The sequence below is a fragment of the Pyrus communis genome, chromosome 14 (genome assembly GCF_963583255.1).
Source record: "Pyrus communis chromosome 14, drPyrComm1.1, whole genome shotgun sequence".
Classification (NCBI taxonomy): Eukaryota; Viridiplantae; Streptophyta; class Magnoliopsida; order Rosales; family Rosaceae; genus Pyrus; species Pyrus communis.
Window position 1 is genome coordinate 24286365 of NC_084816.1, and position 121896 is coordinate 24408260.

At 36.2% G+C, this 121896-nt stretch overlaps 11 protein-coding genes, 3 non-coding genes and 3 pseudogenes across 18 annotated transcripts in view; 6 read left to right on the forward strand and 11 right to left on the reverse strand.

Moving 5' to 3' along the window:
- LOC137715622 (cullin-1-like) overlaps positions 1 to 5739 on the reverse strand; it is a 7220-nt gene extending 1481 nt beyond the window's left edge. Inside the window, exons 1-16 of the mRNA XM_068454967.1 lie at positions 5550 to 5739; positions 4748 to 4918; positions 4540 to 4639; positions 4231 to 4416; positions 4056 to 4103; positions 3769 to 3976; positions 3618 to 3691; positions 3004 to 3093; positions 2836 to 2916; positions 2690 to 2749; positions 1510 to 1539; positions 1342 to 1428; positions 1111 to 1260; positions 928 to 983; positions 503 to 623; positions 1 to 2 (exon numbers count right to left, since the gene is read on the reverse strand). The exon at positions 1 to 2 is cut by the window's left edge and continues 160 nt beyond it. Of these exons, the coding sequence (XP_068311068.1) occupies positions 1 to 2; positions 503 to 623; positions 928 to 983; positions 1111 to 1260; positions 1342 to 1428; positions 1510 to 1539; positions 2690 to 2749; positions 2836 to 2916; positions 3004 to 3093; positions 3618 to 3691; positions 3769 to 3976; positions 4056 to 4103; positions 4231 to 4416; positions 4540 to 4639; positions 4748 to 4878 (1424 nt within the window). The 5' untranslated portion in view covers positions 4879 to 4918; positions 5550 to 5739. The remainder of the gene's footprint in view (positions 3 to 502; positions 624 to 927; positions 984 to 1110; positions 1261 to 1341; positions 1429 to 1509; positions 1540 to 2689; positions 2750 to 2835; positions 2917 to 3003; positions 3094 to 3617; positions 3692 to 3768; positions 3977 to 4055; positions 4104 to 4230; positions 4417 to 4539; positions 4640 to 4747; positions 4919 to 5549) is intronic.
- Positions 5740 to 9557: 3818 nt separating this feature from the next.
- Positions 9558 to 10076, forward strand: LOC137714658 (MLO-like protein 1). Its single transcript, XM_068453816.1, has one exon. It carries the CDS (start codon positions 9558 to 9560, stop codon positions 10074 to 10076), a length of 519 nt encoding a protein of 172 aa, XP_068309917.1.
- A 1414-nt stretch (positions 10077 to 11490) lies between these two features.
- Positions 11491 to 13282, forward strand: LOC137714930 (MLO-like protein 1). The gene has a single exon (XM_068454091.1). It carries the CDS (start codon positions 11593 to 11595, stop codon positions 13093 to 13095), a length of 1503 nt encoding a protein of 500 aa, XP_068310192.1. The 5' UTR covers positions 11491 to 11592; the 3' UTR covers positions 13096 to 13282.
- A 10926-nt stretch (positions 13283 to 24208) lies between these two features.
- On the reverse strand, positions 24209 to 25857 carry LOC137714144 (heavy metal-associated isoprenylated plant protein 36-like; annotated as a pseudogene).
- A 3086-nt stretch (positions 25858 to 28943) lies between these two features.
- LOC137716349 (dephospho-CoA kinase) lies at positions 28944 to 30868 on the reverse strand. 3 transcript variants are annotated; one of them, XM_068455788.1, is made up of 4 exons: positions 30640 to 30868; positions 30275 to 30412; positions 30018 to 30163; positions 28944 to 29515 (listed from the first exon to the last, which is right to left on the reverse strand). In XM_068455788.1, exons 2-4 carry the CDS (start codon positions 30380 to 30382, stop codon positions 29080 to 29082), a joined length of 690 nt encoding a protein of 229 aa, XP_068311889.1. In that variant the 5' UTR covers positions 30383 to 30412; positions 30640 to 30868; the 3' UTR covers positions 28944 to 29079. The 3 variants fall into 3 exon arrangements, with proteins under 3 accessions (XP_068311889.1, XP_068311887.1, XP_068311888.1); XM_068455786.1 differs by having other exon boundaries at positions 30275 to 30420; positions 30640 to 30780; XM_068455787.1 differs by having other exon boundaries at positions 30275 to 30415; positions 30640 to 30779.
- An 88-nt stretch (positions 30869 to 30956) lies between these two features.
- TRNAG-CCC (transfer RNA glycine (anticodon CCC)) lies at positions 30957 to 31027 on the forward strand. The gene has a single exon. It is a non-coding gene; the product is annotated as a tRNA-Gly (tRNA).
- A 7624-nt stretch (positions 31028 to 38651) lies between these two features.
- On the reverse strand, positions 38652 to 40163 carry LOC137715871 (glutathione S-transferase-like). Its single transcript, XM_068455224.1, has 3 exons — positions 39948 to 40163; positions 39804 to 39852; positions 38652 to 39408 (listed from the first exon to the last, which is right to left on the reverse strand). Exons 1-3 carry the CDS (start codon positions 40095 to 40097, stop codon positions 38960 to 38962), a joined length of 648 nt encoding a protein of 215 aa, XP_068311325.1. The 5' UTR covers positions 40098 to 40163; the 3' UTR covers positions 38652 to 38959.
- Positions 40164 to 51126: 10963 nt separating this feature from the next.
- On the forward strand, positions 51127 to 51197 carry TRNAG-CCC (transfer RNA glycine (anticodon CCC)). Its single transcript has one exon. It is a non-coding gene; the product is annotated as a tRNA-Gly (tRNA).
- Positions 51198 to 53513: 2316 nt separating this feature from the next.
- LOC137715875 (glutathione S-transferase-like) lies at positions 53514 to 63577 on the reverse strand. 2 transcript variants are annotated; one of them, XM_068455232.1, is made up of 3 exons: positions 63387 to 63577; positions 63265 to 63313; positions 53514 to 54094 (listed from the first exon to the last, which is right to left on the reverse strand). In XM_068455232.1, exons 1-3 carry the CDS (start codon positions 63534 to 63536, stop codon positions 53652 to 53654), a joined length of 642 nt encoding a protein of 213 aa, XP_068311333.1. In that variant the 5' UTR covers positions 63537 to 63577; the 3' UTR covers positions 53514 to 53651. The 2 variants fall into 2 exon arrangements, with proteins under 2 accessions (XP_068311333.1, XP_068311332.1); XM_068455231.1 differs by lacking the exon at positions 53514 to 54094 and adding an exon at positions 62217 to 62908.
- Positions 60471 to 61775, reverse strand: LOC137715535 (glutathione S-transferase F13-like; annotated as a pseudogene).
- Positions 63578 to 83666: 20089 nt separating the features above from the next.
- LOC137715876 (glutathione S-transferase-like) lies at positions 83667 to 85005 on the reverse strand. Its single transcript, XM_068455233.1, has 3 exons — positions 84819 to 85005; positions 84697 to 84745; positions 83667 to 84340 (listed from the first exon to the last, which is right to left on the reverse strand). Exons 1-3 carry the CDS (start codon positions 84966 to 84968, stop codon positions 83901 to 83903), a joined length of 639 nt encoding a protein of 212 aa, XP_068311334.1. The 5' UTR covers positions 84969 to 85005; the 3' UTR covers positions 83667 to 83900.
- A 7496-nt stretch (positions 85006 to 92501) lies between these two features.
- On the reverse strand, positions 92502 to 93459 carry LOC137714811 (glutathione S-transferase F13-like). The gene is made up of 3 exons (XM_068453944.1): positions 93289 to 93459; positions 93140 to 93188; positions 92502 to 92959 (listed from the first exon to the last, which is right to left on the reverse strand). The coding sequence occupies exons 1-3, from the start codon at positions 93433 to 93435 to the stop codon at positions 92502 to 92504; spliced, it is 654 nt and encodes a 217-aa protein (XP_068310045.1). The 5' UTR covers positions 93436 to 93459.
- Positions 93460 to 95194: 1735 nt separating this feature from the next.
- LOC137715406 (autophagy-related protein 18a-like) lies at positions 95195 to 98131 on the reverse strand. The gene is made up of 4 exons (XM_068454731.1): positions 97158 to 98131; positions 96241 to 96448; positions 95639 to 95765; positions 95195 to 95495 (listed from the first exon to the last, which is right to left on the reverse strand). The coding sequence occupies exons 1-4, from the start codon at positions 98019 to 98021 to the stop codon at positions 95405 to 95407; spliced, it is 1290 nt and encodes a 429-aa protein (XP_068310832.1). The 5' UTR covers positions 98022 to 98131; the 3' UTR covers positions 95195 to 95404.
- An 896-nt stretch (positions 98132 to 99027) lies between these two features.
- On the reverse strand, positions 99028 to 99099 carry TRNAD-GUC (transfer RNA aspartic acid (anticodon GUC)). The gene has a single exon. It is a non-coding gene; the product is annotated as a tRNA-Asp (tRNA).
- Positions 99100 to 99445: 346 nt separating this feature from the next.
- On the reverse strand, positions 99446 to 103348 carry LOC137715947 (uncharacterized). Of its 2 annotated transcripts, none has more exons than XM_068455312.1 (12): positions 103153 to 103348; positions 103003 to 103070; positions 102062 to 102101; positions 101921 to 101979; positions 101620 to 101833; positions 101198 to 101526; positions 100981 to 101106; positions 100787 to 100905; positions 100596 to 100690; positions 100354 to 100439; positions 100096 to 100226; positions 99446 to 100011 (listed from the first exon to the last, which is right to left on the reverse strand). In XM_068455312.1, exons 1-12 carry the CDS (start codon positions 103202 to 103204, stop codon positions 99921 to 99923), a joined length of 1410 nt encoding a protein of 469 aa, XP_068311413.1. In that variant the 5' UTR covers positions 103205 to 103348; the 3' UTR covers positions 99446 to 99920. The 2 variants fall into 2 exon arrangements, with proteins under 2 accessions (XP_068311413.1, XP_068311414.1); XM_068455313.1 differs by having other exon boundaries at positions 99446 to 99990; positions 100348 to 100439.
- On the forward strand, positions 103244 to 108707 carry LOC137714660 (wee1-like protein kinase; annotated as a pseudogene).
- Positions 108708 to 115794: 7087 nt separating this feature from the next.
- LOC137714209 (potassium transporter 5-like) lies at positions 115795 to 121184 on the forward strand. The gene is made up of 8 exons (XM_068453477.1): positions 115795 to 115980; positions 117224 to 117449; positions 117795 to 118043; positions 118429 to 118479; positions 118576 to 118836; positions 119444 to 119611; positions 119740 to 119994; positions 120196 to 121184. Exons 1-8 carry the CDS (start codon positions 115795 to 115797, stop codon positions 121182 to 121184), a joined length of 2385 nt encoding a protein of 794 aa, XP_068309578.1.
- Positions 121185 to 121896: the final 712 nt, after the last annotated feature.

The window sequence follows — 121896 nt, forward strand, 5'->3', positions numbered from 1 at the left end:
ACCTGAAAGATAATTTAGGAAATTTAATTTAGGTCAATAGATAAGTTCATATTTCAGCATAGGTCAATAGAAACAATTTTCTACTTCAACTATGATCAATAAAAATAATTTTCCGATCCAACTTATGTCAATCCTAGTATTAAAAATACCCTGTGATCTCAAGGACAAATATCTCTGGAAACGGAGGAAGATAATGAGAGTACTTGCAGGATGTGCATCAGATGGCTAGATAATTGGAGTATATCATGTTTTCTTATGTTGCACGTAATTGTAATGAAGTGACCCGGTAACCGGTAGCTTACTTTGTAGACACTGGAAACGGTTGTTCCCCAATTGGGTTTTTAACTCTCTTGCTCGAGATATAAACATTTCCATACGAAATTAACCATAGTTTGACAGAAAAAAAAAAAAAAAAAAAAAAAAAAAAAAAAGGGGAACTATCTCTATTAATGGTGGAGTAACAGTCAGAAACATTCCCAGTGAAGAAAACAGGCCCACTCACCATTCCCTCCATTTTTGACGTAAACTGTCCACCACATTGCTGCTTCAGCTTTGTCAGAATACTTCTTTCGTGGTCCTCGTTGGCACTGCGATCAAAAAGTAACCGACGGGCTAGTTTTTTCCTGTGTATTGAAAACAATTACTTATTGTCTACTGAGCCGACACGCACACACATACATGTTGAAGTACAAAGACACTGTTAGCTCTTCATGATCATTTACCATGTTGTCTGCTGACCCACTGGCTAAAAGAACTCGTATCACTTATATGACCCAAGACTTTGTACTACTAACCATTGGGTTTTCACATAGTAACTGGTAAATGCCTTGTTAAAACACTAACTGGAAAGTATCTGACAAGAACTTAAATTGTAAGACACACAAAACCACATATGGTATAAACTGAGAGGAAAAATAATAGATTTACCTGTAGAATTCTGCATAAAGGTCTTTGTCACTGATATAAGCAAGCAGCTTAACAACCTGAAGAAAGTTAAAAGACAATCTTAAAATTAATCAAAAGACCAAATGAGTTCAATAAGAATTACCAAACACATCACCAACAATAAATGAAAATTCATAATATGAAAAACCCTCCATAAAATAATACCTTCTCAAGCGTTTCTTCTATAGCCTCATCACTCAATTTATCACTGCCACCCTTCTTGAGGATATTATCACAGAATCCAGCAAGTAATTCGGCACTTGAACTCCCAGAAACGGATTTATTGCAAAATACCTCAAAAGCCTCTTTCAACGCCTATTAAACAAACAATAGAAAGGGGCCTTTTAGATAATGTAACAGGACAAATGTAAATAACACGAATTTTGCAACACTAACCTTGTGAAAGAGTGTGTGGTTCTGAAAGCTTTCATCAACATATTTCATATACTTGTCATGCAGCTCGATTATGTTTTTTATAAGAGCCTGAAAACCACAAAAGATACGTCAACCACGGACTGCCAATCACTGCCAAAATTATCAAATAATAGAGATTAAATTAGTTACCTGTTCCTGTGTACCAGCTCCACCTGAAGCCTGCAGAAGCAATTTCGATACAAATTAACACCATAGTCATAAAAAGCAGGATGAACACGTATTTAGTTCACTCCCTGGATGCTTAATTGGATTCACCAATGCACACATAATACAGAATCAAATAATACTACTGATAAAGAGCCCTTGGCACAACATAGTCAACAAGCATTCAAGAAAGGACAGCTTACTGTCAGGACATTAAGTTTCTAGCCAAAAAAAGATAAAGTCGACTTAAAACAATCATCCCATTCCTGCAACATTTTATTCTCTTCTGCCTCAATAGATTTAGCACATATAATGCCATGATCCATTTGAACTTAATAAGCATTTGAGTCAAAGCTCCAAGATGAGTAATTAAATGTGCATCAAGCAACCATGCAATAACATCAATTCAAACATCACTTACTCAAATCATAAGTTGTAATTATACAATGAAAAAACATGTCAGTACAAAAGCAAGTTTCATATATGTGTATGTATGTGGGTTAGGATCAAGGGACAAACATTTCGACCAGTATTTTTACACTTTTTTCAATCTTTAGATTTATAACATCCAAGGGTACTAATTAAAAAATGCAGAGAAACAAGCATATGTGCCTCCCTCTCACATTATTCCCTCTTCCAGATTTCACATTTATTTTCAGTCTTATTTTATAAAATTTTTTAGATTAGTGTTTTACTATTAATCATAATCTACGTCACCATTCATGTCGTTTATTGATTAAAAGCCTCCACATCACTTTTAATTAGGACCCTTGACTGTAATAAAATACATATACTATGCAAACACCTAGTTATTGTTTACACATCACACTTGCAACCTAATTTTTTGAAGTAGCCAAGATATGGGGCCAATGACTTCAAAGACATCTACGAGAAGCATCAAATAGAGGCAACACGCAGGAATTTTAGTGATTTGCAATTACACTCCAGCATGCATACATAGAACGGTAAGCAGAATAAATGTAAATAGATCCAAAACAGAATACAAAACATATCCAGCAATTACACCTATACTTAAGTTCAATATATCTTTCAGGATAAATATATGGCAGCAATAACACCAAGACACTAGTGATACGTCACTTTAAGCATAAACACAACGAGATACTTTTTTGCAGCAAACCCCAAACACAAGAAGATACTGAACCTGGTTAGCTGCAGCATCTTCAGCCTGTTGAACCAAAGCTGTACCTTCAGCAGTAATATGCTGCAAACCATCAAGTATGTTGGTACTGTTGTAATAAATGAGCATCTGAAAGAGATAGGAAGAACACGAACAAAAAACAAACTAACCTGTTTAAATACAAGACTAACAGGGTCCAAGCCTTTAGGTATTTTGTTGTAAAGTCTAAATATCCTAGAAAGACCGTCCGCCTAGATACAGACAAGCAGACATAGTCTTAGACATACAATAGAAGATAGATTGCCAACAGGATCATAAACTGCCAGGCAATAAGATACCTTATCCAATCTCAGCAAAGCACGACATCCAGAACCCTCCTTCTCAAGCAGTTGAGTTGCATAAACCACCAACAACTCATGTTGCACTTTCTACAGGCAAGAGTGCAACTATAATTTAGAAGAACTTGAAAGAAAACAACATCATGATACAAGACAAATGAGATTAAAAATAATACAAATTATCAAACCAAAACTGTTTACACCACCTTTTCAATTATAGAAGCAGGGTCACAACATCAGGCAAATCATACCACGTCCAATGTATCAGGTTGTTTTTAAACCTTTTATGCATTATGTAATGCATCAGTATGTTCCTTGCCACATTCCATGTTGCACAATGTTGATAGATTTTCTAGAATGGTACATCCTATAAACTCCTAATGCATTAATGCTAACACACCTCTAAATGATTCAAATATCAACAATTGGCCCACGGGTTTCATAAGATTCCTCTGAAAAATTCACTTATTTCCAACATTCATGCAAGATCCTATAATATACAGGGGCACACAAATAGTAACGCACACAAACCCTTTCTATATCACAGCTACCAATATACACACATACTATCTACTAACTTGATTCTCAAAATGTAGTATTACACATTAACTAACCTCCACAAGCTTTTGTTCACTGCTTGAATGAAGGTAGTTATTAACTCTCTCTTTCTCCCTTTTCAAGCATTCCTCTGCCTGTATAATTCCACAAGAGTGGTTAGACAAAAACTACACTGAAAATCCACACGCTGTTTGAACACATGAAAACTTGCCTTCAACATGTACTCCGGACAAGTATCTGTCAAAATCCAATTTGCTGCTTTACGAGAATAGTATTCACCACTATCTACTAGAAAGTGTGCTTCAAAGTCCTCTTCATAAGACTCCATTTGACCCATTCCAATTTCAACAAATATATCTACCACATTCTTCAATAGTGCTCTATCAATCTGCTCTCCCTCACGTTCTTTATCAATCTAATTGGTCATACAACATTCATCATGGCCAGGATACATATACATAAACATAGACTTGATCATGAAGCAATAAACTTACAAGACCAATAACAGCAATTCTGGCATTAGCATTGACCTCCCGATAAACCTGAGGTTACATATTAAATACATTTGAGATTACTGAATCCCCTTTCGAAAAACAACAAAGCATATAAAGGCGAGTAGGTATTTTTGCATAAAGTATGTATAAACATATAAATGATCCAATAACTAACCAAATCACGAAAGCAGGTTAGTCCAACTTCCTTTAGTGCAGGAAGTGACCTTCTTGCAATGAAGTAACGATCAAGGTAGTGAAAGAAGCGTGATAGCCACCTAACCATTAGTTTATGGTTTGCCCATCTTTTAACAAGCTCCCGCAGCATAAACTCATCATGCTTCTCTCTAAGAGCAGGCAGCACCTAATAGATGAACAACCAAATAAGACTATGACGTTCAGAAAATAATGAAAGAATGTCGCTTTAGTTAATGATCAGGAGAAAGAAACCATAAGCAAACATCTCAGGATGTTCCTCGACCCTCACCGTTGAAGTAATGTATTCCTCAAATGCCTCCCGATATTTGTCATATAGCTGCTGAGAGTAATCATTGGGGGGCTTTTGAGTACACATGTTATAGATGGTTCTGTACTTAAAGTTAAGGAAAGGTTCACCTCGGAGAACGCACCAATAAGGAGCAAATAAAAGAAACACAAAGCGTTTAAAAAATATATACAAAACAACCAAAGGATACGTGTAAAGCATCATATATTCTTCTGAGTTGAACTGAGGCTCCGGTAACCCCTCTAGGATCTTCTTCAGCTTCATGATCCCTTTCTGCATATAGTCCCATCCTTGATCTAACTCAATAACTTTGCGCTCCATTTGTTTGAAACAAAAGTTTCGTTACCCTCCCACTACAATTCTATCAACATAGAAAGCAAAAAAAAAACACAACAAAAGGTTAACCATATAGCCCACTTGTACATTTGAGCACACATACTGTTTATGTGCAAGTACATTCGTGTTATAATTTGGAAATGATTACAGAGTAACCCCCAATAGTCATGCCAAATGATTGGCAAATATACAACCATATATTCCATAACATCAACCGAAAAATGTATGGCGCCAATAAGTAACGACGAACAAACCATGGTAAACAAAGCAGTATAGCAATGCCATTAAAGTCATGGAGAACAACCCCAGATTAAATCATTAACAAACAACACTAAATAGATGATGAACAAGTGATGACACGGGAAACCCCTAGATAGATAATAAACAAACAAAAATTGGGAATCATTATCCCGCACAGAACATATAAACAATGCCAACCAAATAAACCCCTAAGAACAAACAGATCGCTGAAAAAAAAATAGAAACAAAACCCATAATCCTATACCACAAACAAGCACGAAAGCAATATTACACAGCGAAGAACAACAAGGAAACCGTAGAATCGAAGCAGACGAAGAACAACAGGACTGCCGCTGCGTACGGGCTTACAATATTCGAAACAATGGGAAGAAGTTGCGGAGGAAGAAAGATTGTACCTTCGCAAAGAATTCGAAACGACCGGAAACCCAAATCGCAGAGAGAGAGAGAGGGCGTCGGACGGAGAGTGGGGAGAGCTAGGGAAAATCCACAAATCCAATCCCTGGAAATCGCAGAGAGGAAAATAGTGGGAGGACGAGGACGAGAGAAAGAGACTACTGATCGGAAATCAGGCTTTTCTTCATTTTTATATAGAAAAAATGCCAGGACGAAAATAGTTAGCCAAATTCTAAAATAGGCTCTGGGGAAAATAGTAGGAATTTTTAAGACTATATTTGTAAATTAAATAATGCATTAGTCATAATCGAGACGATATAAGTACATTACTCAAATTTCTTTTTTATTTTTTTGTTAAACGATATATTTTGTTAGATTAGAGGTTAGATTAACCACCAACATAATTTGAACTCACCCCGTCATGCAAAGCCTCAACACCTTTTCAACACTTGTCACGTTACTTAATACTTAAGTAACATTTTAATTTACAATTACGTCATATAGTTTATAAAATATGGTTTCAATAGATGACCTTATTAGCATTACTCCAATAATAATGTCTACATTTATTTTTTTACGAGTCTTTTTCAAACTGCTCTTAAAATAGCTAAAACTCTTTTTTTTTTAATGATTAAGGTCAATTTTCGTATGACTTGCTGAAAATTTTATTAGTCTTGAAACGCAAGTAGAAACAAGTGGGAGATTGTCTATCATTGCATGTTATTTAGAGTCTTCCTCTTCTCCTCTCTCAACACTATTTAAATTACTTTTTAGTTATTTAAAAACAAAATCCAACAAGTATAAGTGCCCTTTAGAAAAATCACTTGAATTTTGAATAAAAAATTCGACATGCTTTTGGTGTAATCACTTCTTGCAAAAACCAGCATAATGCTTCCCAACAAAAGCGATTTCGAAGACTATAGGAAATAATATTTTGTTGTTTTCATTAAATTTAAAAAAAAAATTAACCAATTAGCAAAATCGTTTAACTACTATGTTCTTGTCAAATTGTTTATATAAATATTTATTTTGTTGGAAGTTTTATCTTTTTCTTTAAACCAGAGAGTCGTACTAAGAATAGATAAAAAAATAAATATATATATAAAAAATAGAAAGAATTGTCTTATATTGTTGGACTCCGTAGCCCAAAGCCCGAACATCAATTCATAAAGCCCACAAAAATATGGGTCGTCCCATGAACCTTATTTTACCGAACATAAAGCCCGAACATTTTATGGGCTTTGTGTGCTGAGGCTTATGGACTTTATGTACATTTTAGGCTTTAGGAACGGAAACTTTCGGAAAATTTTCAGGATCGAAAATTTTCGGATTCGGAATGGAAATTTTCGATTCAGATTGGAACTTTCCAATTCAATTTGCACCCCTACTTGCATGGTATCTATGGACGTTAAGGAGATACCCTTAATTTTTAGGTATTTCATACCGAAATTCATGTAGGATTCACCTTTTTATTCATTCCCTTGTACCCTTGGTGTTAGTAACCAAAGGCTATAACAAGTAAACGTGCTCTTACACGTGATCTTTCCAAGCTGAATGCACACTAGTAGCGTGCCACTTGAATCATTATGATAGATAGTTGTTGTTAGTTGGTAAGATTACGCACTTACTTCGAGCCAACTAATTGACCATCGCATGAGAATCAGACCCATAGGAAGAGATACGACTATTGAATGTTTCAGTTACCTAAACGTGTTGGATTCAGATCGCAAAATTGAACACAATTCAATTACTAAACGTGTAATTGAAGACTTGTTGATCCTAAAAACTACTAAGCCTACGTGACGCACATGCCGAGTAATTAATAAGCTAACTACGTCATTCGGTTGTGTGCAAGGCGTGCCAACTCATTAGTCGAGTTTGCCTAGGAAGTAAAATATGTTGATATTGTGTTGGGCGCACTGTTGACTTCTCAATCTTACGACTGCGGCCGAGGAAGGAACATGTCTCGGCCTTCGGGTTCTAGAGCCTGAAGACAAGGCTGCTAGTTCTACAAAGTTCACAAATCGTCGACACCAGGTTTAGTCTTGGTAATTATATTTGTGAGAGTATAAGTACGCTGAATTGGTATCAAACTATATGGACACAAGTACTCGAAATAGATAAATGTTTTGATGGTAAATGTGGTTCGACTGTCGGAATGTCGAACTCTAAAATGTACTTGTGAATATCCAATCATAAAAAAAAACTCGGTGTTCAATGTGCCGAGCCTAGTAACCTATAACACCTTACTTCGTCGAGAAGGCTGATGAGATGACCTCTACCAACAAGGAATCGCAAATCCTTATTGACCGAGACTTAGATAAATAACCAGCCAGTCTTGAAGCAGTGTTGTCTATCTAAACTGAAGGTGCTCATTGGTTGGCTGATTCTACAGCGCCAGTGCTGTCTATTCAAACTGAAGATGTCGTAGGTTGCCTTCACAATGATGTTTATCCAAACTGAAGATGTGTTGACAGGAAGAAATGGGGAGAGGAAAAAATCTCAAGGTTGTTGAGAAGCTTTGCGCAGGGCACTTTGTGTGTTGATTTGAAGGGGCTTGAATGATGCACTCCCTTCTCTATTTATAGCATCGAACCCCCTCATGGTCGAACTAGAGATGCACTCAGATTAGAACTCTTCATCCCAATCTAATCAGGTTTCCGCCAATCCTAACCCCTATAGGACTTTGAACCAAGCTCTTTAACGAACCAAATTCATTCCCTAATTCTAAGCATCTTTAGCTTTAAGACAAACTCCTTGTTGCACTAGGGTTCAACCACATCACCCTTATCTTAAACCAATCCTCCTCGCAACAAGATTCAGCTGACCTTGACTGGATAGCCCATGACAAAATTCTAGATGAATGTTACTGGGGCGAGAATGACTCTAAGCTCAGCCCAAAAATATTATTTTAGGCCTAAACAAGACTTTATGGTGATTGGGTTAGTTCAGTTTGGTTGACGGTTTTCAAGTCCTTATCCACCTTCGACTCAACATAGGTTGGTTAAATGTCCAAAAACTGACCAACTCCCTCCCTCATGATCGAACAGTAATTTTGGGCTGGTATATTGATTATGCGATTAAAATGTCCTACCCTACATCCTTGTTGGAAAAAGACGCTTAACTAGCGGTTGAGTCCCGTTTGGTATCAATTAAACGATTAAACATCGTAAAAAATTCGGCCCACACCTTCGGCCCCATATATTTTTTTATTTCTAATTGGCCCTTACTTTCGCCCCTCATTGTTTTTTTTATTTTTTATTTTTTTATATTTTGAATAGTAACCCCCACGTATTTTGGTCCCAAATGGATGACAGTGATAAGCTATTGAGTTGTCCTTTGGACCGACGCTTAAATATATAAGCAAAATTCCGATAAATAAATAACCAAAATTAAACAGATGAATTTGTAGCATTACTTTTTTATATAATTTTTTTACAAATATTTTGTAAAGTTTATTTCATAATGTGTTTTAACAATTCAAGATATTTATTTTTTAAATTCCGTCTAAGATTATATCTATAAAAAATCACCTAATTTTGAAACTATATGACGATTGAATTAAGAATTTAGGATTTCTTTGTAAAATTGTATACCTCAATTTTCTTCACTACAAATGAATATTTTAATAGTATTAAATTTGTCTAATTTTTTGTAAAAATTATTTATAAATAAAATTAAAACAAATGAACTATTCAAAATATTAAACTATGTTACGAAATATGCTTTCACAAATTATGTAAGAAATTGATACGCGGATGCATCACGAATTAAATTATTAAGATAAACATATATGGAAAAATTGTAACCGTTGCTTCGTCATCTTGTAATGCATAAAAAACCAAAAAATCCACTCATTTTCTTCCTAATTTTCTTTCGGTCAGGAACTTTTTTCAATTTAGTCAACAATTTTTGTTGGCACTACGATTAAAGTAAGTACAGTGATTGCATATTTTAATGGGAACTGAATAAATCAAGAGGCACAGAACTGAAGACAAACAGAGAGAAAGATGAGTGCCGGTGAAAGCGAAGAGGGGAAGACGCTAGAGTTCACGCCGACATGGGTGGTCGCGGCGGTGTGCATGGTGATCGTCGCCCTTTCTCTTGCCGCCGAGCGCTTCCTCCACTACGGTGGCAAGTTCCTGAAGAGGAAGAACCAGATGTCGCTCTACGAAGCGTTGCAGAAAATCAAGGAGGAGCTTATGCTTATGGGGTTCATCTCTCTGCTCCTCACCGTCTTCCAGAACCTCATCTCCAAGTTCTGCGTCTCGGAGGACGTGATGGCGCATCTCTTGCCCTGCAAACTCCCCGGCGAGGCTGAGGAGGCAGAACCCACCTCCCATTTGGGCGGAATGCGGCGGCTCTTCGCGGAGGAGGGTCGTCGCAGATCGGGTACTGCGCCAAAAAACACAAGGTGCCATTGCTGTCGCTCGAAGCTCTGCACCATCTGCACATCTTCATCTTCGTCCTCGCCATCGTCCACGTCAGCTTCTGCATTAGCCTGCCACGTGAATCATTCTGATGGATAGTTGTTAGTTGGTAAGGTTCTGCGCTCACTTCAATTACTAAACGTGCAATTGAAGACTTTATGGTGATCGGGTGAGTTCGGTTTGGTTGACGGTTTTCAAGTCCTTATCCACGGTTCGACACAACACAGGTTGGTTCAATGTCCAAAAAGCGACCAACTCCCTCCCTCGCGGTTCGCCTATGACCTGAATCGAACAGTAATTTTGGGCTGGTATATAGATTTTGCGACTAAAATGTGTTGAAATTGAGGTTCGATCATAAAATCAATTGGTTATACGAAAAGTAGTCAAGATCATACAAACACATAACAAACATTGTCCCTCATCGATGTGGGATAACTCTCAACATGCCCTCACACGTGTGATGGAAGATTTTCAAACATACACATGGACGACAATTGGGTAAGTTGGAACACGTGTGGCCGTTTGGTTTCACACGAGGACAACGCACTCTAATACAATGATGAAATTGAAATTTCATCATAAAACTAATTGACTATATATGAAGTAATTCAAAAACCTTTTAAACACATAACAAACATTGTCCCCGCCCATATAGGACAACTCTCAACAAAATGTCCCACCTTGCATCCTCGTTGGAAAAAGACACTCAACTTGCAACGGTTGAGTCCCGTTTGGTGTCAATTAATCGGTTAAACATCGTAATAAATCCAGCCCATACCTTCGGCCCCCATATTTTTTATTTTTTAATTGGCCCTTACTTTCGCCCCCACATTGTTTTTTAATTTTTAATTTTATTTTTATATTTTGAATGGTAACCCTGGTCCCAAAGAGTTAACAGTGATAAGCTATGAGTTGTCCTTTGGACCGACACTTAAATATATAATCAAAATTCTGATAAATAAATAACCAAAATTAAACCGATGGATTGGTAGCATTACTTTTTTATATAATTTATTTACAAATATTTTGTGAAGTCTATTTCATAATATATTTGAACAATTCGAGTTGTTTATTTTTTAAATCTTTTGTCTAAGATTATGTCTACTAAAAATCATCTAATTTTGAAATTATATGACTATTGAATTAAGAATTTAAGATTTCTTTGTAAAATCGTATTCTTTAAATTTTTTCACTACAAATAAATATTTTAATAATTTTAAATTTATTTAATTTTTTATAAAAATAATCTATATATAAAATTTTAACAGATGAACTATTCGAATTATTAGAATATATTACAAAGTTTGCTCTTACAAATTATGTAAAAAATTGATAGACGGATCCATCACGAATTAAATTATTAAGATAAATATATATGGCAAAATTGTAACCGTTGTTTCTTCATCTTCACCCTAATAGTAATGCATAAAAAACTCCAAAAAATCAACTCATTTTCTTCCTAATTTTCTTTCGGTGAGAAAAAAGTAGCGCAACTTTTTCAATTTAGTCAACAATTTCTGTGGGCACTACGATTAAAGTAAGCACAGTGATTGCATATTTTATTGGGAACTGAATAAATCAAGAGGCACAGAACTGAAGACAAAAAGATAGAAAGATGAGTGGTGGTGAAAGTGAAGAGGGGAAGACGCTAGAGTTCACGCCGACATGGGTGGTCGCGGCGGTGTGCACGGTGATCGTTGCCCTTTCTCTTGCCGCCGAGCGCTTCCTCCACTACGGTGGCAAGTACCTGAAGAGGAAGAACCAGACGTCGCTCTACGAAGCTTTGCAGAAAATCAAGGAGGAGCTTATGCTTATGGGGTTCATCTCTCTGCTCCTCACCGTCTTCCAGAACCTCATCTCCAAGTTCTGCGTCTCGGAGGACGTGATGGCGCATCTCTTGCCGTGCAAACTCCCCGGCGAGGCTGAGAAGGCAGAACCCACCTCCCATTTGGGCGGAATGCGGCGGCTCTTCGCTGAGGAGGAGTCGTCGCAGATCGGGTACTGCGCCAAAAAACACAAGGTGCCGTTGCTGTCGCTCGAAGCTCTGCACCATCTGCACATCTTCATCTTCGTCCTCGCCATCGTCCACGTCACCTTCTGCGTTTTGACTGTGGTTTTCGGAGGGATTCAGATTCGCCGATGGAAAGTGTGGGAGGATGCGATCGCGAAGGAGAATTACGACGCGGAGCAACTTCTCAAGAAGAAAAAAGTTACAAAAGTTACCCATGTCCACCAGCACGCGTTTATCCGTGACCATTTTCTGGGCATGGGTAAAAATTCGGTCTTTCTCGGTTGGTTTCATTCGTTCATCAAGCAGTTTTACGCATCCGTGACTAAATCCGATTACATCACGCTTCGGCTCGGATTCATCAACACGCATTGCCGCGGAAACCCCAAATTCAATTTCCACAAGTACATGATGCGGTCTTTGGAGGACGATTTCAAGAAAGTTGTTGGCATCAGTTGGTATCTGTGGATCTTTGTGGTGATCTTCCTGCTGATGAACATCAACGGCTGGCACACTTACTTCTGGATCGCCTTCGTCCCCTTCTTGCTTCTGCTCGCCGTGGGGACGAAGCTCGAGCACATCATCACCCAATTGGCACACGAAGTTGCAGAGAAACATATAGCAGTCGAAGGGGACCTCGTTGTGCAGCCGTCAGACGATCATTTCTGGTTCGGAAAACCCAAAATTGTTCTGTTCTTGATCCATTTTATACTGTTCCAGAACGCTTTCGAAATCGCCTTCTTTTTCTGGATTTGGCTTCAGTACGGGTTCGATTCCTGCATCATGGGGCAAGTGAAGTACATTGTGCCGAGGCTGATCATCGGGGTGTTCATACAGGTGCTCTGCAGTTACAGCACGCTGCCGCTTTACGCCATTGTTACGCAGATGGGGACTCATTTCAAGAAGGCGATTTTCGACGACCATGTGCAGGTGGGGCTTGTGGGTTGGGCGCAGAAGGTGAAGAAGAAGAAGGCAATGCAGGCTGCGAATGAAAACGATGCTTCTGATTCTGGACAGGGAAGTTCCCATGAGGGTTCTGCAGCTGGTTCTGTGCGAATTCAGATGGCCAAGTTTATGACCAAGGCAACTAAGAAGGAGGACAGTAACTGAAGATAATTAAATTAAGTTATATATTTTTCTTGTTATTTTTAGAATTAATTGAAGTTATAGCAAATAGAAGTTTGGATCTTGGATGTTTTGCTTGTCTTGTTTTTCTGCTTGAGTTTCTAATTTAAGGTTGTGTGGGCTGGATTGCAATATGATCTGAGTGGAACTATTAACACATCCATTTTTATCGCACACATGCCTCTTGTAAATTTTTTTCCTTTAATTTTCTTTAATTTATACGATCTGACGGATAAAAATTGAGATAAGTTTGTGGAGTACACCCTATTATCTATGCAAGTAGGTTTTGGTTTTTTTTGTCAATGTTGGCCAATTGCATTTCTTGCTCAAAAATCCAAAAACTTGGGGAAAGGGGTTGGCTACCTTACTAGAAACTCACCCTCTTTCAAATTAATAAATTATTAGAAACGATTTCCGCGCGTTCATTTATTTCTTTGCACACGTATGTGTACTTGTTTTTTTTTTATTATTTTACTATTTATTTAATTCAAATGTCATAAATAAACGTGTTGTTTCATGTAAGGAAGGAAAAAAAGTTTGAAAATCACTTCTTCCAATTATAATAAGGATTCGTTTCGAAGTTATTTAAAATAACTGAAAATACTTTTCGCACTTTAAGTAATTCTTACGAGAAATACATATATGATACTTCTTTTTAAAAACACTTAAATGTTTTTGAAATCCAAAATCAATTCCATCAAAAACACTTTCAATCATTTTAATAGCATTTTCAAAAATGACATAAGAAAATATGAATTCATAATATATAGCGGTTTACAATTCTTGAAAACGTATAGCAGTAGAAGCATGCAATCCTCTAAATAAGATAAATATATCTTATATATAAAGAGTCAAACAGTACCAATTATCTTAACATGGTTCATTAGAGTTCTTCTTAGAAAATCGATGAAACTGAAACAAAGCATAGGGCTCTTAACTCAATCCATTGTCATAATTTATTTGTCAAATACAAAACATATCACATATGACCATGACAGTTGTTGATATCTTGGTAATTATTTAAAAAGGACGACTATAAGCCAACAAGACTTTCGTTTTATAAGAGTCCGAGAAAACGTCTTTCGTACGCATCTTTACCCTTACTTTGCTAAAAAATTGTTTTCACGACTCGAACATGTGACATTTCTATCACAAATGTACTTTTCCGGTGCCCGAATGTTCACCTTCCATATAATAGTTATTTAATTACACAAAAATTATAATTCACCAATAATCTATCATACATGTTTTCAAATTTCAAGAATTTTGATCCATCTCCCAAATTCCACATCACATTTGACATAGTTTATAACAGGTACTCAAAGCCTAGGTGTGGCTCCAAGACCCCAAAAATATGAGAGTTCTAATGGGGTCTTCTGCAGAGCAGCTCGACCTCCTCCTCTCAATTGGTTTGGAAACAAAAAGAGCCCTACCATTTCTTTGATCTCCTTGCTTGGCCACGACCACCGCGGCGGCCTGATAAGCCTGCCAGAACATCTCTCGGAAACCCCTCGTCGGTTCTTCACACAGAGAACTCTCCCCACAGGTTTTTTGGGGCTTCATTCTTGAAGGTAGTCTCTGTGTTTGTTGTTTGGCCACGAGGGTTGGATATTAGAACTGCTTATGGCCTTGCCTTGGTTTTTATAGAAGAACAAAATGGTAGGAACATGCTGACGTGGCCACTATTGTCAAATGGGTTAGGTAATTAAAAAAATGATGATTTTCCTTTTTGAGGTGAAAATAAAAGATGCTGTGAATTATTGAAGTGGTGACCCAACTAGACCAGTATAATTGTACAATATTGATTCTTTTTGAAGACATGAGGAAATGTTTAATAGGAACAAATTGTGCTGGTGTGGATCATGGGGTCATATCATAGGCATGAAATCCACTCCGAAATCTTTGTGTCTCTGAGTCTCCGGATTGAGAGATTCAAACCGTTTGAGAGAGAGAGAGATCTTAGTTTTTTAGTTTTTGAATTTTTGTGAAGTGGGTTAATGAAATAGGCTAATGGAGGACATATGGTTGAAATTAAGTGATCCATGTCTCTCAGTTCATAATTTTAGACACAGAAATTCAAAGTGAATCTCTATCTCATAGCATATGACATGTGTTGAATCCAATGCCATGTTCTAGAGGAATGTGTGCTCATTGTGCTTTTGTCGTATGCCAATGTTGATAGTTGGTTGGCTACTTAGTTGATAGTTGGAACCGAATAAAGTTGGCTACTTACATGTACGCAATGTTTAAAGTATTGATATAGGTGAAAATACCGATATCGATATTGGTTGTTGTCTTCAACGGAAATATGGAAATTTACCATGGGATGAATATGTCAACTCATTCAAATGTAGTCAAAATTAGAGAAAAATTCTTTAAAAAGTTTAAAAGTTTGAAATCTGCAACAGGGTTGCAGCAAAATTTCTGTAGTGAATCGATAAATATCGTCGATATTCATTGATCTTCTTATATCTTGTCGATATAGGATGAAGTTTACATTTCACCTCCTTCCTTTCCATATCGATCCTTAATTTTTCAAATATTTGGACCGAAATCTCAAAAATTTCATGAATATTTTAAACACTGGATGTAAGTAGTTTTCTTTATATTTGTAAGTTATAGTCTGATTGACTATAAATTACGAAAACAATATTTGCACACTTGTTTAAATGTAATTTGTCTCTAAAAATAACTCTGTACATGTAAGAAACCAAGTGATTTCGGTGAAAGAAACTGAATGAATATCGTATAGAATTCCAACTTATGTTGTGCTAAAAATTTGTAAGATGCCCCTTTCACGTCCGAATACGTAGATTCCAAAGGTTTCAAATCAAAAGGAGCAAAATGTTGATGGGAAGCTATCAACCTGAAGATGCTTTACTCACTGTGTTAAGATATTCCACTTATAGCTGGTATGTTCACTTCCAACTCACAAGATGAAATGGTGGAAAGAAATGAGTGGGAAGGGGAGGGGCATTTCATGACCTAATTTAGTGATATTCGGTCACTATTTTGTTAGAACCGTTTTGAGTTCAATTCTTATGTTTTTTCATACAACCGATGTTTGAGAGGGGAGTTAAACTTAGAATCTCGGGTTCAAGAATAAATACGCTTAACTACTTGAGTTACATGCTCCTCAACTAGTTATATTGTGCAAAGAATTTGAAAGATATGCCCCTTTCAAATCTGAATACATTTTTTAACAAACTTAGATTCGAAATGAGCAAAACTTTTATGGGAAGCTATCGAACTAAGACACATTACTGCTCAGTGTGAATTGACTCTTTGATTTTACAGAGTAGTTTAATTTCGTGTCATACTTATCGATAGAAATTAAGTAACTTAAATTTGATTTTTTTTTTTTTTCCAAATGAAAAATGATTAGACGAGATTTACTCTTCGATGATAATTACGTGCAAGGCAACTGCCTTCCCTAAAGGGGAGATGACCATTCTACACAAATACCTACAACACACTTGATACGCTAGTGGAGGGCCTTAGAATGAGGATCCTCTCCGGATCCTATTTGTGAGGATCCTGAAGATTAACAAATCACGTTCGTTCATCGTACATCGTACGATCATAAATCATTTTAAATATTTTTATTTAAAATTAAACATAAACAGTACCTGACGAAAACTGATCGTACGATATACGATGAACATACATGATTTGAAGATCTTCAGAATCCTCACAAAGAGGATCCTTATTCGAGGGCCTTATAGCACAATATGACCTTTGGTTGCCCATCCACATCTCCTCTCTTATCTTATCCAACTGTTTTTGTCATCTAGTGCCATCGAGCTTTAGTTTAGTGATTTTTGGTTTTTTTTACCTTGTGAGAAGTTTCGAGTTTAATTTTTTTTTATTTTTATACAAAGTGTTATTGAAGCAGAAGAGTCAAATCCATATGATCATTATTTAATCACACGTAAATTATACTTCACTAATAGTATATCATACATGTTTTCAAATTTCAAGAAATTTTGATCCACACCCCAAATTCTACATCATATTTGACATGGTTTATAACAAGTATTCAAAGTCTAGGTGTGGCCCCAAGACCCCAAGAATATGAGAGTTCTAATGGGGTCTTGTGCAGGGTAGCTCCACCTTCTCTCAATTGTTTTGGGAACCAAGAGACCCCTACCATTATTCTGAGCTCCATGCCTATACATAACCACCACGGCGGCCTGATAAGCCTGGCGGAGCGTCTCCCGGAAACCCTTCGTCGGTTCTTCACACAGAGAACTCTCCCCACAGATGTTTTGGGTCTTCATTTTTGTAGGTAGTGTATGTGTTTGTTGCTTGGCCAAGAGGGTAAGATATTAGAATTGCTTATGGCCTTGCCTTGGTTTTTATAGAACAATATGGTAGGAACATGCTGACGTGGCCACTATTGTCACGTCATCACGTGGGTTACATAATTAAAAAAATCATGATTTTGTATTTTGGGGTCTAAATAAAGGGGAAAAAGATCATCTCTTCCATCAAGATCACCGAATCAAATGATCTGAATTTTTAAAATTTTATCCAATCATAAAAAATTATTATAATTTTTAAAAAGTAAAAAAAGGTGGACTGTTGAATGAAATTTTAAAAGTTCGAATCACTTAATTCGATGATCTTAGTAAAAAAGATCGATAAGGGATCTCTATGCTGTGAATTATTGAAGTGGTGACCCAACTAGACTAGTATAATTGTACAATATTCATTATTTTTGGAAGACGAGGAGATGTTTAATAGTAACAAATTGTGCAGGTGGGGGAGCATATGACGCATGTTGATAGCTGGAAGCAACACTGGATGGCTAATTGCAAGTTGCATGCAAATAGTTTTTTATTTTTTTATTTTTCTTTTTAGTTTTTAATATATATTTGAAAGTTATTGTTTTATACATATGTTATTGTGATTAGTGGCAGATGTATATTGTGGTCCGGAACAACTTGAGTCTCGAAAATATGCATTTTAAAGTATTTTAAAGAACCTTTAGAATATTTGGTACGGATTTTTTCTATCTACCAGTTATTTGATGTAATGTTTGCTAGACATATATCGGTAGGTTGCCTTAATTGCATTCGATAAATTCTTTCGATATCACTCATCAGATTGCTTCGACATTATTATGTATATGTTGACATGTGTGCAACATGATTTGGCTGGCGACAACAAACTCACCAAGTGTTTGACGAAATGCCTTAATGAATAAACTGAATTTTTTTTGCTCACTTCGCGCTCTATTTCAATTAAAAACTTGTACTTTAACACAAAAATCTCTCAAAGTTCAAATGTTAAATCCACCACTGATTATGATTGATTATAAATTACGAAAGGGGAAACTTGATATAAGTCTAATTTTTTGAGCCAATAGTAGAAATAGTCCAGTTTATTAAAATAAGTCCAATTTGTTATATTTAATTATTTAATTATCAATAATTATCTGTTCAATGATAAGATTTATTATAAAAATCAAATTTCTTCCCAATTATCTCTTTGCTTATTTCTTTTTATTTATCTTTTTGTTATTTCTCGTTCTTCCTCCTGCTTTAAACCCCATTTATAGATTTTATTTTTAATTTTTATAATCAACATATATCACAGGTTAATTATATTTATCTACCTATATAACATATTCTTTTTTTTTTATAATCAACCTGTCACAGATTACTATGTCTTGCTTGTAGGTATGTTATGTTTTTTCTACATTTTAATTAGGTTTCATAGCTCACGTATAGGTATTATATACATTCGTATATTTGTTACTTGAGTTAGGGTAGAATGTTTTGCATATAAATTTATGTTAGTATATTAGTTTTCTTGTTATAAGATATTAAATATATATTTTTTGGAGTTGGAAAATGCATAATATTAGAAGATTTTAATTGATTTTTAATATTTTTAGAAAATATAAAATGAGTATAAAAGAAATAAAAACATATAATTAGATAACTGGACTCATTTTTAAAAACACTCTACATTTTTGAACCTGAATCTAAAAGCCCCATTACGAAAACAAATATTGAGCACGTGTTAAATGTAATTTGTCTATTGGAATGACCCGAACATGTAAGAAATCAAGTGTTTTGGGTGAAACTTTTTTGTAAGATGCCCCTATCAACTCCGAATAGGCTTTTACCTCATACGTAGATTCCAAATGTTTCAAATCAAAAGGAACAAAATGTTGATGGGGGAGCTATCAAACTAAGATTGGTTTGGGGTGGTTAAAATTTTTTAAAAGCAAGTTGGAGCCTTAGTTATTTTTAATAAATGAAAAAAATAAGTATTTTTTATAAAATCACGGGTCCAAAACAGCAGAAAACATAAGTAGCTCTACACATGTTTCTAAAAAAATCCTTTTTTTTTTTTCCTTATTGGAGGCAAGTGAACAATACCAATGATACTTTCATATTGACCATTTTACCTCCAATATTTTTTTATTTGTATTTTTTTTTGCTAAAAGTACTTTTATCACTATAGTCCACCAAACACTTACCTGCTTTGTATTTTTTTTGCTAAAAGTACTTTTATTACTATAGTCCACCAAACACTTACCTGCTTTTATTCACATATATTTATTCTCAAGACACAGGAAAAGCAGTTTTTGAAAGAAAAAAAAAACATAGCAACCCCAAACAGTCTCTACTTTGTTAGATGTCTCGAGTTCGATTCTTATGCTTTTCATACAAGTGATACTAGGAAGGGGAATCAAATTTAGAATCTCAAGTTCAAAAATAAATACGTTTAACCACTTAAGTTACATGTTTTTTAACGAGTTATACTTTGTTAAGAATGACTCCAAATACGTAAAATAGCAAGTATTTTTCTTCGAAATAAATTGAAGTGATGTCATATAAAACTCCAATTCATGTTGTGAAAAGAATTTGAAAGATATGCCATGCCGCTTTCAAATCCGAATAGACTTTTTAACAAAGTTAGATTCCAAATGAGCAAAACGTTCATGGTGAGCTGTCAAACTAAGATGCTTTACCACTCAGTGTGCTAAAGACAATCCACGTTTGGCGGATGTGCTCACATCAAACTCTCGTGATGAAATGGTGGAAAGAAATAGTGGGAAGATTTTGGGCATAAATTGAGAGAGGATCCGGCGAGGATCCTTCTGGGCATAAAATGACATTTACAACATCTTTAATCAAAATGTCAAATTATAAAAGTTATATTATAATTGATAGTTGATGTGGTAATCTGAAATCTTATATCAAATTTTGTATTTCTTTAACCAAATTATCAATTTTTTTTTTTAGTAGTGTAAAGCTTTAAATGGTTGTATTTATTTAAAAATTGGTTCAAATAAATTATTATTGGCTGAAATGCTTGTGGAATAAGAGACCAACCATTAAACTAATAAAAAATAAATTTGACCTTGATGTCAAACTTGACTCCTAATCACAAAGGCTTCAAATTTGGTCAGCAGATAACACTTTGGTTGGAAGAATTTTTTATATCAAATATGCTAAGTGGCGTCTGCACCTAGGATTTGACATCTCTTTTAAAGATGCTCTTATAGCACCAAATGAGCTTGCTCGGCCTATCCACACCTCTTGTATCTTATCCAATTGTTTTAGCATATTTAGTGCCATCAAATTGAGCTTAGTTTAGTAAGTTTTCACTTTGCGAGAAGTTTTGAATTCGATTTTTTTTATTTTTAATTTGTTTACACAAGCGATATTAGAGTAAAAAAGTCAAATTTAAGACCTCGAAAACAGACGTAAATGCTCTTTTACTATTTGAGCTAAAAGTCCTTGGCCAAGTTCAATTCTTAGGGGCAACAGTAGTTGAATAAATAAAATAAATAAAAAAGCCGATATGGCTATTGGGCTTACGGACCGAAGCCAGTGGGCCTAGACATGAGAGTGCACTCCTCCAGACCATGCCAAACTTGGAATACTGCCCACTCTTTCAAACGGGCTTCAGAATTTTGTTTGGGTCAGATGTAGAACAGTTGCTTTTTTCACTGGGTCGGGTCACTTATTCCACTTTTACCGGACTGATCTGATTACAATTTTACTATTTTACTATTTTCTGTTTTTCTTTTTTAGGTTTACAATTTTGCCCTTTTGGTTTTGGTTCACATTCAAGGTTTAAAATATCCACAAAATTATTGATATTTCCTTCGAGTATCAGAAAAATTAAGGATCGAAATGGAGAAAGGGGTGAAATACAAACTTCATTCTATATTGGTAAGATATATGAAAATCAATTAATATCGACGATATTACGCATTCAATACATAAATTTTGCTGAAACCCACTGCATATTTCGAACTTTTGAATTTTATTGGTGAAAATTTTCTCTAATTTTTTCTAAGTCTGAATTAGTTGATATACACCCCCTATTGCAAATTTCCATAATGTCCATTGAAGGCAACCGAAATTGATTTCGATAATTTATCGATCTTCCATAAAGTTGCATATCGGTAATTCCACCTATATCAATATTATAAACACTGTTCGTATTTCCAGCACCACAAATATTTTAAACACTGTCCATATTAGAAACATGTACTTCCTTTTCTTCTTCCAATTATTTTTTGCAATAGTTAGTGGCTTGTATTTGGTCTCACCCACCTCAAACTAATCTCACTCGAATAAAGTATGATACCGTATGCGGGGGTCCGGACATAAGAATCGTTCGACGAGGGCTGGCTTAGCCAAATAGTGGTGCTCTAGATCTTTGCCCTTTATGGTCGGTTGGCTAGGTCAAGAATCAAAATTCATTATCCGATTGGGCAAATTGTGGAAAACTACTTGCTATACAATTGTGACCTCGGGAGGCCAAGGTTCCCCAACTTTTTAGAAAATATGCCATCTAATATACATAAAACCTGCACATATCCCACAAAATATAAAAGATTGGGTGGCTGTAATTAGCACTAGTGTTGCTGTCAAGCTGTTAGAATTTGTCTTCCAATGAATGCCTAAGCCTACCATTTGTTAGTGATGCTATTATTATACCATCAAGCTTTAGTGTCCACATAAAAATAAAACACAAGGTTTAAGCTATATCAAAAGCACTTATGTAAAGAGTAAAAGCACCTATTTAGTTGATGGTTAAACAACAAACTGTTTTTCTATAAAAGCATTACTGAAAAGTGTTTCCTACAAAAAATGCTAGTGAGCAAAAGTGTTCTATGGAGTAGTACTTCTAAACAAGCCCATATAGATTTTCATGTTGTTCTTGTACAACGTGTCTGTATATATATTAGATATTTTTGGGAAGGAAAAATCAAACACATAACTTTTAATGCAAAGATGAATGCTCTTAAGTCTTAACCAACTGAGTTATACATTCTAGCAAATCATTTTCATGTTTGATGTATAAGATATGTGTATATACTTTGGTGTAACATATGAATAATATCTTATGAAAACATAATATATAGAATTTATTTGCATATTCTCTTTTATATATCATTCCTTTTCATCTTTATAATGAATAAAGCAGCAATTGTCGTCCACATACGTTTCACTCTTAACACCAACACCTTCAAATATCTTCCATCATTTTTCTTTCTTTGTGCATGTTTTGTTTTTGGTGGTGGGGGACTTAGGGTTTTGATGAAAAAAAAGAAATATTCTACTAAGGGGGGCCGAAGAGATCAAAGAGATCATATCATTTGATGAAAAAAAAAAAACAGAAAGATTCATCTAAAGGCAGCCGAAAAGATCATATCATTCAATCTTTACATCCGAAGTGAACAAGAACTTTTAGTAATGATGCATGCAACTTATGAATAGTAATCAATATTAAAACAACGTCAACTATTATCTTCACTTCCGATTGCATGCGATGAAGTCTCCCTCAAGCTCAAGGTTGAGAGTCGAACTATGTACACAGATGGCCTGATAAAGTGATCACTAATCACAGAGAAATTGGGCATATATTTTTAAGTTTCTCCTTTGAACCAAACTAAGAAAGCGTTGATAAAAGTTTTTGGGAGTCAACGGCCTCTTATCCTCGACTAGCCTTTAATCGTTCGAGTTCTTAATAGCACGAGACCACTTAGTACTACGATCTAGTGATATTTCTCTTCCCTTACAAATGAAAGGTCTTAAGTTCGATTCTCGCCAAAAGCGAATTTGAACCACATTATTGCTAACCTAATGTGAGGCCAAACCCACCCACTTCCCCTTAATGTAAATAATATCGTTTGTTAAATGGCCCAAGACTTACGGATCACTATGGCCAGACTTTCATTTATGTTCGTTCAAAAGGTCCCACAATATACACTCGACAATAAAAATCTTACAATAATTTAGAAGAGGAGAGAGTTTCGAACCGGGAATATATGTGTGGAAACTCAACATCTTATTCACTAAAATATTGAATCACATTTAAAAATCATTTCTCATTAAACCTTGGTCAACTTAGGATTATTTTGGTTGAGCAAATTGCACCATGAGTTGAGAGGGATATCAATTTATTCTATGCTGGATAACCTCTAGATTTGTTTATTTGTTAGATATTTGGTCTTTGGTCCCCATGCCATGCATGCTTAAATCTTTTGCCCTGTTGTGCGACTCAAAAGAATAAAGAGATAAAAAGCTTAAGACAACCACACAGGAACACGATGGATTTCAATCCAAAGTGAGTGGGCCGGAGACTCGTATTATACCACAATATATATGTATATCTACATCCATCACATGCATAACAGAAATAAAAATATGTACTATCTACATAAACACTTTAATTTCTAACCAAAAGATGGAGATATGCTTGTTGCTTTTTCTAAAGCATTACATACCAAATCAAATTGTTGGAACCATCTAATTTGTTGTCACATTAACTAATTAAAGAGACATGGAAGATAGCTACCATGCATTTTGATTAAGAATTATACCTTTGCGTTTTATTTGTTACCATATTTTAAACGACGAATTATTGTTATTGAATCAACAAGGTGTTCATAATATGTCAAAATATATCGATCTGTTATAGCTACATGATGCTCCCCTTCAAATAAAATATAAAAAGTTGCTGAAACCCTAATCCAGTCTTACTATGAGTTTGAACTGAAAAGACGAATATCATGCACTCTGAATTTCTAATTACAACTTGAAAAAGCTTATCATTGCCATAGAAACAAAGATTTCATAAAACAAAAATCTACTTTACACATCAGGCTGAGTGAAAAGAAAGATTTAGGTCCTACAAATAACCAAACATTAAGCTATTGGCCTTCTTACGCAAAACCAAACTTAGTAAATAAAGTTAAGCTTCATATTACAACCCCTTTTATTTCCCCCTACTTTTACCCTTTAAACTGTAAGTACATCAAAATTATCCTCCCTTCCTCCCCCAAGTACACACCGTACATACTAAGTATATATACGCTACTTCTACGTACACCGCTCATAATTATAATCTTCACATAATGTAGCACCCACTTCCATTTTCATCGTCAACGAACTTATCATCATCATTATCGATAGAATAGGACGGCAGAGGAAACGGGAACATGCCCGGCTGAGAATACGTAGTGGTATGCATGGGATCAGGAGCAAAGTATGAGGTACTTGTACTGTTAGGGTGCGCCGTATTGTAACTTAGCCCGTACGTTGGAGGTGGATAGTACATTGATGTTGGGTACGGGCCGGGGTACGTATGCTGAACTGGTGGGCCAAGATTCATGGAGGCCAACGGCTGAGTCATGTCTGGCCCACCGGCCATATACGGCTCAATACTACCCGCAGGAGGCGGATCATGTCCAAAAATTTTCTCGCCGAGGTTGGCACCGCCGCCAGTGGGGGAATTACCATTTTGCGCTTTCTTCTTCTTCTTCTTCTTCTTTTTGGCCCCAGTACTTGCACTATTTCCACCAGCTGCACCAACAGTAGGACTAGTACCACTTTCTCCACCAGCTTCATTACTCTCGCCACCCTCTGCGTCGAACTCACCGCCGTCGTCAGCATCATCACCGCCATCGGTTTTATCCGGTTGATCATGATCACCATCTTGTTCATGGTTATGATCTTCAGGCTGCTTCTCATTGTTACTACTATTATTCTTTGATTTCCCGGACTTTTTCGCTTTCTTAACTTCTGGCCAAAGCTCAGCGTGCTTCCCTGACTTCAACAGCTTCTTCAGTAGGGTCTCCGCCTCCACGTTGCCCGTCACGGTCACCTTGTGCTGCTGCGAATCAATCTCCGTCGTGTAAACCCCTGATCACGTCAATTAATCAAAACACGAACGCACACGAGTGAACACATGTGCCGCAACTAGACAAAATATCACGATACGTTGGATACCCTTTCGTTCTATGAAACGTTTCATACCATTTCGTTTTTAATTTTTAAACTTTGTGCCAGAGATAAAAGAAAAGTACAACGAAAAAAAAAAACGCATGGCAAGAGGAACGAGCGAGAAATGAAGGAGAATGTATAAACGTGCCTTCGATGTTTTGAAGGACTTTCTTGACCTTCTTCCTGCATCCTTCACAGTGGATTGAGACTTTCAAAACCCATGTCTGCAGAACGGAGGAGATGATCAACTTATAATTTGTGATGAAAAAAACTTGAAAAATAATGAGAAAAAGGAAAAAAATATATTGTACTAATTACCTGGTATTTTAAGGTTCCAGGAGCTTCTTCAGCTGGTTTTGTTGCCATTGATGAGAGAGAGAGAGAGAGAGAGAGACTGATGAAGTGGGAATAAGGAAGGTGGGGAGCTTTGAGGGAATGTGTGCTGAGGTTTAAAGAGTGGGAAGAAAGCATCCGGTTTGGCCATGGTCTGGATGCCACGTCAACTTCCACACACCAATGGACCACTGCAGATCTGACACGTCATCAAACTCACGTGACCCTCCCATGAAGACCCCACTACATCTCAACCAACTGAATTCAACTTCACAAACTCACAAGCTCACTGATTAAATTTCATATTTTTATCTGAAGGTTATGAAGGTCACGCAGAAGGCTTGATTGCAAAACAATCACGTGCTAATATGCGTTTTTTAACGATATGATTATAAATCGGCAAATGAAAATATCATTGTATAAAAATATATCAAATCAATCACGTATTGGTATTCATTTTAACTTTTTCATATGATAGATAGTCCGGCTCAGTGACATCCATTGACCCACAACGTACAGTTCCAGATGTCAATCTAATCTCTGCCCGTGAGGAGGGATGAGAACCTTTTGATGGATGATCAGCTTTGTATTGCATCTTTTGCTATTATAACTAAAATCGGACGGTCTTTATTCTTTTTCAAGGATTTAATCATCGAGTTTTATGAGTACATATCTTCTCTGGATCTAAAACGGATCCTAATGATTAAATGATCTGAACCGTTAAAATTTGATCCAACGGTTACAAATAAGGGTATCTCGAAAAGTTATAATAATTGTAACCGTTGGATCAAATTTCAACGATCTAGATTATTTGATCCTTAGGTTCCGTTTTTTTAGATATGAAGAGGATCTGTGCTCGACTTTTGCAGCCACTGATATAATTGACTCGGATTGGCCCTAAGCTTACCTACCCTCAAAAGGATGCTGCTCATAACTTCATAGGCCTAGAAGTTCCTTGCAAGTAATCCAGGAAGAAGAGCAATGAATGAAGATTCTAGTAACAAATGGACAAGCGTGTATGCACTCTGAGGAGATTCTTCTTATAATCACGCGCATACATTTAAGTCATGTAACGAGAGAGATAGAAATAAAGATTCAAGTGAGTAATCCAGAAAGCAAAGTTACAAATGTTCGTCACTGTTTTTGGGCTAATCTACATTGAGCTATACGATACGAAGGAACATTTATTTTATAACCAGCTGTATACATTCATGTCATATAATTATTTTGATCCAGCAAGTGCTAGAATCCACTGGACTTAAAGCTGCCCTCTACAGTTTTTTGATCCGGAAAAAGCTGCGTCGTTCACAGTGAACATGTCCTCCTGCAATATTCAAATACAACAATTGTCCAAAGTTTGGTGGTGTGTAAAGTAAAAGTAATTGAGTTAGAAAAGACAACGGCAATTAGCAACTTCCTTTGCTCTGGGCCATTGCCATTGTGCATTTGTGCTTTCAATGAACTTTTTGATGGGGGTTTTGGATCGTCTTCAGGAAAACAACTTGTATGTAACAGGTTAACTATTATTGTATTCCGTGACATTCCATCTCAATAATACAATATCATGTAGAGAAAAACTTATCCAAAAAGACATTATATTTTTGAATCGGGATGTCGGGTAACAGTGAATCCGTTCGATAGAAGTCCTCATATTCTCATGCAAGCAATCAATTTAAAGATGCAGAAAGATTAAAATTAAAAAAAAGAAAATTCCAGACAAAGAAAATGATTTTCACGAGTCGAATTTTCAAATGCGTAGTACATATTATACAATTACAGTAAATAAAATGCCTTCCCTTCGTCTAATTCTAGAGCAGGCCAAGCAGCTTTTACAATGGAAAAGAATACAAACAGCTAGTAGTTAACAATTATTGTGATTGCCAGCAGTATACGTCGTTTCTGTAAATCAAAAGGCAAAAACGATATATACGAAGTATGATTTTGAAGGATCGTAATTAAGTTACGTCAACATCTTGTGTTGATCGAGATAAAAAGAAAATGAAAGAGAAAGGGAGGAGAAGTGAGAAGATTTGATGATGAGAGAATCCTACTCATATATACACACAAAACATAACAACGAAAACATTCAAAGATAATCGAAAAAGATCAAATGGTTATCACTAAACAGCGGAAGCACTTTCGATGAGAGATTATTTTAGAAGTAGAGATATCATATATAATCCGGCTATGGACAAGAGTTCATCCTTGATTATTTTAGAAGTAGAGATATCATATATAATCCGACTATGGACAAAAGTTCATCCTTTATTAAAGAATGTAATATCGATATGTCTTATAACATCATTTTAATCGCCAACAAAAAGTATCAACATATTATTAATACATTTTCAACAATATTGACACAATATCAATTGAAAGAACTAACATTCTACACAAGAGCGGATGTCATTGGGACCAAGGTGGTCTCATAACCAACTGGAGGCCAAAAAACACGCATGTGAAGGTCTTTTGGACACCCTTCGAATGTTTGGTATGGGTCATTTTTGTGCCCACCAAATGCTTAATGTAATGTTTGCTAGACATATCTCAGTAGGTTGTGTTGACAACACTCGACAAAGATTCTCAATAGCACTCATCAGATTATCTATATTTGTTGACAAGCAACATGGTTTGGCTGACAACAAGAAGCCTTCCAAGTGTCTGACGAAAATTCTTGAATAAACAGAATTTTTTTTTATGCGCCACTTCATGCTCTGTTTCTATCTAAAAATCTTAAACATTTAACTCTGAACCCCCTTGAAGTTCAAATCCTAGATCTGCAACTGATGCTACATAAAGACTCCTACACAATATCGATACAAAAAATTCCATGTCATCATAGCAGACAATACGGTAAAGGGGTTTCACTTATCTGCACTTTATATGAACCAATGGATTAGCCAGGTCATGAGCACTAGAGTGATTTGTGACACAACTTGGCACTCCAAATCATTCTTGCTTTATCAAATAATACTCATCCAATCTCAGAAAAGAAATTAATTAACTTAATCAAACAACATCCTAATTAATGCAGTCCATGTAATCACGTAAAAGGACTCGACACCCTCAACATTTCAATGGTCACCCCCTCTTCCTATCTATCTCATGACGTCCTCCTATCTCTATGTCGTGTCAGGAGAGAGATAGGAATAGAGGGTCTGTGAAACTGTTGTATGGAAACGTACCGAGTTATTAAAAAGAAATATAACCTACAAAAACTCAAAAAATGGAACCTCGTGTGCAAAAGCCTTAGGTAAATGCATTGAATCATTCTTCACTGCTGCTACAAAACAAAAGGTTAAGCTCCTTGTTCTATGAATGACAGATCAAGTTCTCAACAACTACAATTCCAAGGTTGCTATGAACTATAAGTTTATAAAACTTTCTTGAATATAAGAACACCTACGATAATGGAGACAAGAACGGACGAGGCACCTTGTCTAGAAAGCCCAAATTCGGTCCATGTCAAGGGCTTTGTGACCTCAAGTAAGACGTTGCGGAACTGTACTCTTAAATCTTCTAGTGATCCAGTGTTATCAACCACTATGTCTGCCCTGGTCCGTTTTATATCGAGTGACATCTGAGCATTTATCCTGTTTCCAGCATCCTCCTCACTTGTTCTGTCCCTCGACATGAGTCTCCGGAGCTGCGTTTCAGGATCAACCCATACAACAACAATAGGCTTTGTCCATTTGTCCATCTTGGCCTCGAACAACAGAGGAACATCAAGAACAATAACATTACACCCCTTCATCCATAGCTTCAAAATTTCCCAAAAGATTCCAGACGATATATAAGGAGCTAGCAGTCTACAAGAAGATAAAAACTAGATATTATAGCTGATATGATACGTAACTTGTGCGGTAAACTACACCAAACTAAAACCTCTCATCAAGTGGGACGAAAACAATTTGAATTCAACAAAATGTAACTGGACAAAACTAGAGATTATAGCCAATTCCTTTTAGTAAAAGGAATCGGCATTATTTCTGCAGTTTTTAAGAAATCACATGTGAATTTTGACCTTGACGCGTCAAAACTCGAGGGAGTACTATGGAGCCTATATGGTATAATTGCACAACCATAAGGGAAGTTTCTTTCCTTGGCCTCTCTAGGTTTTACATATAATGCAACACTTATCTTTCCAACAAGAAGCCAGGAAATCCAATGGTGACTAAATTAAGAAACGAGTTTGATTTACTCAACTGCACTAGGGATAATGTAGAATCATATAGCAAAATGTTTAACAGAGCGGTACTCAATAAAATCGCAAACAAAAACTAGAGCTACTCGCAAAGGGGTAGTACCTACCGGTTAAGAAGTTGGCGCTTTTCTGGATTAGAGAACACAATTTGTCCCAGTTTAGGCCTATCAACTTCTCCATCAGGTTGCAAAATGTCATCTCCAAATGCTGAAACAACGTTTTTCCAGCCACCAGTGCCCTTCTTCAACACATCCTGAAACCGAAAAATTACTCAGTCCGCGAAAAAGCCGAAAACAACACATTGCCATCAAATTCTTCCATGACATTGTAAAAGCATAAATTTCGTAGTCTGATCATCACTCACTCGAGCAACAAGATCGGCATCAGCGACTGGAATGCCATGTTCCTTGAAGAGATTCGAGACGGTGCTCTTCCCGGAAGCAATTCCACCTGTCAACCCCACTATCCTCATTCTTTCTGCTCTTTCTGTTAGCAATTGATCCTACTATGCTACAAAATTTTAAGCAAAATTACTTACAAAATTAAAGTAAATTAGCAAACTTTAAGCATAATACTTACAAAATTAAAGCAAATTACTTACAAAATTACTTAATGGATTGGAATTTTGGGTTCCTAGAAATGAAGAGCCTTTGCTCTTCCCTGTAATTATTTCATAGTTTCAATTGCTTTTTTCTTAGTTCTCACTGTTAAAGACAAGAACTTTTCTACCTTGAAAAAGCGCTTGAAACAGGTGGTGGTATGAGACTTTCCGACTTCGATCCGCCCAACTGGGTGGCAGGTGGCCTGCCCTTTGAAGATCGGACGACGAGGAGGAGAACCAAGTCGGCGGCGAACTGGACGTGGCCGGATGGCGCCGGAGACTTGAAAAGCAGAGGCGCGGTACTGTTCGCGCAAGGAGATATTGAGGGGACGAGCACAGGTCTGACACGCCTGCCAAATGCTGCTGCTATGCATGTAGCGGTAAGCCCAAGAAAAAGAGCTGAAACAGAGTTTATTAGTCTGTTATTTGATTCACTTAACAAGAAGCGCATCTGGTGTAGTGGTATCATAGTACCCTCCCACGGTACTGACCAGGGTTCGATTCCCTGGATGCGCACTTTTATTTATATATATATATATATATATTTTTGTGACCATTCATTTGAAATTTGATACTTCAGAACCAATACATTTTTAGAAAAGCACTTGAAAGCTTTTGAAGCACATACTTGTAAGCCTCTGTTTCTATTTTCATTTCAGAATGTTGTAAGTATTTAGGAGTTCTGTGTAAAACTTAGATGGAGGCCCTTCATTTTTTTTAATGTTATATTTCTTTATTATTTATTTTTTTCAATTTTTTCATCTATAAAACTAAAATATTACAAGTTATTGCAACATAAATAAGTTGTTTCATCGTCTAGGTTTTTTCCCTTACCTTCAAAGGTCCTGAGTTCGATACTTGTTGGATTTGTTTTTGTTTTTTAAGTTTACAAATTTGCAAAAACTTAAAATAGCAAAGCAATATCATAGGGATTTAAACCCAGCACATGGGCTATAAGGAAGAAGGGATAAACCGCTAGTGCTAGAACCATGGATAATGTTTCTTTTTCATCTAATCTATTTTATATGCATCTGTATACATGTAATGAAAATTTCGGGTCCTTCTGAATTGGAGGCCTTGTGTGGTGACACCTTATGCACACCCTCAAGACTGACTCTGCTTATAAGGAACACTTTTGCTCATTAGTGCTCTATGCCAGTCGAAATTGATACTTGAAACTCAAGAAATATAATTGCCATCTTCGAGTCTCGGATCACCAGTGGGGTTCCCTTGTCAGCATACTCGTGGGCAATCTGTTGTGTAATTGCCCTTGATTCTGCATATCAGAAGGTGCACATCTTATATGCACAAATTCATATTTCAATATGTTGTGTGTGAATTTGATGACACGACTACAACTGCGATGCCCTATTCCAAGTCAATCAAGAATGGACATGTGTATTAATTTTTTCACATGAATGTCTCGACAGGTTTGTGATACCCCACATCCCAATTATAGGTAAGTTCCTCTTGATGTGAATGAATCGTCAACTAGATTTTAAAAGATTTTAAGAGTCCATTCAAATAGAGGGTAGCTAATTAAAGGATTTGAAAAGACTAGATTTTATAAGATTTTTAGAATCCTAGTGCAGTCAACTAGAATTTTAACAGATTTTTGTAGAATCCATGCAAATCTATAGGTATTTGAAAAATTCATAAGATTTGAAGGATTTCGTTCAGTAAGAGATTTTGAAGGATGTGAGTAGGAATGGTAAGCATAACAAATCCTACCTCCATTCGTAGAATTTTTTTTTCAACCCCTTGCTTTCTTTCTCTCTTTCCACTTTGCAACTCGAGCTTTCTTTTTCACTCTCCATTTTCTCCGAGAAACCCATCCTTCATTCCTTCTGGCATTTCACCCGCCCATCCCATCCTCTCAATATACAATCAATATATCATTATATATATGGGTAAAAAATATAGCATTATATACTGTCGTATACAAAGATAGCAAAGTGGATACCTTTGGAGATAGGACTTGAAGAAGGCGAGATGGGGCATGAATAATTGAAGGGTTTGACTTGCACTTGCTGATGAACTCCTTCAGTTCTCCTACCTTTGCAGCATCCATTCTTCTCTCTCTCACTTTCTTTCTGTCTCTCTCTCTCTCTCTCTCTCATGAATTAGAGGAATCACTTTTCTAAAAGGTCGAAAGTTGAAGCGCTTTTACGAATGAATGATTACAGTGGAAGGTAGACTTTGGGAAGCTTAATTTGTATTTGATCCTTTTCTACTGGTGGAGGATCATGGAGGATTGGGGTTACTCAGAGACCTGGCCACAGTTCTCCATTATTTTTTCAAGTTGATTCTTAATTTTTTTGTTTAAAAAATAATTCTTAAAATAACAAAAAATTCTCTCAAAATTCATTCAAATCTTTAATCAAAGTCTATAAGAATTCTTAAAAATCTATTTGAAAGTTGTAAGGATTCTACAATCCTTTGAATGTAAGAATAAACTAGACTTAAAAGATTAATACACTAGCCAAGAACACAAGGGTTAATCAACTAAATCACAATCCTTAAATTATGTATGTAATATAAGTGTAAGAACTGTAGCAATGTTCATGGATGAAGAAGCCATGAAAACCTGCACACAACCTTCTCCTCTCTGCAAAACTCAATGCTCTCCAAGTTATAGGTAATTGGAATGAAAAGAGCGTGCTTTGTGAGAGCAGGGGCTTGTGGTTTTATACTACAAGACCTGGATCGCCCTATAACAATCCCACAAGGAATACAAGACCACATTCCTTATATCAGTATGAGTCCTATAAACGAGCAAACACAAGAGTCCTCAATATACCAATATGATTGGATTAACTCTTGTCAACATGATTTTGACTTCTTTATAATATCAATTATCCCAAGACTTGTAAGAATCATACTCATACTCTTACATTCTCCCACTTGAGTATGATTCATCACAACAGATAATCATCTCAAATTATTATAAAGGTGATCAAATAAGTCATTCATCAACACACTAGTACATAGACACAACCAGCTTACATAAGCCAAAACAATGAATTTATAATTGCATCTGCAACACAAAATACATATTTAACTTACAAATCACAATGTCTAGTTCATGTTCATAGCAATGTATCTAAGCTCAAGAGTAAACCAAGACGTCTACTCCCACTCATATAGCCCAAAATTGATATAAAAAATACCAAACATTCTTGACAGTAAGCTGTCAACTTAAAATTATTCATAATTGTATGAATAAACACACCTATGCATTTTAAAGTATTGAACTTGAGAATCTTTTTTGTTACATCGCAGAATTAACTCAAAAGTCACAACATACTTAATTTGCAATGTGTAATTATGTGAACTAATATAGCAAAACCAAACCAATTTGCTCTCACTCATCTAGGCCATACTCAACACAAACAAGTTAAGTACAAGTTAATAGCAACTATATTAACTAAAAGTCATTCCAATACAATGAATGACTAATCATAATTCATATGGAAACCAATTTCATTTCCTTTTGAATGCTAACCGACATAATAGGACCCTTCTCATTACTTAACAAATTAAGTAACACAAATAATTCAACCAATTGCTTCAATAAAACCATAAACTGGTTTTTAAGTATCCAAATGAATTATAATGCCCGGCCTAAATACTCTTAGCCTTATGCTTACATTCAAACATATGATTCTCCCACTTAAGCATAAGCAGAATGTACTGCACAACCAATAAAGAAACCGGAGATATGAACCAATTGGTTCCCGATTCCTCACCAATTGCATAATCTCAGTTTAGTCATATACACCTAAACCATTATATAAACAGTCTATGTATCAAAAGATAGTCACAATCCATTCGGAAAAACTTATCTCACATAAACCCAAACTCACTAGTTTCAACAATGATCAAAATCTGAATTGCAAGCACAATATTTTTGCATTCAATTTGATCCTAATTTTGCATTCAATTTGATCCTAACTAGTTCAATATCCATCGAGCAAGATCAACTAAAATTTGATACTGTTTGGACATAGAAGCACAAGTTATCTCAATTAAAACGAGATAATCAAGATCTCAACTTTTTAACGATATGATTTACATATAATAAATCTTTAACAAGATCGACATGTATCATAATTCAGTCTAGTCCAAAAATCAATTGCAAAAATACTAATTGACGCTTCAAAATCTCAAACAATTCCAATCAATAGAAAACCCATAATTTGTCAAATTTCAAAATTAATATCTTATGAACTTTGAGATTGCATCAGATATGAATTAAAGGATACATACCAATTAATTAGCAAATTTTCATTAAGAGCAGCGGAAGCAAACAAGAAACGAAAATTCCAGACCAAATCTTGCCAATCGATGAGTTCCACTATCATAGCGAAATAGAATGCATTCTTGCCAACAAGACTTCACCAAAACAATTTATATCATTCCTTACAAGGAATAAATACAAGAACCTGCACATGTTTTCGGTTATACACTGCAAAGATTGACATTTATCGAACCCAAAGATTCCAAACTCCATCGTTCATATGTACGGAAAACCACAAAACAAATTATATGTAGTCTAACCAAAACTGGGGATATGAATTACACTCTTAATTTTAAAGTCATCATTGTGGATACTTGTATAATCTAATTTTGCCTTTTTTTATTTTTTTTTATTTTTTATATTAAAATAATAATTCAAACCAGACCAATGCATTGTTACTATATGTATCATAAAGACAAACAATGGCATCCAAATCCATTGGTTTAATATTAGAATCGCTTGGTCATTAAGCATACTTGCCCAGACAACATCAATTCACGGAGTACTCGTGCAGTCAGATTGATTGCATTCCAAATTGATATTCATCATATATTTCCCAAAACCAAACAGACAAAAAAGAACGATTGGTGTTGTATATGAACAAGTTTTATCCTCCACCAAGACTAATTTAATCAGAACCATGAACTCTTTAATGAAAAATAAAGAGCATACATAGACTAAATGTTACAATAATTTATTTATGCAGCAAAAGATGATTTCAGACATCCCACATAAATCACAAGCTGGCATCCATAGGGATTTTGAGTTTAATCATGCCCTCATAGTATATATACAAATAATTAAACAGGTATAATCAAAATAGCAAAAGCCCTAATTCATCATGTTCAAACACATCACACTATAATCATGCATATAAGAAAACAATTAATCATGCATGATATAGTGAACTAAGTTACCATCATTGGATTCATATTCGTCTAACCCGATTGCAATTCCTCGGCTCCAAATCAATGAAACAAATTATCTGTCAATGCCTGAGACCCATCCATGCGGATTGCCATCACTTCAAATTCCCATGCATAGACCCCATATCATTGAGAGTCAGCAATAAACCAATGTCTCGCTTCCACTTCTTGTAATTACTTCCCCAATGAGAATAAGCACACTAGCAAGATTAAGTGAAACTGCAGACAATTGAAATCTCAAAAGGAGAACCAAAAGTTCTTGATTTCAATCTACCTTCACTTAATAGACACTGATATGAACCAAGTTAGTCATATATATAGATTTTTCATCATGAATGAAAAGTATATATAGATTAAACAACTCATCAGTGAAGAGACAACTCTCAATGCAGATGCAGATTTCAATTTCAATTAAAACAAAAAACAATAAAACAATGAATGAGTCAATACCAATATGAAGAATCAGAAAGATAACACTATCTTCGTTCAATGGTTTTTAACAACATAATTAGTTGATCAGAATACAAGTTTATTCATTACACTAATAATACAAGGAGGATTAATAAACCAAAATCATCTGAAATTCAAATTGATTACACCCCCTCATATAAACAAATTCATATTTCATATATGCTCCATGTGAATTTGATGTGAATGAACTGACATGTATTCCCCTGTGACAGTGATTGATTGATTTGGATACTGTTACAATGGCATCACAATTACAGACAAGTTTTATCTCAATGTGAGTGAGCTAAACACAGACTTACCAAAGAGCTTAAGATCTCCGTGTTCGAAAGCCAGAACTTGACCAAATGGCTGCATCACTTCAAGCAAAGAAATGTGAGATTTACTGACCATGAAAAGAATACTTGATAGTTTTGTTGTTCTTGTTATCATAGTAATCAGATACTTACATTGAGGGAAATGAAGGGCTCCTTCTTGTGCTCACCATGTCCATCTGAACAAGCTCTAATTCCATGTCTTTCTCATAGAGAGTAGCAAAAACTCGCATTGCAGCGGTCGAAAAAACGTTCCCGTGGACCTTGATGGCAGCCATGACTCTGGAGGAATTGAAAAAGTAAGAAATTCGAGCAACTGTGATGTGATTTGGATCCTGATATGGCCTAGTCTTTATAAACCAATGATCATTGTGAAGGATCAACTGCTTCTGAAAAAGTGGCTTTTGGCACAAGCTAATTAGTTTGGGTGGGAGTTTTCAATTATTATTTATAGGTTGTTCTTCAAGAATAATATGTTAGTTGGAAAATGATAAGCGAACTGTCATTTTATTCTTCCTATACATTTTTATTTATTTGTTATTTTCGTTTAATTTATTTAATTCGATGGACTGTGAAATTCAGCTTGCTATTGGTTTTATTTTTCCAAGTTTTGGGCAAAAGCTTATGGTGTCGGCTGTTTCACCAGCTTCCCGAGGTTTTTTCTGGGGGGTTTCCATATGCACCCATTTCACTCCCTCCAGTCTTATTAAAATGCAAAAGCAAGTCCAAATACGACTTTCAGAGGAAGCAAGTGCAAGTCAAAATACGACTTTTGAAGGGAAACTTAATATGAGTTCAATTTTATGAACTATTATTAGTTATGGTTTAATTTTGTTTAATTTTTGAGTTAGGTTCAGTGATTTTTTTTATCCATATAAACTTATTTGTATTCTCTTGCCAAATTTACCCTTAAATTGACTAATTAAGTAATTACTGTTTTTTGTTTTTGTTTTTAAAGTTGTGATTAATGTTAATCTTATCCTTAATTATAGAATTAGGGATTTAACTCTCTTTTTTTCTTTTCCTTCCCCAAACCGTTCGTTTCTCTTTTCTTGTTTCTCCCTCACAATATCTTTCTTTTCCTGTGTTATTTTGTCTAGTAATCTTCCGTAATATTCCTCTTCTCCTCCTCCTTCCATAAGGATGATCAATAGTTTTAAAAAAAAGAAATTGCACTAGTCAATCTTGTGTTTTGGGTTCTTCGTCTCATCTTTTTTTTTTTTTTTGCTTCTTTCTCCTTTATATATATATATATATATATATAATTTTGAAGTTCTATCGAATTAGCATTTTCTCTAGTGTTTCGTCCCCCAATATCATTTTTCTTCACGAATTTTTTTGGTTTTTATCTACCGATATCACTTGTCCTTTTTTATTTTAGTTATTACATATTTTGTTGATAATCTATCTAAGATTAATTATGTTTATCTACCTGTACCATAGAGACTTAATATGACTCCAAATTTATGAGCCATTATTAGTTATAGTCTAATTTTGTTTAATTTTTGGATTAATGTTAATCTTATCGAGATTCAAATAATATAATTTAATTACGTCATTTAATTTACGATTAGGATGGAGTTGATGGACACACTGGAGCTCCTCGTGGAAGGATTTTTCGGTGTGCTTTGGACAAGAACAGAACACCATGTGTCATTATATAATTGAATGGACACTTGAAAAAAAAATTCCTCCAATATATAATAACATGTTGAGTTCCACCATGTGTTCCGAGTGTATTGAAAAATCTCTTTTGATCATGCTCCTCCATACCCAAAAAATTATATTTTAGGATATGCTGAGTTTTTAAACGGAGTAAACAAGTAGCAAACCTTGTCCTCTCTGTCAAAACCAATAATACTCAAACTAACAATAGGTCTTAGTTCAATATTGAGCATGGATTTTGTAAGAACAGAGACTACTATTTATATACAATCAACCCATGTAATTCTCCTATTAGAATCCTTATATCAATACTGAACAAGTTACCTTAATGTATACAAAATGTTAAAACCAGTTTTCATACTTTCATTCAATCCTTCACAAATAAGGATGAAGTATATCTCTTTAGATTGAGACTTTTCTATACGAAGCAAACAAATAGCAGGCCTTTGGACTTATGGTCATGATCATATTCTAACAGAAGGCTCTTCTTGTTACAGGTTAGCCCACTTATTCGTTTGTGTTTTAATTATGTAACCGTATATTTCTAACACAAATGACTGGTTTGGTGGAACACAAACTTCAAACACCAAAAGACATCAACCTTCGTAATGACAATGGAAGAACAACCTCAGAAATACAACAGCAGCAGTAGCAGAGTCTCGTCCTCCAACTACTTCGGGGAAACAGAAAATCAAACGAATGTTTGATTGATAACAGACGTTATTATTGTAGATCAATGACTCTAATGAGTAAGAAGCAGCAGCAGCAGCAATCTTTAGTACTTGTTTCGCAGGGCAATGACTTTGTTCCAAGCTGGCCTTGCTGTGATATCCGCTACCCATGCGCTAACATGGGGGCGGGATTCGAACAGCTTCTTCGATTGTGTCCCCATCAAGTAATGTATAGTGGGAAGGTGGTGAAGATCAGCCAAAGTGAAGCTTTCACCTGCCAAGTATTTCGACTGAGCCAGACGAGTCTCATATACATCAAGAACAGCAGCCAACTTGGCTTCATTTTCCTCCACAACTGCCGCGTCTGTGGTCATTTTAAATAGAGGCTTTATAGCTAGCTCAAAGGCCAGTTTTGAGGCCACCGGGTCGAACTTTTGGCCCTCCACCTCCGACCACAATGATATAATTGCCATCTTCTTCGAGTCTCGGATCACCAGCGGGGTTCCCTTGTCAGCATACTCGTGGGCAAGGTATTGTGTAATTGCCCTTGATTCTGCATATCAAAAGGTGCACAGCTGATCTTATACGCACAAATTCGTATTTCATATATGTTGTGTGTGAATTTGAAGTCACGACTACAATTGCGATGCTGTATTCCAGGTCAATCGAGAACACATGTATTCTTACTTTTTTCCACACGAATGTCCGTTATGGGTTTGTGATACCCCGCATCCCAATTACAGATAAGTTTCTCTAGACGTGAACAAACTAAATACAAATTTATCTTAATATAAACAATTTCATATTCATATACGCTGTGTGAATTTGATGTGAATGAACTAACATGCATCCTACTGTGATGGTGACTGATTGATTTGGATACCGTCAGAGTGGCATCCCTAGTTACATAAGGTTATCGAGACGTGAGTGAGCTAACCACAAACTTACCAAAGAGCTTGAGATCTCCGTCTTCGAAAGCTGGAATTTGACCAAATGGCTGCATCAAATCAAGCAAAGAAATGTGAGATTTACTGACCATGAAAGGAATACTTAGTTTTGTTCTTCATGTTCTCATAGTAATCATTTAGTTACATTCAGGGAAATGAATGGCTCCTTTTTGTGTTCACCAGCTCCCATGTCGATCGGAACAAACTCGAACTCGATGTCTTTCTCATAGAGAGTAGCAAAAACTCGAATTGTAGGTGTCGAAAAAACGCTTCCGTGGACCTTGATGGCAGCCATGATTCTGAAGGAATTGAGAAAGTAAGAAATTTGAGCAGCTGAGGAACAAGTGGTGTTATTTGGATCCTGATTTGCCTAGTATTTATAAGATAAATAATTGATTGGTTGGGAAAGAGTAAGTTATTCATTATTTTTGTTTAATTTATTCAATTGCTTATTGTAGAAAGCACTTCAAGTGTTTTTGAAACTTAAAAACATTTTCTCTAAAATTGTTTTAAGTCATTTTAAAAGTACATCCAAACAAGCCTTAAGTTTGTAACCGTGCTTCCGAAAACTTGAGATCTAGATTCAAATAATATAATTTAATTTAATTACATAATTTAATGGGATCTTTTGATATAGGCGCCTCAGTTTTGAATCTTTTAGATCAAACATCCATCTTTTTTAGTGATTTGGTTAAACTTTTTTTTGTCATAATTTTGGTGCTATATGCACATTATATTGTAACAAATTTCCTATAATCTAATATTTTAATTACACTCTCATCTGTGAGAGATAATTATTAAAAAAAAAAAAAGAAGTTGGTTAGATTCAATTTATTTTCACAATAATGCTACAATTTATTATTAAAAAAAAAAGAAGTTGGTTAGATTCAATTTATTTTCACAATAATGCTACAATTTAGCAATAATTATCTACGATTTAAGATATTTTCTTTCCAAAATAGTTTAAAATAATTTTAAATCCCACAAAATCAAACATACTGAAATAAAATTTTCTTTTAGTACGTTAAGAGAAAATAGGATTGATAATAACATAAACGTACCAAAACACAATGTGTACAAAATAAAACGTACCAAAATAAAAATAATGTACCAATATTAACTGTGCCGTTTTTGGTTAGGTTTTTGTGAAGTTTTAAGATAAAAAATGGAGATCCTTTGCAAGCATCTAGGAACATCCGATAAAATTAGGGGTTTGGTGTGTGGAGATTGTTAGATGAGTTATCTTGTCAAAGCTAGGAATATCAAGGTGAGTGGTTTATGTAATATGTTGCAAATTATACCTATTTTCAAATACCTCTATTTGAAGTCAAACATGTTGGATTTGTGAAAATGCTTTCGGAATTATTATCATAGCGATATGTGGAATTGTTCATGGAACATGAGAACTTTAGTGTTGCATTAATCCGAGGGATAAATGTAAACTGCACACGGAGACATTAGGGCAGAATGGTCAATAGGAGTCACATGGTGAGTTGCTATTTATGAAGGATATAATGAACACATAAAGGGATGATGTGATATGGCATCAAGTGCATAATGATTTGATATTATTATTGTATTTTCTATAGTGACTAAAATGGCATCGCTTGACTAACATGTTACATATTCTACTCATTGAGCGACGTGGTTGTTGCTCACCCCTCACCTTTTTATTTTTCAGATGAGTTATTTGACAAGGCACGTGCTAGACGAGTTGAGTTTGGGTTAGACAAGGGATTTAAGAGTCTTCTTATTTTTGTGCACTCTGTAAGAATTTTGTAATAATTACTTGTATAAGAGAACCTTTGTTTTACGTTTATAGTTTTACTTTTACTTGCGCACCAGGCGTGGGGTCCCACCAACCTCGAGTTTGGGGCGTGACATTAACAATATGTATCAAAACAAACGTACCAAAATTGCAAATAAACGTACCGATTAATGATTTTTGTAAATTAAAATGTACCCACAGATAATATATACGTAACGTATTGTACCTAATAATAATTTATCAACAACTATACTTAAAAACATAGCAAAAAAAAAAAAATCACAAAAAATTGAAAAATTACACGGAGTTTTTATGTTGATCACCAACTAATTGAAAGAAAAAAAAACATTTGGAAAATGAAATAATATTAAATGTTTGCATAACAGGGAAAAAAAACTGTGATCGAAAAAACATATCTTGAATAAGAGAAAATATAGTTTAATTACTAATATCTCTACTAAATAAGGAAAAGTGCATCATGCAGATAAAAAGATAAAATCAAAAATTATTTTAATTTAAAAAAAATATAATAATGGCATGTAATTTAGCTTGAGATTGTTATTGGTCAAAGTACTTTAATCAAATTTTAAAAAGACACAAATGTTTAAATAAATGATATAGAAAAATGATATGGAACTCTAATTTTTCCTAATTTAATTTAAGAGTAGGCCCGGGTGGACAGTGAGCTGGTCATGCTCCTCCACCATTCAAAAAACTATTTCTTTTTTGTCAGATAGTGCACATGTATTTTTTAGGATATGCCGAGTTTCTAAACGGAATAAAATATGAGATGCGGTTTCTGCGCTTGTTTATTTATGTTTTTTTTTTTTTTTTTTTTTTTCAGTCGAAGGAATATAATGTGTGAACATCACCTTTTTGGAAGCGCACATGAATCCATTTGGGTTGCAAAAGCGATGGGTTTGCGAGAGGTCCCTAGTGTGCCAGACGCAAGGATTTCACTAAAGTATTTGCGCTGTTCACAGTGAACATGTCCATCGGCAATATTGCATCAACAACACTTGTACAAAGTTTGGTGGTGCGTAAAATAAAAGTAATTGAGTCAGAAAAGACTATGGCAATTGGCAACTTCCTTTGCTCTGGGCCATTGCCATTGTGCTTTCAATGAACATTTTGATGGGGGTTTTGGATTATCTTCAGGAAAGCAACTTGTATGTAACGGGTTCTTTATTTTGTACTCTGTGACATTCTGTCTCAGTAATACAATATCATGTAGAGAAAAACTTACCCAAAAAGACATTGTATTTTTGAATCGGGGTACCGGGTAGCAGTGAATCTGTTCAATAGAAATCCTCATATTGTCATGCAAGGTTCTAAAAAACGCTAGGCGATATAGTCGGGCGGTAGGCTGGTGGCCTAGGTGGATTTAGGTAAATTTCTTATATATTATATGAATTAATTAAATTTACTATATCAGATGTAAATAATTATTGAATAATATGTTATTTCTTATAGAAGAACATACATATGTGAATGTTTTATGTACATTTCTAATATGCTTGCCTAGAAAAAAAAAAATCTAATAATTTATAATTTATATAACATTTATATACATATAATATACATGCCAAACTTTTAAAATATAAAAAGCCCACACCCACGCAAGTGGGTGGTTTTCATAATAAACCATATGATGAAAGTAGCTGTCCACCTTACCTCTTTCACATCACCCAAGATGGACCCGTCACCAGCTTTTGACCTTTCAAAAACTCAAGAAGAAAATTTCGTTTCTTCTTCTTTCTTTGCCCTTTTAGAAACTCAAAATTGAATCTTTTAGTCTCTCTCTTTGTCGGCACTCTCTCCTCCCTCATCTTCGTTCTTCTTCTTCACCCTTTCACTTTCAGAACCTCAAAATTGGATCTCAAATCCAACTTGCGCCACCACAAATTGAAATGTTTAATACTCTCTCTCTCTCTCTCTCTCTCTCCCCCCTCCCTTATCTTCGTTCTTCTTCTTTGCCCTTTCACTTTCAGAACCTCAAAATTGGATCTCAAATCCAACTTGCGCCACCACAAATTGAAATGTTTAATACTCTCTTTCTCTCTGTCTCTTTCCTCCCTCATCTTCATTCTTCTTCTTTGCCCTTTCACTTTCATAACCTCAAAATTGGATCTCAAATCCAACTTGCGCCACCACAGATTGAAATGTTTAATACTCTCTCTCTTTCTCTCTCTCTGTGATAGGATTAAAAGCACACCACAAAGTAGCACACAAATGTCCTATTGATTTTCCTTATTAACACTAACATTTGTCAATTATAGCATATGAAAATAAGGGTCTTTCCTGTAGAAGATTGTTTTATCTAACTACTTAAAATGTCACAAAAACTGGGTTGTTGTCCCTACTGACCAGCCACCGAAAAATAATTATTAGACCGACTTACACTTATCTAAAGTCTACGAAATTTTATTTGCAGACACTAGACACACAGAGCTACACTCACACAAATTTTTAGGATTTTTTGAGTTGATTGGATATTTAAATTAAATCGAACAAAAAAAGGATAAAGACAGATTTTAAATAATAAAAATAGATTGTAGTTCACAAATTAAGAAAAACGAGTTAGGGGAAGTGTTATCCACCACCAAATAATCATACAAACATGTTATGTTTCATTCAAATTCCTTCTATTTCTAGATGAAGATGCTCAAGTTGGCTCAATGTTAGAACTCAATCTATTACTCTTTCTTATGTGGTATGTTAAGAGAATGACGTTTTCAACTTAACTTAGTCCCTAACATGCAATTTAGAATGGAGTGTTCATAGATTTAACAAGTAGAAATCATTAAGAATGAAAAGAGTTTGAGTCATCACAAGGCATCGTAAGTACTGTCGTTGTCTTACTTATCCTAGAAATTGGTTCACATGTTAATCGCAATTAACAAGTACTACTCTAGAACATATATAGGTCCTCATTTGACAAGGGCAAACACACACATATTCATAACATTAGAATCCTAGATATGCTTACTAAGTATGCATCCATAGAAAACACATAAAGAATTCATCAATGAGACAAGTAGTGAACCAATTTTCATCCATTCATAAAAGTAATTCACACGAAATGTCATAATAAACTTGCAATCATATTCGGGGCTTCAAAATAGCCCCTAACTACTAAAAATTTAGTTACACAATCCTTAAATAAAACCAAAAGAAAGACATGAGTTTGAGAAAATAGAACCGAAAGAAATCAACTGAGGCCTCCTTCCTTCCTTCCCCAACACTAATTTTAAACCAATTCTTGCTGCATCATTTTCTTCTCCTTCACTCACCCACTAATAGCCATTTAGTGATGACAATAAGTGAGAGGAAATGGTAAAACAATTGTAACTCCTTGGGTAGCCTTTATGTCAATTACTCCCTCTTAATCCTCATCTTTAATTCCATTCCCTTTTATATTTGAATAAGTGTCAGCTGGTTTGTTCTTGACTGCATCAGTTTTGGCTGCTAGTTTTATTGGATTTATTGCTTTCAATGCTTTCTTGTCAGTTACAAACTGCTCATCCTCTTGGGAACCTTTCAGTGTTAAAACAACCATAACTTCTTCTAGAAAAATGATATTAAGAATCCACAAATACTCCAGAAAATAGACATCCGTAGCTTTCCAAGCATATAAGGCTTATTCTCTAATTCATTCTGAGCTATTCGCAACTTGCTTCCAAAGTCAGCTGATCTGCACAGGTAGTTTTGACGAATTTGTTACTTAAAATTCCACTTGTGCTATTTTTCTTTTCTTTGCTTGACAAATCCTACAAAACACAAAAACAAAGTAAATAACTCAAAAATATAAGGAACTAACTAAAAAAAGACAAGTGAATTTGATGTAAAATATATATAAATATGAGCTTATCTTCACAGAGACGAGCTGCAAAAATTGTAGATCCGGTTGCGAAAATTGTAGCGAGTTTGGGATTTGTAGCTAGATTCAAACTGCCTAGACTGCCGCCTAGCCCGCCTAAGGCGCCTAGCGAGCGCCTCGACGGCCACCTAAGTCATCCCTGCCTAATTGAACGTTTTGGTCTAAATTGGGTCAGAGCTCCGCCGTCCAACGCCTAGGCCAATTTTTAGAGCACTATTCTCATGCAAGCAATCAATTTAAAGATGCAGAAAAATTAACATTTAAAAAAAAAAAATCCAGACAATGAAAATGATTTTCACGAGTGGAATTTTCAAATGCGTAGTACATATTACACAATTACAGTAAATAAAATGCCTTCCTTTCGTCTAATTGCCAAGCAGCTTTTACTATGGAAAAGAATGCAAACAGCTATAGTTAACAATTATTATGATTGCCAGCTGTATATGTCGTCCCTGTAAATCAAAAGGCAAAAGCCATATATACAGAGGAATCCAGATCCAAGTTGGATCCTATTTGTGAGGATTCTGGAATTTGTGAATCGTATTCATTTATCGTATATCGTAAGGATGGGCACTTGAAACCGAAAACCACAACCGAAACACGAATCAAATTGAACCGAACAGAACGGTTTGGTTTTACGGTTTCAAAACGATTTCGGTTTGAAACCGAACCGAATAGGGGAAAAACGGTTTGGTTTCGGTTTTGGCCCTCCGAAACCGAAACTGCATACCTTTATGAAATGTTAAATTCTAATTGGTTATTTTCATTGAGTCCATACATTTAGTATGGACTCAACCACATCATAACATAACCCTTTAGTTTCTTTCATCTAGTCCGTGGACTAAGACTTTGTGTTCTCTTTCTCAAGTTCATTCATCTGTCTCCTGCACTCTCCCAGTTCCAGACGCTCTCTTTCTAACCTTCGATCTCCTTTCCTCTTCATTCCAGGCTTTCCAGCTCCTAGCTTCTAAATTTCAGAGTGCTAATATGGTAAGAACTATGATTTATAACTTGTTTTAGTTAAATTTACTTATAGATTTGAGATTAATTTTAGGGTTAGGTTTAGGGTTGGATTTTGAATCAAAAGGGGATTTGATTTTTCGTTGGTTAATCTTCGGTTTTTCTTCGTTCAAGAACATTAGACTGTCAATTGAAAACATATATGATATCTGCATATTGTAGGGAGGTACTTTCTAACGAACATTTGCAGTTAAATGCTGAAAAAAGTCCTCTCCAATGATTTTTCTTCGTTCAAGAACATTTTGTTTTCGTTGGTTAGTCTTCGACTTTCCTCTCTTTTATGTTTTTGCAGTTAAATGCTGATAAAAGTCCTTTCCAACGAACATTTGTTAATTAGGTATATACTCGGATTTGATTAGAACTACAATTGCATTACATTTGTTAAGACTCGATTGTGCATGGCATGCCCCCTTTACTTGTTATTTACCAGAAGATAGCAAGGTATGGATATTACACTAGAATAGTATTCTGTTGTCATCAACTAGGTAACGTGAATTTGTGATGGTATCAGACAACTTAACGCCAATCGTGAATTTGTGATGCAGCGAGGCAAGGAAGTCATTAAACAGACAGCATGTTGGGCAAGTCCTTGATAATCTCATCTACAATTACAGTATGACTTTTTGTTGGAAGGCTTTGGCTTAGTAAGCCAAAAAGTGCTCTTCAAACTGCACTTGTATTGGTTATGATCACCTAGAATTGCAGTTACTAGGACTTTCTTTATGTTACACTTTCTGTGTGTTTGCAACTTTACTAAAACACATCTACCACCTTTTGTTATTAAAAAAATTTCACATAGTTTGATTGGTAGGTTCTACCAAAACCAGAGTTATTAGAATCTTTTTTATGTTTGGGTTTGCGGTACTGGCATCAGATTTGATGTGCTCTTAGTTGCCTCAAGTTGAATTATTTTGTTGTGGTTCTTGTGGATGTGAATTTTGTTGTCATCAATTAGGTGACTGTAATACTTTTTTCAAACAATGAAACCAAACCAAAACCGTTTGAAACCAAACCAAACTGAACCAAATGGTTTGGTTTCATTGTAGTTTTAGCCTCAAAACCGCACCGAACCACATTGTAAAACTTGCAGTTTTGGTTTTGGTTTCACTCAAAACCGCATCAAACCAAACCTCGCCCACCCTAGTATATCGTGTGGTCAGAAATCATTTTAAATATTTTTATTTAAAATTAAGCACAAACAGTGTTAGAATTCCTCTATCCCACATCGGTCAGAAGGCTTGAGAACAAGCCCTTTAAATAGAATTACCCCACTCTAACTAACATTGAGGCCTTTTGTGATAAAACCCCACACCTAACGGATTGAGAAGGTGGTTAAGTGGGGACGGTATCAGTATTGTTGAAGTGGGTCCATGGCCCGTCTACCTGAAATTTAAGATGGTATTAGAGCCAGGAGACGTGCCCATACATCCATGTGAACGGGTGGTCCCATTTGACCCCACGCGAATGGGTGAGCCTCAGCTTGGCTCCACGTAGGCCAAGAGATGCTACGTGAATATGTGGGTCCCCATTGGGCCTTGCGAACGGGTGAGCCCCAACTTGGCTCCACATGGTTGCCGATGTGTGGAACTCCACGTGTGACCCATAAAATAGGGTCTCATATGCGGGGGAGGGTTAGAATTCCTCTGTCCCACTTCAGCCAGAAGGCTTGAGAACAAGCCCTTTAAATATAATTACCCCACTGTAACTAATACTGAGGCCTTTTGATAAAATCCCATATTTGACGGATTGAGTAGGTGGTCAAGTGGAGACAGTATCGGTGTTGTTGGAGTGGGCCCATAACTCGTCTACCTGAAATTTAAGATGCTATAATTCTTCTGTCCCACATCGGCCAGAAGGCTTAACAACAAGCCCATATAATTATCACACTTTAACTAACACCAAGGCCTTTTGGATTAAAACCCCATACCTAACGGATTAAGTAGGTGGCCAAATCGGGACAATATCGATGTTGTTGGAGTGGGCTTATGGCCTGTCTACCTGAAATTTAACATGGTATCAGAGTCAGGGGATGGGCCTGTACATCCAAGTGAATGGATGGGTCCTTTTTGACCTCACGCGAACGGGTGAGCCCCGACTTGGCTCCACATAGGCCAAGATATGCCACGTGAACGGGTGGGTCCCCATTGGCCCCGCGCCAATAGGTGAGTCCTGACTCGGCTCCACATGGTTGCCGATGTGTGGAACTTCACGTGTGACCCATAAAATAGGGTCTCACGTGCGGGGAAGTGTTAGAATTCCTCTGTCCCACATCAGCCAGAAGGCTTGAGAACAAGCCCTTTAAATAAAATTACCCCTACTCTAATTAACACTGAGGCCTTTTGTATTAAAATCTCACACCTGACGAATTGAATAGGTGGCCAAGTGGGGACAATATCGGTGTTTTGGAGTGGGCCTATGGCCCGTCTACTTGAAATTTAAGATGGTATCAGAACCAGGGTCGGGCCCGTACTGCCATGTGAACGGGTGGGTCCCCTTTGACCCCGCGCAAATGGGTGAGCCCCGACTTGCCTCCATGTAGGCCAAGAGATGCCACGTGAATGGGTGGGTCCCTATTGGGCCCGCGCAAATGGGTGAGCCCCAACTTGGCTCCACGTGGTTGCCGATGTATGGAACTTCACGTGTGACCCATAAAATAGGGTCTCAAGTGTGGTGAAGTGTTATAATTCTTCTGTCCCACATCGGCCAGAAGGCTTGAGAACAAGCCCATAGAATTACCGCACTCTAACTAACACCGAGGCATTTTTTATTAAAACCTAACACTTAACGGATCGAGTAGGTGGCCAAGTGGGGATAATATTGGTGTTGTTGGAGTGGGCCCATGACCTGTCTACCTGAAATTTAACAAACAGTACTTGACAAAACTGACCGTATCATGTAAGATGAACAAATACGATTCACGGATCTCCAGGATCCTCACCAAAGGGCAGACTTTTGAGAAGTCTAATTAAGAATTGAATACAGCCACCTGTTTCTTTTTTGAAGCTTCTATCATTTTATCTCCATCTCATCTTTTCTTTGTGTTTGTGTCAAATCTTCTAGCAACTTAGAAGACAACTTCCTTTATTTTTTATTCCCTGTTATAGCTTTCTTTTGCAGACTTTACAATCTTCATTCTTCCTTCTCTTTCGAATCCTAGCACAAAAAGCTTTTGGTGGAACTCTTATATAAAAAAGGCAGTCCATGTCTTGTACCCGTGAGTAGCAAAGAAAACATCAAAGAATTACAAACAGAACAATTTCTTTACTCTTGAGTTGCGTCTTGGTATATGTTGCTTCCTCGCTGTCTTTCTTTACAGAGACTAAGGCTGGAATTTTGAAACTGCATGGGATTGACAGGAACGGAGCTCTTGGATTTAATAGGAACTTCATGGGGTGATTTAGACCACCCCGAAGAAATTCATGGGATTGACGGCAGCAGCGGGGAGCGGAGCTCTTGTGTGTTTTGGTTCTCTTCAGATTTAGGTAAAAAGAAAACATGTGGCTGTTGCTATTTTTGGATTGCTTTGTGTTGTTGTTGCAGGTATAGAGAAACGCAGGGGTTGCTAGGGTATAGATTATTTGCTGACCAAAGTTTGTTCAAGAAGACACCTACCTGCAAAACAAAATTACTGGAAAAAAAATGAAGAGAAGAGAAACGTAGGTTTTGTACCTTCTTATTGTTGTTTGTGGTTTGTTCCCCTTCCCTGCAAGACTCAATTCGGAATCGCCGGCAATGGGATTAGTACTTCGTTGCTTCTTTTCTCTCAATTTCTTCAGAGTCTCTCTTCTTCTTTCTGTGTCTTCTCCCCCCGTTTGCTTTGGCTCGATGCCTTTTTATAGGCGAACGGTGGACATGGCAGTTGAAGTTAGTGGGATGCTATTTTCCTGGGGTGTGTGGAGATGCTGAGAGAAAACCATCACTTGAGTGGAAAACGTGTGAGTTTTGGAGAGTTCTAGACACATGATCTCTATATTTGGTTGCCACGTAGATGACAAACTCCATCAGACTCGTCAGATTCCACATGTGTGTGGGTTTAGCGAATTTTTTTTTTTTTTTCTTTCTTCTTCTTCTATTAAGTCTTCCTGTTGTTAATAAGACTTGCTAATATATCTTGTTTGTAAAAATATATCGCTCTACACCTACTATACAACAACATTTTAAGCAAGATTACTTACAATATTAAAGTAAATTAGCAAACTTTAAAGCATAATACTCAATATTTTAATGGATTGGAATTTTGGGTTCCTAGAAATGAAGAGCCTTTGCTCGTCCCTGTGATTATTTCATAGTTTCGATTGCGTTTTTCTTAGTTCTCACTGCAAAAGACAAGAACTTTTCTACCTTGAAAAAGCGCTTGAAATAGGTGGTGGTATGAGACTTTCTTACTTCGATCCACCCAACAGGGTGGCGGGTGGCCTGCCCTTCGGACGACAAGGAGGAGAATCAAGTCGGCGGCGAACTGGACGGTGGCCAGATGGCGCCGGAAACTCGAAGAGCAGAGGCGCGGTACTGTTCGCGCAAGGAGATATTGAGGGGACGAGCACAGGTCTGACACTCGGTACCTGCCAACTGCTGCTGCTTTGCTGTAGGGAGAAGCCCAAGAAAAAGAACAGAAACAGAGTTTATTAGTCACTTATTTGATTCACTTAACAAAAAGCGCATCTGGTGTAGTGGTATCATAGTACCCTCCCACGGTACTGACCAGGGTTCGATTCCCTGGATGCGCACTTTTTTTTTTATTTTTTTTTTGTGATCATTCATTTGAAATTTCTTGTAAGCCTCTGTTTCTACTTTCATTTCAGAATGCTTATAAGAAACACTTTTGCTCATTAGCGCTATATGCCAGTCAAAATTGATACTTGAATCACATATTTGGAAGACTGTATGGTTTAATTTTTCAGCGAAATAATATGAGTATCGCAAAACTATATTATATGTTTCTCAGATTGATCAAATAACGGGGTTACATTAGAAGCAAGTAAAAGATTAAGGCCAGCTGAGGTCACCATAAAACAACGTAATAATTTTAGCTATTTTAGACACACACGGCCTTGGAAGTTCTTCCGTTCCATCAAGTACAAAATTTCAACATATTTGTAATGCGTCTTCAGTAAAAGTGTGCTTATGAAATGAGCGTTTTAGAAAGCTCAGGAAAAGGAAAAGGTTTTAGCCTTAAACCCTAAGGACTGTAGTCTTGGGAATTTACCGAATTGCCGTCGTCTTCCCCCTGCGTTCTCAGATGAGATGACGATGGGGGTTTGGATACATGGCTTTATAAGGAGGAGCGAATGGGAATTAGATGTGATCTTGGGAGCTTCTTTGATTGACATGTATGGAAAATGTGGTAGGATTGAAGAGGGATTGGCGGTTTTCAATACCATGAAAGAGAAGAGCACTTTTACTTGGAATGCACTCATTAAACGCTAGCTCTTGCCAAATATGGTAATGAGACAATCCGGTGGTTTGAGAGGATGAAACGAGAAGGGATCAGAATAGACGAAGTGACTTTGGTTGCAGTTCTACGTGCTTGCAGTCACTCGGGGTTGGTAGACATCGGTAGGCAGATTTTACGTTCCTTGGGTTCGATTCCTTGAACATACCTGCATTATTCAATCCTAATGATGAAGCCATTGCAGCTTCTTGTGCTCAAAACCTTCTCCTCATTTGCAAAATAATAGCTCTTCCAATCATTAGGTTTTGGACAAAGTAAGCCAGCGAATTGCAAGAGCAGTTGTTTGAGCTTTATATATATATATATATATATATATATATATTAGTCCTCTGACTTATTCCCTATCAGAAGTAGTCTAGGATTCAAACTATACTAACCATAAAGAATTATGAAACCTAATAGAGTTCCAATGCTAAGTTCTTTTCCCAAACCAATTGAACTTCATTCAATTCTATTGTCCCAAAACATTGAGGATAACCAAATAGCTTTAACCAAGACTTTTCCATATCAATCTTAAACACTATAACCGGTTATATCTCATGTTTTATACTCACAATCTTACATTCTCCCACTTGAGTATGAAACACGATAACCAGTCTTTAAGATTTATACAAGTGATCACTAAGTCTTATTCAAGCCACATTCATACTTGCATACTATATAGTTATGCATTTCAAAATAAGGAACTGAAGAATCTACTCTGTACGTTACAGAAACAATTCAACAATCACTGCATATTCAATCTGCAATCAATACTTATGTGAACCAAAGTGCAGAGCACAAAATGTATTTGCTGTCTAATTTATATGCACAGATGGGAAGATGGGATGATGTTGAGAAAGTGCGGGGGATGATGAAACAGAGGGATCTGAAGGACTTGGGGTGTAGTTCGGTGGAATTCGAACCCTCGAACCAAGTTAATCAGCTTTTAGCACAATAAGTTGCATTGTATTTACAGTTCTTTCAATATATCGCATTGTATTTACAGTTCTTTCAATATATATAGGTTATCTTATTGAATTGGGTTGTCTCCAATTTACTGACTGCATCAAGTTTATGTTGAGAGTTGTCCCCACATCGGTGAGAGATAAGGTTTACTATGTGCTTATATGGTATTAGACTACTTCTTATATTGCTAATTGGTTTTATGGTGAAACCCCAATTTAATCACGTGGCTCTTCAGCTGGTCCTCCATCACGTGGTGGAAGCTCAATTTCATCAGTTTATTGGATGCCGAAAGATAGGCATTGCTCTGATTGCAGCCCACCCAGTTGTTGTCCACGTGTAGCCTTGAAAATCGACCACACATGCGGGAACATGTTGAGAGTTGTCCTACATCGGTGAGGGACAATGTTTGCTATGTGCTTATATATGATCTTAGGCTACTCCCCATATTACTAATTGGTTTTACGATGGAACCCTAGTTTCATCTGTTTATTAGATGCCGAAACATAGGCATTGCTCTGATTGCAGCCCGGTTATATTTTCGAATCTCAGTTTTAGTCAGTTGAGATCAAATTACTGGTTTGGTGGAACACAAACTTCAAACACCAAAAACAGATTGTAAAAGCATATGCAAAGGGCATCAGCAGCAGTGGCAGAGACTAGTCTTCCAATTATTTCGGGGAAACGGAAAATCAAACGAACGTTTGATAACTAACATACATGTTATTATTGTAGATATATGACTCTGTTGAGTAAGCTGCAGCAGCAAGCTTTAGTACTTGTTTCACTTTTGCTGGGCAAGGACTTTGTTCCAAGCTGGCCTTGCTGTGATATCCGCCACCCATGCGTGAACATGGGGGCGGGATTCGAACAGCTTCTTCGATTGTGTTCCCATCAAGTAATGTATGGTGGGAAGGTGGTGAAGATCAGCCAAAGTGAAGCTTTCACCTGCCAAATATTTCGACTGAGCCAGACGAGTCTCATATACATCAAGAACCACAGCCAACTTGGCTTCATTTTCCTCCACAACTGCCGCGTTTGTGGTCATTTTAAACATAGGCTTTAAAGCTAGCTCAAAGGTCAGTTTTGAGGCCGCCGGGTCGAACTTTTGGCCCTCCACCTCCGACCACAATGATATAATTGCCATCTTCTTCGAGTCTCGGATCACTAGAGGGGTTCCCTTGTCAGCATACTCGTGGGCAATGTATTGTGTAATCGCCCTTGATTCTGCATATCAGAAGGTGCATAGCTGATCTTATATGCACAAATTCATACTTCATATATGTTGTGTGTGAATTTGATGTCACGACTACAACAACAATGCCGTATTCCAAGCCAATAAAAAACGGACATGTATTATAACTCTTTTTCATATGAATGTCCTTGATGGGTTTGTGATACCCCGCATTCCAGATATAGGTAAGTTTTTCTCATTGTGAATGAATCAAAAACAAATTTATCTTATATAAACATATTCATATTTCATGTATGCTCTGTGTGAATTTGATGTGAATGAACTATATATCCTACTGTGATAGTGATGGATTGATTTTGGATACCGTCACAATGATATCTCATTCCAATTACAGATAAGTTTATCACGATGTGAGTGAGCTAAACACAGAATACTTGATAGTTTTGTTCTTCATGTTCTCATGGTAATCATATACTTACATTGAGGGAAATGAAGGGCTCCTTTTTGTGTTCACCAGCACCCAAGTCGATTGGAACAAGCTCGAATTCGATGTCTTTCTCGTAGAGAGTAGCAAAAACTCGCATTGCAGCGGTTGAAATAACGCTTCCGTGGACCTTGATGGCAACCATGACTCTGGAGGAATTGAAGTAAGAAATTTGAGCAACTGAGAAAGAGGTGTTGTGATTTGGACCCTGATATGGTCTAATATTTATAAGACAATGACCATTGATGAGAAGGATCAAGTGCTTCTGAAAAAAGTAGCTTTTAGCGCAAGCTAATACGTAGTTTGGGTGGAAGCTTTCAATTACTGATTTTGGCTTGGCTCAAGGGGATATCGTATGCACCCATGTCACTCACTACCCTCCAGTCTTCTTAAAATGCAAAAGGAAGAGCAAAAGGAAGTCCAAATTCGACTTTCTTATAAAGCAACTGCAAGTCAAAATAGGACTTTTTAAAAAGGCAAGTTTGTGGCCGTGCTTCCAAGAACTTGAGGTCTAGATTCAGATAATATAATTCAATTTATTGGATAAAAAAAATATGATTCAATTTTATTTACCATTCTTGATTTTAATGTCCGGAGCCTAAGGATCAATTAATCTGGACCGCACAAATTGAATCCAACGATCTTCATTAACTTATTTTCCTGGTCCACCATATAAATCAACAGTTCTGATTTCTTTTACACATCAATCAGCGGTCCAGATAGATTAATCCTTAGGCTTTGAACACTAAAATCCGAAGCGGATCCAATTCCTTTATTTACGATCAGGGTGGGCAGTGGAGCTGGTCATGCTCCTCCCCCATACCGAATAAATTATTTTCTCTTTGTCAGATATTGCACATATAATTGTTTAGGGTATGGAATAAATACGGTTTTAGTGCATGTTGTTTATTTATGTTTTTTAATTAAAAAAATATAATGTGCGAAAATCACTTTTTGAGAACACATATGTAGCAAGAGACATTTTTTAATGTGTTCAAAACATAAAGTGGTACACCATATGCTATTATGGAAGTGGATAAATTTTTTTTTTTTTCAAATATTCATCCACTTGTATAATAGCAAATGACATATGTGCCCGTAGTCCAAACATTGGAAATCTCTGATGTACGTGTGCTTCCAAGAACTGGCCATCTAGATTCAAATAATTTAATCTAATTACATAATTTAATTCACGATTAGGGTCGATAGTAGAGCTGGTCACGCTCCTCCATACACACAAAAATGATTGTTTAGGACAATGCCGAATTCTAAAGGAGTAAACTATGAGATACGGTTTTCGGGTATGTTGTTTATATATGTTTTCTTATAAGAAAAATAGTGTGTGAAAATACTTTGTTAAACTATAAGCACATATAAACGTGCATATAAACACATTTTGGCTTGGTCGCCTCCTTTAATGTCATTAGCTTTTCTTTATTTGAAATAAAAAAATGCAAGCAACTTTAATTACCTCGATGGAAACTTACGTTTATGGATGCTTGATGGAAGAGAAATGATTTCAAGATGTGTGAGAAAGCCGCTCTTAAACGTAAATTCGTTACTTGGAGATAATCAGCGTAACAAGTTAGGGCGGATTACCCTACACTTGTAATAATCCGATTGATGAACAACAGCTTTGTTATTCTTTTGGATAAAAATCTTAGAGAATTTGATGATGCTCAGGTGATTTTTGAGGACGTTGGGAAACACTCATAGGGATTTTGGAAGAGAAAAGAATAGTTGAATGAGGATATTTCCCCCAAAAGAATAATAGGTATATATAGGAAAATTAATTTTGATACAACAATCTAGAATGCCACTATAATCTGTTTTGTGTCAAGTCTTCCGTTAGCTACAAACACTATATATCAAACACCAAGTCTTCGATTTTACTGTTAGAAAATTTAATTTGATGTTAAGAAAAAGCAAATGTTAAACGCCAAGTGTTATGACTTAGTTTATACAGAAAATAAATTGACAATTGAAATCATAACGGATGTTTTAAACCAAGATAACGGATCAGAAGATCAAAGCAACTGAAGAAAACAGCCTAACTAATTGTAATAAGCATCCTTAATGAAATTAAGAGAGAAGCTGTTACCCACAATTATAGGAGAGACTTTTTCATGTACCGGTAATACGGCGTGGTATGTCACATGTCATTATACAATTGGAGGAATATTTGAAAAAACAAAAACTTTATTTCACTTATAAAATAACATGTGGCATACCACTTTATGTTCCAAGCACATTGAAAATCTCTCGAATTATAGACGTAACTAGTCAAACAATGAAAAGAAGTACTTACTTGTACTCTATGTTGCTTGACCATATTTTTCATTTAGTGGTTATTCAATAAATAGACAAATAATGTTACATAAACTTTGGTAATGTTAATCGAACGGTTATACGATAAACTTTAGCAACGTTAATCGAACGGTTATATGATTTTTGCTTTGATTGATTTTTGCAGCGTTAATCTTTTAAGGGTCATTTTGGTTCTAGTCTCTAATCAACCTAATTGTTAGATTGAAACCTTATTTGTTCAAATATTTTGATCGAGGTCCTTTGCCTCATTTAAGAGATTGAACTCATGCATTTATGCATTTAATGTCCCACAAATTATGAAATTTAAACAAAGTCAAATAATATTTTAAAAAATATAACAAATACTTAAAAATCAATTCCAGAGTAATATTTTTTTTCAAAAAAGTTATAACAAAAATAAAAATATTGTACTCACATAATTATTAACATATTTTAAAAAATAACTATTGATATATTTTAATACATAAAATAAATACATATAATTAGCACGGGTACATTTAGCAAAGTAAAAAAATGGGTACAAATGAATTAAAAAAATATGTGTATAAATACAAATAAAAGTTTAAAAAATATGGGCACAAAAAGGAATTAATATATGGGTACAAATTAAAGCTGAAAAGAAAATTGGTACAACTTAAAAAAAATGGCTTGCAAATTAAAAATGGGTACAAATTAAAAAATAAAAATATATGATAAAAAATTTAGCCATAAATATAAATATACCAAATGTAATGTTTCTAACACTAAATGAATATATTTAGAAACAAAAAAAAAATATTTTATTAATAAAATAATTAATAACGTTTATTAAAATATAAGCATCTTGATCAAAAATTGAAAAAAAAAAAAGATTTTAATCAATGAAATAGGACAAATAAGAATGAAAACCTAATTTTTCTATTTTTTAAATTATGGCTTAGAAGTTAGTAGCTAGTTTGATTTGCTTAGTTGATCCCTAGGCGGATCCTCTTTATGAGGATTCTGGAGATTCTTCAATTACATCTGTTCATCGTACATAGTACGGTAAAAAATCATTGTAATTTTTTTATTTAAAATTGAATATAAATAGTATTTGACAAAAAATGATTGTATGATGTACGATGAATGGATGTGATTGGAGGATCTGGCGAGGATCCTTTCGATCGATCTTCATACACGTCAACCTATTTGTGATATAATTAGGGTTTAAAATTTCTTTCCTATGGTCGATATTTCTATGCAAATATTACAAAAATTAGAAAAAGATATGTAAAGGGAGTTGGTGGAGGGGGGGGGTTAAAGTCTAAATTCATCTCATATTGGTTAAATTTCGACAAATTGTCATATGATATTCCCTAATTAATCTCATTTTAAATTTTCAAGTTTTTGAGCAAATTTCCATCATTTCCATCTGATGTAATCAATATTGATATCAATATATCCATCGATATTTCACAAATTTGAATACAGATATTTCCACCGATACAAATATTTCAAATACTAGATATAACCGTGCAATACTTCAAAAGAATTAGAGAAAAAAAACTCACCAAATCAAACGATGATCTTGCTTTCTAATGATTGACTTTGTCTTTCTTCTTGGACGAGAATCCCAATTTCCAGGTTGGGTCGCAAGAAATCTCTTTTTTTTTTTTGACAAACAGTTACCAAAGGATAGCCGACACATTTGAATCACATCCATTATTTAGACCAACTCTAACTCTTGAATCCAATCAAAATATTTGAGTTTAAACCCAAAAAAATGTCACCCAAAACTAGGACTCAAACCTCAAAATTTGAGTTTGAACCCAAATTTGGGTTCAGATTTGGCTGACCCAAATCTTGAATGGGTCCCATTTAAAATCTAGCTAAATACAAGAATTAGTGGCCAACAGTTAGGCTCCAAGTGACAAGGACGCCAGTTGTCCGACGGTAATTGTAGCCATTTTTATTTTTGGACTGTTGCTTATCAACACTCCAAATCCAACTCCTTCTTTGGGCAACCATTTTAAACTGATCTAACGGTATATATATTTGTTTTTGTCAAATCCAATAGCTGAAATCTGAGTCCAATGCCAAACTAATAAAATAATATTTGGTATGAGTTTTGAAATTTGGTTGATTAATGTATGTATTGAAGTTTGGTTGGTTGGGTGATTAGTTGGTGTGACTTGTTTGGTTTCAAAAATCTTATTGGAACTTAAATTTTTTAGATTTAAATATTCGTAAAATTAAATTATAATATAACTAAAAGTTACAAAAAAAAAAAAAAAATTAGGGTTAAGGCCATTCTACAACTATTAATACATTTTTAGTTTTGAAATTTAAGTTTAGAAGATTGTGTGACATTCACTGTGCACATAAATACTTGAAATTTTGAGATATAATTGATTTATGAAAAGAAATTTAATTGAAAGTTAACATGTATACACAAAAAAAAAAAAAAAAAAAAAAAAAAAAAAAAAAAACACACACACACACACGTACACACACACACACATATATAGAAAAAAGCTCTCCCTCTCCTAGAAAACCCTAGCCGTTAACCCCTTCGCCGCCACCCTCTGGCTATGACTAGGGGCCGGTGGTAGCCTCTCGCCTCCCTTTCCTAGCTCCTCCTCCCTTCCTTTTCCCCTATCTTCCCCATCTCAGCCATCCTCTACCCCCCTCCATTCTTGTTTTTCTTCCCACCTCCTGACGCCGACCCCTCATTCCCGACCTTTCCCTTCCTCATCTCCCTTCCCTTGCTTCTTTCCCACCATTTTGGGTGCAGTTTTCCATGGATCTATGCCTATACCCTGAACCGGACCATGCCCCTTCAAGATTCTCTTCGATTTGGCGCTCGTTTTCCTTGTGTGATATGTGTTGCAAGTGGCTTGGATCCCCCCTCGTCAACTCAGTTCCATAGTGGTGTCTCCCTCCTCGACGGCTTCGATGCTCTCAACTCTGGATGATCGGCTTGGTCTGGGAGCTTGGCATGCTAGTCTCGATGCAGCTTGGCTTGGCTTGAGTGTGGACGCCGACATCACACTATCCAGATTTTGGAGGAGGCCTAGGCCTGGGTGCCTCATTCCCCCCATTTTTGAGTTGTACATCGGATCCTTCTCTGTGTAGTTTAGTTCCCCTCACCCTTGTGCACTGCGATGGGGCTGGTTTTGGCTAATTTGGTCATCGCCTTTGTGCGTTGTGTATTGTGAGTCTCGTCTGCTAACGGTGACTTTGATGTGGTCACACACTTTCGCGATGACCTTTTGTGGCCTCGCTATTCAGCGATGACCGTTGTGTTTGCTGATATCTCTCTGTTGCGGTTATCGTTTATTATGACAGAACTGTATTGGTAGATTTGTGCGCTTGGCGACTGTGTGGTTGAGCTTGTGCGTGTCTATTAGGGGTTTAATGTTATTGGTCACTGGAATTATGTAACCAATGACACTGTAATTGTTTGGAGTTGATTAATGAAAGTATATGCTATTGTTTCTTGTTAAAAAAAAAAAAAAAAAAAAAAAAAAGATAAACAAATAAATATAGTACAAGACGAAAATAATCCTAAAATTGACAAAACTAAATGGCAGAAAAACATTAGCAAGAACTAGAAGGCTTATAATTCAAGGAAATTGCTAAATTACATTTGTGTTGCTTTCAAGTTCACCAATAATTTTCATGCCCTCAGCCACTTTGATCGAGGCAGGCCTAGCTGAAATTTCTTCCCACCATGCTTTCACGTAAGGACGATCGTTGACCAACGAAGACCAAGGAGTCTTCATGAAATAAAAAGTGTAGGGGAAGTGACGAAGGTCAGCTAGGCTGTAGAACTCACCAGCAAGGTACTTGTTTGTTGCTGCTCAGCCTTCTCTCATACACGTCGAGCACCTTCTCTAGCTTCTCTAAACTCCCGTTGATGAGTGCTTGATCCGGTTTACTTCCCAGCGTAGGCTTCCCAAAGAACTCAAAGGACAGATTGCAGGGTGGTAATGTTGGGATTCCACTTCAGTCCATACCTTGACGAATGCAGCTTCTTTTGAGTTTTCGTACGTAATGAGATCGTATCCTGTTTCCTTGAATTTTTCCGCTACATATCCTGTAATTGCCCTTGCATGATTCTGGTGTTACAAAAGAAAGCCAATTAAAATATATAAGTTTTGTCAAATTAGTGAATATCCAATGCAGGATTTGAGAGGCTTACCAAAAAGTGTGATGTCACCATCTTCAAACGCTGGAATCTGGCCAAAGGGCAACATTTGATGGGGAGAGAGATATCATAAAAAAATTGCTACACCCAAAGCAATTAGCTTCTACATACAAAATTGAAGATTTCCATTATGTTTGTACGAAGAAATTTAAGATTACTAAAGAACATTAAAATGACAGAAATTGAAATGACAAGATTTTATTTTCTAGAATTTGTGAATTTTCTTATTTGATTAACCTAAAAGAATAATGGAAATGAATACGAAATTTGTTATTTTCAAACCCTCAATCATAGAAATTGGGAAATAACACCTATTTACATGAAATTTAAACTTGGGAATTGGAGGTCCCAAATTTTAAGTTTTTTTCCATCTAGAAAGTCTATATTTCTATGTTTCTGAATCCAAACAAGGGAGTTGGTGTATGCAATTTATAAATTCTGACTTTTATCCAATTTTCAAGTTTATTTCTCTCATCCAAATGCAATGTTAAGTTTTTGGTAACTTATAGGCGATGAAATTTACGTTCTTGGCAAGAAAGGAGGCTGCTTGTTTTCGAGGCCCAAAATGTCGATGGGGACAAACTCAAAATCAACTTTTTTTCATGAAGACATACCTCTACGCGAGCTGTGCAGGGCGACACAGGAAATCCATGCAGCTTCGGCACCATTTCTAGGCCAGTAGAGAGCTAAGTGGGGATCTATAATGTTTTGAGTCTGGCTGAATAGCTTTCATTGATTTCTTGACAAGGAATAATACAGGATTATAACTAGTCTAGGAGTGACTTTACGCAGAAAGTAATAAATGAAAACATGTAATTAGCAGAAGCTATATATACAAATGAACAATTAGAGATTATGTATAAGTCAACAGTTGATTTGCCTAGCTGGGATGCTTGATATCTGGAGGAGATGGTGTTGTCATGGCTGGCGTGGGAGTGATGGATGGAGAGGATGAGACTTCCCTTTTATGAACAAGCTCTATAGTCTATGCTATGGATGTTGAAGATGCTCTTTGTCTTTAAGGCAATAGGACTTACGAATTGGTAAATTTCCGGTTCTAGGTGACTAGAAGGCTCTTCTTGTTACAGTTAGGTTAGTCTTGTCCGACTTCCATGGTTGCCATGTGAATCAGGTTAGCCCACTCCTTCGTTTGTGTTTTAATTATATTACCACATATTTCTAACACAAATTACTGGTTTGGTGGATCACAAACTTCAAACACCAAAGGGCATCGATCTTTGTAATGAAAATGGAAGAATAATCTCAAAGGCATACAACAGCAGCAGTAGCAGAGACGTCTTGTCCTCCAATTATTTCGGGGAAACAGAAAATCAAACGAACGTTTGATAACTAAGGTACATGTTATTATTGTAGATATGCCACTCTGTTGAGTAAGCAGCAGCAGCAATCTTTAGTACTTGTTTCACTTTTGCAGGGCAATGACTTTGTTCCAAGCTGGCCTTGCTGTGATATCCGCTACCCATGCGCTAACATGGGGCCGGGACTCGAACAGCTTCTTCGATCGTGTTCCCATCAAGTAATGTATGGTGGGAAGGTGGTGAAGATCAGCCAAAGTGAAGCTTTCGCCTGCCAAGTACTTCGACTGAGCCAGACGAATCTCATATACATCCAGAATCACAGCCAACTTGGCTTCATATTCCTCCACAACTGCCGCATCTGTAGTCATTTTAAGCATAGGCTTTTTAACTAGCTCAAGGATCAGTTTTGAGGCCGCCGGGTCGAACTTTTGGCCCTCCACCTCACACCCCAATGATATAATTGCCATCTTCTTAGTGTCTCGGATCACTAGCGGGGTTCCCTTGTCAGCATACTCGTGGGCAATGTATTGTGTAATTGCCCTTGATTCTGCACATCAGAAGGTGCACAGCTTAACTTATATGCACAAATTCATATTCATGTACGTTGTGTGTGAATTTGATGTCACGACTACAACTGCGATGCCATATTCCAAGCCAATCAAGAACGGACAACGTATTTTAACTTTTTTTCACATGAATGTCCTCTACGGGTTTGTGATACCCCGCATCCCAGTTATAGGTAAATTTTCTCGATGTGAATGAACTAAATACAATTTTATCTTATATAAACAAATTCATATATGCTTCAAGTGTGACATTAATTGATTGATTTGGATACCGTCACAACTGCATCCGATTTACAGATAGGTTTATCACGAGTGAGCGAGCTAAACACGGACTTACCAAAGAGCTTAAGATCTCCGTCTTCGAAAGCTGGAACTTGACCAAATGGCTGCATCAAATGAAGAAAAGAAATGTGAGATTTAGTTTTGTTCTTCATGTTCTTATAGTAATCATATACTTACATTGAGGGAAATGAAGGGCTCCTTTTTGTGTTCACCAGCACCCAAGTCGATTGGAACAAGCTCGAATTCGATGTCTTTCTCGTAGAGAGTAGCAAAAACTCGCATTGCAGCGGTTGAGATAACGCTTCCGTGGACCTTGATGGCAGCCATGACTCTGGAGGAAGTGAAAAAGTAAGAAGTTTGAGCAACTGAGAAACAGATGTGTTGTGATTTGGATCCGGATACGGCCTAGTATTTATAAGCCAATGACTATCGAGGAGAAGGACCACCTGCTTCTGAAAAAGTAGCTTTTGGCGCAAGCACATACGTATTTTGGGTTCAAGAATAATATTTTTTTTTATTTGTTATTGGGTTTAATTTAGAGAATTTTAACGAAAAGTTCATATTACTGTTTATTTTAACGAAAAATCATATTTTTACACTAAAATGTCAATCTTGGTACTATTCACTTTACCCTTTATTTTGTCCTTATCGTTAAAACTCAAAGTTTTCAAATCATTTTCATTAGTTTTATTTTTAATTTATTCAATTAGATGAAGTGTGAAATTTGGTTACATCATGTGAGAGAGAACACTGTTTATTAAAATGACGAATCTGCGCTTCAATTTTCAGCTTTCTTTTCTTTGTTGCACAGTTAAATTATGTGTATGTCCCTCTTTTGTTTGTGTTGTTCAGCATTCCCATTCTTTTTCCGTCCTTTTCGATCTCTATCTGAAAAAGAAGGAATGCGAATAAAAAAACGTCAAAACGACAAAAGGTGAAAAAAAGGTAGAAGAAAGGTCAAAGGGTGAAAAAATGAACGGGAAAGGTTTCTGGTGCGGAAAAAGGAAAAGAAAAAATAATTAAAAAAAGAAAAAAGAAAAGAAAAGTTGGAGGAAAGGTTTCTGGTGTGGAAAAAAGAAAAGAAAAAAATAATGAAAAAAATAATAAAAAATAAATAAAAGTTTGGAGGAAGAGACGTTTTGATATAGGCGCCTCGTTTTTTAATTTTTTAGACTAAACATACGCTCCTTTTGAAAATTTAATCAAACATTTTCATAATTTCAAGTTTTCACATAAGTTTAATTTTGTTTAGAATTTTAGTTTTTCACGACTTTTTCTGGACTTTTCGTTTTTTTCTTTTCTTTTCCTCTTATCCCTATATATATATATATGCATTTATTATCCATCTCTATGCATTTTTTTATTGTTTGTTATAATTTTACTTTTTTTTTTGTGAATATAGTAGAATATTTATAAAAAAAATTTGTCGAATTTCATTATTTAGAAGACCCAACAGATAATGAAGATTTGTTTTATTATATAGCTACGTATAGTTACCTATAATATGAACACATTTAGTTTTATAATGGATTTGATTTTTTGTATTTCTCAGTACATTTGGAATATAAATGTACCAAAAGGGTTATTTGATAGAGGCATTTGGTTTTGTGGTACATTTGTGATTTTTTGTTCATTTGGTCTTTTGGTACATTTGGAATCTAAACGTACCAAAAGGGTTACCTGACAATGGGCACATTTGGTTTTATGGTATATTTGGTTTCTCTATACATTTGAAATCTAAACGTACCAAAAGGGTTACATAACAATGGGTACATTTGATTTTATGGTACATTTGAATTTTTGATACATTTGGTTTCTCGGTACATTTGAAATCTAAGCGTACCAAAAGCAGATACTTTTGTTCTCAAATGTACCATAAGTTTTAAGTATATTTTTTATATATCTATACGTCAAAAAATATGTATTGAAGACTTTTTATTGAGACATTTTTAATAGAAAGAGATTTTTTTTAAATACTAATAATAAGGTAATGAGGAATTAGTTAATTAATTTTTTATTTTATTTTATTAAAAATGTCATTTAATGCGCAGAAGGGGATTGACAAAATTAAATTCCTATATTATAGACAATTAGTTGCTAGACTACCTTATACTTCTATATAAATGCATTTAAATTAACGACATGGAAATTAAATAAATAGAAAATTATAAGGGTGGCAATTGATCAAAGCACCTTAATCAAATCTTTAAAAGGGATGAATGTTTAATCTAACAACTATAGAAAAGATGTAGGGCATTCTAATTTTCCCTTGGAGGAAAGGTTTTTGGTGTAGAAAAAAGAAAAGAATAAAAACAAGAAGAAAAGAAAGAAAAAGAAAAAAAAGAAAAAGAAGGGGGTTGTTGAAAGTGGCTGGAGAAAAAACTTGGCAATTATTACTTTTTGGTTGAAAGTCAATACAAGGAAGAAGGAGAAGAAAACAGAAGAGACAGACTAAAAAGAAAGCATAAGAAAAGTGAAATGAGGAGAGCAAGACAAGAAGAAGGAGGAGAAGACAGAGCAAAAGGGAGCGAGCAGAAAGCGGAGGAGTATGGGTGGGTTTGAAAAACTGAAAACTAAAAACAATCGGATTGAAAAAAATCAAATTGAACCGATACATATATATTTAATTATTTTTTATAATATTTTAATTATAAAATCATAAAAATTATCAAAATTCTCCAAAATCCTAAAGGCATGAGGGTTCAAACTCATGCGCTCTAGCTCAAAAAGTTTCACTAAAACCAACTTGGCAATAGGTTTTGTTTTGTTATGATTGTAAGACTAAACTATTTATAAAGTTTGAAATCTATAGTCTTTTGTGGAATTAGAAATCAACAAAACCCTAGCCATTAGTAGTAGCGGCCAGACCTTTTATATTTTTCATTCCCTTTTTCTCTCTCTCGCACCAACCTCCTCTCCCTCTCCCCGAGGACCAACATACACACCACACCCACCCACACATCAACGACGACTGCATCACTACCGCAATGGCTCTCTCTCCCTCCCTTCTTCTCTAGGAAGCACAGAGGCTACCCAATCCTTTCCAGCGAGTCCGACGGCTTCGAGCCAATTCCCAGCCACGCTTGGACTCGAAAAGGGTAAAATCCTAATCTACTCTTGGTGGTCTTCATTTTGGTGGGTAGATCGCATGCTAGGGTGGAGAATTGGAGTTGAACAGAGCTTGGGAAGCTCCAGCCTTCGTCCTCGTTGAAACCGGGTCAACCTGACCTAAACCCGAATACCCAGGTCTTTTAGCCCAAAGCTTTGGGCCGGTTACCAAGCCCAAACCCTTTATAACCCAGCTCCAGGCCCAACCACTTAACCTGGGCCTAACCCAACTTAGCTACCTAAGCCCATAACCCAAATAGGATTCGGCCCAACCCAGGTCTTTGGGCCATGGAACTCGGCCCAACCCAGATCCAGATGATGGAATATTCCATTAAGGAATATTTAGGGAATATTCTCTAGAATATCTTCTAGAATGTTCTTTGGAATATTCTCTGTGTTGACTTTTTGTTGACTTTTACGAAATTTGCCCAGGATTCCTCTTAGGTAATTCGACATTTTGAATTCGTTTCCGACGTCCGTTTTCCCAAATTCAATCATTATAGTAAAGTTTTATTAATAGAACCCCTTATGTGCTTAGGTGCATTTATTGTAGCGTTTCCATTTTTGCTAGTTTGCCTGGCTCTTCGACGACGAAGTATCTGTGAGTTGACCCTTTCTAAAATGTATATTTTACTATTAGAAATGCATACATGAAAAATATGATTTTATGACTACGTTTTATGAGTAAATTAGTTTCATGCTATATCAATTTTACGTTCTTTGTAGTATATATGATTAATGACTATATACTACGAATAGGTTATACGATATGACATTTTACCAACTTAGGTTTGGAGTCGATTTCAATTCCTTACAATATCTTTAAAACATTTCTCTTTCATACCTCAAATACTATTTTATTTTAATATAATACATCCGTTAGATTTTCCATCCATTGATCCGTTAAGAGCTAATGTAGCTGCTATTGACGTGGCTACCACATTTGTGCCACGTGGCTAAACACTTAATAAAAAAATTAAAAAATTAATTTAAAGAAAAGTATTAAAAAAAAAAAAAATTAACGAGATACCCTTCCCCAGAATCCCCATCTGTGCCCACCATCCCACCCCCAATCACCCACCCCTTCCCTTATCTCCCATCACCCGCAACCACTTCCCTCCCTACTGCACCTCCATCTTCGATGAGAACCTCCTCACTAAGCTCTTCCCCCAGTACTTACAACCCACGGGCCCACCACCTCCCTCCTACAATCCTTAGCCCAATTAGCCCTTCAGGCGCAAACCTACCATCCTCTGCCGCATCATGATGGTCGCCTTCACCATCATGTCCATCATCTTCTTCATTTCCTGGCTCGCCTTCCCCCCTTAACTCCCCAAGTTCCAGGTTGAATCAGCCACCGTCTCCCCACTCAACGCCACAGGCTTTGAGCTCACCGCCACTTGGGACTTCACCCTCTTCGTCGCTAACCCCAACCACAAGCTCACCGCGATGGGGAGGTTTTCATCGGAGATGGAAGCGCAGTGGGGAGGGAAATGGTTGCGGGTGATGGGGGATGGGGGAAGGGGTGGGTGATGAGGGGCGGGGGGCGGGAGGGTGGGCACATGTGAGGATTATGGGGAGGAGATCTGGTCTTTTTTTTTTTTTTTTTTTTTTAATTTTTAATTTTTATAACTTTTCTTTAAATAATTATTTTAATATTTAAATTTTTTATTAAGTGTTTAGCCACGTGGCACAAATGTGGCAGCCACGTTAGTTCTTAACGGACCAATGGATGGAAAATGTAACAAATGTATTATATTGAAATACAATAGTACTTAAGGTATGAAAGTGAAATATTTTAAAGATGTTGACCCCAAACTTGAGATGGTAAAGTGTAATTTACCCTATATATATATATATTAGAAATATTATGTTAATGTCTTTATGTACTTACGTAGTGGTTATTCGTATGTTCTGCGTACGGGCATATGTCCTGCCTTCGGGTGGATGCGGGCGAATGATGGCCTACGAGCGGAAGATATTTATATTGGTTACGGTCGGGCGTTTAGTTGGTGCCTACGGACGGGAGATATAGGAAATGGCTTTGGCCGGGCGTGGTTTGGTGGCTTCGGCCGAGAGATGTACTGCCTTTGGGCGAATGAAGTTATTAAAATACATATATATATATATATATATATATATATATATATATATGCCTTGTGCTACTACTACTAAGCAACATATATACAATATATGTTTTATGAAAGGTTTTATGGCAGGCTAGGCTTTTTGGAAAAACCTATTACTTATTATGCTATACGAGTTTTCTAAACCTGGGGGTTAGTACGTTATGGAATAATTGTTTTATTACTACTTATATATCAACTTGGTCCACTCATATTTTGTTTTGCGCCTCCTCAGGACTTAGAATCGAGGCGTACAATCCCGACGTCAAGGCACTCTCACATCGACATCTTCGAGTCCTCTCGATGTAGGACCCATCTCTTTGTTCATTCAATTTTATATTATTCCTTTTTAGTGTCTCATATTAGTTGTATGCTCTTAACACGTTCCTCAATTGCATAAGCATTGTATTTAATTTATACGTTTTATTTATGTCAGTAAATTGTTCTTAGTTCTCATGCATCCAAATATGACTTCGTCACCTTCAGGTGTCGGCCATCATGTGCCCACCCTGGTGTTTGGTGAATATTAGGGTCGGGTGTGTCATGAGCACACTGAAAATCCCTCGAATTATAGACTAACTAGTCAAACAATGAAAAGAAGTACTTACTTGTACTCTATGTTGCATTGACCACATTTTTCATTTAGTGGTTATTGAATAAATAGATGAATAATGTTACATAAACCTTGATAATGTGAATTGAACGGTTATATGATAAACTTTAGCAACGCTAATTGAATGGTTATACGATTTTTGCTTTGATTGATTTTTGCAGTGTTAATCTTTTAAGTTTTTTACCTGAATCACTTGTATGAGGACTTAGCATTACGAAATCTTTGCGTGTACTGACAAGTATCTATTTTGCTTTGTGGGATTCAGACAACCAGTTAAGGGTTGTGTTCTTTGATTCTATAAACAGTAAAATGGGCAAAATTACTGAACACGGGTTCCTTAAAACTTACCTTACACACTAAGAAGACTCGATGTAGTTTCATGATTGGTCTATATATATATATATATATATATATGCATGATACACCCGGAATCAACCAGGAAATATATTTGCCTCACTTTTATGTACTCCATGATTAAATTGAAGATTTTTTTTCTTTTAACAACATAGTGAAATCATAGCAAATATAACGACTTTACTAGGTAAAAGTGATCGACATATGTAACATAAAATTGCTGACTGCATAAGTGCATGCATAACATGCAAGTGAACAAAAGAAAGCTTAGCCCCACTTTTCAAATAAGAGCAAATGAAATACTTAGGTGGCCTTCAGTAAGATTTATGCATTAGATTTATATACCAAAGTTGAAACAAGAACCATTCTCTTAAATCTCTTTGCCATTTTCACCCCCACGTTATCCTATATAAAGTTCATAAGTTACTGTACCTAATTACCTACTCAATTATATAAATGCAAAGCAAAAGACAATGACACTTAAATATACATTAAGCACGACATTTGCTGCTGAATGAGAATCCATAACATGAAAGCTTCTACTATGCCAAGAATAATTCCATTGGAAAGAAAAAACATTCAAAAAAGGTTGGAAATTTATTGGAGTCTAAGTGAGAAATGGCTCATTTCTTACGTTTTATCACATGGTAGCTCATGTTTGGAATAAAGAGGTTTTGCTTTACTACAAGGATATTTGTGTTGCAAAGTTATACTTTCCCATCCAAAAGTTTGGTACATCCTGGAGTCCTCATGTTTTCAATTGCTCTAATTTATTATTACTTGGTCTTCTCTGAGTTGTATTTCCCTCCAAATTGCTAGTGCTTTGCTGCACTTAAGAGGGTTTGACATGTAGGTGTAGATATATGTGGTCGAGAGGTATTGACGTTTAAAGCCATGCATTGCAAATGGTTTTTAAAAGGAATTTTAGGATGGTGCAACTGCATTTGAATCTAATTACTTTTCATGCTAAATAACATTTCTTACTTTTCTGTGCATCTAGTATTGTTTCTACCTTTGCAATGCTGCTTTGTATATATGTGAACAAATGCAAGAAAGGATATGATATTACTTTGGTTGCTAATTGATTAGTTTCAAATGCAAGAAAGGATTAGTTTCTAATGCTATATTTTTATGGTTCAAAAAGTGTATAGATGTCGCAGTTGATCACTCGTCGTCGGAGTGTGACCAATGCGCCTCCCGCATTATCAGCATCTACTCCTCTTCCAGATCAACAACATGAGAGGTCAATGCCTTGAAGGAGAAAGTGACAACCCTAAAAGGTCAGCTTGCGGCCCAGGGCGAGTAGATGAGGGCCCAGGGCGAGCACATGAGTATTATTGTACGTGTCTTACAGATGTCCGACCTCTAAATCTCGAAGCTAACACCTGATCTTGCTCCACCTTCGACCTCCCAGCCACTTCGCCCAGCCGATACCCAGTAGCCTGATGTATCAAACCTAGAAGACTACTTGTTGCAAATTTTTCTTTTTTGTTCAGACATCTTGTAATACATTTTCATACATTTTATAATTATTGTTTAGAATTTAATTACAATATTTATTAAAAATTAAGTAAAAAATATTTTTTCCATAAATTAAAAAAAAAAAAAAAAAAAAAAGGGTTTGCACGACGTAGGTTATCCATCACGCAAACCTCGTTTTCACTGCCTTGGTGCGATGAAGGTTTCGTTGCGCTAATTTTTAGGCAACATTTTTTTATTTTGCGCGACGAAAGATCTGCGTCGCGCAAAGTGTTTTTTGTACTAGTAACAACTATTGATGTGATAAATAATAGCACTCAAATTAAACCGTCTTATTGACAATTGTAGTAAAGATGTAAGTAGGGATCGTTCTAGGTCGGGGATTATGAGGGATTGCTAATCTACTCTAAACTGACTCAAAAATACAAAACTAGGTTTAAAAACACTTAACTAAACTCAAAGACTCCTAACTAGACTTATATGATTCAAAACAGCACAAAACAATCAAAAAGACTCAAACTATACTCTAAAGGATGATTTGGACGAATTCTAACTTTAACTTGACTCGAAACACTTAAAAACACAAATTATGATAGATTCTAACTAACTTGACACAACAAAGTAAAGGGGATTGGGTTTTTGACGAATTTAAACTAAAAACAAGCAAATTCAGAAACTAAGTAAAAGGGATACGAATTTGGGTGAATTGATGGGTGATAAGCTAGATAGAGGGTCCTTCTCCACACATGACACACTTGCATACAAATTGATTTCCAGTTGCTTTTCCAATAAACCATGAACCTCAACACCCTAGATTAACCGTGACATCACTAATTAACCCTCAGATTTTCTTTAAGTCATTGAATTGGATGGACAACGCATCGGCAACCAAATTATTCTTCCTAAGTTCCCTACATGAACTGCATAATAGAGACACAAGCAAAGATCATTAAGCTTCGTGAAAATCATAAGCATTGACAAGGCATTCGTAACTATGACATCATGATACTTATGCCATGAATGTACTTAACGCGATCATTTATAAGAGACCTCCACTACTTATGAATATAAGTTCATAACGATTATGTGAAACTCCCTTATATTCTAGCATCAAATTCATGCATGCAAACTAAGTATGCATCCTTAATCAACACACAAGAATAAGTTCTTAATCAAATAGTTGAGTAAATTGCATTCACGATTTATGAAATCACAACTGAAAGTAATCAATTCATATTGCAAATATAATCATGGTTTCAAAGTCTCCTCTAGCTAAAACAAGTTTAGCTCCTCATGTTTACAGCAAAGCAAAGAGAATATAAATTAAACATTAAAAACTAAGATAGATTACACCTAGAAACACTCCAACAATCCAAGCTTGAATGGCCAAAACGTCCAAGGCTTCTCCTCTCTTCTTTCTCCTTCTTTGCTGCAACACAAGGGTGTTTGGGTATGAATTATGGTGATGGATGGATAGGTTGGATGGTGGTAGGGGCGGATGATAGCTAAATGAATGGAGAGAACTTTTTGTGCGGCAGATTGTGTATATATAAAGGGAGAAAGGTTAAGGCATTAATTAATTAATCTAGGAAGGTTTTAAGACTCCAAATCCTCCAAGAAAAGGGTAACAAATCAGAATCCCAAGAGGAAAAAGGAAAGAACCCTGCGGTAAGGACATAAAATAGGAAATAGGAAATGGAAAGATGTTGCCTTGCACGACAAGGAAGGGAAAAAGGAAAGGGAAGTGCATCACCCTTCTTTGGCTGGGATTAATGCTTCTAAAACTTATGTTTAAGTGTCCTAAATTGATTAGGAACCCCTCCTTGCAGCTGGGAAATAAGTAGGAAAAGATTAGGATTGACTAAGTCAAAATAAGGAAGTTTGACTCATGTTTCCTTCTTTGTAGTTGATTCCTTTTCTTCCAAGTCTTGAATTAATTTCTTCCATCTCCTTAGCAGATTCCTAGCCTCCTTTGGTCTTCAATTTTATCCATCCACATTGCTCCAAGCATGTGCAATCCATTTAACGCCCAAAACTGCTCCAAAATACACCAAAATGCACTTTCTTGCCACTTTAACCATGTGGACCTACAAACACACGAAAATAGCTTAAAATACTAAAATAACTAAGAACTAACAACATAAATGTAAGAAAACAAGCTAACTAAGTCACCTAAATATGTTCTTATCAACTATTAATACATTTTAAGTTTTGAAATTTAAGTTTAGAAGATTGTGTGACATTCACTGTTCACATAAATACTTGAAATTTTGAGATGTAATTGAGTTATGAAAAGAAATTTAAGTGAAAATTAACACATATAGAACAAATTCAAACACACACACACACACACACACACACACACACATATATAGTACAAGTGGACGAAAATAACCTTAAAATTGACAAAACTAAATGGCAGAAAAACATTAGCAAGAACTAGAAGGCTTATAATTCAAGGAAATTGCTAAATTGCATTTGTGTTGCTTTCAAGTTCACCAATAATTTTTATGCCATCAGCCACTTTGATCGAGGCAGGCCTAGCTGAAATTTCTTCCCATCATGCCTTCACGTGAGGACGATCGTTGACCAACGAAGACCAAGGGGCAGTGGCGGATTCAAGAAAAAATATTTGGAGGGTCACATGTAAAAATTCATAAATATTTCTGAGGCATATCACCTTAAAAATTAAACTATGTTTCCACCATTCGTAATTTATACAACAAATAACAATACAAGTTACAATTATCCTTCATTATCAATGGAAGAAAAGCATTGCTCTCGATATAAGCCACTATGTTATCACTCAACGACTGATCTTCCATTTGATATCACAATGGACTTTTCAAAGTATTCATAGTGAAAAATGCATTCTTCATTGAAGGCTGAAGCAATAGCAACAAGTATAACCAAAGCCAATGTAATTAGCAAATACACATGATTATAAACTCATACAAACCAACTCCTCACACAAAACTCAACTCATTCAATAATCTAGATAAAAACTTTTATCAATTTATCAACACGAATTGAAATGGAGCTACAAAATATGAAGTCAAGCAACTAAAAAAAACATAGTGTCTATTATTTGTTGAAATATTATTACAAAAAGGATGAATATTATTATTCATTCTACATAAAAAAGAAAGTAATTGCACTCATTGTGCTAATAGGATCCTAGACTCAACAGATTATGCCACATATCAAAATAATACAAGACGACGTCGTTCACAAAATAGAAAAATAGGGTTTCAGGTTGTCCTCTTCAAATCGCACAAGGCCTCATACTCTGCAAGACTGCAACCCAATAACTGACGTGATCTCAGCGAAATACAAGGGAAATCTTTTTCGATTTTCAGACTTTGGATTCTGTTTTGACTGATAAATTGCCAATTTTTTCGAATGTGTGAAGGACAATTCCAATCTTCAAAAGGGCAACACCCAAGTTATCTATTGAGATTCACAAGAGTTTAGAGGGTCAGCTGACCCTCATGAATGCTTTCCAATGATATTGCATTCATCTCATTCAAAGGTATATATACAATCATATACAATCCTATCATAATACAGGAAATAATAATTACATCCTAAACTAGGAAACCAAATATGGTAGGAATCCCACAATTGTAGGAATCCTAATACAAATCAACATTCCTCCTCAAGTTGGTGCATAGATGTTACACATGCCCAACTTGTCTAGAAACCTCGAGAACTTGTCACTAGAAACCGCCTTAGTGAGAATATCTGCTACTTGGTCTTCAGTTCCTATTAAAAGAACCTCAATTACTTTGCTTTCCAGCTTCTCTTTAATAAAGAACTTGTCAACCTCTACATGCTTGGTCCTATCATGTTGCACTGGATTATGAGCAATATCACGAGCAACTTTCACAAAATAACTTAATCAGCTGACCATGTTTGACCCCCAAGTCTTGTAATAGAAACTTAAGCCATAAGATTTCACAAATACCAAGTGCCATACCTCTAAATTCGGCTTCTGCGCTTGACCTTGCTATGACATTCTGCTTCTTGCTTCTCCACATTACTAGATTTCCCCCAACAAAGGTGAAATGCCCGGATGTCGAGCGCCTATCATCCGTCGATCCTGCCTAGTCAGCATCTGTATAGCACTCAATTCTGAAATGTCCATTTTTTCGAAACAAAATTCCTTTACCAGGGCTTCCTTTCAAGTAACTCAATATTCTCATAACAGCACTCATGTGTTGTTCTCCGGGATTATGCATATATTGACTAACTACACTTAATGCATGAGCAAAATCCAGCCTAGTATGGGCCAAGTACATTAATCTTCCTACTAACCTTTGGTACCTCTCCTTTTCAACCGGTACTTGGTTCTGATCGATACCCAACTTCATTCTTTCGGCCAACGAAGTAGCTACCGGTTTACACGCCGACATGCCGGTTTCTTCTAAAAGGTTAAGAACATACTTCCTTAGCGATAGAAATATTCCGGACTTGCATCTCGACACTTCAATCCCAATGAAATATTTTAAAGAACCTAGATCTTTCATTTCGAATTCTGAAGACAAATACTTTTTCAAGGCTACTTGCTCTACTGGGTCGTTACCAGTAACCACCATGTCATCCACATATACAATGAGAGTTGTAACCTTTCCGTTCTGGCATTTTAGGAATAACGTGCGATCCCAATTACTTTGCCTATAACCGAATGTTCTCATGGACTTGGTAAATTTACCAAACCAGGCTCTTGGAGATTGCTTCAACCCGTACAATGATTTCCTGAGCTTACATACCTTTTGTTTCCTTATATCCGGATCATTACACCCTGGTGGAAGGTCCATGTAAATCTCATCGGTTAGATCTCCATGGAGGAATGCATTTTTTACGTCGACCTGTTGCAAAGGCCAATCTAGGTTTGCTGCTATGGATAGTGGAACACGGACTGTATTGATCTTCGACACTAGTGCAAACGTATCAGTATAGTCAATGCTATATTTCTGTGTATATCCCTTTGCCACCAATCTTGCTTTAAAGCGATCCACCGTTCCATCTGCTTTGTATTTTACTGTATAGACCCATTTGCATCCCACAGATTTCTTTCCAGTTGGTAAGTCAGTTATTTCCCAGGTAGCATTCTTCTTCAACGATCTCAATTCCTCGTTCATTGCATCTTTCCAACGGGAATCTGCTAAGGTCTTTTGCACACTGTTAGGAATAGATAAGTAGATAATTGATATACAAATGACTTATTTGATTATGACAGGTGATAGGTAGACACATAATTGTTTAATGGATATCTCACTCTTGAATCCGAATTTGGTTCACTCACGGAATACTTGTGTTTACACTTAGGATTTGCCTCATAAGCGGGTTTGGGAATACCTCAGTTAATACGCTCTGGAAAGCGACGAAGTGGAGGTGCATTTGGTGTAGAAGACCATTGGTTATGAAAATTAATAGAAGACGAGTTTATGTTTTGACCTGATATAACATCTAGAGAAGGATCCCGTGAAAATTGTTGCTCGGTTCCATTGAAAACAGTGGGCTGTTGTTGCTCGGTTCCATTAAAAATTAGGGGTGGGCACGATTTGGTTCGGTGCGGTTTTGAGTGAAACCAAAACCGAAATCGAAATTTTTTGCGGTTCTGTTCGGTGCGGTTTTGAAGCCAAAACCGACATGAAACCAAACCTTTTGGTTCAGTTCGATGCAGTTTCAAATGGTTTCGGTTTGGTTTTTAAGAAAAAATGTACAATTTGCAATTTAACATATTAATAAGCATTTCCTAGTAACAATAGGAAAAAAAACATTTGTTATGTAAACAATTAGCATGTTGTATGCAGTTGTGATGTTAAAACATGTTTCCCGTACAAGGTATAACATAAAACAAGTTGAATAACTTTGAATTCATTAAAGGTGAGCGAAACTTTCATACTAGAATATATGATATCATGCTTCAAATGAGTGGACTTCACTAGATCATTGTTCGACTCTTGATAACAAGATTAGTCCAACCTTGTACATATATGTGTGTGTGTGGTGTGATGGCATAAAATAACAAAGGTCCTTCAAGTAAACGAACGAAAGAAAGTGATGAATGATGATATTCTAGTGTGGTTGAATCCATACTAAGTGTATGGATTCTAACAAACAACCAATTAAAACATAAAATCTGATATGGACATTTAATTAAATGTTTATTAATATTTGCGGTGCGGTTCAGTTTCGGTGTGGTTTTCAAAAGCCAAAACTGAAACTAAACCGTTTTCTATGTTGCGGTTCAATTTCAAAATGGAAACCGTTTCAAAATCGTAAAACCAAACCGTTCGATTCGGTTCGATTTGGTTCGTGTTTCGGTTTCGATTTTCGATTTTAAATGCCCATCCCGATTAAAAATAGTAGGCTGCAGTTCACTTTCAAGCCCAAAACCCGTGAGACCCGTGGCTGATGCTCCTCCTGAATTGTTGGCTGCGGTTTAGTGGGCCTGGGCCATTGTCTGTTGGCCTGCTGATCACCAAACGTGCGCTGCTGCTATATGGACTGCAAAGGTTACTCCGTGGACTCTAACCGTGAAGACTGCAAAGGCTGCTCTTTGTGAAGCTCATTTCTAGCCATAGAAATTTAATCAAAGGTCAGAACGTCACTATCTCAGGTCGGAACTTCACCATCTCTGTACTCCCCCTGAAGTGAGGACGCGGAGGATCCAAAAAACATGTCATGTTCATGGAAAATCACATCCTGAGTGATAAACATTTTCTTACTCGGAGGATGATAACAACGATACCCTTTCTGGGTAGTAGCATAACCCAAAAACACACAACGGAGGGCTCAAGGCTCAAGTTTATTACCCCGTTGAGGAGGATGAAGGTGAACAAAAATGACACACTAGAAGATCTGCGTGAGAAGATTTGGAGTCGGTGGATAGCTTGTCTGAGACATAAGAGCCTGAAATGGCGTATGGAAGTTGATGGTACAAGAAGGAAGACGATTAATAAGATAGGCCACAGATCGTAAATGCTTCACCCCCAATAATGTAGAGGCAGATGTGCTTCAATGAGCGAAGCACAAACCATCTCTAAAAAGTGTCTATTTTCGTGTTTGACAACCCCATTCTGTTGAGGAGTATACGGGCACATGGTCTGATGAACGATACGCCCTTGATTCTGGTGTTACAAATGAAAGCCAATTAAAATATATAAGTATTGTCAAATTAGTGAATATCCAATGCAGGATTTGAGAAGCTTACCCAAAAGTCATGGCTATAGAGCTTGTTCATAACACTATAGAACTTGTTCAAGCTCTATAGTCTATGCTATGGATGTTGAAGATGCTTTTTGTCTTTAAGGCAATAGGACTATCACTAGTTGGTACCTTTCCGGTTCTGGGTGACTTGAAGGCTCTTCTTGTTACAGTTAGGTTAGTCTTGTCCGACTTCCATGGTTGCTATGTGAATCAGGTTAGCCTACTCCTTCGTTTGTGTTTTAATTATATTACCATATATTTCTAACACAAATTACTGGTTTGGTGGATCACAAACTTCAAACACCAAAAGGCATCAATCTTCGTAATGAAAATGGAAGAATAATCTCAAAGGCATATGTAGGATTTATCTTATGGGATAAATAAATATCAAAAGATATTCCACCCACATGAGGATATTAACCTCCTAATTATCTATGTGATAATTAGATGAAAATCAAGAGATATTCATATTCGAATATACTTGGGATTTTCATAGGTTTTTAAGTCTTTGTACACTCTTCCCAACCACTATATAAGGAGGCTTTGGGGAAGAAGGAAAACACAAAAAACACAAGTTTTTCCACAGATCAAATATTTTAGTTAGGTCTTTAGAGCTATCACTTTCGACTCTAAGTCTTGGGAGGCGAAAACCAAGGGGCAACTCGACATATCGTAGCCAACCAGACGACCTGCGAGGTTCTAGACGTGCACCGAGAGTCAGAGCAATTGTTCGCGTTGAAGAGCAAGTTAATGTTATAAAAGAATCTAGTAAAAGTAAAAGTTAGCTTTAGTAAAAGTTGGTTAGTTGTTAGAATAGTTACCACTGTAACTATTTTCTTTACCTGTGTAAGTCTAGTTTATATAAATACCCTAGTGTAACTAATTATAATTCAATGAATGAAATGAAATCATTTCTCAATATGGTATCTCTCGCCTAAGTCCACCGACTTCGATCCTCTTTAGCTATTTTCTTGCTTATTTTCCTACCTACCAAACACCATAGCTTCCGTCTACAAACCTTCAATCTTGTTCATCAATGGCAGCAAATTCTTCTAATTCTTCATTTCCAATGGCCGCACATGCTGCTTCTTCTCCGGTGATCGCAAATCCTTCTTCTTCGTTGCCTCCCAATCTCAATTCTTCTCTGATGAACACAAACCCTAACTCCTATTTTCAAGCTTCAATCAACTCCACGAGGGTCCAAAACATTGGGAGCATGATTCAAACAAAACTTAAGCGTCATAATTACCTTGTTTGGCGTTCTCTGTTCGAGCCGATCTTCCGCTGCTACAACCTCACTGGCATTGTTGATGGATCTGAACCGCCACCGCCTCAATTTCTTGTTGATATTTCTGGAAATTTGTCCTCAATTCCAAATCCAGCCTTTGAGATTTGGTATGAAAAGGATCAAAACATCATCATTTGGATCAATTTCACTTTCTCTGAGGATTTGATTCCCTTTACTGTTGGTGTTCAATCAGCACATGAACTTTGGCAAAATCTTGAGAAACGATTTGGTGGAGTCTCGCATTCTCACAATCAACAGTTGAGATCGAATTTGCAATTGATGTCGAAAGGAACTTTCGTAATCTCTAAATATTTGTAACGCATCAAAGAAATTTTTGATGCTCTCGCTGTTGCCGGTGCACCAGTTGATGATTCAGATCTCCTTCACCTCATTCTTAATGGCTTGCCTGATGAATATGATTCCTTCATGGATTCAATTCAATTTCATCTTACTGATACTACTATTGATGATCTACATGGATTTCTTCTCAGCAAAGAAATGGCTCTTGCTCGCCAAAAGCAAATTTAAGGTTCCTTTGAACCGTATCAGGCATTTACCTTTATTCCAGCAGCTTCAAATGCTCCTCCTTTGCTTTCTACACCTCAACAGCCTTAAGTGTACAATGCTCAGTCTAATGCTTCTCAGAATTCTTACAATAGCAATAATCGAGGTAATTTTCAGATGAACAACTCTCAGAGAAGCTACAACAATCGTAATTGTTACAATCGGTTCAATAATACCTCAACCAATCGAGGTGGAAATTGTGGCTTCAGATCTTTCAACTCTACAGTCTCTTCATGTCAAATTTGTGAGGACATTGAACATCTTGCTATTGATTGTTCCAACCGTATGAATCCAAATTTTCAAGGACGTGTTCCGCCAGCTAAACTTGCAATATATGCATCTTCTACCACTTCTTCTCCTCCACCATGGCTACTTGATTCCGGAGCAAGCTCTCAAATGACCAACAATATTCAAAATCTTTAGAATCCGTAGCCCTATATTGGTCCAAATAAAGTCTATATTGGATATGGCCAAGGTTTGCCAATTCTCCATACTGGTTCTACTTTACTTAAAACACGTTTTGCAAATTTTCAATTAAAGAATGTGTTACATGTTCCACAATTGAAGCATGATCTTCTTTCTGCCAATATGTTTTTGCGTGACAATTGGTGTTCATTAACACTCAATCCCTTTGACTTCAATGTCAAGGATCTTACTACGGGGATGATGCTTTTTAGAGCTCCTGTCAGCTGTGGTCTCTATCCATTTTATGCTTCTTCTTCTACTGCAACGAAGGTCCATGCTCATTCTGCAATAAGGACATCCTTTCATGTTTGGCATCAACGTTTGGGTCATCCAACGTTCAAGACTTTTCGATCACTACTATCAAAGTCTACACTGCCTATTTCTAATATTGTTCACCAATTTTTCTGCTCAAATTGTGTTTTAGGCAAATGTGCCAAGTTACCATTTCAAGAATCTCTCTGTACTACTTCTCGGTCTCTAGAATTAGTTCGTGCAGATGTTTGGGGGCCAGCTCCAGTATGCTCTGTTAGTGGCTATCGATTTTATGTCATATTTGTAGATGATTTTACCAAATATACTTGGTTGTATCATCTCAAACATAAATCAGAAGTATTTCACATTTTTGTGCAATTCCAAGCTCTTGTTAAGAATCTTTCTGGACATAAAATTGGCACTTTAAGATCAGACTCAGGGGGTGTGTTTATCAGTTCTCAATTCAAGCATCATCTGTCTTTACATGGCATTCAACAGTAATTAGTTGTCCTTACACTTCTCAATAAAACGGTTGTGCTGAAAGAAAGCACAGACATATTGTTGAGACTGCTCGAACTCTTCTCATTGCATCACAGGTTCCTCATAAATTCTGGGTTGAAGCTTTTCTTACTACAGTGTATCTTATCAATCACCTACCTCTAGTCAACAAGTCTTCTCCTTGGGAACAATTTTTTTCAGAAAAGTTCCAAATCACAATTCCCTTCGGGTCTTTGGATGTCAATGTTTTCCCTGGCTGAAACCATACACCAACTCCAAATTAGAACCTAAGAACAAGATGTGTGTTTTCATTGGCTACAGTTTAGCTCACAAGGGTTATAGATGTCTAGATCCTTTCACTAATCGGGTTTATCTATCTAGACATGTCCATTTTGATGAACAAACTTTTCCCTTTCATGATCCACATCTTCTTAAATCCTCCATTCCAAATACCACAGAAATTTACTCACCTTTTTACCTTACATTCCCCAATCTTTATTCTCCTAATCTTACCAATCCCCTTGTTCCAACATCCATACCTTCCTCACCTACTCAACTTGAACCAGTTTTTTCTCCTGCATCTTGTACTGCACCTACTCAACCTTCCTCACCTCACTCTTCTCATATACAAGTCCTTCATTCTCTAAACCCTAAACCACATCATGTACCTCCTGTTTCATCTGTTCACCCGATGCAAACACGCTCCAAGTCAGGGATATACAAACCTAAGGCATTTACTGCCACAAAACATCATGTGCCATCTTATTTAGACATTGAGTTTATTCCTACTACATATCTTCAAGCTTCAAAACATCCTCAGTGGAGGGCTACAATGTAGGATGGATTTAATGCTTTACAAAATATAGGCACTTGGCAGCTTGTTCCCTCTACCTCCACTCATAATTTGGTTGGATGTAAATGGGTTTCCGGATTAAGAGGAAACCAGATGGCTCTGTGGATCGATACAAGGCTCAACTAGTTGCTAAAGGTTACAATCAACAAGAGGGCATTGAATATAGTAATACTTTTAGCCCGGTTGCTAAACATGTGACTATAAGAATAATTATCACTCTTGCAGTACAATCAAACTTGTTTCTACACCAGTTGGATGTAAGTAATGCATTTGTACATGGTTATTTGAAAGAGAATGTATATATGGCTTAGCCACCCGGGTTCATTGATCAAGATAATCCCACTCATGTCTGTCACTTGAAGAAATCCTTATATGGCTTAAAGCAAGCACCTTGTGCTTGGTATGAAAAACTTCAATCTGCACTTTTCTCCATGGGATCATACTCTGATCATAGTATTTTTGTGCTGCACAAACCTACTTTGGTTTTGGTTCTTGTTTATGTGGATGATATCATAGTGACATGACTTTCTTCTAGTGTTTGCAACAACATCATTTCTCAGTTGAGCTTTCAATTTCCAGTCAAGGATCTTGGAGATCTTCATTACTTTCTTGGTCTGGAAGTTCAGATATCAACCTCAAAAGCTTTCATTCATCAATCCAAATACATACTAGACCTTCTCAAGCGAACCAAAATGGATGGGGCAAAGCCATGTGCAACTCCACTTAGTTCAGCCAAGCTTGATCACACAGGTTCTTTGTTATCAAATCCAGAGGACTATCGATCCATTGTTGGAGCCCTCCAATACCTTACATGGACTCGGCTTGATTTGTCTTTTGCTGTTAACTTGGTGTGCCAATTCATGCACTCTCCCAGAGAACCTCATCTTCAAGCAATGAAACGCATACTCAGGTATCTAAAAGGGACACTTGGTTATGGATTATGGTTTCCCAAAACTACATCACCCCTACTTCTCAAAGCCTTTTCAGATGCTCACTAGGCAAGCTGTTCTTGGGATAGACGATCCACGGGTGGTTTTTGCATCTTTCTTGGTCCTTGCATTGTTAGTTGGAGTGCAAAGAAACAACACACAGTTGCAAGATCCTCTACTAAAGCTGAGTACCAATCACTTGCACATACCACTGCTGAAATTACTTGGATATGTCAACTCTTTACTGATATTGGATTCAAATTGTCCTCCTTGCCACAAATTTGGTGTGACAATGTTTCTGTTATTGCCTTAACTTCAAATCCGGTTTTTCACGCTCGAACAAAGCATGTTGAAATCGATTATCATTACATCCGAGAACTTGTTTTGGCTAAGCTTCTTACTGTTCAATTTGTATGTAGTGTGGATCAACTATTGGACATTCACACTAAATCTCTGTAAGACCAAGATTTCTCCAACTTAGATCCAAGCTTTCACTTCAACCTTTTTCGTTCAGCTTGAGGGGGTGTGAAGAGCAAGTTACTGTTGTAAAAGAATCTAGTAAAAGTAAAAGTTAGCTTTAGTAAAAGTTGGTTAGTTGTTAGAATAGTTACCATTGTAACTATTTTCTTTACCTGTGTAAATCTAGTTTATATAAATACACGTGTAACTAATTATAATTCAATGAATGAAATGAAATCATTTCTCAATGCGTGTTTGTAGGAGCATGTTGAGATTCAAGCTTCCGCATAAAAGGTACACACCTCGTTTCAAATTTATTTATAGTCTTCCAACAGCATACAACAGCAGCAGTAGCAGAGTCTCGTCCTCCAACTACTTCGGGGAAACAGAAAATCAAACGAACGTTTGAAAACTAACACACATGTTATTATTGTAGATATATGACTCTGTGTAAGCAGCAGCAACAGAAATCTTTAGTACTTGTTTCACTTTTGCAGGGCAATGACTTTTTTCCAAGCTGGCCTTGCTGTGATATCCGCTACCCATGCTTTAACATGGGGGCGGGACTCGAACAGCTTCTTCGATCGTGTTCCCATCAAGTAATGTATGGTGGGAAGGTGGTGAAGATCAGCCAAAGTGAAGCTTTCGCCTGCCAAGTATTTCGACTGAGACAGACGAATCTCATATACATCCAGAACCACAGCCAACTTGGCTTCATATTCCTCCACAACCGCCGCATCTGTGGTCATTTTAAGCATAGGCTTTATAACTAGCTCAAAGGTCAGTTTTGAGGCCGCCGGGTCGAACTTTTGGCCCTCCACCTCACACCCCAATGCTATAATTGCCATCTTCTTGTCTCGGGTCACCAGCGGGGTTCCCTTGTCAGCATACTCGTGGGCAATGTATTGTGTAATTGCCCTTGATTCTGCACATCAGAAGGTGCACAGCTTAACTTATATGCACAAATTCATATTCATGTACGTTGTGTGTGAATTTGATGTCACGACTACAACTGCGATGCCAAATTCCAAGCCAAATAAGAACGGACAACGTATTTTCACTTTTTTTCAAATGAATGTCCTCTACGGTTTTGTGATACCCCGCATTCCGGTTATAGGTAAAGTTTTCTCAATGTGAATGAACTAAATACAATTTTATCTTAAATAAACAAATTCAAATATGCTTCGAGTGTGACAGTGATTGATTGATTTGGATACCGTCACAACAGCATCCGATTTACAGATAAGTTTATCACGAGTGAGAGAGCTAAACACAACTTACCAAAGAGCTTAATATCTCCGTGTTCGAAAGCTGGAACTTCACCAAATGGCTGCATCAAATGAAGAAAAGAAATGTGAGATTTAGTTTTGTTCTTCATGTTCTCATAGTAATCATATACTTACATTGAGGGAAATGAAGGGCTCCTTTTTGTGTTCACCAGCTCCCAAGTCGATTGGAACAAGCTCGAATTTGACGTCTTTCTCGTAGAGAGCAGCAAAAACTCGCATTGTACAGGCCGAGAAAACGTTTCCGTGGACCTTGATGGCAGCCATGACTCTGGAGGAAGTGAAAAGTAAGTTTGAGCAACTGAGGAACAGATGTGTTGTGATTTGGATCCGGATATGGCCTAGTATTTATAAGCCAATGACCATCGAGGTGACCAACTGCTTCCGAAAAAAGTGGCTGTTGGCGTAAGCTTTGGGTTGGCTCTTCAAGAATAATATTTTTTGAAAAGTGTTATTGGTACTTCAAAAATCTCATTTTACTTTTCTAATATAGAAAGTTTAGAGTATAGAATTAGATTTTTAAAATGCTAATAACAATTCTCTATTTTTTTATTCATTATTTATGTTTAATTTGTTCAATTCGATGAAGCATGAAATTTAGAACGCTATTGGTTATATTTTTCATTAAATATAGGGTAAAAGCTCATACGTAATTTGGGTTGGCTCTTTTGAAAAAAGTGGCTTTTGACATAAGCTCATACGCAATTTGGGATGGCTCTTCCAGAACAATATTTTTTATTGTTATTTGTGTATAATTTATTCAATTCGATGAAGTGTAAAATTTAGGATGGTTATATTTTTCACTAAATATAGGGTAAAAGCTCATATGTAATTTGGATTGGCTTTTCTTAAAAAAAAATGGCTTTTGACGTAAGCTCATATGTCATTTGGGTTGGCTCGTCAAGAATAATATATTTTTTATTCGTTATTTGTGTTTAATTTATTCAATTCGATAAAATGTAAAATTTAACATGGTTATATTTTGGGATGTGCTATTCACACATCTTTTTTTTACTTTTCGTATACTTCTTGTTAATTTATGTTCATTAATATTATTCAATTCATTTAATTCGACGATCGAAAACCAAATAAATATAGAAAAAATTAAAAAAAAAATGTGAATTTCACATTCCCATATTTTTCATTCAATATTGGGCAAAAGTTCCAAGGGGCTTTCATATGCACCCATGTCACTAACAACGGTCCAGTTATCTTAATTTAGAAAAGGATGTAACAATACGACTTTCAGAACAAGCAAATGCCAGTCAAAATACGGCTTTCTGAAAAAGCAGGTTTGTAGCAGTGCTTCCAAGAACTTGATATCTGGATTCAGATAATATAATTTATTTTACGATAAGGGTGGACAGTGGAGCTGGTCATGGAAAGATTATTTAGAATAAAATACAAAAAAACTACATCAACTATTGGAATCATAACAGTTTCATACCTTATCTTTTAAAATTGACAATGTTATATCGCATCTTACGAATTTGTGACAATGTCATACCTCTGTCAAATTTTCTGTTAGTTTTTCTGTTAAATGCTGACGTGGCAAGAGATGGGAACCACTTTCTATTACAAAATTAATAAAGTATTATTAAAAACTAAAAAAATATTTAATATTTTTTAAATATTAAAATAATAAATAAAAGTAAAATTAAAAAAAAAGGGTAAAGTACAAAAAACTACCTCAACTATTGGGATCACGACAGTTTCATACCTCATCTTTTAAAATTGACAATGTCATACCGCATCTTACGAATTTGTGACAATGTCATACCTCCATCAATTTTTCTGTTAGTTTTTCTATTAAGTGCTAACGTGGCTTGATTCGGGACCTACTTTCGATTAAAAAATTATTAAAAACTAAAAAACAATTATTTAATATTTTTTAAATATTAAAATAATAATAAAAAGCAGAAAAAAAAACCCCCTCATTTCGTCCCTCCCCTCCCACTCCTCCCTCCTCTCTCCTCTCCCCATCTTCATCTTCTTCCCCCACCTGCAAATCCCAACAAAAAAAAAAAAAAAAAAAAAAAATCCAATTTGTCTTCCCCCCACACCCACACCCACACCCACACCCACCCACACTCTTCTCCCTCCTGCAACCTAGAAAAAAAAAACCCCCAGATCTCGTCGGCAGGAAGATGGGTGAGCAGAGAAGGTGGATGATGGGTGCGGAAGAGGATGTGGAGAATGGATGAAAGTGGTGGATTTGGGGTTTGATGGGTTTTAAAAAATTTTTTTTTTTTTTTCCTTCTTTTCTTCTTCCGCAGGGGAGTTGATGGTTTAAAAAAAAAAAAAAGCTTCCTTCCTCCTTTTTTTTTCCTCTTCTTCTTCTTCTTCTTCTTCTTCTTCTTCTTCTTCTTCTTCTCCCGCAGGGGGTGTTGATGGGTTTTCAAATTTTTTATTTTTTCTTCCTCTCCTCCTTTTCTTCCTCTTCTTCTTCTTCCTCTTCCTCTTCCTCTTTCTCCCTCCTTCTTCTTCCGCGCCCACAGGGGGGAATTTTTTTTTTTTTTCTTCCTTCCTCCTTTTTTTCCTATTCTTCTTCCTCCTCCTCCTCCTCCTTCTCCTTCTTGTTCTTCCGCAGGGGGTTGTTGGGTTTTCAAATTTTTTTTTTTTTTTTGGGTTTGCAGGTGGGGGGAAGAAAATGAAGATGGGGAGAAGAGAGAGGAGGGGGAGGAGGAGGGGAGGGACGAACTTGTCACATCCCGGCCCGGGCGGGACCACTTCCCGGGCCCGCTCCACCACCGTAGCACGATATTGTCCGCTTTGGGCTTACCATTCCCTCACGATTTTGTTTTTGGGAACTCACAAGCAACTTCCCAGTGGGTCACCCATCATGGGATTGCTCTAGCCCCCTTCTCGCTTAACTTCGGAGTTCCTACGGAACCCGAAGCCAGTGAGCTCCCAAAAGGCCTCGTGCTAGGTAGGGATATGAATATACATTTAAGGATCACACCCCTGGGTGATGTGGGATGTCACAATTCACCCCCCCTTAGGGGCCCAACGTCTTCGTCGGCACACCACGACCAGGGTTAGGCTCTGATACCAAATTGTCATATCCCGACTCAGGCGGATCACTTCCCGGGCCCGCTCCACCACTGTAGTACGATATTGTCCGCTTTGAGCTTACCATTCCTTCACGGTTTTGTTTTTGGGAACTCACGAGCAACTTCCCGGTGGGTCACCCATCATGGGATTGCTCTAGCCCCCTTCTCGCTTAACTTCGGAGTTCCTACGGAACCCGAAGCCAGTGAGCTCCCAAAAAGCCTCGTGCTAGGTAGGGATGGGAATAAACATATAAGGATCACTCCCCTGGGTAATGTGGGATGTCACAGTCCACCCCCCTTAGGGGCCCGACGTCCTCGTCGGCACACCATGACCAGGGTTAGGCTCTGATACCAAATGTCACATCCTGGTCCGGGCGGGACCACTTCCTGGGCCTGCTCCACCACCGTAGCACGATATTGTCCGCTTTGGGCTTACCATTCCCTCACGGTTTTGTTTTTGGGAACTCACGAGCAACTTCCTAGTGGGTCACCCATCATGGGATTGCTCTAGCCCCCTTCTCGCTTAACTTCGGAGTTCCTACGGAACCCGAAGCCAGTGAGCTCCCAAAAGGCCTCGTGCTAGGTAGGGATAGGAATAACCATATAAGGATCACTCCCCTGGGCAATGTGGGATGTCACATAACTGATGTTTTTTTTTTTCTCTGCTTTTTATTATTATTTTAATATTTTTAAAAATATTAAATAATTGTTTTTTAGTTTTTAATATTTTTTAATAGAAAGTATGTCTTGAATCAAGCTACGTCAATACTTAACAGAAAAACTAATAGAAAAATTGACGGAGGTATGACATTGTCACAAATTCGTAAGATGCGGTATGACATTGTCCATTTCAAAAGATGAGGTATGAAACTGTCATGAACCCAATAGTTGAGGTAGTTTTTTGTACTTTACCCTTTTTTTTTTAATTTTACTTTTATTTATTATTTTAATATTTAAAAAATATTACATATTTTTTTTAGTTTTTAATAATATTTTATTAATTTTTTAATAGAAAGTGGTCCCCATCTCTTGCCACGTCAGCATTTAATAGAAAAATTAACGGAGGTATGGCATTGTCACAAATTCGTAAGATGCAGTATGACATTGTCAATTTTAAAAGATGAGGTATGAAACTGTCGTGACCCCAATAGTTGAGGTAGTTTTTTGTACTTTACCCGATTATTATTGGATCTTCTATGTGAGAATCCTAAAATCCTTTAATTACATATGTTTATCGTAAATCGTGCAGTCAGTTTTCATCAGATACTGTTTATATTCAATCTTAAATAAAAAAACTTATAATGATTTCTGACTGCATGATATCTACAAAGAGGATCCTCTCTCATGCTCCTCCATGCCCAAAAAGTTATTTTTAGGTCAGATATTGCACATGTAATTGTTTAGGATATGGCGAAATTTTATACTGAATAAATTACGAGATAAAATTTTTGTGAATGTTATTTATTTATGTTTTTGGGGTTTTTTAACTTTAATCATTCAAGAAGATTGAAATTTAAAATAAATTTGGTATTAAATTACATATTGATTATAATCCCTTGATGTGTCCTTAATTCAAAATACTTAATGTGCATTTTATTAATGTCTCCCATTAAATATTTAAATTTATTAACATACAAATTTTAATTTTTTTTTTTACCAAAAAAGTGTTTTTTAATTTATTAATTTTATGGGAATTATTATTAGCACTTCAAAATTCTCATTCTACACTCCAATCTTTCTATATTTAGAAAGAAAAATACACTTGTGATAAGTGTAGAATGAGATTTTTGAGTGCTAATAACACTTCCCAATTTTATTTAACATTCTTCAAACTTGAAAGATTCAATTAATGTACCTAAATGTGTGTACCGAAATGTATTATATTGAACTAATGTATTTAATATGTGTACCGAAATCTACGCACTGAAATGTTAGTACCGAAATGTATTATATTGAATTAATGTAATTAAATGTTTGTATCAAAATGTGTGTACCTAAATGTATTATAATGAATTTAATGTTCCTAAATAAAAAGACAAAGTACATCGAAATATATTGTATAACAAAAAATTAGTTTATCAAAATGTTTACAACAAAATATATTACGATAAATGAAATGAAAATGAAAAGTATAATGAAATAAAATTAATATATTAAAAATTAGGAAGAAAAAGAGAAATAATTAAAAAATCAATATATAATTAATAAATGAGGTTATTAATTTATCAAGTGACTAAAATTAGATTTTGATCTTAATCATGATTTTAATCTAAAATTCATTTTTACCAAACATTAAAATGAAGTTTTTTATACGTTTTTTTTATCGAACAAAAATTGTGTGAAACTTTCTTAAACCATGAGCATATTTGAATGCAATTGGGCTTGGTGGCCTTTTTAGGCAAGTGGAAAGAGTAGATTCCCTTTTGTGACCAAGTGCCCATCCTTGATCCAAGCCGAGTTTTGCGTTCTTTAAGTATGAATATGTTAAAGACCTGTAACTTGATTGTTAAATAGTATTTTTTTTTTCAAAAAAAAGACTTTTTTTTTTCTTTTTACCGCTGCACGAAGAAATATTTTTGGTCCGAATGAACAAGATATTACTTTCGCAGGAGCATAATCTATTTGCTAGTTAAATACATTACGAGATGTTTTTCCATACTTTCCGTATTCAGATCCGCTAGTCCGAATCAATAGAATTAGGAGTTGTTCAAATGATTGCCCCTGCTGGGAATCAATTCGGAAATCAATAGGAATTCTCCCTTCTAATAAATGTTCTATCTTTCATTAGCTATCCACGAAAGTCTCAATCTTTCCTCTTCTTCTACTTGTGGCTACTTCTAGCATTTATCTGTACGTTGGTATAAGACACGAATCCATCGTCTTTCTATATGCAAATTCAGTACTTATAGTTTGTCATTGTTGTGAAGGTTCTTCCTATCAAGTAACGGGTTGTCTTCCAACAAGCTCTTAGCTTTCATCGGGAGTGAGAGAGGAATTGAGGCTGCATCTGCTGTGAGGAGATCATTGTGCCAATGATGTAGCTAACTAAATCTGTATGCTAAGCCAAAAGCGGAGGATGTAATATATTTTTCTTTCCTTTAGTACTGCCCTTTAACTTCCTTAAGGTTGAGAAAGTTGCACAAGGCTACAATCAAGAGATAGGTCCGGACTATGAGGAGACCAATTGTTAGGCACACAACTAAAGTCAAAATACGACTTTTGTAAAAAGCAAGCATAAGTAGTAGGAGAGATTTTTCAATGTGTCAAGAACATGGAGTGGTACTACATATGTAATCATATAAGGGGAGAGAATTTTATTTCTCAAGTCTCCCTCCACTTGTATAATGATATGTGCCCGTGTTCCGCACATTGAAAAATCTCTCTTGTAGCAGGTGGACAATGGAGCTGGCCACGCTCCTCCATACACAAAAAATTATTGTTTAGGACATGCCTAATTTCTAAACGGAAAAAACTATGAGATATGGTTTCCGCGCATATTGTTTATTTATGTCTTTTCTTCAAAGAAAAATAGTGTGTGAGAATCACTTTCTTAGACTATGAGCACATTTAAACGCATTTGGGCTTGGTGGCCTCCCTTAATGTCATTAGCTTTTCTTTATTTGAAAGAAAAAAAAAAAAGTTAACTTTTATATTACCTCGTTGGAAACTTACGTTGATTGCTGCTTGATTGAAGAGAAATGATTTCGAGGTAATGTATGAGAAATCCGCCCTTAAGTGTAAATTTGCTACTTGGAGATAATTAACGTAACATGTTATGGCGGATTACGCTACACTTGTAATAATTCTCTTGATGAACAACTTTGTTATTCTTTTGGATAAAAATCTTAGAGAATTTGATGATTCTCGAATGATAGTTGAGGAGGTTGGGAAACACTCGTAGAGAGTTTGGAAGAGAAAAGAATAGCTGAATGAGGATATTTTCCCACAAAGAATAATAGCTAGGTTTATATAGAAAAATTAATTTTGATGCAACTACCTAAATTATCATTGCACTTGGTTTGTGCCAAAACTTCCGTGAGCTATAAACACATATCAAACGCCAAGTCTTCGGTTTTGTTGTAAGAATAATAATTTTGACGTTAAGAAATATAAAATATTAAACGCAAAGTGTCATGACTTAATTTATACAGGAAATAAATTGACAATTGAAATCATAACGAATGTTTTCAACAAAGATAACATCAAAAGATCAAGGTAATTTAAGAAAACAGCTTAACTAATAGTAATAGCCATACTTAATGAAATGAAGAGAAAAGCAGTTGCCCACAATTATAGGAGAGACGTTTTAGTGTACCCGTAACACGGGGTGCTACGTCAGATGAAAATCAAGCATTTGATTTGGTCGTGTGAGTGAATCCATGATTAACAATGTTGAGCACTTGAGCTTGCTCTGTTGCCTCTGGTTGAGTAAATCCCAAGTTACTATCCCCCGTTCTTTCTATTTACCCTTGATTCGTCTTGCGTCACTCTATTAGAGTAGAGCGAACTAGTCTTAAAATAATGTCTTCCATGTATAATTAATTTAGGCCAAAAGTGGGTTATTAGAATTGTCTCGTTTTTGTCATAGGTTGAGTCAAAGCTTCAATCTTTGTCGATTTGTATAGCTTGCTTTTTACCCATCCAATATTCTCACTTAACAAGTCGGAAGAATGCAAGCTTAAACCTTAGTAGTACACCGAAGGTATGAACGAAAACATTCGTCTCAAATAACACATAGCAGAACCAGTCAAACTTCACCAAAATTCATACCCACAGCCACTTTCTTGGAGGCAGGCCTAGCTGAAATCTCCTCCCACCACGCCTTGACGTGAGGACGATCGTTGACCAACGAAGACCAAGGCGTCTTCATGAAATAAAAAGTGCCCGGAAAGTGGTGAAGATCAGCTAGGCTGTAGAAATCACCAGCAAGGAACTTCTTGTTGCTCAGCCTGGCTTCGTACACGTCAAGCACCTTCTTCAGCTTCTCCAAACTTGCATCGATCACTGTTTGATCTGGTTCCATTCCTACAACAGGCTTTGCGAAAAACTCGAAAATAATTGGATCAATTGCAGCGTTGTATTGTTGGGATTCCACTTCTGTCCATACCTTCACCAACGCAGCTTCGTTCAAGTTTTCATGACGAATGAGATCATGTCCCGTTTCCTTGAATTTCTCAGCTACATATGCTGTGATTGCCCTAGATTCTGGTGTAACAAATGGTAATTAAGAAGGTTAAGCTAGAAACTGTCATAAATTTCGTTACCCTTCTTTTAGCCATCTGCACTTCACCCTACATATTTTACATCAGTATTTTTTACGGTCTGAAGAAATGCAGGAGGCTAAAGAACGAGTGTGAAAATCGCTAGCCAAGATAAAGCACTTACCGAAAAGTGTGATGTCATCGTCTTCTAGTACTGGAACTTTGCCAAAGGGCTGCACGAACATGATGGAGAAAATACAATGAGCTTCTATATATACAGCTACAAAAATCATGGAGATTTGTAAAATGTTTGGAAATGAATGAAAACTGTACATTCTTGGCTAGAAATTCAGGCTGCTTGTTTTCGCAGGCGAAGAGATCAACGGGGACAAGCTCGAAATCAACGCTTTTTTCATGCAGACAAGCGACGACGCGAGCTGTGGAAATCGACACAGAAAGTCCATGCAGCTTGAGCACCATTGTTGGAGTAGAAGGGAGCTTAGTACATGCTAGTGCCTAGAGATTTTGGGGAAGATATGTATGCATTGGAGACCAAGGTCCTTATTAAATATAACTTAAGGCTCTGGGATTCATCTTGTTTGAGATACTCTTTGTCGGTTTTTTACATTTAAACTTGTATTGTTACTGCAAATAAACAATTTACAGTTTGACGTCAGAAAAATAAGAACAGTAGCACAGTATTGCTGATCAAACTTCAGTATCTTTCACATGGTTGAATGAAAGCCCCGATGCAATGACGACAGACGAATTGTCTCGTAGCGCGATGTATGAATCGAGTGTTTGCGATACGAACAAATTGGTGCAACTGGTTAGCTTGCAGAATGACTATTTTAGAGTGTCGATAACTGTTATCCAACTAGACGGACTCAAAGTGAAATGTTGGGCATAATCTTCTTTGTATGAATAGACTATAGATATGTACTATTATGTTATGTTGGTGATAAAACATCGGGTGACGTTGTCCACACAAAGGTATTCTTTGTTAATTTTTATTATTTAATTTTCTTTAATTTCTTCGATTTAAGGGTCGAAAATTAAGAATTGTATATAAAAAGTACAAAAAAATGTGTGTAAATAGCATCAATTGTCTGGTCAAACAAAGATTTCAGTGCACTGATTTTAAAATGATTGGCAGCATCTTGAGATATATGCTCTCGTTTTTTAAACACTGCACAAAGATCAAGTAAAAAGATTAGCGATTAATAATGGAAGGATGGTAAGGAGATTTTCAAAAAACTTTTTATAGACTATGTTACCTCATATTTTAGACATAATATTTTATAATGTTGACACGAAAATTAACGTTACAAGTGAGATGATAAAAAGTTCATAGAGAATCTCATTTTAAAGAGAGATTTTTCAGTGTAACCGAAATACAGAGTGGTACACCATGTGTTATTTTGCAAATGATGGGATGTGTGTAAAAAATTTAATAACTTAAAAAGTAAAATTTCACACCACTTAAATAAAAACACATAGTGTACCATCCGTGTTCCCGTTACAATAAAAAATTTCTCAATTTTAAGGGTCTCCTTAGCACTTCTCTTAACAGTGACTACAACATTTTTAACAAGGGTCACTTTAGCATGTTTACTGAACAAAAATAGGAGGATCAAAGAATCAGAGAGCTTAAAAATATAAAAAGTAATAAATTGATCTGATTTCTAATTGTTAAGTATTTGATTACGTTTTGTTCAAAAGTATTTGATTACGCATTTCAATGAAAAATCACAATTTTACGATTTTTCATGTTTTAACAAAAAAAGTTAAGAACTAAAATGATTTTCGTATCCATATTTTACCAGACACATAAAACCCAACAATCAAGTCTTAAGAACTATAACAATTAAGAAAACAAAGCATTGAAAGGGAGCATAAAACATAGGATCCTAGTTGATTCTGTGACCATCAACGGTCAAGTTGCAATTTCCCACACCAATGGCCAAGAGGTGGAACCTCAGAACTAATTTAGATTTTTAATCTGCAACTTAGGAAGCCACAACACTAGAATTAACAATAACACAAGAAGCTCAGAGTTTTGAGGACTTTATAAGCTCTTCCAAACGTGATGTCGACAGTATCTGTATCACAGACCAATCAAACACTATCATGTGAGTAAGTTAAAACGCATAACGGTACATGATTGACTTGTGATGCCACCACTGAAGCAATCCGCTGGTGTAGCTTAATCAATTTGGGAACACAAATCAACACCATGAAATAACTTAAGTTAGATTTTATTTTTTTCATTTTCTAATTTCTTTACTGGTACAGCACTCAGAAATTTACAAATTTACAATGCTCATGTATTTACAGCATGCTTTACCCAAACCCTAAAACTACGGAGAAAAACATAGCAGCAGACCAAATAGTCCAGACTCCAGAGGACATTATATGTAAGAAAGGATGAATGGTACAATACTTCACTTCAAAAGGCTTCTTCTGGCTTTAGAAAGTTGTGATATTCCAGCTGGGTCATCTCTCCTCCGTTCACTGGGTCGAACTCGCATCGATAGAAGCTGCATCGACATGCAAATTGCATAACAGTGTTTAAACTCCAAACATTTATTACCATTGTATCATATGCACGAGTGATGATTCATTAATATGGTTCCGTCATGACTAAAGTGCCAAAGCATCGAAAACTAATTTGTTTTCCTACCTCCCATCCATGCCAAGAATGACCACAGTATTCTTTTGGTGACCAAACGCAACAATGTACTGAGAACCCTCAAGCAAGCGAAACTGAGCAACCGACCACTCTGAGCTAAAATACTTGGGCAGCACACCTGCAATGCAAACCTCACTCAGATCCATTGGTCTAAGAATGATAAGCATAATATGTCATTTGCTGGTTTACAAGACTACACATGGTATCACAAATTAAGGAGAGGAGAGACACAAACTTCATCACACGCATATGCGGAATTGCGGATTGCACCATGTTTTTAACAACTGTTTCACACGGCACACAAATTCCTTCTGTGTATCATTGGATAATTCAAAGTTCACTAGTTTTCAGCATATGGTATTGAACACAGGGAAAAAGAAAAATTTATTCCCATCATTCAAGTGCCACTGGCATATACAAATGTAGTTCTTAAATCATATCTGTAACTTCAAATTCTTCCCCTTGAAGCATATATCCCCGAACAAACCATTTGTCAATAGTAAATCTAGAATGTTTAGAGCAGCAAACAAACCAGAACAATTTAATCATTTGTTGATGATGAAACAGCAAGACTAAGGAGAGACAGAGTTTACCTCTGATGAAAGAAAGAGAAGAGTTTGATGATGAAACCGCAAGATTAGGATCAGATGCAGTTCGGGGATTCTCATTTCCAGAGGATCCAGAATTAACCTTGAGGTTAAAAACATGGACCGTTCCCTTGTCACTTGAGACTGCTAACCACTGGGCAGTTGAAGAGAATGCCAAACTATAGATTTCTGCTCTGTCTGCACCCCTTCTTACCTGCAATGTATGCAAAGCATCCATAATTCTACCAACCAGTAATCATACGTCCACACCACTTAAGACCTTCCAATGAAGGAGGAGGGATGCATCCTCCTCAAAGTTCAGATAAAATGAATAGAACTGAAGAAAACAGTCTTTCCAAAGTTCACTAAGCAAAGCATACAGAGAACAAACACGTAAACACAACATGACCTCGTAATGAACATTGAACAGTAGCTGATTTAAATCCCAACCAACTACAAAACTGAAAGTCCATATAGAATGTACCCTAAATACTCAATCATTACGGGTGAACATTTGTACATCCCCGTTAACGGTTGAACAAACTTCCTCAAACTTAAGAATGTTCGAATCCAGTCCAAACTGAAATATAAGTCACCATGCCCTGCAACTTACAGCTGCTTTCAAATTAAGCAAAGACCCTAAATTCATATCCGAAAGTTGATCTAAGCAACCCCAATTTTCTCTAATCATAAGAAGCCAAGAACTTCAAGATCAATTATATAACACATTTGCATTGGAATTTGATTAATACTACTACAAGGCTTTCAAATTAACCAAAGCTCCTAAATTCATATCTGAAATTCGATACCAAGCAATCCCAATTCTCTTGAATCATATGAAACCAACTTCAAGCTAAAATATGTAACATATTGCATTGAATTATGACAAAGTTCAGAGCTTTTCAAGCAAAATAAAATTATACCTCTTGCAGCAAAGTTCCGTCGAGAGTATTGAAAATCCGAACGAGAGTCCCTTTGTTGCTCGAAGTGGCGAGCAGCTGGCCGTCCGGCGTGAGTGCAAAGCAGGCAAGTCTGGAATCGTGAGCCATAATGAACTTGGTCCGCTTCGACACGTAATGCTCCACCCTAACCTGCCCCTTCTGCAGCCCAGGGCAAACCAGCACCAGCGACCCCGCTACCTGCGACACTGCGCACAGCCCCTTAGGGTTCGCGATCGTCTCAATCTGGTGCAGCAGCTTCAGGTCGGCGAAATTGTACACGAATATCTTCTGCTCCAAAACGACGACGATACGGTCCCTCCGGAGCCGCACGGACCGGACGACGGAGCGGAACGACAGCTCACCGATGCACCGGCCCTGGTGGTCGTCCCAGATCATGACTTTATTGGTCGGGTACTGAGGGTCGGGCCCACCGCCGACTATGGCCAAGATGTTGCACCGGAATAGCATCTCAACGACGCCGATTCCGCCGCCATTGTCGAAGTCGCGGCGGAAGAGCTCGCGGAACGGGTCGCAGTTGTAGATCCGGAACCCGTGGTCTGTCCCCACGGCGAAGCAAGCGTGGTCTTGGTTGAAGCAGACGTGGAAAAGAGACGGAGGCGAGCGCGGCGCCGGCAGGGAAGACTCCGGGGGCGAGGAGGAGAAGGGGTTGTTATTGTGGAGGTTGTGGTTAGGGTTTGGGGGCGATTGGGGGTCGTGGTGGTCGTCGCTGGAGTCAACGACAGAAGTGGGGTTGTCGTCGGTGGGATCGGTGGGATCGGTGAGGAAGGCGGCGGCGGAGTTGGGGTCGGGCCAGGAGGGAGGCGAGAAGGCGGAGAGGGTGGCCATCGGAGGAGGAGGATTTGGGTGGTGGGATTTTTGAGGATTCTGAGGGGTACGTTTAGATGATCGGGAACTCCAAACTAGAAGAGGATAGAGTCCGCTCAAATTACTGATTCAGCCTTTTCGGGGATTGGGCAGAAGGTAGGTTTTGGAGGCAAATATAGGGAGAAGAGAGGGTCAATATTGTCATTGTAAAAATGCAGGCCATTTTGTTCGTTGATTGGAGAGCACGAAAAAGCGGAGATGTGTTTCGCGTCGAAACCACGGCTGATAGGAATTGAATTGCTAGGTATTCATCTCACATATAAAATTTTAAATTTGATTTTAGTTAAAAGTAAATTTGAATTACATTATTATCAATCTATTATGAGGCTAAGTGTACCATTTTTTTTAGTATAGATAATATCGTTTGTAAAAAAATTAAAAATAAAAAAAAAAAACCTTACAATTTGGGATAAATTTGTAATTTCAGGATAAAAAAAATAGGTTTAAAGTATAGATAATATCGTTTGTTAAAAAAAAAAAAAAAAAACCTTATGATTTGGGATAAATTTGTAATTTCAGGATAGAAAAAATAAATTTAAAGTATAGATAATACAGTTTATTAAAATAAAATAAAATAAAAAAAATAATAAAAAAAAACCTTATGATTTGGGATAAATTTGTAATTTCGGGATAGAAAATATGGGTTTAAAATAGGTTTAAAGTATAGATAATATCGTTTGTTAAAAAAAAAAAAAAAAAAACCTTATGATTTGGGATAAATTTGTAATTTCAGGATAGAAAAAATAGGTTCAAAGTATAGATAATATTGTTTGTTAAAAATAATAATAATAATAATAACCTTATGATTTGGGATAAATTTGTAATTTCAGGATAGAAAAAATAAATTTAAAGTATAGATAATACAGTTTATTAAAATAAAATAAAAAAAATAATAAAAAAAAAAACCTTATGATTTGGGATAAATTTGTAATTTCGGAATAGAAAATATGGGTTTAAAAAGATGGCGCGCCGTTGCCGGGGATCGAACCCGGGTCACCCGCGTGACAGGCGGGAATACTTACCACTATACTACAACGACCTCCTTGGTAAATGAGCAAAATTATTCATATTTACTGTTCAAGACGACTTCTTAACTTTCCAATTTCACACTATTCGCAATAACATCCATCAAACTCTCAAGAACATGTATGTGATTTACATCTAACAGCGTATTCATAGAAAGAATCTTTTAATTAAGCTTACGTTTTTGTTTTCTTGATTATCATATTTGAATTACCGATCAACCTCTCTGACTTTTGCCATCTTAGGCGCTACTTATGCATGATCGTATGATGCTTCTTCCGTTTTGAATAAAACACCTTCTCCATAAGTTAGCAAAGGGAAAAGAAAAGAGAAAGAAAAACCAAAATTTAAAACCCGCCAAATCAGCGAATCCGAAATTTACTAATAGTGGTTTACAAATTCATCTGTTAATTAGCAGACAATTAATTCGTGTACACTTTAATGGATCGGGATCAGCTCCCATCAGAATTACAGGACCACTAGAACTATTGACGATCAAGCGATCACTACCAACTACAACCAAAAATCTCACCAACCAACCACTCCTCCCACAAATACAGCATTCATTTCAAAGCCAAAATACTTCTTCACTGGCTGCACCACTTGAATCGCCATAACGATGTTCAAGCAGACGATATCCCTCCGACACTGGCAGCATATAGTTCCCTCCGTCATGAATACAAAATCCGAATGGAGGTTGTGGATAACCACCTTCAATTGATACTCAACCCGCTTACCATGTAAAGCTTGATGATTGTTGAGCATCGAGCGAGGTGGACTTTGAAGTTAGGCTGGAACATATCGTACCAATCCTGGTCGTGGAGAAACCGTATCTTGTCAAATTGAAATCTCAGAGAAATACACGGATAAGATAATGCTTTTGTCATTCCCCACATGAATCTCCTTCCTGCCCAAATTATCCATCGTGCTTTACATTAATCCGTACACTTGTTATACAATGGTACTGCAGAATAGGCAAAGTCTAACAAAGATTCAAATTTCGTAATCATACCATGGGGGGTGAATACGAATGCATTTGCCAACTTCAAGGTCAACATCATCACAAACTCTTGGATTGAAGATAACCGTCCATGTTGTTTCTTCGTTCACCGTATTCTTGGGGCTCTCTGGCCATGGGAGGTGCTGCACAAAGAAACACAGATCTTCAGTCATCCTTTCTAACAAAGCTGTGAGAGAAATTGCATTTGCATTCACACAATAACATGTCGCCAGAAGAACGTCTGAGAAATGATTATTAAAGCGACTTTACATTGTTTCCAAACGAGCAGTGGCAAACTGTCAACTTCGCATCCAAATATCTTGAAAGAATTTTCACATCAATGCAGCTTGGTTCATCTGAGGAAGTGTAGAAACGAGGAATAAAGTCAAGGCATATATTTTGCAGAAATTTTTTTTAGAAGAACTAACACTATATTTTGCAGAATTCCCATACATTTAGTCTATGCATGCAGAAATTAACTTAAAAAGAAAATAATTGCAAGGCCTTGTTACTTTGGTTAGCTCCATTCTCGATATTCTTCAAGAATTCCATATCACTTTCTTTCTCACTCTGCACGACCTGCTGCAGTTGCCCAAATAATCCAATTCTACAAAATTGCCGGTAGATATGCACATTTAGCAACCAGTAAAGAATTCACTTGTACTAACATTGACTGCACTTATAACAGGATCACACGATTTACCTTAATGGTTTAGGCACTGCAACAAGGGCTCTGTCACTCAAAGCTTCTTGAAAGCGATCTACCAGTGTTTGCCTCTTTACCTCCGGTTTATCAAGCTTCAGAATTTGATCATCGGCCTGCTAAACACTATATGTTTGATAAAGTACTGATTTGAGCAGGAATGAACATATAAGGAAATCAGTACAGAGAGATACCTCGCTATTACTTGGTGATCCCAGGCCTAAGTGCTCAGGGGAGCTTTCACTGTCAATAACTCTATCTCCAAGTGAAGATACAATCTTCATAACAGGCTGCGCCTTTTTACACCTTTTTCTACGATACTGAAACAAAAGCTAGATGAAACAGGGAACAGAAAAATGTAAATGGGAAAAGGAAGAGAAAAACATGTTTGAAGAAAAGAAGACAGAGAACCACTTTAGATCTTCCTCTCAGCATAGTTGTCTTATCTTGAAGGCCATCTAAAAGCTCCGCCATTGACTGCTCAATAGATTCATGCCCAAGTTCATTAACGTCAACAGGAACAATCTCCAGCTGATTTTCCTCTTCTCCTTGAATATCCTCAATAAGCTCAGAATCCAAATATTCTTCAGTCCTGGGCTCAATTGCCTTCAACATTTCAGGCACTTGTTGAACCTTGAATGACATATCACTTTCGTTTTTAGATACAGAAAAGCAAGAGGGTCCTTTCTTTTGAGTCTTGAAACGGAAGGAAATTTTTGGCTTGCCTTTGTCTTTCACTCCTACAACAGTAGATTATCAAGTTTAAAGAACACACTACAGACTGTGACAATGTACAAAAGTTTAAGGGTCACCTTTCAAACAGGATACATTACCTTTGAACGATTTATTCACTTTTGAATAATCAGATTTTGGTGACGAACATGAAGTTTGTTCATTTAATCGCATGAGTGCCTCAGCTTCTTTACTTACTTCAGACCATGTACATGATTCATCTTCTTTATCACTTCTTCCAATGCAATGAACATAATCCTTTTGCAATTTTTTAGCACCAAGAGTAACCGAAACTTTCGCACTCATGTTGTTCCCCTTTTCCAGAAACAGTTCACAAGCACATTAATCCTTCATTAATACACAATACAGGATAAGATATATCTATATCCGAATGCATAATACCTCTTCATCGGAGCTCAATTCATCCTCCAAGTTGCAGGCATACACATTCGCACCTGCATCTGAAACAATTGAACAATACTGCTGCTCAAAAGAGCGTATGCCAGTACAACCCTAGTAGCCATTTTCGAAAAACCACAATACCTTTGAGCATTTCCAGCCGTGATGAAAGTGGTAACTCCTCCTGTTACGGAATAGAATTTTTGTTAATAAACCATCTTTTTCCTGCAACACAAGTTTCGAATTTCTACTAATGCAGACAATCAAGTGAAAACATCTGCATAGGCTCATCAAAATTACTCTGACCTCAGGCCATAGGAAATCTTTCTCCGATCAAGACTGTGACACATGAGTGGTTCAGTTATTCAGCCTAATTATCGATTTGTTTTCAGTTAATGAAGATATTGTTAATTGTAATCTAAAAGCAAAACATTGTAATTATAATCACTTTTTTTACAAGATGATATTCTATTCTAAACTTCGAAAGGGAGATTCAAATTTGGTGCAAAAGGGTCGGCAAGGCACACTGCATTGGCCAACTAGCCTAATTGTCAATACAACCAGAAAAGTAGTTATCATAATTTTCTCTACTTTCTCATATTTTCCTGATATCCAAACACACTGCATCAACCTTTGATCAATTAAAATTACATAAACAATGCACACACATACAATTTAAATCAACAACATTGAAGTTTAAAGCAAAATAAGAGGTAATTGGAGAAATTGTCACTGAACTTTGGCTCAACTAGAGCTTTGGTTGCTAACTAAAAATCCGAACTTTAGTTCAGGAACCAATACTCATGGATTTTAGTTCAGACTCCAATTGGGCCAAAGTTTGGGATTATTGCTCCAATTTTTCTCTCAAAATAAATATAAAAATAAGGAGAGAGGATCCTTATCCTCTTTGTGAGGATCTCCAATAATATCCGTTCATCATACATTATTATTATAAGTATCGTTTATATTCAATTTTACATAAAAAAAATTTACAATGATTTTTGACCGTAAGATGCAGATGAACGGATGTGATTGGAGGATCGGATCCTCACAAAGATAATAGGATCTCCTGGAAAAATAAGAACCTTTTTCTTGGCGGAACCACCAATCGCAGCGCAATTGTTGGGAAATTCTCGGTCAGATTCTTCCTCATCTGCCAGATGAACAACCAAAAACACTTAAGCCAAAATTCCCAAATAAATAAAATTTTACACAATCGAAACGAGAGAGTTTACCGGAAATGCTCTGATCAGAATCTGGACTCGTCTGAAAACGACGCGTAAGCATGGCGACGGAGCTTAGAAATCTTCAGCGACGGAGGAAATTATGGGTTTAAGGAAAGGGGCTTGCAGGCGGAGGGTTTTGCCGCCAATTTCCTCCTCCCGGGAACTTCAGTATTATCCACCGCCGTTTCAGTAGGGAGAAATTGATTTATGATATTGTACGTTGGGTTGGAATAATTTTTTCAGTTTATCGAACTGTACGATGGGCTCGGAGTCTCGAGACAGGCCCAAAGAGAAAACTAGAGCCTAGCACATCCTGCACACTGGGCCAAACCAAAAATTGGATATCGCTTTTGTCATAATTTTCTATTTTATGTTTAGGATGTGCGTCAATAACACTTTATTACAGTGATGAAAAATATATAAAATTTGGTACGAGTTCGATCTCTATTAATTTTTCTTTTCTTAAAAAAATTAACTATTTAACCCACTAATTTTATTACTTCACAACAATAAATATTTAGGAGTCTTTTTTAGGATTCCTTTGATTTAGACTCATCCAATGTCCAATATTTTAAAGAACTTTTTTTTTTTTGTCATTTAATGTCTACTTCAAAATTTATTAATTTAAGGTGAATTTTTGTTAGTGACGGATTTACCTTTTTAGATAAATAAGAAAAATAATTTTTAAAATATCGATTAAATGCAATATTTGATTATACATTTTGAATTTAAAGGCCTGCATATACCACCATAAAAACCTGAATCCATAAACAATTTGTCAGTCACAAAATCTATTGTTGAGGTAGAATAAAATGTCTCATATAGTCATATTTGTAGTGTTAAAGGGCTCATTTGGATGTGTTTTTAAAACGACTGAAAGCGCTTTTAGAGAAAATGTTTTTTTGGTTCCAAAAGCATTTAAAGTGTTGTCTGCAAGAAATACCAGTTATGTGTTTCTTCCAAGAAGCACTTTAAGTGTTTTTCTAGAATTTACTTGCATTTTTACTAAGGATTGGTTCCAAAAATATTTTCACCAAAAACACTTTTAGTTATTTTAAAAGCAAATCCAAACAAGCTCAAAATGTCATGGTATCAATATTCATCATTCATCTTTATGAGAATTATTTTTCTATACAAAACGTAATTAATAGTAGTTATAATGATGTAAAATATAAATATATAAATGGTATAGTTCGGTAGAGGTTTTAGATACCATTACCGTATAAAAATATATGGTTCGATTGTACAATTGTTAATTGGTACAATATTCAATACAAATTTTAGTATAATATAATTGGTGTTTCAGTTGATACAGTAATCTGGTAGAATATTCCACCCCAACTATGAATTTGAACCCTCGCTGGATTCTCTTTGTGTGGATCCCGAGATCTGTGAATTACGTCTGTTTATCTTACATCGTGTGATTAGAAATCATTTTAAATATTTTTATTTAAAATTAAATACAAACAGTATCTGACAAAAACTAACCGTACAATATATAATAAACGAACACGATTTACGAATTATAAAGATCCTATTGGCCCCAACCACATCATCTAGTGAAACCAAAATCATCAACTCATCCCCCAGGAGATATGCCAATCCTACGGTCTAAATCAAATATCACGGTAGCGCACAGTAGATCCATTTCAGCCAATCATTTTGTCGCGCGCGATTTGAAATCCCAAATGTTTAAATTTTTTAATACGTCAGCAAGAAGAACACTGAACGAGACAGTCGGTTCGAGCAAAACCCTAGAAACGTGGAAGAAGAAGAATCGGAGGGAGATGAAGGGAGCGCTGGCGAGGCTTCAGCTAGGGGAAACCCTGAACCAATCGTCGTTTTCGACGTCATCATCTAACCCCTCTCGCTCCCAGAACCTTGTAGAAGCCCGAGCCGCCGACGGCAGCCTTCCCTCCTCTGCTCCCCTCGGGACCGACGTCGACACCGATGTCGACGACAGGGATTTCATTCTCAGCCAAGATTTCTTCTGGTATGATTCTCTGCGTTATTACTTTTGTAAATTTTCAAGCTTTTTGGTATTTGAATTCGAAAAATTGATGAAAACTCGGATTTTTTTGTTTGTTTTGGGTTTGATTGATGCAGCACTCCTGATTATATAACACCGGATAATCAGCATATGATGAACGGCTGGGATTGCACCAAGGTACAGTGGGTTGGATTGGGTTTCACAATTTCTGTAAAATTGACTTGGGTTTAAAGACTCTTGCTTTAATATGTTTGTTTCTATTTTTAGCTGGAAAACATCCCTTGCCCCAAATCACCCGAGAAATCGAATACCCTTAAATCAAAGAGGCGAAGACAGTGTCAGAGTAAGGCTAAAAGTTTGTTTTAACTTTTTTACTACGAAGTAAATTTTGATGAAAGGCTACTTGGGTAATTGGTCTTGCAAGTAAAAGTTCATACTCTCTGCAGATGATATCTCGTTGAATCCTCTCAGCCCTACATTGTCTGGAAATCAGCCGATAGTTGAGCTTGAAGCAGATGTTTTTGGCATGGATGAGGTTATGATAGAGAAACCAACAGCAACAGAACCGCGGAAGGTGCAAAATTATGTATCTCAATCTGCTGTGGCTTTACGTTGTCGTGTCATGCCTCCTCCTTGCTTTAAGAATCCGTATATTAAGGATGCTTCAGAAATGGGCATTGATCCTCTTGGAAACCAAAGATCGAAATGTGCAGGTATGCTTCTGTTAGTTGCGAATGAGAAACTACTTCAATATTAAGACATTGGTTGAAACCCCATACTTCATTTAGGAGATAGTTGCCCATCATACGGCTCACCAACTTCACTTGCCTCTATGGGAGGCTCACTCCGGGCTGGCCTCCCCCCGCTGGTATTTTGCCTGTATGGTGTTTACCGATTCTTCAAGTTCTCATTATTAATGCTGCAATCTCCAGCTTTCTTCCCTGCTTTTATGGGCGGAAATGGCCTTTCGCGTTACTGTGCTGATTTTCACGAGATTGAGGTATTTACCAAATCCCAAAATTTTTATGGATTTAAGCATATGCTATCTAGTTATAATTTTTAATATTGTGCACTTGGCTAATTTGTTTGTAATTTGCCTTCTCCTTCTAGCAAATCGGCAGTGGGTACTTCAGTCACGTATTCAAAGTCTTGAACAGAATTGATGGTTGTTTGTATGCCGTGAAACGTAGCATGAAGCAGTTGTATCTGGACACAGAAAGGTTGCTTACTCATGCTTTAGATATATCTGTCATTTATTGAAGCCATTTGCTTATGCATTATTACTTTTTGTATCCTTTGCAGGAGAAAGGCTATGATGGAAGTTCAATCTCTGGCGGCTTTAGGTAGGTTTCCATTATTTTTAGTCTTTTAATTTTTGTGTTTGTGCTTCATCAATTTTTTTTTTCTTTAAAAGGGACCGGCTGGTGGCGAGCCACGACAGTCCACCCTTCCAGGGCCCGGGGTTTAACTGTTTTGCTTTCTCTAGGGTCCCATGAAAACATTGTTGGATACCGCTCGTCTTGGTTTGAAAATGAGCAGCTCCACATTCAGATGGAATTATGTGATCACAGCTTATCCATCAACAAGTTGTCCCAACCATTCAAAGAGGGGGAGATTTTAGAAGCCCTGTATCAGGTTTGTGTGGATGAGTTTTAACAGGCTTCTCACTTGAAACTGAATGGTAAGTTAGTAACCCATGTAAACACGTACTAGCACCAAAACTTTTAATAGATTGCGTACATAGCAGAGATCCATTTTTACTACATTTGAGAAGCCAATGAAGTCTTCACTCATGAAACAAGAAACAGGGTTGCTAGGTCCTTAATCAACTGTTTACCCCTTTCATTACAAACGCCTATATTGAATCCTAATATTCAATTCATATACTGTCCTCTACGTTATAGAGTGCATTCAATCATGAATTCTTGATTTTCAAAAACCATGATATATTCAAATGTGTGTGCATGTGTGTGTTTTTGTGTTCTGTATTCCTCGTATTTTGAGAGATATACCCTTTCCTTGACATCCGTATGAATGTTTTAGAAGTTCTAATTTTGGTGTTGAGCTCAGTCCTTTGCTTACTTGATTCTACAGAAAATACTATCATGAAGGGGGATCACGGGTGTACTGTAAACTAGACAGAATTGGTTTAATATAATGTATGTCCATATTCATATCACAGACACTTTGGCGTGCATGCATACTCACTCGCATTGACACATATCTGAGATCCTATCTTGGTTTCTCCCAGGCTGTAGTCTTAGATTAATTCAAACACTTTAACTTGACAAGGTTTCCACTTCTGTTGGCATATGCTAATTTCTTGTATAAAAATATGTACAGATTGCAAAAGCGTTGCTGTTTATACATGGGAGAGGAATAGTTCACTTAGATGTAAAACCTGATAATATATATGTGAAGAATGGTGTTTATAAGCTTGGTGACTTTGGATGTGCAACTCTACTTGATAAGAGCCTACCAATTGAAGAGGGTGATGCTCGATATATGCCTCAGGAAATCCTGAATGAGAAATATGATGATCTTGACAAGGCCGATATCTTCTCATTGGGAGTTGCTATTTATGAGCTGATTAGAGGTTCGCCTTTACCAGAATCAGGGCCTCAAATTTTACATCTTAGGGAGGGAAAGCTGCCACTCCTTCCTGGTCATTCATTGCAATTTCAGAACTTACTTAAGGTAACATAGCTGTGAACTTGTGACTGTTTCACTTTTGTTATTTGTACTTGTTGCAATTAATTTGCATGCGAAAATGATGTTTCTCATGCTGGATTACTTAATGCCAAACTTTGCTAAAGGAAATGGTGTTTGTTTTCTGTTTACGTATTTCTGAGTTATGAACTTATCCTGCGGTATGAGCGCGTATTAAGAAGAAAGAATGAATTAAATGGTTTATCTCCTCCTTTTCTTTCCTTGAAAATCTTGATAATTACAAGTAAGAATAGAATGGAAAGATAATGATCACCGGAATTTCTGTCTTCTTATATTAGTAAGAGGCTCTTGAGATGAAACACCCGTGACACTTTCATTCAAAAGCATATTAACAATACCATTGTCTGTGATTCTGCATATCCATTGTTTCAGTTGACATGAATGCTATTACTGGATATAGTCAAGCTGTTCTGTCACTATCGTTAATTTCCTAAGAAATCGGTTGCAATCTACATGTGCATCGTACGATTCTTGGTTGGTTTGTGCTACTAAACGAACCCTGTGATAGCGTTGGTGATTGCATTACATTTTAATAAATCTCTCAGGTCATGTTGGATCCAAATCCAGTCTGGAGGCTGTCGGCGAAAGATTTGGTCGAGAATCCAATTTTTGACAAGGTGCGGCGAAATGGACAAGCCTAGGGCAACAACGATCGCCTTTGGAAGAGAATGGCCTGTTGCATTTGCCATCCGTATGCGGCATCAGCAGGCCCTGCAACACAGGCAAAGTAAAGTTTGTGAAGAATGACCAATTTTGTAATCTACAAGTTATTCCTCTAATGTATGCACTTTCCCATTTGTGCGTTGCATGTATTTTGTGGCTCGAGGAATTCTTGGTCATGTACTCCTGGTTATGTGCTGCTAATGAAAAAGGTCTAATTCACTCGGAATACACTTGAAATGGATTTTCTATTTCTCTTATTATTCATTCTAAATGCTCATTTGGAAAGTAATTCTGAGACGAGTGTAATCACTTATGAGGAGAACGAGATGTGCTTCTCCATAAATCACTTTCGTTGTTTTTTCATAAAATATCATTATGGCTAGTGCTTTTAAGAAGAAGCATCTCTCATGAGCTGCTTCTTTGAGTCACTTACGAACGGGTCCATTGTAGCTGAATCATAAGGGGTATAAATTGTAACTACAACCTACACATATAAGATAGCACCAAACTAGGAGAAAAACTTCAGTATAGGTTTTTGGACCACATTATGCTTCTGATTGCACATGCAAACACCTCTTCCCTAGGCGAATTTACATTCATTGACATTCTAGGCTAATAATACAACGCAAATTGTTTTAAATTTATCACATGCGTTGTTTGATTGGTTTAATATACCATTATCTTAGTGATCTTGTTTCATGTAAATCTTATATTTTGTTTCATGGGTAATGCTAGGAAGATTAAATGTGCAGACTAAATTTTGTAAACTAAATGACATAGAAGTTGATAATTAAATTATTACTTAAGTGTTGATAAACTTGCTTATTTCTTATTGGTGACACATCATTTAGTTTACAAATTTAGTTTCCCTAACATTACTCTTGTTTCATAATTCCATCAACTGATTTGTGGTACCTACAGTTTGTATATGTTGTCGTAGTGTAGTAGCCCTTAGGGTTGGCCTGAGCCCAGTGCAAGTTGGACCACCATCCGAAACCCAAAAAAATTTGGGGGCATCAAAATTATTAAGGGGGTATATCCATATATGTTTTCATAAGTGTATAAACTTATAAAATTTGGTCAAATAATCAAGAAGTTTAATCAAAAGCAATGGTTTCTGTTGTATAAAATTAACAAAATTCTGAGCTCAAAATGCTATGTGCTTTTTTAATTCTTTCCAATTTTTACGAATTTCTGTTTGGTTATTAATTTCTTTTTAATTACTAGTTAGTAGTTATGTGGGTTCCAGTTTTTAGACATTTATTCCACTTCAAATCTAACCTTCAACAAAGAATAATACGTAGACCAAATTTGTAAACCATATTTGCAAGAACAAAAGTAAAGTGAAGTGCTGGGAGAATCCAGGAAAGCACCATTGAAGCAAACTAGTCACTCGCTCGCTCACTTATAGCAACACAGGCAAACTGAATTAATTTGAAGAAAAGATAAGTGTATAGAAGCTTATAAATAGATGTGGAGGGGCCATATTAAATAAATGGAATTGGATCCTCTTCGAGGCAAATTCTTGGGATTTTTCTGACCCAATAACATGGACCGTTGAATTTTGATCCAACGGCTACAAACAAATGATCTCTTTAAAAATTATAATAATTGTAGTAGTTAGATCAAAATCTAACGATCCGTATTAATGGATCAGAAGGATCATGAGGCTTTGCCTAGGAGAGGATCCAATTCCTAAATAAATGGCCCCCGATGAGTGAGTTTAGTAGTTGATTATGTCGTGAAGGGCTTTTAATTTTACTTGTCCAAAATTTATTGGCATGTGAATTTCTTTTGCATCAGAGTCTTCTGATAAACGGGTGTATTGATTATGACGGTAGAGGCTAGCACTGAAATTTTGGAAGGTTAAGTAATGTTGGTATTCAATCCTGACAGAAAATTTGGTGGAGGATGTTGAATATCCCGCTTCGTTTGCCAGAAATTTACATCTTATAGTTACACGGTTTCATTCCTAATCACACTGAATTTTCAGTGGAAAAAAATTCTCACTTTTGTTGAATGAGTGGGTGATTAAATTGAAGACAATATTAATATTGAATCATTGGTCCGTCCTTATAACTTTAACACGGACATCATGGTACATATACACATTATTTAATATATATATATATATATATGTATGTATGTATATATTTATTACAAACAATATTTACTATTCTAAGTTAAAAGGAACGGGATGACGTGCCATCCATAGAAAATAGATATGTTAATCAACATACAAATAATAATTCAATTATCAATAATCACATCACACCCTTTTCAAAATTTGGTATCCCTAACATTAGCCTTCAAGAAATATGTATGAATGTCTTTACCAATACCAGGTTTAATTTAGTACTCATTCATTGTTTATACATACCAATTAAAGACTCGAAAATATGATTATTTGTTTAGTCTCATATTGACAAGATTAGTAAATAAGAAAAAACACTCATGAGTAATTTAAAAATACTTTAAAAGTTTAGATTGAAGGGAAACAAATTCATCATCTATCTACTTGTAAGTCCGGAGTTTTTTTGTTCCCCTTCTCTCAATACAAAATAAATTAATTTTTCATATTTCTAGATTATTGAGTTTGAAGTGTTTTTCTAAGTATATTTTTATCGAAGTCTTATACGTGAAACAAATAATTTTTCTCATATGAAGATAGAATACATTCTTTTGGGTCATCCGGGTTTCAAAAATCCCAGAACCGACCTTGGTAGCCCTACCGGATACTCCTACCTAAACTAAATAACTCTTGTTCTCTATCAGCACCATGTTTACAAAATATTTCAGCCCTTTAGATGAGGATGCTCCGATCGCATAATCCAAAATCTTAATGTCCTCCCACATCATGCATATACCTAATCTAACCTAACTCATACGGTGGCAAGATTATCGATCCACACAACATTTTTGTAGCATTTGGTGACTAGTTTTCGATGGCAAACAGAAAACACGTACAAAGTTTGTCTTGGAGTTGGAATATTCTAAATTGAGCCCTTGGTTATTTTCAACCTAATCGAATTTTCTAATATCCAATAAGAGCATGCAATGTTATCCTTTAGTGTTACAGTCTAGTTGTATTTCTTTTCACTTGTAAGTGAGAGGTCTTAAATTCGATTCTCGTCAAAGGTAATTTGAATCACATTATTATTAGCTCATTGTGAGGCTTAATCCACTCCTGACCCTTTTTGTGTAGAGCATGGGATGTTTTTGAGGACCTATGAGGATCAAATGCGTATAATCCACAAGATTATATTATCTTTCATCCAAAGGCCTAAAATGTTTACAAACACTAATATGCATTTGGTCTGCACAGGTCTTCTAAATGAGAACCTTAGGAGAGTAGGATTGTACACACATATACATACGTATGTATGTATGGGGCTATATATATGACGACATATCCATGTTGCTACTTTTTTTAATACAATTGTTGACACAAATTTTATGGGGCCCACTTTGTAATATATTTTAACGATCCGAACCGTTTATCTTTTATATCTTCCCTAAAAGATCATGTTTAACTAAAATCACCCAAATTTGAAACAATTGACCGTTCAATTAAGGGTTTGAGATTTCTTTGTAGAATCGTAATCGTTCATTTTTTTCATTACAAATGAATGTTTTAATAATTTTGGGTTTGTTTAAATTTTTTTGTAAGGATGATGTATGAATAATATTCTAAAAGATAGATGGAGATAAAAAATTGTGTAAAAAAGAGTGTCAAAGATCATCCCCTAAGTGGCGGATCTAGGATTTCAAGATCGCGGGGTCCCAAGATAAAAGTTCCAAAAAAAAAAAAAATTAGACTAGTTTGGTTACATATCACTATTTTTTATTAAATTTGGTTAATTGAATAATCAAAATTAATCAACCACATCAAGTGGCCCAGTGATAAGGGTGCGGATTTTGGCTCTCAAAATACAAAAAATAGGGAGGTCCCGGGTTCGAGGCTCCAAACTGGTGAGTCTGCTTGACTGTGGCCAGGAAAAAGCTGAAATGCCTTTGTGAGTCTTCCAAGCCCCTAGAAGGGGTGGATAACCGTAATGAATCTACAAAGATGAAATTTGTTAACGTAACATATATATTACAATTGAGAGTTGAGACTCTAAGATTAAAAAACTTAAATGAATTTGGAAGAAATAAAATTAGGCAGTTAGAGGTGGTGGAATGGCAAATGGTTCTAGGGGATGGGGTAACTTGAGTTTAAAGTTGCGAGATTGCGACAATTTGGAGGATTAAAACAAAAATTAGAAACCTCTTCTTCCTTTGTGAGTCTTCCAAGCCCCTAGAAGGGGTGGATAACCGTAATGAAACTACAAAGATGAAATTTGTTAATGTAACATATATATTACAATTGAGAGTTGAGACTCTAAGATTAAAAAACTTAAATGAATTTGGAAGAAATAAAATTAGGCAGTTAAAGGTGGTGGAATGGCAAATGGTGCTAGGGGATGGGGTAACTTGAGTTTAAAGTTGCGAGATTGCGACAATTTGGAGGATTAAAACAAAAATTAGAAACCTCTTCTTCTTCGTTATAAGCACTGTTGAATGAACATTCATAGAGGCAATAAGCCTCTCTACTGCACCTGCCCAAATTGTTAGAGGGTCCCGAAGGTTGATCGCAAGTGTTTCTTCGGGCTTCTGGAGGGTCCCGGGACCTCCCGTGTCCCCATATGGATCCGCCCATATAGGTATATTAATATATAAACATAAATCTGACGGAAAATTCTAACTACTGATATCCAATAAGAGCAGGCGGTGTTAGAATACTATCAATTATTGTTACCAAACCTGGAAAGTTGACTGCATAATTGCTCTCATGACATCGTCAATTCCAGCTACATTTTGGAATATCCAGTGATCTTCTTCTCTCAAGTTATTGGTGAACATTGTAAGACAATGAACATGGATCTAATTAGTTGGAAGTTGGCATAAAAGCCATAAGGGTTGTTAGCAGTAGCAGTTGCCACAATTTTCTTTTATTACCAAAGTTGTAAGTAGCGCCTGCTGATTGGCCCTCAGCAGCTAACAGCACGCAATGGAATTTTGACAATGCCAACGGCTAACCATCTCCAGAGACCCTATATAAAGTCCGCATCACCCTTTTACGACTGTATGCACATAAATTTAGAGATTTTGTTACTTATAAGGGGCTGAAACTCCAGTCCCCATAGTAAAAGGACTGGCCGGAGACCCTATATATTTCCTCGAAATTGAGGACAGCAGGACTCACAAATGGGGTGGTTCCATGACTATTTTGAGTTGGGTGAAGTCCCAAGCACTTGAATGGGGACTCAGAATGTTGTGCAGCTTTCGACGGGATGGGTCTCGCTATTTTTTTTTTTTTTTTTTTTTTTTTGTTTAGTGGAAGATCAGCGGTTATGATAGTTTTTTGAATTTATTTTGTCTTTTCTATTTAGATCAACGACTATAAAATGAAAGAAAAATTATTGAAAATGACTTGAAAACTTTGAGTTTTAACAATAAGGACAAAATAAAAGGTAAAGTGAATAGTATCAGGATTGACTTTTTAGTATAAAAATGTGATTTTTCGTTAAAGTGAACAGTACCGAGAATTTTTCGTTAAAACTCCCTAAAATGAATAATAATCTTTTCATTTTTTTGGTCTCTAAATTGAAGGATTTATATTATAAGCCTTCCTCTGATACTTCCAAAAGCTTAAAGCCTAAATCCTACTCATGTCACACGTGACGACGATCACGTGGACATTTCCACTAGAAAACTCTCTTGACTTTTGCTCTAAACTAGCCAGCTATCCGATTATAACTAAGCACAGCAACAAATTAACTGTGATCAGTATTAATACAGTTCTTATTAGCTGAAAATTAAGCTTAATTAGATATACAATCCACCAATTCTGGTTTTCATGCTTATTATTATTCTATAGTTTTTCCTTAATCATATTTGTGCAATCATGGATAGACTGTTTGGCTTCTTTACATATAAAGAGTTAATTTTCTTTACATGGCATCATTGAACCATACAATATTATAATTTGAACCGTTCATTAATGCTTAGCTTCTAAAATTAGAAGTTGTGATTCGTGAATAATATAGAAAAAGGCCAAGGTAATTTTTTATACCGACTCCCATCTACATCTTCAATCTCATATGTCCTAGTCGAGAAATATGTGTATTTTGGATACTTGCAACGTTTATGTTTCATATGTCTTGTATTTTGGATACTTGCAATGTTTATGTTTCATATGTCTTACTTTTAAGGTATTTAATAAAAATTAAATACACGTATTATAATTTAAATAAAATTATAACACTGCATAATAGTGTGTATTGGTACAACGAAAAACCTCCTGTCCTAACTAGCTATTGTTCTGTTATATTGCATGGGATAAAGAATGGCATAACATTTGGCTAGAGACAGATTCTATGCATGTCATTAGCCTACTATCAACTCACTCCATGGATATTCCATGGTTTCTTAAAGTTTCTTGGGAAAATTGTTTATGGCATATTGCTCGCTTGCACTTGCATTTTTTCGCATATTTTCAGGGAAGGGAATTGTTTGGCAGATGCTTTTGATAATTTTGGTGCAATGAATAGAAGTTTTACGTGGTGGGACATGGTACCCGATTTTGTTGATTAGTCTTATAGAAGAGACTGTGTCGAGCTTCCATTCTTCCGTTCGAAGTCACGAGGAGCAAATTGTTGCTGTGGAAATGGATTTTGGCAATGAAATATGAGCAACGGAATTATGTAAAATCAATTTCAGGTGGCTGAAGTTGAAGAAGTCGTAAACTAGACCATATCATTTTCGTTAATTGTTTTTAGCGTGTATTGGCTTAGTCTCCCCACTTGTTTTACTTTTTTTTTTTTTTTACTTCATATTATTAATAAAATCTAGTAGAGAGGGGACAGGTGGGGGGTTTCTGGGTGCAATGGTCCTTTCTCCTTTGGGAGAGGGTTGGTGTTTTGCACACGACTGTTGATGAAGAGCTAATCTCGCATAATTTGTCTCTACAAAAAATTTATTCAAAGAAAAAAAAATTATGCATATATCTATACGATCAATCAGTCAATGTATATGAGTATTATTTGAGTATATGGGAGTACGTACTCCGTATGAGTTGTGGCCTCTTCCTTAATTTGCCTTTAAATATCACCTTCTATCCTCACATCCAGGAGAACACACCCTCATACTTGCTTTAAGAGGAAACCTACCTACAGCTCTCTTTCTCTCTAGAAATTAATTTGAGTGGCTATCGAGGTCTCATACAAATGCCTGATATAGTGGAAAACTCCACAGATCCAGTAAGCCAAGATCATCAGGAAGTTTCTGATCATCCTGATCGTGATGAGGATCAACTCGAAGGGAAGAAACTTTCATGGGAAAGGTTGCCAAGAGACGACTCCTTGGACCTTGAGTCACGCAGCTTAACAGTTCCCCATGGCCATGCGTCCAAGGTCTCCATTTATCATATGTTATTTAATAGTACTATATATTACAAGAGATTAATTTTACTGATATTTTTGTGTATTAAATATTACTTTTCAAAGTCATTTGGTTCAGTGGTACCAATTTCCATATTATTTCAAAAGGTTTCGACTGCAATTCTCATCGACGATAGGTTGTTTTCAACCAAAAAAATTGACGAACAGTTGTTGAACAGAAAAGAAAGAAAACAAAATAGTTTTTTTTTTTTTTTTTTTTTTTTTTTTTTTTTTAAAGCAAAAGAAAATGTGTTTGTTTTTATTGCTTAGTCGATACAAAAAGGAAAAGAATGATATTATTTTACAATTAGTCCTTGCTTTTAACGCTTTTATATATATTTTAAATACATAGATACTAGTTACAACGTTCTAGTTGTATTATTCTTCATTTTAAGTGAGAGGTCTTTTTCGAAGAAAAAAAAATGTGAGAGATTGGCTAAACACACAATGAGTTTGTCATAATAACTTGGTATCAAATTCGTCATCTACAAAGTTAAACCTCATATATACCATTTACAAATAAGGAGAAATACAATCAAACTGTAATACTAAATGACAATAATTCCATGTAATTAATATGATAAAATTGGCAAATTTATTTCAAGGGATAAACATGGAAAGCTAGTCTAAAATATTTATATTTTTTAAAATTAAAAGGTGTGGTGAATTTTGATTGAAAATATGACGTGTCGGATATACTAACTAATAATTTCTTAACTAATAAACATTGAAGTTGTTTACTAATACTACAATTTAGTGATATTTCTTTTCACTTTATATGAGACAGAGCAATTGAAGACGTAGATTGTCATCTGATCCCATGTCCCTGTTTGGTCTCCTATTAGGATCTCACATAGGGCTCATGCTAATTAGGAATATCTAATTTATATATAAAATGTCTTCGAAAGTGTTCATTCTCTGTTGTGAACATTGATTTCAAACTTTTTCCTTTTATGTTTACAGTTATGTCTACACATTATTTGGCTATATCACTCTTAAGTGGTAGGTTTTAAGTTCAATTCTTGTAAAAAAGAATTCAACACTAAAATATTACAATTGATCTATTGTGTGATTTAACTCAAATTTCTCAGCTTTTAATATAAATAGATGATCGTATTAAAAAAAACAAATTGTGACGTGGAATTGAGGCTAACTTTTAAAATAAAAACCTAATTGAGCATAAATCATATACTGATCACTGTTGGACCTTTTGTAGGATGAGGACTGGCTGGTGACAATGCACCTGTCATTTCAGAGCATTGGGATAGTTTTTGGTGACCTCGGTACATCACCTCTCTATATGTATGCGAGCATCTTCAACAAAGGCATCAACCATGACGATGACATTTTGGGTGTTCTTTCCTTGCTCTTTTACATTCTCACCTTAATCCCTCTGATTAAGTACACTTTTATCGTCTTACGGGCCACCGATAATGGCGAAGGTAAGATTCCATACCTTCTCCTAGATCTGTATAATTACAAACAAAACAATATCACTCACTCAATCCTTCGTATTTAACTATATGTTCTTGCACTTGATGTTCCCAACTTGTCATAGGAAACAAATAAATATAAAAAGGGGACATTAAACTTGAAAAAGAAAGAAAAAATCCCTTAAAAATTCTTCCACTTTAAAATCCCTAATTTTGTCTTTTTAATGATGACGTGAGTTCAAACCTCGTCAATGATTTATCTAATATATAATTTAACAAAAAAAACTTTAGATAAAAAAAATTGATCACTACAGCAAATATAACGCTTGACATACATAATTTTAATTTTTGCAGGAGGGACGTTCGCACTATACTCTTTGCTGTGTCGATACGCCAAGATTGGTCTGACTCCGAGTCAACAGCCAGAGGATCGTGATGTTTCAAATTTTGAGCTCGAGTTCCCTACCAAAAGTGTAAAGAGGGCATCAAGGCTTAAATCTTTATTAGAGAACAGCCCAGTCGCTAAAGTCTTTCTATTATTCGCCACCATGCTTGGTACTTCCATGGTCATTGGCGATGGTATCCTCACTCCTTCCCTCTCAGGTTTGTCAGATCTTTAAATACAAAGAAGAAAAGATGTATATATCTATATTTTTCGTCATTTGACATGGTTGCGTGATGATTTATATAAAGAGATGCAAATATTTATGATTATATGCTTGAATTCTTGAAGCGAATCTTAGTTAAATTATTTTTATATTCAAAAGTTTCACTATTAGTTTTATGTATTTTTGTATAAAATCTCTTTGAATAAATGATCAAGTCATAAATAGTATCGATGTTGAGACCATCCTTGTAGTTTTGTCAAAAATCTCTTTACTTGCATGCTCATTAGTGTCACTGCACTGTTAATCTCGCATGATCATTATGTGCTTAATGTCTTTTGACTTGAACATATAACAATTGTTTTGTTCCACTTTGGTGGCAGTTCTGTCGGCTGTGGTAGGAATCAAACAAGCTACATCTGCCATGACGGATGGTAGTGATAATTTGATGCACATATTATTTGTGGTGGTACATAAAATGGATAGTGAAAAGATAATTTGATTAATTTGAATTTATATTGTGTGTACAGACCGGATTGTTTGGATATCAGTAGCCATCTTGATTGGCCTATTCATGGTTCAAAGATTTGGAACTGATAAAATAGGCTACAGTTTTGCACCAATTATTTGCATTTGGTTTATCATGGTTGCTGGAATTGGCGTCTACAACTTCATCAAGTTTGATCCGACGGTGGTCAAGGCTCTAAACCCAAAATACATAGTAGATTACTTCAGAAGGAACAAACATGATGCTTGGATTTCTATTGGTGGCATTGTCTTAGCCATAACAGGTTTCCAATTTACTTCATTAAAAATTTTGGTGGTGTTTTTTCGTATTTTAAATGAATTTATTGTAGAATTCAATCAATATTTTTAAAGAGTTTACACAAATTCATAAAAATGCGAGTGTACTCAAGCAAGATTTTAAAGAAATTATAGGTCAAAATATATACAATCCTATGATTTCATTTTTAAAAAATGCTAAGGAGATTCTTTCAAAGTCGGACTCTCTATGGACTCTCCCTTACCTCATGTTTTTTGGCATAATATTTTATAATGTTGGTACAAGAGTTAAACCAAAAATAGGAGGTGGTGGAGAGTTCATGGAGAGCCCCAGCACTTTTGACAGAGTTTTCTTAGCATTTCTCTAAACAAAAAAAATTAAAAATGTTTTCATAAATTGAGAGAAATTTCATAGTGTATCACTGTACGTTAGGTTTTAAAAAACCAAGGCTCTCTCCCCTCAGATTTTGAGAGAATCCACACAAATTTCACATAAAAACTCTGGAAAGTCAATTAAAACTCCATGAGTTTGTAACTCATTCAAATTCTTCAAAATCAATATTTACACACTGAAATATTTCTCAATGAAGTGTTAATGACTTTCACAAATTGCAGGAACTGAAGCTTTATTTGCTGACGTGGGACACTTCACAGTACGGTCCATTCAACTAAGTATGTGCGCAATTACTTATCCAGCTCTCGTATTGACATACGCTGGACAAGCTTCTTTTCTTCGCAAGAACCATCTTCTTGTTGCAGATACCTTCTTCAAGTCGCTACCAAGTAAGTATATAATATTATAATAATCTTTTACAAGCTAAATATCAAATCTGCAGAATATCCTAGTGGATATGATGTTAATCTACTCATGCGTATCGGTTTTTTACTAATTCTGCTGATCATGCGTGCAGAACCTTTGTATTGGCCTATGTTTGTAGTGAGTGTACTGTCATCGATCATATCTAGTCAAGCTATGATTTCAGGGACTTTCTCTATAATCCAACAATCACTATCATTAGGGTGTTTCCCTCGTGTGAAAATCGTGCACACATCGACCAAGTATGCCGGACAAGTTTACATTCCGGAAGTGAACTACCTTCTCATGTTGGCTTGTGTTGGAGTCACCTTAGGGTTTCGAACCCTTGAAAGGATCGGCAATGCATATGGTAATGTTCTCTCAACAAATTTATATCTTCAAACAAATGCTTAGGTCCATAATCGATCTGAACCTAAGTCATCGTCTCACATTTACGAAAGAGTGTCAAATTAATTATATGGTCCATATTTACAGTCTGACAGGAAAAATTTTCTGTGTCCATGAAACTAATGAATGACTTTAGCTAATTACCTTAAGGATATATATGCAGGTATAGCAGTGGTGTTTGTAATGACGCTTACATCATCCTTCCTAGTGCTAATCATGATCATGATATGGAAGACCAACATAGTCCTCATCATCTCATATGTTCTTGTCATTGGAAGTGTAGAGTTTCTGTGTCTAAGTTCAATGCTGTACAAATTTGACCAGGGCGGATATCTTCCCCTCGCGTTTGCCGCAGTGTTGATGTTTGTAATGTTTGTGTGGAATGATGTGCATCGAAGAAAGTACTATTACGAGCTTGATCAGAAAATTTCTCCCGAACAGCTCAAGAAAACCGCCATTGACGGAAATTTTTGCCGCATGCCTGGCCTTGCCATCTTCTATTCCGAACTTGTTCAAGGCATCCCGCCGATCTTCAATCATTACGCTGCGAATGTTCCTGCATTGCACTCCGTCCTTGTTTTTGTCTCGATCAAATCATTGCCTATAAGCAAGGTTCCGCTAGAAGAGCGCTTTCTTTTTCGGAGAGTGGAGCCTAAGGATCTGAATGTGTTCCGATGTGTTGTAAGGTACGGGTACACGGATGTTCGCAATGAGAATGAACCCTTCGAAGGATTGTTGGTGGAAAAGATGAAAGAGTTCATAAAGGACAGTTTTTGGATATCTCATAGAAATAATATGCACAGTACTGATGGGGAGATCAAGTTTGGGATCAAGGAAGAAGTCCAAGACTGGACTTTGGTGAACAGTGGAGAGAATGGAAAGGAGGATTCAAAGCGGCAAGTTGATGATCAAGATAAGCAACAAGATTTGTTGGACAGAGAGATTGAGGCAATAGACAAAGCATGGAGGCAGGGAGTTGTTCATTTGATTGGGGAAAATGAAGTGACCGCTGCCGAAGGAGCTGGTATAGTGAGCAGACTTTTGATTGATTATGCTTACAATTTCTTGAAGAGAAATTTGAGGCAGACTGATCAAGTGTTTAATATTCCTCACAAGCGCATGTTGAAAGTGGGCATGACTTATGAAATTTAGGGAAAAAAAAAGTGGATACGAAGATTGATTACAGTACATCCTTGAGAAAAGCTTAGTAAGGTGATTAATTACTAGCTACATCAAATAGATAAATAAAGCTAGTAATTATACTACAAAACTATCATGTCGTATAGAGTTAATTACAATTACGAACTCCTTCACAAGATAGAGTGCAACTGTAATATAGAGATATATATGTATGTATATATATTTATATTTATATGCAATCCTGCATTACTAATGCATTCCTTCACATTTGTCTGGTAAAGTAGCATTTGGTCGTTCATGCTGTATATTTTTTCTACAAGTCTTTCTTCCTTCTTTTCATGGTCTACTCTTATTTATATCTTCTTTGGAAAAGTTTATTTGACTCTATATAAATTCTCTTTACACTCAACTCAAACTTAAGGTGTGAATTGTTATTTTATCCTATTGATTAACAATAAAACTAAAATTTATCAATAAACTCACACTCAATAATCAAATGCTACAATCACGCAATGTTTATCCTACGTTAATCTAGCTAAAATCCTAAGATGCTTTCATAGAAAAAAAAAAAAAAAAAAAAGCCAAACTCTTTTTGACCGATGGATGATGATTTTGAAATTTTGAATCCTTCAACTAAAGTATGAATCGATTGATGCAAGTTTCTTTCGTTTGATTTAAATTTTGTTTAAGGTTTCGGATCAAAATCAGTGTCTTTTCCAAAGCA

Coding starts and splice junctions, on each gene's coding strand:
- LOC137714658 (XM_068453816.1), top strand. CDS start 9,558: ATGAGTGCCGGTGAAAGCGAAGAGGGGAAGACGCTAGAGTTCACGCCG.
- LOC137714930 (XM_068454091.1), top strand. CDS start 11,593: ATGAGTGGTGGTGAAAGTGAAGAGGGGAAGACGCTAGAGTTCACGCCG.
- LOC137716349 (XM_068455788.1), bottom strand. CDS start 30,382: ATGAGGATAGTGGGGTTGACAGGTGGAATTGCTTCCGGGAAGAGCACC. Junction 30,164..30,274: donor ATGCCGATCTTGTTGCTCGA/GTGAGTGATGAT, acceptor TTTCGGTTTCAG/GATGTGTTGAAGAAGGGCAC. Junction 29,516..30,017: donor AAGCGCCAACTTCTTAACCG/GTAGGTACTACC, acceptor ATCTTCTTGTAG/ACTGCTAGCTCCTTATATAT.
- LOC137715871 (XM_068455224.1), bottom strand. CDS start 40,097: ATGGCTGCCATCAAGGTCCACGGAAGCGTTTTTTCGACACCTACAATT. Junction 39,853..39,947: donor AGCCATTCATTTCCCTGAAT/GTAACTAAATGA, acceptor GATTTGATGCAG/CCATTTGGTCAAATTCCAGC. Junction 39,409..39,803: donor CGGAGATCTCAAGCTCTTTG/GTAAGTTTGTGG, acceptor TTTGATATGCAG/AATCAAGGGCAATTACACAA.
- LOC137715875 (XM_068455232.1), bottom strand. CDS start 63,536: ATGGCTGCCATCAAGGTCCACGGAAGCGTTATCTCAACCGCTGCAATG. Junction 63,314..63,386: donor AGCCCTTCATTTCCCTCAAT/GTAAGTATATGA, acceptor CATTTGATGCAG/CCATTTGGTCAAGTTCCAGC. Junction 54,095..63,264: donor CGGAGATCTTAAGCTCTTTG/GTAAGTCCGTGT, acceptor TCTGATATGCAG/AATCAAGGGCGATTACACAA.
- LOC137715876 (XM_068455233.1), bottom strand. CDS start 84,968: ATGGCTGCCATCAAGGTCCACGGAAACGTTTTCTCGGCCTGTACAATG. Junction 84,746..84,818: donor AGCCCTTCATTTCCCTCAAT/GTAAGTATATGA, acceptor CATTTGATGCAG/CCATTTGGTGAAGTTCCAGC. Junction 84,341..84,696: donor CGGAGATATTAAGCTCTTTG/GTAAGTTGTGTT, acceptor TCTGATGTGCAG/AATCAAGGGCAATTACACAA.
- LOC137714811 (XM_068453944.1), bottom strand. CDS start 93,435: ATGGTGCTCAAGCTGCATGGACTTTCTGTGTCGATTTCCACAGCTCGC. Junction 93,189..93,288: donor CTGAATTTCTAGCCAAGAAT/GTACAGTTTTCA, acceptor ATGTTCGTGCAG/CCCTTTGGCAAAGTTCCAGT. Junction 92,960..93,139: donor CGATGACATCACACTTTTCG/GTAAGTGCTTTA, acceptor TTGTTACACCAG/AATCTAGGGCAATCACAGCA.
- LOC137715406 (XM_068454731.1), bottom strand. CDS start 98,021: ATGGCCACCCTCTCCGCCTTCTCGCCTCCCTCCTGGCCCGACCCCAAC. Junction 96,449..97,157: donor ACGGAACTTTGCTGCAAGAG/GTATAATTTTAT, acceptor CATACATTGCAG/GTAAGAAGGGGTGCAGACAG. Junction 95,766..96,240: donor TTCTCTTTCTTTCATCAGAG/GTAAACTCTGTC, acceptor TTTGCATTGCAG/GTGTGCTGCCCAAGTATTTT.
- LOC137715947 (XM_068455312.1), bottom strand. CDS start 103,204: ATGCTTACGCGTCGTTTTCAGACGAGTCCAGATTCTGATCAGAGCATT. Junction 102,102..103,002: donor GTGGTTCCGCCAAGAAAAAG/GTTCTTATTTTT, acceptor ATTCCGTAACAG/GAGGAGTTACCACTTTCATC. Junction 101,107..101,197: donor TGAGAGGAAGATCTAAAGTG/GTTCTCTGTCTT, acceptor CTTTTGTTTCAG/TATCGTAGAAAAAGGTGTAA.
- LOC137714209 (XM_068453477.1), top strand. CDS start 115,795: ATGCCTGATATAGTGGAAAACTCCACAGATCCAGTAAGCCAAGATCAT. Junction 117,450..117,794: donor GGCCACCGATAATGGCGAAG/GTAAGATTCCAT, acceptor TAATTTTTGCAG/GAGGGACGTTCGCACTATAC. Junction 119,612..119,739: donor CTTCTTCAAGTCGCTACCAA/GTAAGTATATAA, acceptor TCATGCGTGCAG/AACCTTTGTATTGGCCTATG.